Source organism: Leptodactylus fuscus, chromosome 1 (genome assembly GCF_031893055.1).
Source record: "Leptodactylus fuscus isolate aLepFus1 chromosome 1, aLepFus1.hap2, whole genome shotgun sequence".
Lineage (NCBI taxonomy): Eukaryota > Metazoa > Chordata > Amphibia > Anura > Leptodactylidae > Leptodactylus > Leptodactylus fuscus.
In genome coordinates this window covers 332,574,486-332,718,664 of record NC_134265.1, presented here as the reverse complement: position 1 = coordinate 332,718,664, position 144,179 = coordinate 332,574,486, and the positions used below count along the sequence as shown (strand labels likewise).

The 144,179-nt window shown below is 41.8% G+C and overlaps 1 protein-coding gene across 4 annotated transcripts; it reads left to right on the top strand.

Annotated features, from left to right (window-relative positions):
* The first annotated feature begins 45,320 nt into the window (after nt 1-45,320).
* Nucleotides 45,321-113,170, top strand: FGFR3 (fibroblast growth factor receptor 3). Of its 4 annotated transcripts, none has more exons than XM_075261117.1 (18): nt 45,321-45,440; nt 47,383-47,633; nt 72,064-72,327; nt 76,654-76,707; nt 87,642-87,811; nt 93,339-93,462; nt 94,056-94,246; nt 96,126-96,276; nt 98,494-98,681; nt 100,463-100,608; nt 100,699-100,820; nt 101,430-101,540; nt 103,056-103,246; nt 107,062-107,184; nt 107,668-107,738; nt 109,439-109,576; nt 110,397-110,502; nt 112,532-113,170. In XM_075261117.1, the coding sequence occupies exons 2-18, from the start codon at nt 47,462-47,464 to the stop codon at nt 112,694-112,696; spliced, it is 2,487 nt and encodes an 828-aa protein (XP_075117218.1). In that variant the 5' UTR covers nt 45,321-45,440; nt 47,383-47,461; the 3' UTR covers nt 112,697-113,170. The 4 variants fall into 4 exon arrangements, with proteins under 4 accessions (XP_075117218.1, XP_075117217.1, XP_075117220.1 ...); XM_075261116.1 differs by having other exon boundaries at nt 100,460-100,608; XM_075261119.1 differs by lacking the exon at nt 96,126-96,276 and adding an exon at nt 97,124-97,268 and having other exon boundaries at nt 45,323-45,440; nt 112,532-113,169.
* Nucleotides 113,171-144,179: the final 31,009 nt, after the last annotated feature.

The following is a 144,179-nucleotide window of genomic DNA, read 5'->3' as shown; positions in this document are numbered from 1 at the left end:
CCTGATGTTTTGGCTTTTCTTGTGAAAAGACCCCAGAATATAATAATTATTCATGGGTGGTCCACAATGGGGCATAATACTGTGTACTGGGGCCACTATGGGGCATAATACTGTGTGCAGGGGCCACTATGGGGCATAATACTGTGTGCAGGGGCCACTATGGGGATAATACTGTGTGCAGGGGCCACTATGGGGCATAATACTGTGTGCAGGGCCACTATGGAGATAATACTGTGTACTGGGGCCACTATGCAGCATAATACTATGTGCAGGGGCCACTATGGGGCATAATACTGTGTGCAACGGCCACTATGGGGATAATACTGTGTGCAGGGGCCACTATGGGGATAATATTGTGTGCAGGGGCCACTATGGGGCATAATACTGTGTGCAGGGGCCACTATGGGGATAATACTGTGTGCAGGGGCCACTATGGGACATAATACTGTGTGCAGGGGCCACTATGGGGCATAATACTGTGTACAGGGGCCACTATGCAGCATAATACTGTGTGCAGGGGCCACTATGGGGCATAATACTGTGTGCAGGGGCTACTCTTGGACATAATATGGCCTAGTCATTCCTAACCACCCCAGTGGTCCTTCACTGAACCCATGATCAGCATATCATCGGCGACCATTCTAACAAACACTTAAAACTTAGCGATCATCTCTTTGTATAAACCACTATTGGATATGTATCAGCGGAAAAAAAGAGACACATATTTAGGCATTGCTCAAGTTTTCAACCCATGCCTGTCTATTAGTTTGCTTGTCATGTGCGCAGCTGTATATGCAGGGGTTTTAATTGATCAGCTGTATGTCCTATGTGCCCCCCAAAAAAAGGAATATCTGATGGTGCTTGACTAATGGATGACAATGTAACGGACAGCTCCTGTCTCACTGAAATGAAGGAGATAATTAAATAAGGGAATAGGGGATATACTTGTAAGACGCTAGAATTGCTCCAAGAAATTGAACTCTATCAGAAAAGGAAGGGAGATGGTTGATCAATGCTGCTTTACAATGAATTTCCAAAAGTGTTTCTGATCTTTGTCATCAATTTTTGAAAACATCACAAAATTCAAAAACATTGATGTTGACCAAAAAAAGAAAAATAAAATAGGAGGATGAAGGATATTAGCAGATTCCACTGATAGAACTTGCAAGGTGACCAGAAGGTCATTGTGCTCTGTGCCAGTTCAGATTAGTTTGCTTGTTTTTGAGTTATGTATTTTCGCACCATTCCCACTACTCTAAAATTTGGCCAAGGACTGTGGATGAGAGAAGCAGAGGAAGGAGCCATATGCAAATTTTGGTGCCAGAAAAACAATCTCTATCGGTGCCAAAAGTTTAAGAATATGTCTGTTACCAAAATTCCGATAATCAATCAAGCTAGCCGGTGTGCCACTATGAGCTGCTCACTTTTAGGGTAACATAAACATTGTGGCATCGGGTATTCCAGAGGGTCGGCCCTTTTTTCTAACGTCTGGGTATTTAGGCTAACCACCTATGGCAGAGCGGACGTGCAGGAAGACAGGGGATGTTGTGATGATGTCACTGGGATGTTGAGCCATGCCGACTCCAGTGCCGTGGCTAGCTGCGCTAGGTTACGTGGTTGAGCATCCATAGCGCGAACAACCCGATTGAGGTGGTCCTGCAGATTTTCAATTGGGTTCAAGTCTGGGGAATTTGCTGTCCAAGGGAGTACAGTAAACTCATCCTGGTGCTCCTCGAACCACGCACGTACACTGCGAGCTTTATGACACGGCGCATTGTCCTGCTGGTAGATGCCATCATCCTGAGGAAAAACAATTTACATGTAGGGGTGAACATGGCCCGAAAGGATAGATGCATACTTGTGTTGATCCATCGTGCCTTCCATAATGATGAGTGCACCCAGATGGCTGATGACACGTGCCTTCTGCCATTGGTTATTTAACGTTGACGTCAAAAGTAGGCGGTGGTCACATTAATATGACTGGACTGTGTATCTAACTCCATTGGAAAGCTCTGATCAAGAGTGAACCGGTTTCATTTTTCTGTACAATTTTTTGTAACTTTTTTAATGTTCTTTAGGGTTCTTGGCTGAGAGAAGAACCTTCAAACCTTGTGGTGTTCCCACTCGATGCTGTAGATATTGTGTCTCTGTGTGTGTTGGCGGACACCATGTTGTTGTTTGGATGGGTCTTGCTCAGAAGACATCCCAGGCCTTTATCACCATGTTAAACAAATAAGAGAACCTGGTGTGGAGGGAGTGAATTCCTTTCCACGCACTGGCAGCTGATTAAAAGCTCCTATCACTTTACACTGCGTTTCCCAGCTGATATAACATGCTCTTACATGGGATTTCTTTGTAGTAGATAAACTCCTCCACTCTTTCTACATCACCGCGGAGCCACAGGAGGCAAAATCATCTGTGCATTGAGCTGGGAAGTCGAAGGGACAACTAAGGGACAACCATCCCTCAGGATGGTCATACAGAAGAAAAAGCACAAGAAAAGCAAAGTCAGATAACGTAACATCTCTATTCACACCACATAGTACCATATAGCCCAGAGATGCAAAATTAATTTATCTTTGAGGACCATATTGTCAGATTGTACCAATCCCAAGGACCACGATGAACCCTAAATAAAGAGGTGTCTTAGCCATAATAATAGGTGTCTAAGCAACAGTAAAGGTTTGGCAGATGGAGGTTCAACACTGGTGGTTCCCAGTTCATGATATCTGGAAAGGCCACGGAGAGCAATGTTGGTTGTCTCAACCAATCCACCTCATATACATGCTCCACTACCCTGAATGAGGAGAAGGGACAAAATGACTGATGGTGACTCCCAAAGAAGAAAAGGATTGGACAGATGAAATCCAACTGCCCAATTCTTACCTCCCCCAGAGACACCCCAGACATAGACGAGGCTATAAGCAGGTCAAAAGTCCAGCTTGGGCCCCTGACTCAACTACTCATGACTGTCATCTGTTACCATCTTTACATTTTAGCGCAGTAACTTTTCCTTCTCTTTCTGGCCCAGACCACCATGAAGACTTCTTCACAACATGCTTGTACCTACAAGCTTCCCATCCTTCCCACCACCATTAATGCCCTATTCCGTTGAAATCCAACTGCCCAATCCTGATCCCACCCAACATCTTCCATCAGGGGAGACCCCGTACACACTAGATGTTCAGACATTCCCACCGAAAGTGGTGTGTTCAGCCCAAAATCATCTTATGGGTAGGATCAGCTTTATCCTCATCACTTTGAGAACACAAGGGCCAGAAATGTCCAATTCGCCATGCCCTTTCTTCTATCGTCTGAGATCGTCTGTCACTGTAGAGTCAGGAAACCCTTATACACGTCAGAAATAGAGATGAGAGAGTAGTGTTCGATCAAGTAGGTGTTCGATCGAATACTACGGTATTCGAAATACTGGTACTTGATCGAACACTACTAGCTGTTCGAAGTTTAAGGTTCGATGCAGAACCAGCATTGACTGGCAGAATGCTATACATTCCGCCAATCAACGCTGGTTCTTGTCTTACCTTTAGAAGTCTTCTCCGTGCAGCATCCCCGCGGTGTCTTCCGGCTGGAATTCACTCTGCCTAGGCATCCGGCCTAGGCAGAGCCGACTGCGCATGCACGGGCATGCCTTGTGCATGCGCAGTCGGCTCTGCTCAGGCGTCGGGCCGGGCAGAGCCGACTGTGCATGTCTGCACATGACCGCGCATGCGCATTTGGCTCTGCCTAGGCCCCGATGACTAGGCAGAGTAAATTCCAGCTGGAAGAAGACGTGGGGACGCTGCGCCGGGAGAAGACTTCAAGGAGAATCCAGCCCGACCGTCACTCATGGACTTGGTAAGTATAATTTTATCGAATTTTGCGTACCCCTGAAATGAGCATTTCCCCCCATAGACTATAATGGGGTTCGGCTGGGTGTGCGGCTTTTCAAATCAGATTTCGAACCTCGGACATTTTAGTGTTCGCTCATCTCTAGTCAGAAAGTCAGCCAACCCCACCGAAATCAACAGGTCCAGCTGACATTAATTCATTGTGTACAGGCACCGTAGGTCTTTGGCGTGCTTTATTTTAGGCATTCTATACATCCTTTCATGCTTCCTCTTAAAGGGATTCTGTCACCAGAACCCATCATATCAACCTAGAACCTTTGTTATATATCAAAAAATTCTATTTAACAATTTCCCGTATTGCACGCAGTTGGCGGTTTTTGGCATCACTAGACTGGTTCTTGGTTATAATGTATATGTGAAACTAAACATTGTATCCCCCGGTTGCCGCTACTGCAGACTTCACACAGACCGCTGATCTCATTCTTCTCTGTAATCATTTTGCTCCTATACATCGTACGCCTTCACACAGGCCTATCTGGATTACTCATGTGCTAGTTATTATAAACAGCTCCGACTTTTTCTGTGTGTTAAATTTTTGAAGCGCTTGGAATTTTAGCTGCTAAGATTAAGAGACGTCGAATTCATGAGCTAAGGGACGGCGATCACCTCCATTATAACCGAGGACTTGCCTTTTATGATCACAGAACTGTGCAAGGTCCCGGCCACAAAATATTTCATACGTATATTTTTATTTCTCTGTGGTTAAGTTATAGAGAAAGTATGTAGGCCTAGAACTGAGGTCTGGTGGCCGGCGGTTCACATGGATGACTAGGAACTTTTCAGATTTTTGCAGTTTCATGTTTCTGGTCCTCCATCAAGCAGTCCATGGAGAGCCCATTGGTTTCGGCATGCACTGCGTAATGGATCGGTTCACTGTTGGGTTGATTCAGGGAAATTTAGCACTTGTTGGAAGGTTCACCTACATGTTACAGTTACTTTCACGGAAGCCAAGAAAGAAATTGAGGCCAAGGTTAGGAGAGTCAAAGTCTTGAGTCAAAGAGAGCCTTTCTCCTCCTCCACCAACTTCAACCCGTTGCATCCTTCCATAGGTGCCACTCCACTGATTCTAATGCTACTGCTTGCATCCTTCAATAGTTTCTGCTCTACTGATTCCAGCACAGTTGGAATTTTTTCTCTAGTCCCTACCATTCCTAAGCAATCAGTGCAGTTAATTTCAGCACAATTATGTTCTCTACTGTTAGGTGGGTGTTCCCAGATTATCTGCTCACTCCACCTGACAGTAAAGAGCTTAATTAGCATATTGAGTGCTGAAAGTTACAGCACAATTGCTCAGGAATGGTGGGGGCTAGAGAAAATATTCCAACTGTGCTGGAATCAGTAGAGCAGAAACTATTTAAGGATATGAGGAGCTGGAGTTGGCGGAGATGATGAAAGGTTCCCTTTAAGGCCCACATATAACTAAGCCTGGCTTCAGTATAACGAAAGGGTTGGTCCACCTTGGCAATCACCTTTGAGATTTTTATTTTTAAGAACAGTGCCACCCCTGTCCAGAGGCCGTATGTGGAACTGCAGATTTCCTGTGCTTTTGTTATCCCGTAAACACCTTTAAGTTATAGCTCTGAAAACATTGGCAAAATGACTAACATCATTGTGTGTCTGGTCTGATGAAGGAAATAAAGACATCTTAGCAGTGTAGAAAGTTCCAGTACAAACAGCTATATAGAGAGGTAAAATTAGATTCTTGTCATATTAAAATTTCAGTATTTGCTAAGCACTTAGCTTTCAAGTAGAAGCGAGGAAAGGTTATCTGCTGGAAATGTAAATTGGTGTTCTACAGATTATTTTTGGAATAGTCTGTAAATGACATTTACACAAGTCTTTGTTACTGAATGCAGGTACCGAAATTATTATACAACATTACAGCTAAAGATATGGTGGCAAATAAGAGATTATGATAAAGGGGTATTAACTATATGTCACAATACAGACTGTCCAAGTGGAAATACTGACATATGAATGTATAGTGTAGAGCTGTCATACTATCTAGCTACAAATTACATATCTATAATCTATATATGTAGCTATTATTCTATGTTACTTATCTATCGTCTAATCTATCTATCTCTACATATGTTTCAACTATCTCTATATCTTTCTAACTATATCTAGCTATCTTTTCATATTCATAATCTATCTATATCATAGCTCATATATATATATATATATATATATATATATATATATATATACAGTCCTATGAAAAAGTTTGGGCACCCCTATTAATCTTAATCATTTTTAGTTCTAAATATTTTGGTGTTTGCAACAGCCATTTCAGTTTGATATATCTAATAACTGATGGACACAGTAATATTTCAGGATTGAAATGAGGTTTATTGTACTAACAGAAAATGCGCAATATGCATTAAACCAAAATTTGACCGGTGCAAAAATATGGGCACCTCAACAGAAAAGTGACATTAATATTTAGTACATCCTCCTTTTGCAAAGATAACAGCCTCTAGTCGCTTCCTGTAGCTTTTAATCAGTTCCTGGATCCTGGATGAAGGGATTTTGGACCATTTCTTTCTACAAAACAATTCAAGTTCAGTTAAGTTAGATGGTCGCCGAACATGGACAGCCCGCTCTCAAATGATCTGAAAACAAAGATTGTTCAACATAGTTGTTCAGGGGAAGGATACAAAACGTTGTCTCAGAGATTTAACCTGTCAGTTTCCACTGTGAGGAACATAGTAAGGAAATGGAAGACCACAGGGACAGTTCTTGTTAAGCCCAGAAGTGGCAGGCCAAGAAAAATATCAGAAAGGCAGAGAAGAAGAATGGTGAGAACAGTCAAGGACAATCCACAGACCACCTCCAAAGAGCTGCAGCATCATCTTGCTGCAGATGGTGTCACTGTGCATCAGTCAGCAATACAGCGCACTTTGCACAAATAGAAGCTGTATGGGAAAGTGATGAGAAAGAAGCCGTTTCTGCAAGCACGCCACAAACAGAGTCACCTGAGGTATGAAAAAGCACATTTGGAGAAGCCAACTTCATTTTGGAAACAAAGATTGAGTTGTTTGGTCATACAAAAAGGCGTTATGCATGGCGTCCAAAAAGAAACAGCATTCCAAGAAAAACACTTGCTACCCACTGTAAAATTTGGTGGAGGTTCCATCATGCTTTGGGGCTGTGTGGCCAATGCCGGCACCGGGAATCTTGTTAAAGTTGAGAGTCGCATGGATTCCACTCAGTATCAGCAGATTCTTGAGAATAATGTTCAAGAATCAGTGACAAAGTTGAAGTTACGCCGGGGATGGATATTTCAGCAAGACAATGATCCAAAACACCGCTCCAAATCCTCAGGCATTCATGCAGAGGAACAATTACAATGTTCTGGAATGGCCATCCCAGTCCCCAGACCTGAATATCATTGAACATCTGTGGGATGATTTGAAGCGGGCTGTCCATGCTCGGCGACCATCTAACTTAACTGAACTTGAATTGTTTGTCCAAAATACCTTTATCCAGGATCCAGGAACTGATTAAAAGCTACAGGAAGCGACTAGAGGCTGTTATCTTTGCAAAAGGAGGATCTACTAAATATTAATGTCACTTTTCTGTTGAGGTGCCCAAACTTTTGCACCGGTCAAATTTTGGTTTAATGCATATTGCACATTTTCTGTTAGTACAATAAACCTCATTTCAATCCTGAAATATTACTGTGTCCATCAGTTATTAGATATATCAAACTGAAATGGCTGCTGCAAACACCAAAATATTTAGAACTAAAAATGATTAAGATTAATAGGGGTGCCCAAACTTTTTCATAGGACTGTATATATATATATATATTGTATATATATATATATATATATATATATATATATATATATATATATATATATAAACATCTATTAACTATTCTAAGATTACATATCTGTTTTTTAGATTTACCTTTTTTATCTTATTTTCTCTATAATTATGTATTTGTGTCTGTCTACCTACATTATCTATCTATCACTATCTATCTATCTATCTATCTATCTATCTATTGATTTATTTGTCTGTCTACTTCTATCTATAACAATTTGTCTATCAAGCTATATATCTATCTTTGTATCTGTCTATCTATATATTTATCTATCTTTTGTATATCTATGTATTATTTTTCTATCTCACTTATTATCTATCCATCATTCTATCTATCAATTGCATCTATCTCTCAAATCAATACAATATAAATCAATATCTAATATCAATACAAATATATGTCTATCTATCTATCTATTATCTATCTATCTATTATCTATCTATCTATCTATCTATTATCTATCTATCTATCTATCTATCTATCTATCTATCACTATCTATGTATCTATCTATCACTATCTATCTATCACTATCTATCTATCTATCTATCTATCTCCTATCTATCTATCTATTTATTTATCTATCTATCTATCTATCTATCTATCTATCTCCTATCTATCTATCTATCTATCTATCTATCATCTATCTATCTATCTATCTATCACTATCTATCTATCTATCTATCTATCTATCTATCTATCTATCTCTATCTATCTATTATCTATCTATCTATCTATCTATCTATCTATCTATCTATCTATCATCTATCTATCTATCTATCACTATCTATCTATCTATCTATCTATCTATCTATCATCTATCTATCCATATATATATTAACATCTATTAACTATTCTAAGATTGCATATCTGTTTTTTATATTTACCTTTTTTATCTGATTTTCTCTATAATTATGTATTTGTGTCTGTCTACCTACATTATCTATCTATCACTATCTATCTATCTATCTATCTATCTATCTATCTATCTATCTATCATCTATCTATCACTATCTATCTATCTATCTATCTATCTATCTATCTATCTATCTATCTATTGATTTATTTGTCTGTCTACTTCTATCTATAACAATTTGTCTGTCTATCAAGCTATATATCTATCTTTGTATCTGTCTATCTATATATTTATCTATCTTTTGTATATCTATGTATTATTTTTCTATCTCACTTATTATCTTTCCATCATTCTATCTATCAATTGCATCTATCTCTCAAATCAATACAATATAAATCAATATCTAATATCAATACAAATATATGTCTATCTATCTATCTATTATCTATCTATCTCCTATCTATCTATCTATCTATCTATCTATCTATCTATCAATCTAACTATCTATCTATCTATCTCCTATCTATCTATCTCCTATCTATCTATCTATCTATCTATCTATCTATCTATCTATCTATCATCTATCTATCTATCTATCTATCTATCACTATCTATCTATCTATCTATCATCTATCTATCTATCTATCTATCTATCTATCTATCATCTATCTATCTATCTATCTATCACTATCTATCTATCTATCTATCTATCTATCTATCTATCATCTATCTATCCATATATATATTAACATCTATTAACTATTCTAAGATTGCATATCTGTTTTTTATATTTACCTTTTTTATCTTATTTTCTCTATAATTATGTATTTGTGTCTGTCTACCTACATTATCTATCTATCACTATCTATCTATCTATCTATCTATCTATCTATCATCTATCTATCACTATCTATCTATCTATCTATCTATCTATCTATCTATCTATCTATTGATTTATTTGTCTGTCTACTTCTATCTATAACAATTTGTCTGTCTATCAAGCTATATATCTATCTTTGTATCTGTCTATCTATATATTTATCTATCTTTTGTATATCTATGTATTATTTTTCTATCTCACTTATTATCTATCCATCATTCTATCTATCAATTGCATCTATCTCTCAAATCAATACAATATAAATCAATATCTAATATCAATACAAATATATGTCTATCTATCTATCTATTATCTATCTATCTCCTATCTATCTATCTATCTATCTATCTATCTATCTATCAATCTAACTATCTATCTATCTATCTATCTATCTATCTCCTATCTATCTATCTCCTATCTATCTATCATCTATCTATCTATCTATCTATCTATCTATCTATCTATCTATCTATCACTATCTATCTATCTATCACTATCTATCTATCTATCTATCTATCTATCTATCTATCTATCACTATCTATCTCCTATCTATCTATCTATCTATCTATCTATCTATCTATCTATCTATTATCTATCTATCTATCTATCTATCACTATCTATCTATCACTATCTATCTATCTATCACTATCTATCTATCTATCTATCTATCTATCTATCTAGCTATCACTATCTATCTATCTCCTATCTATCTATCTATCTATCTATCTATCTATCTATCTATTATCTATCTATCTATCTATCTATCTATCTATCACTATCTATCTATCTATCTATCTATCTATCTATCACTATCTATCTATCTCCTATCTATCTATCTATCTATCTATCTATCTATCTATCTATCTATCACTATCTATCTATCTATCTATCTATCTAACTATCTATCTATCAATCACTATCTATCTATCTATCTATCTATCTATCTATCATCTATCTATCACTATCTATCTATCTATCTATCACTATCTATCTATCTCCTATCTGTCTATCTATTATCTATCTATATCTATCTATCTATCTATCTATTATCTATCTATATCCTATCTATCTATCTATCTATCTATCTATCTCCTATCTATCTATCTATCTATCTATTTATCTATCTATCTATCTATCTATCTATCTATCTATCTATCTATCATCTATCTATCTATCTATCTATCTATCTATCACTATCTATCTATCTATCTCCTATCTATCTATCTATCTATCTATCTATCTATCTATCTATCTCCTATCTATCTATCATCTATCTATCTATCTATCTATCACTATCTATCTATCTATCTATCTATCTATCTATCTATCTATCTATCTATCTATCTATCACTATCTATCTATCTATCACTATCTATCTATCTATCACTATCTATCTATCTATCTATCTATCATCTATCTATCTATCTATCTATCTATCACTATCTATCTATCACTATCTATCTATCTATCTATCTATCTATCATCTATCTATCTATCTATCTATCTATCTATCTATCTATCACTATCTATCTATCTATCACTATCTATCTATCACTATCTATCTATCTATCTATTATCTATCTATCTATCTATCTATCTATCACTATATATCTATCTATCTATCACTATCTATCTATCTCCTATCTATCTATCTATCTATCTATCTCCTATCTATCTATCTATCTATCTATCACTATCTATCTATCTATCTATCTATCTCTAGCTATCTATCTATTATCTATCTATCTATCTATCAATCACTATCTATCTATCTATCATCTATCTATCACTATCTATCTATCTATCTATCACTATCTATCTATCTCCTATCTGTCTATCTATTATCTATCTATATCTATCTATCTATCTATCTATCTATTATCTATCTATATCCTATCTATCTATCTATCTATCTATCTATCTCCTATCTATCTATCTATCTATCTATCTATCTATCTATCATCTATCTATCTATCTATCTATCTATCACTATCTATCTATCTATCTCCTATCTATCTATCTATCTATCTATCTATCTATCTATCTATCTCCTATCTATCTATCATCTATCTATCTATCTATCTATCTATCTATCTATCTATCTATCACTATCTATCTATCTATCTATCTATCACTATCTATCTATCTATCACTATCTATCTATCTATCACTATCTATCTATCTATCTATCTATCTATCTATCATCTATCTATCTATCTATCTATCTATCACTATCTATCTATCACTATCTATCTATCTATCTATCTATCTATCTATCTATCTATCTATCTATCATCTATCTATCTATCTATCTATCACTATCTATCTATCTATCACTATCTATCTATCACTATCTATCTATCTATCTATTATCTATCTATCTATCTATCTATCACTATCTATCTATCTATCTATCACTATCTATCTATCTCCTATCTATCTATCTATCTATCTCCTATCTATCTATCTATCTATCACTATCTATCTATCTATCTATCTATCTATCTCTAGCTATCTATCTATTATCTATCTATCTATCTATCTATCAATCACTATCTATCTATCTATCATCTATCTATCACTATCTATCTATCTATCTATCTATCTATCACTATCTATCTATCTCCTATCTGTCTATCTATTATCTATCTCTATCTATCTATCTATCTATCTATCTATCTATCTATCTATTATCTATCTATATCCTATCTATCTATCTATCTATCTATCTATCTCCTATCTATCTATCTATCTATCTATCTATCATCTATCTATCTATCTATCTATCTATCTATCACTATCTATCTATCTATCTCCTATCTATCTATCTATCTATCTATCTATCTCCTATCTATCTATCATCTATCTATCTATCTATCTATCTATCACTATCTATCTATCTATCTATCTATCTATCACTATCTATCTATCTATCACTATCTATCTATCTATCACTATCTATCTATCTATCTATCTATCATCTATCTATCTATCTATCTATCTATCACTATCTATCTATCACTATCTATCTATCTATCTATCTATCTATCTATCATCTATCTATCTATCTATCTATCTATCACTATCTATCTATCTATCACTATCTATCTATCACTATCTATCTATCTATCTATTATCTATCTATCTATCTATCTATCTATCTATCACTATCTATCTATCTATCACTATCTATCTATCTCCTATCTATCTATCTATCTATCTATCTATCTATCTATCTATCTATCTATCTCCTATCTATCTATCTATCTATCACTATCTATCTATCTATCTATCTATCTATCTATCTATCTCTAGCTATCTATCTATTATCTATCTATCTATCTATCAATCACTATCTATCTATCTATCATCTATCTATCACTATCTATCTATCTATCACTATCTATCTATCACTATCTATCTATCTCCTATCTATCTATCTATCTATCTATCTATCTATCTATCTATCTATCTCTATCTATCTATCTATCTATCTATCTATCTATCTATCTATCACTATCTATCTATCTATCTATCTATCTATCATCTATCTATCCATCTATCCTTCTAATTCCCTATCAGTAATCCTGTAAGAATACACTGCCTAACAATTACAGACATCTATATGGGGTTGTCAGGCTGCTACTCCTTAATAATCAGTCTGTTCTAGATTAAAGAAGTTTCCAGGCATTTTATTTTGATGAACTATCCTTAGGACAACCTATCAGTATCTGATCAACACCCAGCACCCCCATCTATCAGCTCTTTTAGGGATCTGCATGCACCTGAGCTATACAGTGGACAGAATCAGGAGAAAGCCCTGTCCACTGTTTAGTAGCTGCGGTAAATGTGGCAAATGAATTGGAGCCCAACTTGGACAGTGGACAGAGTCATATACGCCTTCTTCGATCCACTGTACAGTTCTGGTGCTCTGCTGAACAGCTGATCAGTAGGGCTGGTACTGACCACATATCAATGGTCTACCCTTGGGATGGATCATCAATATACAATGCCCTTTAAGTGACAAACAGGCCATAGGACTTGATAGCAATCACTTCTTAATAGAACCAAAATTTTGAAAAACTCCATATGAAACTGATGCCGCATCTTATGCCTAGTTAAGGGTCTACATATGATGTAGAAAGTCTCTCTTTGGCGTTCTTTGAATCCCAGTGTTGTGCGCCCCCCACTGTTCACAGCTTTTCCATTTTGCCTATGTACCCCCAGTATAAAAAAAAAGGTCCTTTCATTGTTTCAGAAATGGTTGGGATCTGATCTCAAACCCCACCATTGTTATCTCCAGATGTCTTCTAAGTGGACTTCCCCTTTAAGCCTGAATATTGCTTTTTATAGATAGGGAGGGAAAAGTCGGTGGCTATGACCCATAGGTTAATTTCACCTAACGTATAGATCAGAGAAGGGCGAAGAACGTGCAGACAGCATTTTCTCACAGCCGGGAACTGATAAGTCCTGTCTGTTTTTTGATTGAAGATCTGTGTTAAAAATGGAAAGTTAAGGGAAATATTTCGACTGTGACCAGAAACTCCAATCCTCTGAAGATTTAGGTTTTAGCAGAATTTATGAGGTTTCAGAAGTCTGACTGTGAAGAATTATGGTGTTCTTTTTCTACAAGGTATATCACCAATCACCAGAACTTTTTTTGTTTTTTTAATCCATAGACACCCCTGTGAATGGCTGCCTGCTCCTTCGAGGCTTCGAGGCTGGTGGATGATGAAGAATGAGGATTTAAGTGACATGTCTGGTTTCGAAGATATCTTCAGATGGAGATTAAAGGGAGTACATGGTTTATAGTCAATATAGCAAAAGTGACTTGTAGAGCAAATGGTGTATGTGCACTGGGCCCTGTGGTAGCAGGGGCTGCTCTGCTGATCCAGATCAAGTGGGACAGTCCCAGGTTTGGGTGCAGTCCCACTGTCCCGGACAGCAGGACTCCTTAGAAGGCAGATAAAGTTGCATACAATGGTGGAGCACAAAGTTCTATGCATACCACCCAACTTTTGAAGAACCGAAAGAGGGACAAAATGTGCAGCGCGCAGCAAATTTAGCTCCACCCACTTTTATGTTGACTCATTAATTTTTCATGTGCTCCCACACAGTATAATCCTCCTACAGTCACCCGCAAATTATATGTCCCCCCTCTATCTCTCCCCCAGTTTCATATACACCCTTCATCTGCCCCCAGTTTCATGCCCCCCCTCCATCTCTGCCCCCAGTTTCATGTCCCTCCATCTCTGCCCCCAGATTCATGTCCCTCCATCTCTGCCCCCAGTTTCATGTCCCCCCATCTCTGCCCCCAGATTCATGTCCCCCCATCTCTTCCCCCAGATTCATGTCCCCCCATCTCTGCCCCCAGATTCATGTCCCCCCATCTCTGCCCCCAGATTCATGTCCCCCCATCTCTTCCCCCAGATTCATGTTCCCCCATCTTTGCCCCCAGATTCATGTCCCCCCATCTCTTCCCCCAGATTCATGTCCCCCATCTCTGCCCCAGATTCATGTCCCCCCATCTCTTCCCCCAGATTCATGTTCCCCCATCTCTGCCCCCAGATTCATGTCCCCCATCTCTGCCACCAGATTCATGTCCCCTCCCTCTGCCCCAGATTTATGTCCCCCCATCTCTGCCCCCAGATTCATGTCCCCTCCATCTCTGCCACCAGATTCATGTCCCCTCCCTCTGCCCCAGATTCATGTCTCCCTCTCTGCCCTCAGATTCATGTCTCCCCATCTCTTCCCCCAGATTCAGATCTGAGTTGAAATCGGGACATACCTCCCTCCAACTGGGACCGCGGGACACGTCACCGAAATCGTGAATGTCCTGCAGAAATCAGGATGGTTGGGAGGTATGTCTATGGTATATAGCTCTATGGTAAAGGCATAGCTATAGTGTAGAAGTTCAGCATGCAGCGGGATCCTTCTTAAAGAATTACATTTTCAAGGTATGGTTAAAACTGGGAATATTAGGAGTAAGGCCCTAGATGCAGATGTGTGAATTAGGTCGCAGTCTAATAGCTTTTGGCAGTCAGCTCCAAGGAAAGAAGGAATACAAGGAAAGTTGAGAAGGGTTGGGTTTAAACGTTCCATAGGACCCGATGACTACTCCGCACTGGCAAAATCAATATTTTAGGTCACATTTAGTCCATGCTTACAGCTCCTACATAACATAATACTATCTAAGTTATACCATAAAATGGTCACATACTCTCCTCAGGTTAGATAACAGTTTTCCAACAGCAAGGTCAAAGATGGTCCACAAAGGAAGATCAGATATAAAACAACATCAAGGTGGCATGCCAGTACTATGAGGTGGGTACAAGTGTGCTCATGGTAATTACTAGTGTAGCCTGAAGGTCACTGGAGGGGACGCTCGGTGGGGAGTAATTGGACACAGTAGGAAATATGCAGATGGTTTTATCTAGTAATTAAATGTTATCTTCAATGTAAGATCAAGGCTTATTCACATGGGGAGGATTAGATGTACTCAGCATTCATGCAGGGACTGAGCGGGGCTTGTAATCTGTGCAATTAGGTAAAAAAAAAAATTAATATATATATACTGTATACAAACTCTGAGCCTAGTTTTACCTGTTAGAATTTGATCATCATCCATTATTCCTCTATGCAGTGTGTTATTTCTATGCTGTGACATCACTGTAACTATCCTTATACTGTGACATCACTGTGTGTATTATCTCTATATTGTGACATCACTGTGTGTATTATCTCTATATTGTAACATCACTGTGTGTATTATCTCTGTATTGTGACATCACTGTGTGTATTATCCCTGTACTGTGACATCACTGTGTGTATTATCCCTGTACTGTGACATCACTGTGTGTATTATCCCTGTACTGTGACATCACTGTGTGTATTATCCCTGTACTGTGACATCACTGTGTGTATTATCCCTGTACTGTGACATCACTGTGTGTATTATCTTGTACTATGACATCACTGTGTGTATTATCTCTGTACTGTGACATCACTGTGTGTATTATCCCTGTACTGTAACATCACTGTGTGTATTATCCCTGTACTGTGACATCACTGTGTGTATTATCCCTGTACTGTGACATCACTGTACACTATTCAATGCAATAAGTCATAATAAATACACCCACACATTCTAACATGATAGCTGTATATATAACTTATACATTTCTGTAGGACCAGAGCTTTGGTGGCCCGTATAGTGTGAGATCACAATAGTGGGATAACTTACGCTCCTCAGAAGTTTTTGTCAAAGAGGTTAACAAAACACAAGAAGAAGAGAATCAGAGGAAGCGTCCTCTGCTGTGCGGATCACAGGCAGACACAGGACACTGACTTGTACCAGATGTAGGTCTGCCTCAGCAACGTACAGTGGACTGAAGGGCTAAGCCAAGAGAAATTGGCACCATTCCAGTTTAGATCCACTTTGGTTTAGTTTATTTCAGAGGTGTCCAACATAAGAAACAATGCCACTCCAGTCAATAGGTATTGTAGCTCTTCCCCCATTTAAATAGATGCTGTAATACCAGAAACAGCCTATAAATAGGAGTGGCGCTATTTCTGGGGGTGAAAAATCAAATCCTAATCTCAGACAACCATATATAAATCAAGTGAATGGGCTGAGCTGCAACACCACACACAGTCACTATTCAAATTACAGAACTGTGCTTGTTAAGAAGTGAAGATACTGCAAACTTCAATTGTAGGACCTCTTCAAATAGCTGATCAGCTGGGGATCCAGAAATCTGATGATCTTTAAATGATGACCTAATACTTCCTATGGATCAGAGGCATGAAGATATAACTTTCTTTGAAACCAAACTGGGCATGTATATCATAATCATCTGTTCTAGCTGAGACTAGAGATGGACAAATTGCTTCATGCGGCAGTCACATTATACTCACCATGACCCCCAGGCCAATGGAGGTCAGGTAAGTATGAATTTTTTTTTAACACCTCTTCTAGGCCTTCAACCATCATACTCTGGGATTTGAAGAGACCCCATTGCATAATAGTGTCACATTCACTTTAACATAACTTTGGCAGTGAAAGCTAGAAATTGGATAGATAGTTTCCTAAGAGCCATTAGAGTATTCTACACTATGTTTTATAGATAGGTTCCTAGGAGTCCTGACAGTGTTCTACACTATGTTTTATAGATAGGTTCCTAGGAGTCCTGACAGTGTTCTACACTATGTTTTATAGATAGGCTCCTAGGAGCCCTGACAGTGTTCTACACTATGTATTATAGATAGGTTCCTAGGAGCCCTGACAGTGTTCTACACTATGTTTTATAGATAGGTTCCTAGGAGCCCTGACAGTGTTCTACACTATGTTTTATAGATAGGCTCCTAGGAGCCCTGACAGTGTTCTACACTATGTATTATAGATAGGTTCCTAGGAGCCCTGACAGTGTTCTACACTATGTTTTATAGATAGGTTCCTAGGAGCCCTGACAGTGTTCTACACTATGTTTTATAGATAGGTTCCTAGGAGCCCTGACAGTGTTCTACACTATGTATTATAGATAGGCTCCTAGGAGCCCTGACAGTGTTCTACACTATGTATTATAGATAGGTTCCTAGGAGCCCTGACAGTGTTCTACACTATGTATTATAGATAGGTTCCTAGGAGTCCTGACAGTGTTCTACACTATGTTTTATAGATAGGTCCCTAGGAGCCCTGACAGTATTCTACACTATGTTTTATAGATAGGTTCCTAGGAGCCCTGACAGTGTTCTACACTATGTTTTATAGATAGGAGTCCTAAGAATATTCTACACTATGTTTTAAGCAAATTTAAAGGGATTCTATCATTAAAATCAGATTTTTTTCTCAATAACACGTAGGATTAGCCTTAAAAAAAGCTATTCTTCTCTTACCTTTAGATGTCTTCTCCGCGCCACCGTTCGGTAGAAATCCTGGTTTTCTTCAGTATGCAAATGAGTTATCTTGCAGCACTGGGGGTGTCCCCAATGCTGCGAGAGAAATCTCCAGTGCCACCTCCATCTTCTTCAGGAACAGCCTCTCCCTGCGTCTTCTCTCGTCCTGGGTTTCAATCTTCTAGGCATGCGCAGTTGGCTCTGCCATTGGGCCTTGAGCAGAGCCGACTGCGCATGCCCGGCAGCCACAATAAAATGGCCGATTACACAGTATACTATGTAAGCAGCCATTTTCTTGTGGCTGCCGGGCATGTGCAGTCAGCTCTGCTCAAGGCCTGATGGCAGGGCCGACTGCGCGTGCCTAGAAGATTGAAACCCAGGACCGAAGAAGACGCAGGGAGAGGCCGTTCCTGAAGAAGATGGAGGTGGCGCTGGACATTTCTCTCGCAGCATTGGGGATGCCCCCAGTGCATTTTGAGCACTGAGGACCGCCCCCAGTGCTGCAAGAGAATTCATTTTCATACTGAAGAAAACTGGGATTTCTACTGAATGGCGGCACGGAGAAGACATCTAAAGGTAGGAGAAGAATACCATTTCTTAAGACTATTCTTACATGTTATCGAGAAAAAATGGGATTTTAATGATAGAATCCCTTTAAGGTGTAGTGCATACTAAACTGGTTTAACCCAAAAAGGATCAAGGTCTCGAGCCACCAAAACCAAACATGAAACAAATCTTGACAGGTTTGCGCATCTCTAGCGGAGACCTGAGAAAATGGTGCTTTACATCAAGTCTAACCTTGCACTTTGTAAGAAAAGTAGATCAAGATCTTGAGAGGTGTGGAAGACTCTTTGAAGAACGTGTCTTGAGCCATGCATGGCCTAAGGCCTTTTCTTAAGCTTTTGGATGAGTTCCATCTGGATCCTTTGTTAGTAGCTTGACATCTGCACTCAAGTCTCCATCAGTTACGAGATTGTAGGCTCACTCCTGCCGAAGTTCTCTTAGAAGAGATTTCTCTCGTCAGGTGTTTGGATGGTCATATTCTAGCACGTCTCCCAGCTCCAGTGATCCCACCAGTGACAGATATTGTCACCAAGAATCACTAGGACCATGAAATTGCTGATAAATAGAGTAAGGGTATCAAAGTCTCTGAGGAATCCTTCCTAGATTACAAAGAATGACATAATAACCTCATCTCTGCATCACCTGTGTCCAATTATAATGGAGTGAGAGTTGACCTAACGTAGCTGTAAATCTGTTTAGGTAAAGGGTAGACATTGGCCAGAATCCCAGCAAAGTATGTATGTGCTATATACTAGAACTCACCAGCACCAGAGGTTTTTCCACTGTGTTTCGCCATGTTGTAATGATACCTTGCGCTGACATTCACCCATTTGACCAATATCTAGAATAGTCAACTTTCTTAAAGGACTTTCACATGGCTCAAAATGGTAAAAAGCTCAAATTGTAATAAGAAGTCACCAACATTTATAGACTACTGGTCACTAGGATGCCTTGTTAGCTCCTCTGGGCATGACTTCCTCCACCTTCCCTGGACTTCCTCACAGTGTTTGGCGCTTCCTTGGGTTGTTTTCTGGGTTTTTGGATGACATTACAAGCCCTAAGGGAGTGCTGAGGCCTGTGATTGGGTCTCAATTGTGACATAGGGAGCAAAAATGCCCTAAAACTTAAACATAAGACCAGAAGAGGTTGGAAGATAACTGAAGAGGACCGTGAGGGTGCCAAGGAGAGGAGAAGAAAGGTAAGTATAAACTTTTACAGTGTTTCCACACCTCCCCTAGGCCTCCACTTCCTGTACTCTGGAGGTTCGAAGATTCAGGTTCGGTCAGTCCTCAAAATTTTTGGAAAATTTGGGTTGAATATGGACCTCTGGGATCCCCACTGATCCTAAGAATGAAGGGGCAATCCCCACACTGTTTATCCCTGAACATCACCCTCCCAGACAGAATTGGGGCCATGGCACTAAGACAGCCCCGCTGATCTTTCTAGGGATTGATTGTAGTCCGATTGATCTGACAGTGATGGCATATTTTAGTGAATTAGCATCACAATATAAGATGGGAGTAACCCTTGAATATACAGAAGAGGTTGGGCTGTAGAGGCGTCTCGCTATGTAAAGCTGCCTGTTGTGACAGATTTAATTGAATAATATATTTTAGCTCCACTATAAGAGTAAATCCCATCTATACCGTTCTGGCAATGATTCCCGGGAGAACCAGTTTTCCTGGTTAAAAATTACTGTATTATTTATTCTGAAACTGAACAAAATTCCGGGTCCTGTGAGGTAAACATCCTAAGATGAGAACCGCGCCACGTATAGGGAAGGTAATTTAATCTTCACACCAGTGTCAGACTGGGGTTCCTTGGGCACCTAAGGCAATGACTCTGAGGACCACCCTCCATCTATACAGAAGGCGTACACGTCCCCTTATAATCACATTGAAGCTTGTTGATATACACAAGGCTATATAACTTTAGGTGCAGTTCACACAGGTGGTAAGCATGGATGGATCCCACAATGTAACTCAGGATCAGTACTGATAAGTAATGTAATGTATGTACACAGTGACTGCACCAGCAGAATAGTGAGCGCAGCTCTGGAGTATAATACAGGATGTAACTGAGGATCAGTACAGGATAAGTAATGTAAAGTATATACACAGTGACTACACCAGCAGAATAGTGAGCGCAGCTCTGGAGTATAATTCAGGATGTAACTGAGGATCAGTACAGGATAAGTAATGTAATGTATGTACACAGTGACTGCACCAGCAGAATAGTGAGCGCAGCTCTGGAGTATAATACAGGATGTAACTCAGGATCAGTACAGGATAAGTAATGTAATGTATGTACACAGTGACTGCACTAGCAGAATAGTGAGTGAAGCTCTGGAGTATAATACAGGATGTAGCTCAGGATCAGTACAGGATAAGTAATGTAATGTATGTACACAGTGACTGCACCAGCAGAATAGTGAGTGCAGCTCTGGAGTATAATAGAGGATGTAACTCATGATCAGTACAGGATACGTAATGTATGTACACAGTGACTGTACCAGCACAATAATGAGTGCAGCTCTGGAGTATAATACAGGATGTAACTCAGGATCAGTACAGGATAAGTAATGTATGTACACAGTGACTGTACCAGCAGAATAGTGAGTGCAGCTCTGGAGTATGATACAGGATATAACTCAGGATCAATACAGGATAAGTAATGTAATGTATGTACACAGTGACTGTACCAGCAGAATAGTGAGTGCAGCTCTGGAGTATAATACAGGATGTAGCTCAGGATCAGTACAGGATAAGTAATGTAATGTATGTACACAGTGACTGCACCAACAGAATAGTGAGTGCAGCTCTGGAGTATAATAGAGGATGTAACTCATGATCAGTACAGGATACGTAATGTATGTACACAGTGACTGTACCAGCACAATAATGAGTGCAGCTCTGGAGTATAATACAGGATGTAACTCAGGATCAGTACAGGATAAGTAATGTATGTACACAGTGACTGTACCAGCAGAATAGTGAGTGCAGCTCTGGAGTATGATACAGGATATAACTCAGGATCAATACAGGATAAGTAATGTAATGTATGTACACAGTGACTGTACCAGCAGAATAGTGAGTGCAGTTCTGGAGTATAATACAGGATGTAACTCAGGATCAATACAGGATAAGTAATGCAATGTATGTACACAGTGACTGTACCAGCAGAATAGTGAGTGCAGCTCTGGAGTATAATACAAGATGTAACTCATGATCAGTACAGGATAAGTAATGTAATGTATGTACACAGTGACTGCACCAACAGAATAGTGAGTGCAGCTCTGGAGTATAATACAGGATGTAACTCAGAATCAGTACAGGATAAGTAATATAATGTATGTACACAGTGACTGTACCAGCAGAATAGTGAGTGCAGCTCTGGAGTATAATACAGGATGTAACTCAGGATCAGTACAGGATAAGTAATGTAATGTATGTACACAGTGACTGCACCAACAGAATAGTGAGTGCAGTTCTGGAGTATAATACAGGATGTAACTCAGGATCAATACAGGATAAGTAATGTAATGTATGTACACAGTGACTGTACCAGCAGAATAGTGAGTGCAGCTCTGGAGTATAATACAAGATGTAACTCATGATCAGTACAGGATAAGTAATGTAATGTATGTACACAGTGACTGTACCAGCAGAATAGTGAGCGCAGCTCTGGGGTATAATACAGGATGTAACTCAGGATCAGTACAGGATAAGTAATGTAATGTATGTACACAGTGACTGCACCAACAGAATAGTGAGTGCAGCTCTGGAGTATAATAGAGGATGTAACTCATGATCAGTACAGGATAAGTAATGTAATGTATGTACACAGTGACTGTACCAGCAGAATAGTGAGCGCAGCTCTGGGGTATAATACAGGATAAGTAATGTAATGTATGTACACAGTGACTGTACCAGCAGAATAGTGAGTGCAGCTCTGGAGTATAATACAGGATAAGTAATGTAATGTATGTACACAGTGACTGTACCAGCAGAATAGTGAGTGCAGCTCTGGGGTATACAATATAACTCAGGATCAGAACAGGATAAATGTGATATAATTAAAAAAGTTAGTTAACTTTATCTGTAGATACATATTATATAGAAACTAGAAGATAGTGAGCGACCATTTTTGCTCAAAGTCAACCTGAACATTTACAATCCGGTTGAATGGTAAGTGTCAGGTAAGGGAACTCCCTCTATACTGTATATATGTGCTAATATTGTACGTGATCATATAGAGTATATGACAATCTTCTTTCCCAATATCTGTCCATGAGGGTCTCCGTATACATTCAGCAGTGACTTCCATAGGCCTGATATTTTGCACAGGACACATGGACCAGACTCCTGTTCCTCCTACAAGGCAGGCTCAGTCTGGTGCAGTCGCCTTTTGTGGGGGCAGTCCTGTGCCGGCTGGACATTGTTTGTGAAATGCAGCAGATAAGGACATCACAGGGAGAAGGTCTCTGGAATAAGGGGCAGGTTGTTTATCTGTAGACATGGAGGTCAGGGATCTGCTATAGACATTGCCCTGGAGAGAATCATGCTTGTGACAGATGCCGGGATCTGCTCTACACTACAGATATCTTCAGCTAAATCCTCTTCTCTGTGAATGGTGTCCTACAGAAATGCTCAAGGACATGTTTTATTTTTCATAACGCTAATCTTTGGGGCTATTGGCCTTAACTATGTTCTGGTATTTTTAAGGCGGGTCATCACAAATTAGGTCAAGGGGAGAAATGCCATAAAATAAAGCCTTATTTGATCAATACCCCCATCATTCCTGCACATCTGTTCCAGTGCCCCACACCCGTCTTTGCTGTAGCATGCTGACTACTTATACTGGTGCTGAGGCTAGTGACTGACTACAATGGTCACACAGGTAGATGCCATTGCTGCAGAACCAGATTCAGCTTACTGTGCTGCAGCCATGATATACTTACCTAGTCCTGCAGCATAAATATAGACTGATGGGGAACAGTAGTGCTGGGGCAGCGGGTGATTTATTAGCTGTATATTATGTCTATTTTATGGTATTATTTCCTCTTGGCCCAAGTTTTAAGGTTTTTGGAAACCTAAGTTGAAGCATGGCTGCTCCCATTCGATAGGACCTGATGATACCCCTATAGAAGCTGCCAAACCCAGCACTGACAGCTTGAGACCCCCGATCATGCCATACACATAGGTTCTGTTTTATCACTCCTTGCATATTAGATTCCTGGCAATATAAGGTATAAAAATTCACAATTTTTGGTGCAAAAATTGCAACTTTTGTACTCGGCTCCCACTTTTCAAAAAAGTGGGTGCGATGAAAGTGAGACAGGGTTACAATGCCACAGCGCTTTTTGCTGCAGGGCCTGCAAAGTGGATGAGATTCTGGCTAATCCCATTCACACAGTGCAGAAAAATATCCACAGCGGAAAAACTGCAATTTCAAAAACATGTGATTTCCACAGTGCTATTTTGCTGCGGCTCGCAACGCGGGGTCTTAGTCTTAGACTGACATAAGATTGACAATGGATTAAGACCGGCGCCCATTAACTGACTGCAAAAATTCCACATGACCTTTACGTCAACAGTTGGATATTGATTGAGATTCAGACTATGTTATGTACTGTATATGGGTTGTCTTGGACCCTGTACAAATGAGCCTGTATGTTAATGCACAGAGACTGTACGGCCCTCTAGGTATTCCATATAGGCTCCATTACGTGCACTATGTATGGCGACATTATTTTCTGCTTCCTTATACCTCCATACACATCTATATCCAATAGTACATGCCACAAAACTGAGATAGGGGGCATGTGCGAGCATGAGATTGGGGACCACGAGAGGTGCTTTATGCAAAGATTTTTTGACTGGTGACAAATGGCAGGGCGAGAGTTCCAGAGAGAGCAGACGTCAGGCAGGTGGTCTTTTTGTTGGTTTTGCACTGTAGTCCATGTTGATGGATCACCTCCAATGAGAGCGTGAATAATTAATTAGGAGGAGGAATGACCCGAAGATGAATTCCCTGGAAGGTGATAGACCTCGCTTTGCTATCGGCTACTGACCTATTTACTGTAAATAATGGGCAGGAGTGTAAATGCTGTGCCCAGATGCTTCCGGCCGCCACAATCCTATGCTTCTCTGGCAAATCCAAACATACGTTTCCTGCATTATGTGTGGCGGGCAAAAAAATAGCTAACACTGCAGTCCTGGGTATACAGAGACACAAAGAGCAGATCTGAAAGGAATACTATGGTCTGCATCAGCTGCATTTACTGGGAATGTATCTATTGTTCTCTGTTATCAGCCATTTCCGGGTGTCCAGCACTTTATCACTCCAGCTCTGGAAACTTCCAGCAATGACCCTGTTTCTAAATAAAATGAATAGTTTAGTAAGAGAAAGATTTATTACAGAAATTCTGGAGCAGAAATTCAATTGCGGATATTTCTGCAGTGAGTCTGACATACTGTATGTGAACATTGCTTTGTAGATAGATAAATAGATAGATAGATAGATAGATAGATAGATAGATAGATAGATAGATAGATAGATAATGTGATAGCTATGAGCTATATGGTGACAGACAGACAGACAGACAGACAGACAGACAGATAGATAGATATTAGACAGGTTTATAGATAGATAGATAGATAGATAGATAGATAGATAGATAGATAATGTTTATCTCTGTCACATATTTCGTGGTCCAGGGAAATTTATCCCTGGTGTCTATGGCTCGTAATTCTTCTACACGCACTAATATTCCAAAATTATGCCAAATTAGGACAATTGAAACGCTTGTCAGTCATGAAATTAGTGTCATTATCGGTGTCATCTGATACAGAACCAGGCAGAGAGTGTCTGACAAAGACAGAAGACTGTACAGACATTGTACACCGTGCACAAGGAACCAAAGTGGAACACAGATAGTGCACATAGCAAACAAAGCAGACACACACAAGACATAAGTAGTCATATATAATACACACAGCACACAGATCATACATACTACATATGCAATACACAGGCATCATGCATACATTATACATCAGCCACTCATCATACATAATACACATACAACTACACATCATACATAAATGCAAGCAACATACACAGTATATGATATACATATAGCACACAGATCATACAGAAGATACCCACAGCATATACAGCATGCATAATAGGCGCACAATGAGCACATTATACATTATACACAGACAAGATTATATTATATATACTACACCTATAGAATACAAATCATACATGATACATACAGACTATTCACCATACTTAATACACATGCAACTCACGAATACATGCGTGCGTATAATACTCTTCAATATATAACTGTTGCAGTGTATTACAGTCCTATGAAAAAGTTTGGGCACCCCTATTAATTCTTAATCATTTTTAGTTCTAAATATTTTGGTGTTTGCAACAGCCATTTCAGTTTGATATATCTAATAACTGATGGACACAGTAATATTTCAGGATTGAAATGAGGTTTATTGTACTAACAGAAAATGTGCAATATGCATTAAACCAAACCAAATTAAACCAACAGAAAAGTGACATTAATATTTAGTAGATCCTCCTTTTGCCTCTAGTCGCTTCCTGTAGCTTTTAATCAGTTCCTGGATCCTGGATGAAGGGATTTTGGACCATTCCTCTTTACAAAACAACTCAAGTTCAGTTAAGTTTGATGGTCGCCGAGCATGGACAGCCCGCTCTCAAATGATCTGAAAACAAAGATTGTTCAACATAGTTGTTCAGGGGAAGGATACAAAAAGTTGTCTCAGAGATTTAACCTGTCAGTTTCCACTGTGAGGAACATAGTAAGGAAATGGAAGACCACAGGGACAGTTCTTGTTAAGCCCAGAAGTGGCAGGCCAAGAAAAATATCAGAAAGGCAGAGAAGAAGAATGGTGAGAACAGTCAAGGACAATCCACAGACCACCTCCAAAGAGCTGCAGCATCATCTTGCTGCAGATGGTGTCACTGTGCATCGGTCAACTATACAGCGCACTTTGCACAAATAGAAGCTGTATGGGAGAGTGATGAGAAAGAAGCCGTTTCTGCACGTACGCCACAAATAGAGTTGCCTGAGGTATGCAAAAGCACATTTGGACAAGCCAGCTTCATTTTGGAAGAAGGTCCTGTGGACTGATGAAACAAAGATTGAGTTGTTTGGTCATACAAAAAGGCGTTATGCATGGCGTCCAAAAAAAAAAACAGCATTCCAAGAAAAACACTTGCTACCCACTGTAAAATTTGGTGGAGGTTCCATCATGCTTTGGGGCTGTGTGGCCAATGCCAGCATCGGGAATCTTGTTAAAGTTGAGGGTCGCATGGATTCCACTCAGTATCAGCAGATTCTTGAAAATAATGTTCAAGAATCAGTGACGAAGTTGAAGTTACGCCAGGGATGGATATTTCAGCAAGACAATGATCCAAAACACCGCTCCAAATTGACTCAGGCATTCATGCAGAGGAACAATTACAATGTTCTGGAATGGCCATCCCAGTCCCCAGACCTGAATATCATTGAACATCTGTGGGATGATTTGAAGCGGGCTGCCCATGCTCGGCGACCATCAAACTTAACTGAACTTGAATTGTTTTGTAAAAAGGAATGGTCCAAAATACCTTTATCCAGGATCCAGGAACTGATTAAAAGCTACAGGAAGCGACTAGAGGCTGTTATCTTTGCAAAAGGAGGATCTACTAAATATTAATGTCACTTTTCTGTTGAGGTGCCCATACTTTTGCATCGGTCAAATTTTGGTTTAATACATATTGCACATTTTCTGTTAGTACAATAAACCTCATTTCAATCCTGAAATATTACTGTGTTCATCAGTTATTAGATATATCAAACTAAAATGGCTGTTGCAAACACTAAAATATTTAGAACTAAAAATGATTAAGATTAATAGGGGTGCCCAAACTTTTTCATAGGACTGTATACCAGTGATCAACTACCTACATGGTCAAGTCCATTTAGGGGTAAAAAATGTAAAGCAAAAAAAAAAAAGTCCAATAAATTGGGGGGGAGGAAAAAAAAATCACAAAAATAATAGATATCACCGCAAGTATAATAACCTGTACAATAATTTTTTTTTAAAAGACTACAAATTGTTGCTTTTTTTCATTCTGCCTTTGAAATAGTAGAATAAAAAGTGATCAAAATGTTGAATTCATAAAAAAAGAAACCCTTAAACTCATCCTGCAAAAAACCTGAAGCCATCCCGCAAAACACAAGCCCCCATGAATAAAATATAAAAATTCTTCCTATCAGAATATGGAAACACAAAGATGTTTTTAAGCGTTTTATTTTGCAAAAACAAAGTAAAACATTAAAATATATATATATATATATATATATATATATATATATATATATATATATATTATCTATTTCTCTGTCTTGTATGGTTGTAATACTTTGGACCTATGTAAAAAAAAAAAAAAAAGTTAATCACAATAAAAACAAATCCCAAACTGCGAAAATTATATTTTTTCTGTTTATCTAACAAGAAAAATTGTTTTCAAAATTTTTCAATACACTATATGTACTAGAAAATGATATTATTAAAAAATACAACTGGTTCCACAATAAAACAAACCCTCATACGCAACTGTGTTTTTTCCCTTCAATTTTCTCTATCTACATCCAATGCAAAATCTAAAATAATCCCGTGTGCGTATCTGTAACACTGAAGGAAATATTAAAAAGTTGTGTCTTATGGACTTCCGGGGTAAAGTATTGGACTCTTTCCAGCTACTTTGTGTATATTGAAGCTTGCAGTGACATAAGCAGCGGCGGGGTACTTAAAGGGACCCCTTTTGTACAGAACTAATGACTGTAGATGACATCAGTGTTTGCCGTCGGCGGTAGCAATGTTATTGTATCACTGTATAAACTCTCATTTTTCTGTCCACAACATTGCTAACACGCGTTTCCTTGTGAGCCAACACAACGCGTTTCACTCCTCTGTTTATTTTCATGTACAACAAGATCTCTTTATCAGCATTTCTCATCAGTCTTTAGAAAAATAACAGCAGTCACCTGCCCGGCGGCGGATCCCTGTTTGCTCAGATTTGTGTGTCTAGATACCGCCTGCAGCACCTGCGCCACTCGCCATGATATCACTATTATGCTAGGAGTCATGGAATTTTGGTTAACCCTTTAAAAACCTCCCAGGGATCTCTGTCTTATAAGAGGTGACTTGCTGCAGGGTGTAAACGATTAGGCGGTAAATACTTAGTGTTATGTCAGTCCAGGTAGCTGCAACGGGGCTAAGGGATAGCAGTAGGGAATCTCACCCTGCACTACTCCCACTAGCTATCCCGGTCCCTGCCTCACGGGTGTGGGTCGGCTGTACTCAGGCTAAGCCTGACCCCGACAGCTCCTCTCTCACTGATACCGTAGGCCTAGAGGGAAGTGGGAGAAGGAATGCCCTATAAGATCTCTAGGGACTGGAGACTAAAGGGGGTCACCCCTAACGAACAAGTGAAGCTGCTACTGACAGGGACTGACAAGGGTGTGCGCTGACTAACAACACAAGCAGCACACAGGAAAAATGTGGGAAAGGATTCCCCCAAACCAATATGGGAAGGAACCTTACACTAGGAAACAAACACAGGGAAACTGAGTAGAAATCAAAGGATAAGGCAATTCACTCACACAGTCAATTATACACAGAGGGAGGATTGGTGAACACAGAAGGGAAAACACACAAACCAACTCGTTCACCCAAACCTCCCAAAAATCAACCACGGAACTTCCTCTATCCCAGAACACCACCTACTCCTCCTGCTAAGGCCTAGCTCTGTAAAAGCGACACTCAGCACAGAACCATGGGAGGCATGGGTTTAAATACAGAGTAGAGACCACTCCTCCCAGGTGCAAATGGGAGGACAGACTAATCAACCAGGAGATAAAGCTGCCTACCATCAGTGCGCGCGTGCAAGTCAGAAGGTGTGCACCAATACCCACGACAGGACAACCCCGCAGCGCCAGGATGCCACCCCAGACACTGCGCAGCCAAAAACTCCCCAGGTAAGAAAAATAGAAATTAAAGAACCTAAATACTCCTAACAGGATCCTCCCCTCAAGGAGAAGACTCCGGATTCTCTAGGAGCATCCTTCTTCGGGAACTCCTTGTGGAATTTCTCCACGAGTCTGGGAGCTGACACATCCGACTCCAGGACCCAAGAATTATCCTCAGGACCGTATCCCTTCCATGCCACCAGATACCATAGCTTCCCCCGAACATATTTGCTATCCAGAACTCGGGATATCTCATACTCCCTGGACTCAGAAACTGGTGGAACCTTAACTGGAGACGTTCCCTTCTTGGCCTTCTTTAACAAGGAGACATGGAAGACCCGGTTTATCTTCCACCTTTTAGGTAGTTGCAGCTGCGCCGCCACTTCATTTACCATCTTGATGATCTTAGAAGGACCCACAAATCTGGGACCCAGCTTCTTGCTAGGAACTTTCAACCTGATATTCTTGGTGGACAACCAAACCATCTCACCAGGGAAGAACCGCAACTCTCCTCTCTTCCGATCCGCCTGGACCTTAGCCTGGTGGGACGCCCGCACCAGATTCTCTCGGATACGGGACCATACCCCTTGCAGCTTTTTAGAAAATAGCTCCTCCTCCGGAACTGGGGAAGAAATGGAAGAAAATACTCCGAAAACAGGATGTCTACCACCGGAGCAAAAAAAAGGTGTGGTACCTGTGGCATTGGAATCATGGTTGTTTAGGGAAAATTCTGCCAGGGGGAGAAAGGCAGCCCAATTATTCTGGTTCTCTCGAACAAAACACCTCAAAAACTGTTCCACATCCTGATTCTTCCTCTCTGTTTGTCCGTTAGACTCTGGGTGAAACCCGGAGGAAAACGACAGTGTAACTCCCAACCTGCTGCAAAAAGCCCGCCAGAATTTAGCCACAAATTGCGGTCTCCTGTCCGAAACGATCTCCTCAGGAAGACCATGCAACCTTACAATTTCTTTAATAAACGCTTCTGATAGTGTCTTGGCACATGGCAGCCTGGAAAACGGGATCAAATGGCACATTTTCGTGAAGCGGTCAACGACTACCCAAATGACCGTGAAACCCTTAGACACCGGAAGGCCCGTGATGAAATCCATAGACAGATGAGTCCAAGGTGCCTTAGGAGGTTCCAATGGATGTAGAAGACCGTGGGGACGGGTATGCGACGCCTTGGCTCTTACACAGACCGAACAATTTTGAACAAACTGCAAGACCTACTTACTCCACCCTGGCCACCAAAAATTCCTAGACACCAATCTCATGGTCTCTGAAACCCCCGGGTGACCAGCAAGAACCGACTCGTGACACTCCCTCAGGAGACTTTGTCGGAGAGTAGTTGGGACAAAAAGCTTGTTTCTAGGTATCTTGGAAGGTGCAGCGTGTTGTGCTTCGATCAAGGCCTTCTCCAATTTCGCGCCCAATACTGCTACCACCACTCCATCCCCAAGGATAGTGGCAGGCGCCTCTCGTTCCTCCTCAGTCGACATATACCGGGATAAAGCATCAGCCTTAACATTCTTTGAACCCGGCACATAAGTCACGTTAAAATGGAACCGCGCAAAAAATAGAGCCCATCTGGCCTGCCGTGCATTTAATCTCTTCGCCGACCCAAGATAAATCAAATTCTTGTGGTCAGTAAATACCTGGACTGGCCTTCTGGCCCCCTCCAGGAAATGACGCCAATGTTCGAACGCTAGTTTTATTGCTAGTAGTTCCCTATCTCCGATGTCATAATTCCGTTCAGAGGCAGAGAATTTCTTAGAAAAGAAGGCACAGGGATGCGTACCCTCCTCGAACTCCTGAGAAAGTACTGCTCCCACCCCCACCGAGGAGGCATCCACCTCCACTCGGAAGGCCAACCTCTCATCCGGCTGTCTCAAAATGGGAGCGGACGAGAATCGCTTCTTCAGTTCTTCAAACGCAGCTAGCGCCTCTGGCGACCACTTAGCACAGTCAGCCCCCTTCTTAGTCAAGTCCGAGATAGGTTTCACAACCTCAGAAAATCCCTTGATAAACTGGCGATAATAGTTGGAGAACCCCAAGAACCGTTGGACCGCCTTTAGGTTCTCGGGTCGCGGCCACTCCAAGACTGCCCTGACCTTCTCAGGGTCCATCTCGAACCCCTTGTCCGATAGGATATAGCCAAGGAAACATAATTTATTGACCGCAAACACACATTTCTCCAGCTTAGCACTTAATTGGTTAACCCTCAGGAGATCTAAAACCTCTCTCACTCTCTCCCAATGAGTCTCCAAATCCGGGGTGTAAATGAGTATATCGTCCAGATAGACCACAACCCCCCTCCCTATGACGGCACTTAGTACATCATTAATAAAATTCTGAAAAAACGCAGGCGCATTGGTTAGACCGAAAGGCATCACAAGATTCTCAAAGTGTCCTAGGGGTGTGTTAAACGCTGTTTTCCACTCATCCCCCTTCTTGATTCTCAGCAAGTTATACGCCCCACGTAAATCTATTTTACTAAACCAGCGGGCTCCCGTAATCTGGCTGAATAGATCCGAGATCAACGGAATGGGATAGGGATTCCGCACCGTGATTTTGTTAATCTCCCTAAAATCCAAACAAGGGCGCAACCCTCCATCTTTCTTCTTTACAAAGAAAAACCCCACTGCTACTGGGGACTTAGATGGGTGAATATGCCCCACCTCTAGACTCCCCTCAATATACTCTTTGAGCGCCTCCCTCTCCGGAATAGTGAGATTGTACAACCTTGTCTTGGGTAACACTGCATTAGGTATAAATTTAATCGAGCAATCATAGGTGCGATGTGGTGGTAATGTCTTGGCTGCCCTTTCCTCAAAGACCTCCCTGAACTCACATATTTCTTGAGGCAAATTGTCTATAGACAAAGACATAACGGATATGGGCAGACATCGACCATTACACCCCTGCCCCCAGGAAACTACTGACTCGGTCTCCCAGTTGATAATAGGGTTATGCTGCTTCAGCCAGGGCCACCCCAAAACTACTTGTGCTGGTAACTTAGACAACAAGAACAAGTCAATCTCTTCCCGGTGGCCACCCACAATAAACTCCAAACCCTCCACCTGTTTGGAGATGACAGCTTGCTGTAGAGGGGTCTTATCAATAGCCCACACCGGTATCTGAGACTCCAAGACCAAAGGACTCACCCTTAATTGCTCACAAAACTCTGAGTCAATAAGGTTGACTGCCGAACCACAATCAACCAAAATCCGGCACTTCTGCCCATTTACCCATCCTTCAAGGGTCAACCCGGCAGTCTGAGTACAGGAAATATGCACACCTCCCTCCTTAGTAGGTTTTCTCCCTTTACCCTCAATAGACCTGGGGTTATTACTCTCCTTGGCGAACCATTCTCTGGAGGGGCATACCCTTGCTACATGTCCCATCCCTCCACACACAAAACAGCGTACTGCGCGGGACCCTTCACTCTTGGGTCTTGCACTTCGCACAGTGGCCCCAATCTGCATGGGTTGGTCCCCCGGGTCCTCTCTAAAAACAGAGAATTGAGGAGGGCTAAGCCCCCCAGGACTCTTGTCTCCACGCTCCCGGAGGCGCCGTCCAACTCTAATTGCCAGCTGCATGGCCTCATCTAGATCTCCCGGAACAGGGTGAGAAACTAGATGGTCTTTAACCTGGTCCGAGAGCCCTGTCTCAAACTGACTAAGTAGAGCGGGGTCATTCCAATGTACTTCTGCTGCCCACCTACGAAACTCTGTGCAATATTTCTCTATAGCGTGATCCCCTTGCACCACACGTCGTAGGTTATACTCAGCCGTGCGTACCCTGTCTGGGTCGTCATACAGTAACCCCATTGTGGAGAAAAACGCCTCTACAGTTAGTAAGCAAGCTGAGTCGGCTGGTAACGAATGTGCCCAGATGAGGGGATCATCTCTCAATAAGGTAATAATAATCCCAACTCTCTGTACCTCAGAACCGGAGGAAAACGGCCGTAGCCGGAAATACAAAAGACAGTCCTTTTGAAATAGGAAAAAATCTGACCTCTTACCTCGGAAGGGTTCAGGTAAGCTGACTTTTGGCTCCAGAGGCCGACCCACAGGGGCGCTACTCACCTGCCTCTGTATGCCCTCCACCTGAGAGGCTGTGTGTTGAGCCAACTGCTGTACGAGATACGCCAGAAGCTTGGATGGCATCCATTCGTAGCTTGATCCCCTCCATCTCAGTGGAAATCTGCTGCACCGCCTGGTACAACTGTTTCAGGTCCGTCATAATGCAAACAAACCTTTTTTTTTTTTTTTTTTTTTTTTTTTTTACCGGCTGAGTGTACTGTTATGTCAGTCCAGGTAGCTGCAACGGGGCTAAGGGATTGCAGTAGGGAATCTCGCCCTGCACTACTCCCACTAGCTATCCCGGTCCCTGCCTCACGGGTGTGGGTCGGCTGTTCTCAGGCTAAAGCCTGACCCCGACAGCTCCTCTCTCACTGATTCCGTAGGCCTAGAGGGAAGTGGGAGAAGGAATGCCCTATAAGATCTCTAGGGACTGGAGACTAAAGGGGGTCACCCCTAACGAACAAGTGAAGCTGCTACTGACAGGGACTGACAAGGGTGTGCGCTGACTAACAACACAAGCAGCACACAGGAAACATGTAGGAAAGAATTCCCCAAACCAATATGGGAAGGAACCTTACACTAGGAAACAAACACAGGGAAACTGAGTAGAAATCAAAGGATAAGGCAATTCACTCACACAGTCAATTATACACAGAGGGAGGATTGGTGAACACAGAAGGGAAAACACACAAACCAACTCGTTCACCCAAACCTCCCAAAAATCAACCACGGAACTTCCTCTATCCCAGAACACCACCTACTCCTCCTGCTAAGGCCTAGCTCTGTAAAAGCGACACTCAGCACAGAACCATGGGAGGCATGGGTTTAAATACAGAGTAGAGACCACTCCTCCCAGGTGCAAATGGGAGGACAGACTAATCAACCAGGAGATAAAGCTGCCTACCATTAGTGCGCGCATGCAAGTCAGAAGGTGTGCACCAATACTCACGACAGGACAATCCCGCAGCGCCAGGATGCCACCCCAGACACTGCGCAGCCAAAAACTCCCCAGGTAAGAAAAATAGAAAGTAAAGAACCTAAATACTCCTAACACTTAGAATATCTTGTGCTGATTTATAATAACGTGATGATTTATTCTCCATTCACACTCAAAGATGCAAAGGGATTTTTTTTTTTTCTAGAAAAATCTAGATGATGAAATTACAGCGAGGGATAACAACAAGATACGCACACGGGATTATTTTAGATTTTGCATTGGATGTAAATAGAGAAAATTGAAGGGAAAAAAGGCAGTTGCGTATGGGGCTGTCTGTAGCTGTCATTTAAAGGAGATATCCAGGAAATACTTTTTTTTTTTTTTTTTGGAGATCAGGGAAGGTGACAAATTTAAATTTTTTTTTAAAAAAAACATACTTGTCCATGGTGCTCAATTGTCCCCCATCGCTCTCCAGTCCCATAGCACCCCAAGGCGTCTCCCAGAAGAAGCCCTTGTCACATATAACAGCTGACGCCAATCAGTGGCCTAAGGCCTCCTTCACATCTGCGTTGGTATTCTGTCCGGAGGAGTCCACATGTGGACCATCAAACGGAATACCGAACGCAATTGCAAGCGGTGTGCCAGTGAAAGCACACGGACCCCATAGACTATAAAGGGGTCCGTGTGCTTGCCGCCAGATCTCCGCAGGGATCATGCGGACAGAAAAGTAGTTCACAATCTATTTTCCTGTCTGCATGATTTCTGCGGGCAGCGCGTGGAAAGCACACAGACCTCATTGTAGTCTCTGGGGTCCGTGTGCTTTTACTGCCCACCGCTTGCAGTTGCGTTCGGTATTCCGTTCAGGGGGGGGGGGTGTCTCCATGCAGACTCCCAAAATGGAATACTGAACACAGATGTGAACAAAGGGAAAGGACCTGAGATGTCAGAGGTGATGGACAGAGAACCGGGAAACAGGTGAATATGTTTTTGGGGAGGGGGGTTCATCTTCTCCAGCCGCTAGGGCAAAAAAAAATATATTTCCTGAACATCCCCTTTAAGACCCGCCTTGGCTACATTCAGCTACACTGGTCAGTCACATAGACGTTAAATGGAACTGCAGCACACATTTTCAATCTCTGCTCCAATCAAAGAGGGGACACAACATCCCTAATTTTGTGATTGGGGGTTGATTTTGTGACTCAACAGTAATCGGACACATATCTGTTGATTCTGGACAACCCCTTTTCCTTAGAAACAGCTTTCATCTGTGCTCTTTGTTGCCCCCTTCAAGGTACTGGAAAAAAAGTGATCAAAATGTTAAATGCATCCAAATGCAAACTACAACTCATTCTATAAAATACAAGCCCCCATAGAGCTGTTGGAAGGATAAGTGATAACTATTAATTCTAGAATAGCCCCTTTACTGTTAGAGAGGCTTTTCTACAGTGCTCATTATTGCCCCCTGTTGGCTACTAGTAAAAAAAAAGTGACTGAAAGAAGCCAAATGCCAACTACAACTCATCCTGCAAAACACAAGCACGCATAGATCTGTTGAGGAGATAGGTGATAACTGTTTATTCTGAGCTACTTCTTTACCTTTGGAGGAGCTTTCTCCAGTGTCATTATTGTCCCCTGTTGGCTTCTAGAATGTAAAACTATTGAAATGGTAAAAATTAGAGATGAGCGAACAGTGTTCTATCGAACACATGTTCGATCGGATATCAGGGTGTTCGCTATGTTCGAATCGAATCGAACACCGCGTGGTAAAGTGCGCCAAAATTCGATTCCCCTCCCACCTTCCCTGGCGCCTTTTTTGCACCAATAACAGTGCAGGGGAGGTGGGACAGGAACTACGACACCGGGGGCATTGAAAAAAATTGGAAAAAGTCATTGGCTGCCGAAATCAGGTGACCTCCATTTTAGACGAATAGTGGATTTCAAATCCGGGTCATATGAGAATGTGAACTTTGTGACTATGAGACAGGGATAGCTGTACAGGCAGGGATAGCTAGGGATAACCTTTATTTAGGGGGGGATGTTATTAAAAATAACTTTTTGGGGCTCTATCGGGTGTGTAATTGTGATTTTTGTGAGATAAACTTTTTCCCATAGGGATGCATTGGCCAGCGCTGATTGGCCAGAGTACGGAACTCGACCAATCAGCGCTGGCTCTGCTGGAGGAGGCGGAGTCTAAGATCGCTCCACACCAGTCTCCATTCAGGTCCGACCTTAGACTCCGCCTCCTCCAGCAGAGCCAGCGCTGATTGGCCGAATTCCGTACTCTGGCCAATCAGCACTGGCTAATGCATTGTATTGGCGTGATGAAGCAGTGCTGAATGTGTGTGCTTAGCACACACATTCAGCTCTACTTCATCGGGCTAATAGAATGCATTGGCCAATCAGCGCTGGCCAATGCATTCTATTAGCTTGATGAAGCAGAGTGTGCACAAGGGTTCAAGCGCACCCTCGGCTCTGATGTAGCAGAGCCGAGGCTGCACAAGGGTTCAAGCGCACCCTCGGCTCTAATAGAATGCATTGGCCAGCGCTGATTGGCCAATGCATTCTATTAGCCCGATGAAGTAGAGCTGAATGTGTGTGCTAAGCACACACATTCAGCTCTACTTCATCGGGCTAATAGAATGCATTGGCCAATCAGCGCTGGCCAATGCATTCTATTAGCGTGAACTGAGTTTGCACAGGGGTTCTAGTGCACCCTCGGCTCTGCTACATCAGATTGCTACATCTGATGTAGCAGTGCCGAGTGTGCATCAGATGTGTAGTTGAGCAAAACTGACTCAGCACTGCTAAGTCTCTGCATTCGCATAGGAATGCATTGGCCAGCCTTCGGCCAATCAGCGCTGGCTCTGCCGGAGGAGGCGGAGTCTAAGGTCGGACCTGAATGGAGACTGGTGTGGAGCGATCTTAGACTCCGCCTCCTCCAGCAGAGCCAGCGCTGATTGGTCGAGTTCCGTACTCTGGCCAATCAGCACTGGCCAATGCATTTCTATGGGGAAAAGTTAGCTTGCGAAAATCGCAAACTGACAGGGATTTCCATGAAATAAAGTGACTTTTATGCCCCCAGACATGCTTCCCCTGCTGTCCCAGTGTCATTCCAGGGTGTTGGTATCATTTCCTGGGGTGTCATAGTGGACTTGGTGACCCTCCAGACACGAATTTGGGTTTCCCCCTTAACGAGTATATGTTCCCCATAGACTATAATGGGGTTCGAAACCCATTCGAACACTCGAACAGTGAGCGGCTGTTCGAATCGAATTTCGAACCTCGAACATTTTAGTGTTCGCTCATCTCTAGTAAAAATATCAAAATGCAAACTACAACTCATCCTACAAAACTCAAGCCCCCATAAAGCTGTTGGGAGGATAGTTGATAATGGTTGAATCTAGGAAAGCCCCTTTACCTTATGAGATTTCTCCACTACTCATTATTACCCCCTGCTGGCTAACGGAATAAAAATGGAAAATTACAACTCATCCTTTAAAACACAAGCACCCATATAACTGTCATCAATAAAATAAATACCAGTTCTACCTGTCAAACTACGGAGACTAAAACATTTTAAAGTGTTTCTATCGTACAAAAAACCAAGTAAGATATTAGAAAAAGTTATAAATTTCCAACAGTTGCGGTTTTCAGCTCCGGATTAGGCCCAAATGAATGGGCCTAGTCCAGAGGGATTGTCTTGACGCGGACATCCACGTCAAGATAGGGCAGGTCGCTTCTTTTTTCGGCGAGCGGTAAAATACCGCTACTAGAATACTGCCCCCTATGGGTAACAATAAGTATGGTCTAGAACTGTAGATCCCATCCCAACTGTTGTACGACTACAACTCTCAGCATATCATAGTCCGCTGGGAACTGTAGTTGCAGAACAGGTTGGAAACTGTTTCTCCTTGGTCTTGTGCTGGATTAGCCTTGAGCTGACCTGAGATCACTGCTTCGGAGCGTTGCGTGGGACTCCCAATTTCAGCCCTGCACTCCTTAAAATAATACTATAATAAATATCTAATTTCTTATACCTCATGTATATAAGACGACGTGTGCCCTTACAAGGTAGCAGCAGGCTCACGGCCCAGACAAGTTTATGTACAGCTTGTCAGCTTCCTGTTATCAATGCTGTCTGTCCTTGGACAGCCTAGACAGAAATATGTAATTTAGCGCCATCAAGCTTGTGTCTCCCCCTCTATCCTTGGTATTAACTCTGCTGCCCCCTTTAATGTCTTGCCAGCCTCAGACAACAAGACGATGACAAATAGCAACAAATACCCCCTTACAACTCCACTTGTACCAAGCATGAAATGTTCACAAGAAAGCAATTAAAAAAAAAAAAAAATTGTTACAATTTTTTTTAAAACTTGTTCTATATGGAATATGCAAGAACCTGGCAGCGATCATTGGTACCAACTGGAGCAAAAAAAAAAAAAAAGGTGCAATAACTAATGTAAAATCAGGACATGTAAAAACATTTCAGGGCTCCATGCACACAGCCGTGTCCATTGTCAGTGTGTTTGTCATGGCTAGATCACTGACCCATTCATTTCTAAGGCCCCTTACAAACAACTGTGTATTATCACAGGCCCTTGAACCCCGAGCTCCAGGCAAAAATCAAGACAGGTTCTATATGTATACACTGAAGGCAGTGAATGGGGCATTGAAGGCAACATGTGGAGTCCATGCCATCCAGCCACGGACCCGGCACACGACCATGGTCATGTACATGTAGCCTTAAAGGGATTCTGCTGTTATGGACACTTCTTCCCTATCCACAGGACAGGACCACTGTCCTGAATACAGTACTGAGTGCTCAACTTAAAGGGTTTGTCCAAAAATTTTTAATTTCTCTACCCTTAAGATAGGCAACAGTCGATTCCTGGGCTGCAATATAGTGGCCAGGCACCATTTCTACAGCTCAGCTCCCATGGAAATCAGACAACTGAGCTGCAGTACCACCGCCTGGCCACTAAGCAGGGACTGGAGTCAAATGCATGCAGTATATAGTCCAGTGAGCAGATGTACTCCCGAATAGGTGACCCATGTCAGTATCAGTTGTAGGCCCCCCACCAATCGGATATTCATGGCTAATCTATGGCATAGCTCACAACCGTCCAGGAGCCAGTGGGACAGTTTTACACTGTTTTACACTGCCGTCCCAGATAGCTCTCCGTTTGCCCCACTATGACCCTGAAGTGTTTTGCTGTTAACAAACTTTGTTAGGCTAAATGGTAGGGTAAACGTATCCTAGTGGGCTAAAGGACCTTTGATGGCGTCATGACCATCTCAGCAGACATCTTGTGTGGGGACGGAGCTATTCTGGATATTACAGGACAGTGTGGTGTTACACGGAAAGAGGAAGCTGCTGGGAAGGGAGACTAATGGAGGGTCAGGAGGAGAGAAGAGATGGCACGTGTGAGCTACAGGGGGGAACTGGGGGCAGGTGCAGGGGGCAATTAAACTGAAGGCAGATAAAGGGGACAACTAAACTGGGGAAGATGAAGAGCAATTAACCTACCTTCCAACTACCCCCACTGTTTAATGTCACCCTCCAGCTGCCCCATAGTTTAATGTCCTCATCCAACTGCCCCAGTTTAATGTCCCCCTCTAGTTTCTGCCAGTATAATACTGTGGGCAATTGGAGGGGAATATTATAATGTGGGGGCATATAATGTACGGGTGACTGTAGTAGGAGCATTATACTGTGTGGAGGCACATGGAAAAATAGAGGAGACTGGGCGGAGCCAACATAGAAGTGGGTGGAGCTAAGTTTGAAAGTTGGGAGGTATGCCCTAAGGAACCCAGAAGGGGTCACTATATCTATTTGTTGTATTTATGCACCTCCCCTGGACCTCAGAGTGTAACAACGGTTTGTGACTGGCAAATCCAAAAAATTTCAGATTCTACTAAACCCCAAATTTTTGTAACCTGGTTCATTACAAACGGATAGGCTCATCTCTATCCAAAATGAGGAATCCCTTTAAGAGGTTAATATAGACGCAAAGTTATACGGGATGCAAAGATAGCAAGCGCTGACGGACTCTAGAGCCTCAGGGGGCCCCTCTACAACGTAAGAGACCAGTATTATAGATAGCATATTTTAAGTGGGGGCCCTATTACAGATTTTGCACTGGGGCCCGGGAGTTTCGCGTTACGTTACGCCGTTGTAGTTGGGATTACTTCTGTTCGGATATATGATTCTTGTATAGCTGTAAGTAGGGGAAAGGTTATTCTAAAATACATGAAATGATGATTATAAGACCTTCACAGGGGGTTGTGTAGCTTTTATTCCTCCGCCCCCCCCCCCCCCCCCCCTCATATAAAGCAGACCAGGGCCGGAGCCATCCTTCATCCGACTCTACCTTGCCATAATGCCGCTACATTTTCTAGTGAAAACTTTAAACACACAGAACACAGAGCAGGCATGTTTTGACAGTCGCTAAAATGAATACTTGTACAAATCCTTGTGCTTGGTCGAAGAAGGAGAGAACATAAATAAGAGGCTGCTAAGAAGGATTCTCCGAACATGCCGAGTTACGAAATTGTCGCTAAGTACTCGGGGCTTTATCTGTTTAGTTTGCGTGACGATGTTTTTATTGAGCCTTTTCGAAAAGCAGCCCCAACGCAAATCTGGGCAATAAAAATTCTGGCGAGATTTTGTACAGACCTGTTCATAATTTTTTGTATGATTTTTCCATATGGTTACGGAATTGTCATGGGGTAACTAGAATCTATTCTAGAGCGCCCATATAATAGAACCATATACTACCCAAATACCAATACCATAAACCATCCTAATAAGAAAGAAGAACGTTAATTAAAGGGAATGTGTCACCAGGAAATTACACTTTTTGCGCCAAACATATCATCCCTCTATACCAGTTTTCTGCCATAGAGGAAAGGATAAATTGACCCTATTGACTAGACAGATACATCAGATTTATCATCCTTGCATCGGTCACTGTGATAAAACTGGTGTAGTTTTAGACTGCCAGTTTTATCACAGTGACTGATGCTGGAAGATAAATCTGGCGTATCTTTACCCGGTCTAATCTATAGGGTCAATTTATCCTTTCCTCTCTGTCTATTACTATATCTGAGCCTTAGTCTTTACAGCTTGAATTTTTTGTGGTTTCACCTGCATACACCCCAGAGAAATGATGAAAAGCTCACAAATATGGCCCCCGAATGTGGAATATCACAGACTCATTAATTTACATAATTGATATGAAAGTGAGAAAAACATCAAAGACTGAACTTTCGGCAACTGAGAATATTTCTACTGCGATCTACTGCGACGTAAACAATCCCTTAAAGGTATCTGATGTATTTTGCAGAGCTGGAGGGCAAAGCTTGGCCAAGCCTGGCACCACGTGTGCTCACATGGCGGTTATTGCGCTGGATAGTGCTATATATAAAAGCGCTGACTGAGATTTCCCCAAATACGCAGACGCCTCAAATCTAAGCAGAATAAATGACAGTGTGCGTAAAATAGAAAGGGATTATCTGATATTAGAAACTATGATTATGGGAAGTTTTTAGGTTTGGCACCACATGAAGCATTTGTTGTAATGACGTCTAATAACCAAGAATCGAAAGATGGAATGACCGCTAAATTTATATAAGAAGATATTACACTCAGCCGGCCCATCCTCTGATAAATGAGGGGTTACAGCAGCAGGAACCCCCACATGGCATATACCATTGATATGTCTGTAATAGGTCAATCCTTAAAGGGGATGTCCAGCTAAGAAAACACATTAGGGAACTCTGAGTAAATAGAGGGGTCCTTCAACAAGACTGAGTGGCTACAAAAAGGATCTCTCAATCGGGAGGACCTGTCCTGTCCTGTAATACACAAACAACACATTGATCTCAATAGAAACTGTGTGTAGTGCTGCTTTTACCCTGTGTTGGCGCTGTGGCGAATTGCGCACTTACTGTTTGCATTACAGATTATTGCTGGGGGGGTCTTAACAGGACACCCTGTCATCGCCTTATTGCTGAAGGACCCTTCTAAACAAAAGGATAACTCCTTTAAACATTTTTACAAGATGTGTGACCAAACCAGTTTGGCTTTGGGCCACTCCTATGGGAATTGTCTCATTGACCTTCACCCTTTAACTTCAATAAGGGGATCTCAACTTCACGGAAACCACCAGGTCATTACCACTTGGATTGATCATGGCATTGGTATCAACAGACCAGGCAGAAGCAGGGGCTATGAGGTATAATCTGAATAGTGGCCAAGGTCAGAGCTGGCAATGTAAGTTGAAGGAGAGAGGAAAAGGTGTAATAGAATGTCCACTATGAAGACAGAGGATCCCTAAAGTTTCCATAACTCTCCAAATAAAGGGTCCATGGATCGGCAACCACCACTTACCATGTTGTCTAACTAAGATAGTGCCCATACATCCCCCAGGGGGCTACAACTGGTTATTACAGAGAGTGTTAACAAGGTAGGTTGGAAATGCTGAAGCCACATGCCTAGATGGTCAAGAGTATCATACGTGACACATGAGGGTACCACAAGTGACCTATGACAGTACCATATGTGAGTACTACATCTGACTTATGAAGGTACCATATATGACCTGTGATGGTATCACATTTGATGCATGAGGATACTATATCTGACCAATAACAGTGCCACATCTGACCCATAAAGATATCACAATTGACCCATAAGGGTATCACATCTGATGGATGATGGTACCACATCTGAACTATGAAGGGACCACATCTAACCCTTGGGGTTACCACATCTGACTCATATGGGAACCACTGCAGACCCTTCAGGGTACCACATCTGACCCATAAAGGTACCACAACTGAACCATGAGGGTATCACATTTGATTGATAATGTAACCACATCTAACCTACGAAGGAACCACATCTAACCCTTGAGGTTATCACATCTGACCCATAAGGGAACCACTGCAGACCTATGAGGGTACTTCATCTGAACTATAAAGGTACCACAACTGACCCATGAGGGTACCACATCTGATTGATGATGGTACCAAATCTGACCTATGAATGAACCACATCTGACCCTAGAGGGTACCAAATCTGACCCATGACGGTACCACAACTGACCCATGAGGGAACCATTGCAGACCTATGAGGGTATCACATCTGACCCATAAAGGTACCACAACTGACCCATAAGGGAACCACTGCAGACTTATGAAGGTACCACATCTGACCCATGAAGGTACCACAACTGACCCATAAGGGAACCACTGCAGACCTATGAGGGTACCTCATCTGACCCATAAAGGTACCAAATCTGACCCATAAGGGAATCACAGACGACCCATAAAGGAAACACATCTGACCCATGCGGCTACTACATCTTACTCATAAGTTTGCCACATATGACCTTTGAAGGTATCACAACTGACCAACCATGGTCACACAAACTCCAAACCTCATGTGCATGTGAATTATTGGACTGCACAAATTGGTGATAATCTGTGCACCCTGTATTAGGGTCAGTTCACACGTGAAAACCGCCTAGCTTATTTGTGCGAGGTAAAAAACCTCGAGGAGTTTTTTTGACGCTGTTTTTTGCATTCCACGCGGTTTTTGACGGTTTTCGCTAGCGGTTTTCGCTAGGGTTTTTTTTTCCTATATGTGCTATAGAAACTGCAGGCGAAAACCGCGCGGTTTTTTGCAAAAAACCGCGCGGTTTTGTGTGCAAAAAACCGCGCGTTTTTTTACCGCGCGGTTTTCGCCTCCCATTCACTTCTATGCAATTCTTCAGGCGTTTTCCGCCTGAAGAAAGGTCATGTCGCTTCTTCAGGCGGAAAACGCTAGGAGGAAAAAAAAAGCTAGTGGTCTACATAGACCACCATGTTAAAGGAGAGGTTTTTGAAGCGAATTCCGCTGTCAAAAACCTCCCCTTTGCCCACGTGTGAACTAGCCCTTATTATATTATTTCCAGCCAGGACAACTTTAGCAACTTTATTTCCACACAATGTCGCACAGTGAAGACATTTTCAAGGATTTGCATGAGACTTTTCTCTTCTCTTTCCTACACAGGAGCCTCCTCAGACAAACCATCTCCAGTCATAAGAACTTACCGTATATTACAAGGCTGGATCAGTCAGAAACAAGCAAAGAAGGGGTTAACTCCCGGCACCAATCCCTCAGGAGTAGACACACGTTCTGCGGGATGCAGTGACGTCATCCCACGAGGGGCGTGTTAGATAGAGGGAGGGGGCGTGTTTTATATTTGCATAGAGGCGTGATTATGGCTTGTAACCCCGCCTCTTACATTGGAGACGCTGTCAAGGGGGTGGAGGTTGTGAGTGGCCGGCACTCTGCTGGTGTACAGCGGGAGGATAGGAGCTGGGCAGCCGGAGCTGTGCTCCCCCGGGCTCTGGAGCTATAAGAGCAGCAGGTAGGTGCTGGACCCCACCGGATACCCTGCATGGAGCCTGGGAACCCTGCTGGACTATAGTGAGGACCCCTCTGCCGGACACTGCACGGTCTCTATCGCTTACGCATCCCGGACATTTGGGGTTACTATGAAGTTGTTTGCAGTTTTCAGCCTGGATGTGCAGACACATTGTAGTCCTAGTGGTAGGGGGTGCTGCCAACTTGTCAGGCATGGACCCTGGGATGCAAGTGGCCACCAGAGTAGTCACAAGGCTAGTGTGGACTCATCATCTGCTGGACAGTGCATGAGGCTCTGGGGGTGCGCTGCTACTGAATGCAGAGATCCATGGATTCTGGGGGTGCCCTCTACAATGTGGAGCCCACTTCTGTGAGGTGCACTGATACTGACTGCAGAAATGCATGGATTCTGGGGGGGTCCCTTACCATGAGGACCCCACTTATGGGAGAGTGCACTGCTACTGATTGCAGAGGCTCATGGATTCAGGGGACTCTGGGGTGCTCTTTACAATGTGGACCCCACTTCTGACAGAATGCATGCAGCTCTGGGGTGCACTGCCACTGAATGCAGAGAAGCATGGTTTCTGGGGTCTCTCGGGGTGCCCTCTACAATGTGGACCACACTTATGGGAGAGTGCATGCTGCTCTGGGGGTGCACTGCTCATGACTGCAGAAATGCATGGACTCTAGGGTCTCTGGAGGTGTCCCTTGCTATGAGGACCCCACCTCTGAGAGAGTGCATGCAGCTCTGGGGGTGCTTTGCTACTGACTGCCTCCTGAAACACCGCAGAGAAGCATGGTGTTGTACCCAGGGGTGCAAATTTCCACCTGATTGTAAATATATATTAAGCAAAGGGCTAGCTATGGACTCCTCTGCTGGACAGTGCATGAAGCTCTGGGGGTGTTTGATACTAACTACAGCTTGACAGGACTATGGGGTATTTGGGGTGTCCTCTACATAGAGCACCCCTCTTCTGGTAGAGTGTAATGAGCTATACAGTATAACATACAATGGACGTGTCCAAATTATCACCTACATGGACCTTTCTAGCTGCAGTGAGGACATCCATAAGGACATGGTCTATATTACCTGTTGTCACCATTCAGGGCTGTGCAATCTAGTAGTAAAGGTGTTAAACCCAGGCTGCCTATAGCTGTAGTATACAACTTGTAGCTCTTTGACTAGATTCACACATGCTGTTTTTTGGTGCAGTTTCCACAGGAGTGGATTACAATTCGGGGCTGGATATGCGCTGTACAATCTAGATCCTAAAGTGCTCAATCCAGGCTCTGTATAGCTGTGGTCTGCAACTTGTAGCTCTATGACTGGGTTCACACATGCAGTCTTTGGTGCAGTAGTGGAAGGATTGGAGATACTAAGATTTTTTTGTGTATTATACAGACTACTGCACACAGCGTAGAGGTTAAGATCTATTACCCCTTGGCAATGTATTTAGATCTTGGTTAATACTTGGTGGGCTAGCTACAGTTGAATCTGGCTATTAAGAAGACCTCATCATTGCTGAGCCCCCCACCCCAGTATAGATTAGTACTGGGCCATTGTACAGGCTCCTGTCTGACAGATACATAGTACACAATATTTTGCCCTGGTTACAGTGTATCTACAATGTATCTAAATGTATCCATGTGTAACATATAGAAAGAGATAAACCCCTGGGCAATGGGGCATTACAGAAATGTTCTGGCCCCCTGGTCGGGTCGTCTGCCCACCCTGCTGAGATTCCTTAATGGAAAACCCTGATTAAAGGATAACCAGTCCGACCGTTGACCTCATCAGGTAACCTTACTGGTTTTGGGAGCTGTAGAGCAGAGATGAGGCACATCATAGGTTACCATGACAAGGTGTTGTGGTTACATAATATGGTTTTGTGACTTTGGCTACCCCAATATATGCCAGGCTAACTCTTTCCTTCTGCTCTTCCTAGGTCATTGCCACCTTGGTCAAGGAGACCAGTGTTAGGATTACAGTGCTGAGCCCAGCGGAGCAAAGTATGCAACCAGAGGATGCCTGAGGCTGGAGGGGGCTGCAGGTTATCCCCGTGCCAAGGGATACTAGTGGGAATGGTCACCGTGTGGTGCACACTCTGCTTTTTCCTGGTGACGGTGAGCGGAGTGCCAGCTGCCAGGCTTCCAATTGCACAGCCAGAAGAGGACAAACCGGAGAGAAAACCAGCAGGTAAGGATACGGATCCACCCTTGGTTTCGCAAACATGGACATGTTTGCTGGCCCAGGACGGAGTCAAAGCTTTGAGCTTTTGAATGAGTAGAGTGAGGGGGTAGAGCGGGGTCCTCAGCCCTGCCGCCTATACATTTCACCAGCCCCTTCAGCTTCTCATGAGAAATGCAGAATTTGCATGTTGTCCCTGGCTGGCGCTATAGGAGGTGGCAGGGGGGACATTGTTTGGGCAGGCTAATTAATCACCGGGCTAGTTGCCTTGCAGATTAACTCCTCTGGTGCCGCAGGGTTCTCTTGTATCCCTTAGGGGGCTGTTTATTTATTGAGAGACCCTGAAGTGTGTACAGTGCTGTACAATACACACAGCATGGCACATCAAAGGAGCTGTGATTGGTAATAAGTGAGTTATTGTAGAAGGGGCTATAAAGCAGTTACTGTGTGGGGCAGGTGAACAACCTGGAAAGCGGCTGGCATTATAGAATAGATAGATGTAGCAGAGCTGAGTTTGTCGTTAACGTCTTTTAGGTTAGACAGGTCAGAACTCTCTAGCTCTTCTACGTTTCGATATATACAGGTTTATTTACAACCTATCCTAGAAAACTGTAATGACAAACACCAACCTACTACATCTATATGCATATTTATAACCTGCTTATCCGAAAAGACTCAGTGTTACTAGGTGTATGCACTTAGAAGCTTTTCTATCTTATAAGACTGTGTAGACAAATTCAGCTCTGCTACATCTATTTATACTGTATATTTATGACCTGTCTACTCTATAAGCCAGTGCTGCAAATTCAGCTCTGCTACATCTTTATATTTATAACCTGTCTAACCTATAGAGTTGTGGTGACAAACTCATCTCTACGCTACATGTGTATATGTTTAGTTATATATTGATAACCTGTCTATCCTATAAGATCATGGTGGCAAACTCAGCACTGCTACATCTATATATTAATCTCTCTACTTATAACCTGTCTATCCTACAAGACAACATTACAATGTCAGCACTGCTACATTTACACATATGTAGCTTTAAATCTATAACCGGTCTAGCCTATAAGATCATGGTGGCAAACTCAGCACTGCAATATACCTATCAATTATAATGTGTCTATCCTATAAGACAATGCTACAATGTCAGCTCTGCTACATTTACACGTATTTAGCTCTAAAATCTATCCAATATATTTATAAATACTCTAATATAGAAGGCAGTAAAACTCAGCTCTGCTACATTTACATATATCTCTATATCCTGTCTAATCTATAAGGCAGTAGTGGGAAACTCAGCTCTGCTACATTTAGATGTATCTGTCTCTTAGATGTATCTATAAGTTAGACAGGTTAGAACTATATAACTGGTTATATGTGGATGTAGCAGTGTTAACTTTGTTGCTACTGTCTTTTGGAATAAATGTAATTATTTAGCTATTTTATCTATTGTATCCCAGTCACTTAGCAGTACTCTAGCATATACACTAGTTATACGTATATAGCTAGCTAAATGGAGATGTAGCAGAGTTGAATGTGACTGCCGTTTTGTAGCCGGTTTGTCTGCTTATTTTGGTCCCTTGGATTAAGTAGATTTTAGGTTTACCTGCAGTCCCATGCAAGAACACAAATATGTCATGATCCTACATCTTTAAGTATTCTGAATATTGAAGACTGGCTTGCAGTCCTATGTAAGGCCAATAGTAAGACAATGTCTTAACTGTAAAGAGAATATAGTATGTTTACAGTCCTATGTAAAACCATAAGTCAGAGGTATCACTCAAGATGTCTCATAATATAGAGGACAGAAGCCACAGCTTTGGTATATAACGTAGCAGAGTTAGGTGTAGTCCTATGTAAAATCACACATAACATGTGACGTCTCTTCTTATCGATAATTCAATACTTTACTGGTTACTGCCAGTTCTAAGTGTAATCTCAGATAACTTGTACCAAGTGACAGACTCAACTCTGCTACATTTACAAATAAGAAGCGTGCCAGGTGTCAAACTCAGCTCTGCATAATATGTACTTATCTGTATACCGCTGTGACCTGCTTGTGTAGGTTTATATTGTCACATGACCAAGTTTCTGGTTGATTTAGCCGTTGACTCCAATGTGGTCCTGCACCAGGTTCATGTGTGGTTGTGCTTTGTGTAGCGACAATGAGTTTGCTGTGTGTTGCTGCTTTGTATGTCAATATCATATGGAATGTGCCTATCTAATGTAATTTAGCTGGTGATGGCATGGAGTGTACTTCATGCCATAAAGCAAGATATAGCTGAGCTGTGGATGTTTTCTCGGGGGACATATGTGGCCCTGCAGAGTTCATTATTAGTACAAAGTCTGATGTATGGTGCAAAACCATTTTGGCTATGTTCACACGTGGCAGACTTGTTGCACATTTTCTCATTCATCCATGAGGTTGCCGCCAAAACAGCCCCCATTCAAATGAATGGATTTGACACAAGTGTCTCAAATCTGCTGCGTGTGAATACATCCGTGTCTTGGTTGTAACTGGTTTTGGTAGCACAGGCATGGCGATTGCTTTCATCCTGTACATGATCATCAATAAGTAATAAATCTGTCACCATAGTGTGCTGTAGAGGACATGACCAACACAGCTCTGCTGCATCTGACCAAAACTAGTCTATTAAAGAGGCGTACATCCATCTATAAGCAAAGATGTCATTATATCATCCGAATAGCTGTATGCTTAACAATATAGTTACAAGCTGTGCTCTGCTAACCCCAGCCAGCACCGACTCAGCTCTGCTACATCTCAACATCTGATCTCATTTGGAGAAGGGTTGGTTAATTGTGACCAGGGATGGCATGCGTATCCCTAAACAGTGGAGGAATGGCGCTCTGCCCATGAGACAACAGCATGTTTTTGGTACATTGTGTGGAGAGACTGACAGCGCTGTCATGAAATAACCTCGCTCTATTGTCTGCGAGAGAAAGTAATCCTGCCGGAATCGACGTGAGAAAAGAGTAATTACTGTCGAGCAAGATGAACACTTAACGCAGAATATTCCACCCCCTGTTTTTAATAATCTTCATTTTTCTTCTGTATGATGGGATGTGTAGAGTTCTCGGATCCCTCCGCCACTTCTTCATTGTATTCTTCTGTCTTAAGCCTCCTCTCCATATAGTTCAATTACCCTTCAAAAAAAACCATAGAAAATCTTCATATGGCTGTCACAACAAACCCCGCAGGTTCCCCTCACAGCGGGTGCTGGTTTTTATACTGAACAGATCAGACCTTCCAATATAGTCAGTGTTGCATGCTGGGAGTTGTAGTGCAACAGTTTGCCGGATGGGTGCGTGAGCATAGTTTAGAAAGTTTCTTTTGATTTGTATCACCTTTAAGGAATTCTAGTCTATGGCAGTGCTGTCCGACATAATAATCTTCAGCTGTGGCAAAAATACAGTGACATGGCATGCTGGGAGTTGTAGTTCTGCAACAGCTGGAGAGCCATAGGTTTCAGATTTCTGATTTAGGCCACCTCTCCTAGTAAATATTTCCTACATTATAGCATCTTTTCTGACAACTGGGTTTTACTAGTTAAAGGGGACCTCTCACCTTCCCCCATTAACTCCAACTCTTTGCATCCTTCAATTGGTGACTCTCTACTGATTCAGGAATAGTTGGCATTTTCTCTCTAGCTCCTACCATTCCCAAGCTATTGTTTCTATTAGTTTCAGCACAGTTACGCTCCCTACTGTCAATTGGGCGGTCCTAGACTACTTGCTCCAGACCAGGACTGCCCACCTGATAGTAAAGAGCAGCCTAATTAGAATATTGGGTACTGAAACTAGAACATCAATTGCTCAGGAACGGTAGGGGCTAGAGAAAAAATTCCAAGTGTATCAGAAACAGTGAAGCGGGGTCTATTAAAGGGATACAAAGAGGTGGAGGTGGTAATGGGTCCTCTTTAAAGGGGTTTGTCCTTATAGTCTGATAATATCAGTGTTGATTGCTCATGACAGACTGTATAGACACACACACACACACACCCCAACTGCTAGCAGATGTAAATTGGTAATGTATTTCCAGGAGGAATAATGGAGGAACAGCACAACAGAATTTTAAGAAAAGACGGTCTAAGGTCGCATATTGTCAAAAAAAAATTGATTTGGATCAGAGCAATGGCCATTAACAACAAATCAGTGGGTTGGGCCCCAAAAAAAGACCAATGAAATCTATCCCTTGTTTTACCAGGCAGTTAAATACGGATGACGGATAGAGGGACGAAAAATGTGCTATACGCCGATGCAAAATGTTGTGTCCGTTTTTTCACATCCGTTTTTGTTTCAGCATTCGTGTGCATGAGGCCTTAGACACGTGAATCTGTCACCCCATTTTTGTCTACGTAGCATACAACGCCACCTAGAGCACATAACAAATTCATGAGTGGGAAGGTCCCCACGAATGACTGATGGAAAGCAGAAATCTTAAACGATGAAAAGTAACTAATGACATTTTTGGTTTAATTTTCTGCTGAAAAATAAAAGCCCCGCTTTTTCCCCTTTGATAAATTTTCCTGCTTTCCGCCAAGCCCGGAACATTCTATAGACATAAGAGCGTTCATTGATCCGGGGAGACGACACCCTTGTATATATATATATATGCAACACGTGGCAGCGCTGCTAGGCCTATGCTTATCTTTCCTACTGGTTGTACAGGAGGCTGGAGCGCAGCTCTGGAGTTAGTTAATGAAGGGTTAACGCAGCGCTGAGCTCTACAGCAGAAATCGTGATTTAAGTGCTGCTAAATTCCAGCGAGATGGATTGAGCTCAGGCTTTCTTTTTTTTTTTTTCTCTCTTCTCTGTATGAAATTGGTGTTGCTACGTGATGTAGCAGAGCTGCGCGCTGCACAGATTGTGTTTATATCTGTCCCGTCGCAGGTGCTGGAGCGTGCCGTGTTGTTATAGATTACATGGGGAAAGTTTGGATGAGAGAGATGACATTTCACTGGGGAATTTACAGCCGCCGTGTAGTCAGCCATTTTTGTTCTTCATTTATGCCAAATTGTGGAACTGCCAATCTGTACCGTCTATAATACATATGTCATAGTGCTGGTGCTCTCATATTTGGAAGAGGCACCTTATGGGCTCCCGTTGGTGGCTATGTAAGAACATGGGTGACTATGGACTCTGTGATACTTCATTCAGTAGGTGGCGAGGATGGCTCACAGTCCGTCGACCACAATAAATATAAGATTTTTATTGCAATGTGTCTTAAAGGGGCTGTTCAAGATAAGCAAAAACAGTGCCACACCTGTCCCCTGGTTCTGTGTGATATTGCTGTTCAGTCATGTTCACTGTAATACCAGACTCAACCACTGGGCAGGTATGGGGCTGTTACTAGAAGAAGCAGACATGTTTGTGGACTATCCCTTTTAGACTAAGGTCCCATGTTACGGAATAAGAAACACAAGTGTCTTAGGTGTGTTTATATCAACTTTTTATCTGCACTTTGCTATGTGGGGTCTTAACCTTAAAGGGGTTCTCCGGGAGTCTTTATAGACTTGCTTCCTCCGAGGGGTTCTTGATGCTGTACATGATTCGGACCCTGGGTCACATGATGAGGATCAGCACCCTGTCCTTGGGTTGCTCAGCCTCCTCCATCCTCCCCCATTTTCTCAGGTAGTTACCTATATACTATGGCGGCTAGCAGACTATACTAAAACAGCCCCTATAGCACAGATAACTAGGCCCTGGTACCGATCACCTGACCCGGGGTCAGATTAACCTGTAATCCCTAAACCCCTGGCCAAAGTAAGTTTAAGGTCATCCCTAGAGAACCCCTTAAAAAGAGACTTTTAACTGTTTAGTGACCATTGGCGTTAAAAATTGGCTATATCCATGTATATAAACCCATCTGTAGACCACCCAATCAGTACAAGGGCACCAGTCTTGGCACGTACTTCTTATAACCAGTTTTATATGTAGATTAGCAGGGTCCTCGTATTCGCCTGCGGTGGTATCCGCAGGTGGAGTCGACCTATAAAGAGTACAGTAAGGCGACGCTAGCCTTGTAGGTACAGAGAAGAAGTTTGCTACATAACACAAAAACGCCTTCTCCCCCCATGTAGGTTGTAGACTATGAAAGGAAGGCTCTCTTAGTGAAATGGTCCATGTGTTATTAGCTCATTAGTGGCGCTTGTTGTTCTCTAGATTTTACGTTAACAGCCTAAGCCCTTATTTTCCATAAAAGCGGCTTGGAAGGATTTTTTTTTTTTTCCCCTAGTGAGCTAATTCTCCACACGGGGCGGCGGGCGAGGTAACAGCTACTGCTTTGTGCTAGCATCGGGCTGCATAAAACACGCATTGAAGGGCAGACATTCTGGAGGTATGTGCGTGTTTGCTAATATGAATGATGCCCATTAGGCTATATAGAAGCCGCGTAGACTTTCACATCCCCGCAGGGAAGTCTTCTACTCCTAGTAAGGGGAAGGCAGATGGTGGGGTTATTACTGAATAGAATCCAGGCCAAAAACACTGGGGGCCTCATTGGGACTTTTTTATTCCCCCCCGTTTCCTCAGAACAATGTTATTTCTTTTTTCTTCCCTCTTTCCTCATTTTTATGAATGAGTCGAAGTTGCAGGAGGGTATTTCAATGTGTAATCCGCTCATTGGCTATGACAGAGATGATTAGCAAGGTCAGAAGACTCTTTCTACTGCCTCGAGATGGCGGTCACTCTATTCAGGAGGGAATAAATAGAAGGGGGGTATCTTGGACCCCCGTGCCTATTTGCATCACTAGTCACATATCTGGTTAGTGAAAGTGCATGGAGGTGTATATAAGAACTAGTGTGGATAAGCTGCTCAATCTGACCCTGTTACTATTTGCAGTGGGGGTGCAATATACATATTTTCAGCTTGGTGGGAAGGGGTAACCCCAATAACTGGGACTGAACTGAGAATTTGGCTACTGTTGGGTTATCTTGGTTGATTTTGTACATTTATGATCGAACTCGTAGCTCTGGGCAAGTCTGCCCTGTATCGCTCCTTGGCGATCTTTATTTTCCACCGTTTTATGGTCTTAATATTATCCCATAATCTTGTGTTATTGGAAAGTAAATACCTAGAGAACATTTAGTTCAGACTGATTCCTCTAGCTGCGGTCCCTGTGGAGAAGTTTGATCGCCCTTTACGTTATTGGAAAAATCCAACGTATTAAAAGTTTTATACATATATATTGTTTCTCCATGGACGACGTCAAATGTGCCCAGGATGTTGCTTTATTGGGTGGTCGCTAAAAATTTGGACCGTGACTATGGAGATCAATGAGGAGAACTAGTTTGTACTTGTGTAGTGATCAGAGGGCTAGAGTTTATCTCGGGCTGGGATGATTGAGCCAATTCTGTTCATATGCATAGCTAAAGCTAAAGGGGGGAATCGCCGAGAAAGATCCAGATAATGCGATAAGATAAGGTAGAGATCAATAGTTGGAATATCAACCCTATCCGTGTCGGACTGAGGTTCCTTGGACCACCAGATAAAATGATTCTGGAGGAACACCTGTCAACAACCTGTAGGAAATGGACCATAATCCTCTTCAAATGTGGGTGTCTTCTGTTGGACCATTATTGGGTTGAGTCTGGGCCCACTCCGATGTTCCAGTCTGACATTGAACCCTACCGACTGTATTTTAAGAGATTGTCCGCTTTGATTTATGGATACCCTTTTAACAAAAAGTGATTGTCTGGTCACTTCTGCCAAGCCCAGTGGTCAGCTGTAACCAGCAGGGAAACCAGGCTTCAAGTATTACATCTCCCTGCAGCGCCATCACTGATTAAATAAAGCATTGCACTGTTCTACTTGAAATCAAAGGGCTGTCCATGTAGTGCATGGACCTGTTGGGTCCTCCAAAGAGGGTGACACTCTTTTTAGCACTCCGGTTAATCAATTAAGGTTCTGATTTGGTTATTCTTTGTAAATAGTTTTCTAAGCCAAATCATATTGTTTCGGTAAATCCAATAGTCTAGTGATAGAAGCCATGAAAATGGTTATTGAATTATGGAGTAACACTAAGTGACCTTTCTTTTTTTAGGAGGGATAGGTAGAAGCTCCATGGCTTTCTTCTTCTCATTCTATGGGTTGTCACTCGCTTCGTTGACAGCTTGCTACCTTTTTTTATTTGATCAGGCTACATCTGCTTTTTTTTATATGTATTTATACTCCAGTTCATTGTCCATGCAAATTATCTATTTGCATACTATTACCCAAGTAGCACTTGTAAGACTTCCTACACCAGCTGGATCTTCGTTGGGTGAACTGGCTCCCTTCAAGGGCAAAGTTCATTGACCAGACTCCGCACATGGTCATCTCCTTCCTCTCTGCACCTGTCTAGTACTCCTGCAGCAACTCTCTCTCCCTATAAGCCAAATACACTTATTACATGTTGGATCCTGCATGTTCCACTGCATCATAAATCACCAGGGCGTAATATGCAGGTAGTTGTGACTTCTTCCAGGTTTGTGCCAATTGTAAATGTGCGACTCTCTGACTTCAGTGTGCTGGAGAGTTGAGCCGGGGCGTGTGACGAGTGCCCTCGGCTTTGTACCCGCTGCATACCTTCCTCGTGAGGATTCGGCAGCCCTATGTGATATGTCAGTGACAGTCTGTTTATGGCACAGCGTCTATTGCCTGGTTAAGCCCTATTAGTGCCAGTAAACACTGGCTCCTGGGTAAGAAGAGCTCCTCTGTCCAGTTCTCTAGGCTATGACTAATTTTTATGGGAAGCAACAGCATTTTATGGGAAAAGTGTCCTGGTTTCACGGGCATTACCTCAAACAGAAAAAAGCTGCTACTTATGACAACTTGTATAATTCTGATATAGGGAGGAATAGTCAGAAACTTCAGAGTTGCTATGAATGGATCCCTATATGAGTGGGGTGAACTGTATCCGACCGAAAAGGGTCCATTAGGGCTGTAACCTGGCATTGGGTGGTTCCCGTGTTTGTGCCCTCTTGGAAGGAGCAAGCTGAGTGGTAGGACAGTGCCCGATGTACTGAGGGGACCCCATAGCCCCTGCTTTGTACTCCAGATTTTGCAGACAAGCAGCGAAACAGCTACACCCCAAACAAGGAAACTGAGTAGCTTTCCTAAATTTTACTGAAAATATAAGAAGCTCTGAAAAGTCTCAGTAAGGCTCTAGACTTGGTCCTGCATCGTTGTAAGGTAGCCACATACATGAAACCTAAATCATCCAAATCCACCAGTTTCGTCAAGTGACCAACGTATGCTGTATGAAATATAAAAAACAAAAAACTTGAGTCTTCAGTAGTTGATACCTTTTTTTAATGGTTAACTAATGATATCAACTACTGAAGACTCAAGTTTTTTATATTTCATAGCCACCGTCTAACACGGTACAAAAACATACTTTTTCCTTCAACTTATGCTGTGTATATAGAGAAAGCCCAACTGATTTCCATTGGGAATAACACGGGTTGGCCACTAGGTATGATAAAGGAGACCATGGGGCCTTAAACAGGACCTTTTACCACTTCCAACAACTTCAGCTCTTTGCATTCTTCAGTAGGTGCCCTTCACTGATTCTGGCACAGTTGCAATTTTTTCTCTAGCCCCTACTGTTCCCAAGCAATCATTGCTGTTAGATTTGGCACCAGTTATGACATTTGAGCTGTGTGTCAAGTGGGTGGTCCCAGGCTGTATGCTCCATCCCAGGACCGACCACCTGACAGTAGAGATCCTCCTTAATATATCGGGCATTAAATCTGACTATGCAGACTGCTTAGATGGTAGGGACTAGAGAAAAAATTCCAACTGCACCAGAATCAGTAGAGGTGCTCCTTGAAGGATGGCTTTGGTGGAGGGGTTGAAAGACCCTTTAAGTGAGGTAATTCAACCCTGGTCCTACTCCTACTGGGTCTGTGCTGGAGTCCCTTCTCCAAATGCATTATTGGTAAACAATGACGTAGAAAATTGGGTCCAAAAGTCATGAAAAGGGCATAAAGGAGGAAAGAAACATCAAGCCCTTCAGTCCTGAGCCCCATGTGGACGGCCATTTTGATCTTTACCGTAAAGCCCTCTCCATTCTTTCTGGTTCCCGTAAATAAGTGGCACTATATATGTTGGGTGTCTGTTTATCTCTCCCTCATTCATTTTAGACTTCAATGTTATTATCTTTAGTTTTTAGGGGTTTTTTTTGTTCTTTTTAATCCTCTATTTTTGAAATCCTTGTAGACCTACACGTCATGATTAGTAAAAAAATATCTAGTAAGATATGTCCCTGAGGTAAGAAACCTTCAGTAAGCGTCTTGTGAAATACCTAGCGAAAGTTTCTCACGGGCATGTTTTAAAAAAAATAAATAAAATTACGAAGTTTTTACTTTTTGTCCATTTTGTTGTGATATGTCCTTGAGCGTTATCTTCTGTTTGAGCCAGTAATTGCTTCTAAGAAGATAATTGTCTTTAAAGACCTTTCTTCTCCGTAAAAATGCATGGAAAATCTTCTGCAGTTATCTGTGACCCCCGGTGATTCCTGGGACCCTGTTGATATCCCTCCCATTCTTCTGCAAATCAGAGATATTTGTTCACATGGGGGAAGGGGGAGGGGGGCACATAGTTATGTGGTGAATTTTATGAAACTGCTGGAGGTGGCAGTGAAACTGTGTGATCTGTCTAGGTCATGAAGGCTATGTATAGATGACTACCAAGAATTTTTTAGGAATTTTGTTTTAGTTTAATTTTACGTTAACTTTTTGTAAAATTTTTCCTTAATTCTATAATAATTAATATAAATCCCAGAATTTCCAAAAATTTCTTTCTAACTGCCCCTGGCGATTTTCACTTTTTGGCTTGTCGGTTAGAATGTTACCCATAAAAGGCGGTCTGTTACCAGAACCCAGAAAATCAATGCAGCCCTCCAGGTAGATAAGTTGGGGGTCACCTGAATCAAACTGAGTTTTTGGCTTGGGAATTAGTTGCCAAGATGGTAAAGTTTTTGCAGATATGCAAATAAGGTCTTTGGAAAGTGATATCAGACAATGGATTCATATGGGGAAACTCCACTTAATTCAGATGACCCTATCCTATCTGTCTGTGGTCTGATATTCTGGGTTTGTGAGAGGCTCCCTTAAAGGGGTTGTCAAGGATAAAAAAAAAAAATACTCACCTGTCCCTGGTGCTCCAGTGCCTCCCAGCATCGGACCAGTCCTGCCAGTCAGCTGTCTCAGCGAAGGACACGGGACGTCACTACCTGTAACATCCCTGAGTCCTTACCTTAGGCCGCTGATTGGCTTCAGAGATCACATGACTGCTGAGGCCAATCAGCGATCTAAGAAAAAGGACCTGGGACTTCCTTTTTTTTTTTTTTTTTTTTTAAACTTTCCCTAATTTAAAAAAAGTCTTGGACAAGCTCTTGAATGTGACTTGTCCCTGTTTTACAATCTCTTTTTTAGAAGAGTCCCCTGAAGATAAACAGATCACCGGTTCCCCTATTGCATTCCAACAAGAATAAGCTGTTCTCTTATGTAATGTTTGATTCCGCTGCGGTGCCTCCGCAGGATAAATGAGGAATTACACGGAACTTATTAAAATCATTGTGCTATCCAAATCTACGGACATGAGTCCTCCAGATTTTTGGTGGAGATGGCAAAGGGGTGAGAGGGCCTCGTTCACGTTACACAGAAACGAAAAATGAATGACAGGCACATGGAAGAGAGCAGACACGGCCACGTGACTAAGGCCTAATGGATTTTTGGAAAAGCCTTTTCTAAACCAGACAACCCATTTAATGTATTGATTAGGTATCTCAGCTTTGAAGGCAACTTCTATTCTTGGCCGTAATTGCAAAAAGAGTCTCTTGGCTGGTTATCTTAAAGATTAATTGGTAGCTTATTATCTGGGGGTCCTGAAGTATATACCGGGTAAATGTCGGAAGGATCATGAATTCTTGAAGGGTCCATGTAAAAGTCTAGACTTGATGAGCACCAGGGACCCTATGTAGGTATCTCCAGGAGATAAGACCTCAAGTGACACTTCTGTCTCTGATAATCCAGCTGAAGTTGCCGGGGCAGCTAAATGTCATTTTGTTCACACCGAAAGATAAGGACAATGTAAATATCCAGTCCGTCATTAGTCGAAGACTCCTGGGCGGTGAACACTTTTGCGCGTCCATGTTGTTCTGCAACTCCTTCGCTAATATAAGTTAATGGAGTCGTGTTTCGATTCTTGAGGGTGATGCGACTACGCATAAGGCGTGACCAAGCAGTGCGTGCGTCCTGAACGGGGAGATCATCCTCCAGAAACAAAGGATTGGGCAGTTAGATCCATATCGAGAGTTGGGAGACCTCTATACAAAGACTATTTTACAGCCCCCTCCCCGCCAACCCCCACAGACATAGAAGCTGACATTGATCTTTGGCACCTTTCACTCCAGGACAGGGTAATTGGAACATAATTGACGTAAAAACAAAATTTCCCTTCACATTCCAGTTCTAAAAATAAAACACATTAAAGTAGTAAAATTTGTTACAGATTGCGCCGTCCAACCCACTACGATCTATGGGCAAAATTCTGACCATTCTGTGCCGGTACGTCCCGTATCCAGTATATCTACACTGTTATGTGAGTTACTTACACTTTCTTCTCTCCTACTAAACTGTCTGTCAGTCTTCACTGACAATCTGGAATTGCATTCCTTAACCAAGAAGCCCAGAATGATCAGAATTCTATAATTCTGTTGCAGGAAGAAGCTTAATGGACCCGATTCATTAGCAATCTGAGCAATGTACGTAGCCACTATCTATCAGAACGTTCTGTAATCCTAGATTTGGTTTAGTTTCCCCACCTGGTTATCTATAAATCATAAATCAAGACTGCGGTCCTGTACTCTGCCAAGTGATCTGTGGCGCAAAGTTAATTGATTTCCATTTAATGAAATGTTCCCTTTGTCATGCACGATTGGTTTTCAGCTCATGAAAGTGAAAATGTTAGCCTTGATTTATAGTCTTTATATGATGAAAGCTTGCGCTGCTCCACTGCTGCTCCCCGGCTTGTGTTTCACGGGGGGTCCAGGTTATACCGTGTGCTTACAACTAGACACTTTAAAGGGGACCTATCACCCAGATCAGAGAAGGCCAATAACACACCTCATCTGATCAGCACAGTCACCCTGAGCAATTTTGGTGTTTTTTCGTTATCCATATCTGTTCAGCTATTCCAAAGCTATAAGCCCTTTTAGTGTTGATGCGAATTAGCACATACTAGTCAAATGGGCTAGTCCTCTAGGGACGGGGCTTCTGTGTGCTGTATGTCATTCAGTGTTACCGCCCACTTGACTAGTATGTCATTGTGCTTTTCAAACCTAGTCACAGCCAAGTCCAAAATATATAAAATTGCAGTGGTACTAAATTGACTGATAACAGGGAGCAGTAGCTTGCATTCAACAAATGGAAGTAAAATAGAATTTAGGAGTCTTCTCCTTTTAAGGTTCACTGGTTATTGCTGAATATGGATCCGCTAGTTGAGCATGTGTTCTGTTTTAAAGGGAAAAGCCGCCCAAAAGCATAACCCCTACATTGACAACTTCCCAAAATTAAAGAAGACCTTTCACCACCTTCTCCGAATTGGCATTCTTAGATAGATGCTGTTCCACTGATTCTGGAGCTCTTGGAATTTTTTCTCTAGCCCCCACCATTCCTGAGCAACCAGTGCTGTTAGTTTCAGCACCCAATATGCTAATTATGCTCTCTATAGTCACGTGGGTGGTCACTGTATGTCTGCTCTAACCTACGACCAAACAGTGCTTATTACTCAGGAGTGGTGGGGGCTAGAGAGAAAATTCCAACTGTGCTGGAATCATTGGAGCAGCGACTATTAAAGGATACAAATGGGTGGAGTTAAAGGATATGGTGAAAGGTCCCCCTTAAAGGGGAAAATTTTGTATAGCAGAAAATCAGAGAACCATGCCAGGAGTTGTTACCCTGCTTTCTGGGTGTCAAAGAGCTTTTTAGAGATCCAAATAGTCTTTGGATTTGTCAGTGAAAGGGGTGGTGCCTTTGTAAATTGCCATTTTGTGGGTGGAGCTAAAAGTGGGATGTGCCTTAAATGATTTTGACTATTTGCATCCCCCATAAACATGATCCTGCCTTCCAAGGCAGACGTGACCGTTTAGTAAATACCAGTTTTGTGGCATAATACGAGTCCACAAAGCGCTGATCCTTAAACAGATTGCGCATATTTTAGTCTAATGACATCTGGGGCTGTTGGGTAACACTAGATGGAGTCGCTGATTGACTTATCTACGGTTCGTCAGGTAAGATGAGCCCTCGACAGTCAATAATTGCGGTATTTTGCATAATGATCATTGAGACGTGAAAACGGAGACGACCAAACAAGTGAAGAACCTTGGCGATGATGCCAACAAGAACGTCTCTCCTGTGGGCACGACACTCACTAATCCTTTGAAATGCAGCCCTTCAGATCTGTAATGTGCTCTATACAAAATCCATTTATGCCGAAGCTCCTTACATCACAGGAAATATTGGATGTGTCTGCATTCACTGGCCTTTAATCTTGGGATTACCCAAAGGCTCGGAGCGGTAGTCCCATATCCCATCAATGATATCCCCACTCCAGATGCTGCTCTTCATTCATTCACAATTGATTTACTCTCCATATTGCGGAGAGGCTTCGCTTTCCTGGGAATAGATGACACTGTTAAGAATGGGGAAAATTATGTTCGCATTATCCTTAGTATGTTGGGTAGAAGAGGCCTTTAAAAAAATGTTCTTTAAGATTTAAAGGAGCCTCTTCCTTAAATGATTATTGTTTGGTAGTTACTGTATAGAGCTTACTCTTGTATTTCTATCAGGCTTTGAACTTGATGGGCCATACCATTGATTCCGACTCCTCTATTTTTCCACAGCCCAACTCAGACTCCTTCATGAGTGGTAAAGATTCTCTAATTCATTAAATTGCACGTAAATATGCAACAAATTGTCTAAATATACAATATCAATGTTTAATAGAATTAAAAATTATTCATTTTATTATGGCAACTTTTTTCTGACTCCACCCAAAATTTTTCCTGACTACGACTACACAACCCTGACTCCTTTAACTGGACCTCTAAACAAAAATGGGTCAAAATTGTCATTCTGATCCTCCATACTGGACTTTTCCACTTTTCTGTTACTCATCTATCTCACAATCCGTTAGGCCTGAAGTTCGTGGTGCCTACAATTTATGGATTCCTCAACTGTTTTTGAAAAGTTGGGAATAATGGTATGGTTCCTGGTAGAGTCTTTGACAGTGAGAGGAGGAACCCTTGAGTTATGCAGGCCTCATTGGTATGGGATTCTGATTGGTGGCTGGTTTTACCACCCAATAGAATTTTTAGGACAAAAAAAACTGAAATTGGCATTTCTGATAGTTTTGTTAGAACTTCATACACCTTCTAATAAGTTTAAACTTTTGAGCCCAGTAGATGTGTCCTACTATGTATTGGCTTTGGGTAAGTAGGCCTTAAAGCTAATAGTTATTGGTTGAAAACATTTGACTGCTGTAAAAGGGTCAATCAAAACTGGTTTCCAGCAAGTAGTATCCCCGTTTCAATGGAGACAGTTAAGGTCATATATCTAAGATAGTTGTCACCCGAATACTTGTCAAGTTGACCACTGTTCCTTAAGACTCCGCTCTGGTTCTTGGCCTTCTGTGCATATTCTTTTCCATGAGAAGAGAATATGCCATTACCAAACCAATCTGGGCACACTGGAGCCATGGGTAAGATCCAACATGCCAGGTACCACTTTCCTCTACCAGATGAGGGATGTTAGGAGACCACCAAATGCATAAGAGAACCAGCCTATCCTGCAAAATTCAGGGGAATTGGCCAACCTTTATGTATAGCCACGTTTAGCTCAGCCTCTTTGTGGCTACCTTTAGGCAGAAGGTTCTGTAGAGTTGACTTTCACCTCACCACTTTCCAGTTTACGTTCAGTACCGGTGTGCCATGGGATTGCCAGTTTTCCCAGTTTCTGTAGCTGAAGACTCCTCGGATTAGCCATAAGCTACACTGGAAACCTATGGAATTGTACCTGACAATGTCCTAAACCAAAGGCGATGGCAAGGAACCCATCAGAAGTAGAAAAGGCAACTTATGAATGCCATTAAACGTTCCTCTCCCGTCTGGGAGGACGTCAATATCTTGTCAGAAAGTGATGATTTTTTTTTCTTTTTAATTGAGGATGTAACAAACATAATTTTTCTTGGCAATTAATGAGAAGAAAATCGCGAGCTGTCGAAGAGTTAATGTTCCTAAGTGTACTTAATAGTATCTCACTTGTCCGTAATTCACTGTAATTAAGACAAATTGCAACCACAACGAGAGAAAAATGTTGAATGTGACCTGTAACGTGGCCTGAGCCGCACATGTCTTTCGCTATGCCAGGAATTCCCCCCTTAAGAAAATCACCTACATTTTGACACCTACCCAGAAGTAAATGCTCATCATTTTTCTCGCTCTCTTATTTCAGTCTTATGAACAGATTTTTTTTTTCTTGTACGCAGAATTTCTTTGAGAGAATTGAATATTCATCGTTGCGTGTCTGTGTCAAATTTTTGGAAAACCCCCCCCAAATTTCTTCTATTTGCCCACCCAATCCCAAGCAAAGTATAAATTCGACCACCTATAGATAAATATTCATGACTGTTCAATAAATCTTCTCACTAGTGGCTACTCTATTTTGGTAGTCGTAGATTGTTTTCTTCAACCCTTTAATTTTACAAACTATTTTGCAAAATTTGATCTGCTGTTTTTTAGGGTTTTTTTTTTCCTATATAACCCCTGTCTTGACCATCTTCTTTTCTGGTATATAGTATTCATCCATTCCTTGAGTTCTGGGTCTGAAGTTAGAACGTAGCCATTCCACTCTTTGTAGTAACTTATAAAGTCGCTTCAATGTCATACCTATGGACCACTGAGAACCAAATTATCAGATCCGTCTTGGGAATGACAAATCTAAGTTGGCGTTCAACAAATATTTTCCTATTATACAAGGCCCATGACTACTATACCCAAAGAGCTACTAGTAAAAACCATATTCTATCTGCCCAATTTTTGGAAGGCCATTATTGGCCATTATTGAATTTCTACACCTTAGGCAAGGAACTTGATATTATCAAGTTCCTTGCCTATTGTGAAGTTCTAGAGTGAAATCTACCAATCCTCAGTGAACTCCATTCACTCCTCGTTGTCGAGATCTTCTGGATATCTTCGTGTCTTCCAAATTTTTGAATTTAAATTTTCACTGCCCAAATTTGACATTTTTGTATGCTAAATTGATATCATGTTCCAACTGTTCCCTTGCCTTCAACAGTGAGCACTTTCAGCATCCTCATTTTACCCAAAATGGGTGTTACGTTGGGAGGTTTATTCCTTCATCTATGTAGTCCTTTGTGTCTTTTTGCTCTTGTAGTCCTTAGAAAAAAACATGAAATCCTAGATAAATTTTTAAAAAATTGAGAAAATCTTTTATACCCTTATAAACTTTTTCTATATATTTTTGAGGGTTCTACCAAGGAATAATTTTCAGTTTGAAACTAGGACGCTCGTAGTTGGAATGACAATGAATTCTTACTGAATATGGGCCCAGTCGGGGGTCCGGGTTGAATAGAATCAAAACTCCTACACAACATTAACTGTGTAGAGCCCGCACTTCCGCTTTTAATTAGCCGCCCTGCATCATTTATCTCATTGTGTGAATTGTAGGCCTTTGTCCTGGGCCGATATCTTGGATTCTGCCGTTTTCTTCTGTGACAGGGCTGTTCTTTTCTTACTCCTTCTTTATTTAGATGTCGAGGCTTTTCCAGGATACTTGGGATTAAGCCTATTATTGTGGGGTATTTGCAGCCAGCTGCCTGCATCCAGTAAAGATTAGGTAGCGCACAGTAAAAGTGCAAGCATTCAGATGGAGGCCGGGTTTGATTCTACATAGCTGTGAATTCAGGGGGATAGAAAGGTTACGAGGCCATTTCCTGTTGTCACGTGAGCTAGAACTTTTTTTTTTTTTCAAAAAGTGTCTTGAAGAGGTGAACGTACGCCAGAATTCGTATTCCGAAAAACAAAAGCCGTACCATTTTTCCGCCCTTTTTCATTGAGATGGATAGCGATATTCCAACTTTTTATAGTTTCTGTATGAAGGACTAAGACGCACACGCCATGACAGCTGTACAGTAACACATGATGTTCCATATGGGTCCCTTTGAAGGTCCTTAGGCTGCCAAATAGTGTTTTTCTCTATGTAACCAATGATACAGTATGGGCCCGCATCAAGATAAGGCCGCCATATTCCAAACGATAAAGACCCTCAACAATTATTTTAGGTATTTAACCCTCGTATGCTAGGCTTACTCTAGAACTCAGGTTTCTGTTCTTTGGGCCCATTTGGGGACCTGAAAAAAGAAACCCAATTTGCTTAAAAATATACTATAATGGGGCCCACCTGGTTTCTGCCCGAAAATTGCAGATTAAATGGGTTATATCAAAGGGCAGCTACAGAAAAAGTGCATATAATATTACATAGCCTCTAAAAAATGGTGAGTTTGACTACTTTGGCCAAAAAAAGGGGTGGGATGTCATCTCTTGGGGCCATATGTCTTATATTGTTCTGATTTCTTCATATGGGGCAGGACTTTTTTTTGTCCCTGTCCGGTTTCAGGGCCCTGTGCACCCATATAGTTATGTCCTCTATCCTTGGCTGTGGGGACTGTAGCCATGCCTGAAGCAGAGGGCTATGGATGTGTCTCTGAAACAACATGAAGAGGTCATGTCCATGTCTTGAGTACAACGTCATTTCTGTGATCACTCATAGAGATACAAATCAGGATTTACGCTTCATACTGTCTACTGAGCGGCTATGAACAGAGACAGATTTATAGGCCTTTTCATAGGAACATCTGTTTTTCTATCTCCTCTTGCAAAGCCCCGCTCTACACAACATATATCAGGTTCTCTCATAAAATGAAATCACTCAGACATGTCATACTGATTGTTTAGAGGTTCGATAAGTGGCGCAATTTATGTGCATATTATTTTTATCGTTTTTCCATCGTTGTTTTAAAGCGCGGTGGTTGTTTTACTAGTTAGAAATTGGGAATTTTTGCCCTTTTATTTCTATGTATTTATTTTTTAATCTCCACACCCACATAGAGTACAAATTTTAACACCTGTCTACTGTTTTTTATTTTATTTGAGGATTGGGAATTTTATTTTATTATGCAATTTTTGGACCAGAAGCTCTTGGGTCCTAGTGCTCAATCTAAAAGGGGCCCCCATTTAACATGTGCTATTTATAATACTGGTGTCTTATATTGTACAGAGATGTTTGGCCCCCCTCAGGCTCCAGGGCCTGGTGGTGTTTGCTACCACTACATCCTCTATAGCTTCACCTCAATATGAACCATACTGTGATAAGTGATCTGTTATGTACACAGTAGTCATAAGGGTTGTCCCTCAACTTTCCAGGAGGGCAGTCTTTCCCATTGACGCCATGATGTGGAAGGTGTTTTGCTGCAGAACAACCCCTTTCCATATGGCCTATTAGGATAGATATCATAAAAAGGATCCTCCATTCATGACCCTACTCTTCCAGCTAAATGACTTGAGATACATGGTCACCTATTCTTTTGAACGGACAACTTGTAATACCACATCTTTCCTGTAGTGGCCACTGCAGTGCACAAAAATCTACCACTTCCTCTGAGTGTTCTGGCTACCAGATGCTCATTGATCAGCAGATCCTCCAACAGAAGAGGAGATCCAGATGGGACACCCATTTCGATACAATTTATAACATCCTGAGTACAAGTTCAACATTGCAGCTCTTTTTGTTTTTAGTGGGAATGATCTTTTCTATTATCCAGATAAATATCTTAATCAGACAATATATGACCTAAGCCCAGAATTGGAAAACCTCTAGTTCAGCGTCTGGCTCTGACAAGTTCCTTTGTCGCCTCCGATATAAGGATATACTGTTATTATATCTGGTCTCTTTCTTTGAACAGGGACATGGACATTTATCTTCATTTCCTCCTCCGTTCTTTGAAAAACGAAGACGACATAGATCTCATATACATAATTCTGAATGCTGCTTGTAGATTTTTCCGCTTTGTTATTCAATACGACCTGTAAATATATTAAGTCGGAGGCCTCGGGCTGTAGTGAATGAAGGTTGTTAATGTTCTTCACTCTTTTGCTCTGATGAAAAATTTTTGGGGATGAAGTCTTTGCTTAAGAGATCAAAGAATATTTTTATAAGCTAAACGGCTTCTTAGTAATTTGGGTCTGAATAAAAATTACAAAAAAAAATTATTTTTGTTTCATCTGTTTGGAATAGGCATAATGCTCCTTTCATCTTCCAGAGGTGGCCTTGGACACACCGATAATTTTTTCGGTATACTCTTCAAAGTGCCCTTGTACCAGCTTGGGATTGGTTCTAAGTCCGACTGACTTCAGTTTGAAGTTTCATAGGCCTTACTTTAAGAAAAAAAAAAAATTGCAAATCATTAACTTTAAAATTGGAGCAACAATGGGCTAAAAAATTCAATTTGGGTCAATATAAATTCTTATTTTTAAGTTTGGCTAAAATTTAGAATTTGGGAGAATTTATGAAGACTGACATTTCCCACACCAGTCTTAATTCCTCTATTACTACAAGATGCATCTGAAATATTAAGAGGCTCCCACTTCTTACCAATTATGGTGCACCTTGCAAGGTCCCATGCACCAAAAATAGTGACAGGCATAGATTTCAAGTATAACTTGCGTTGGTAAATCTGATGTGCTGAGGTGTCCCAGACCTGGCCCGCCTTGGTCTCGACCTTTCCTAAAAAGTGGTGCGAAATCTGGAAAGTGGAGAAAGTGGTATATTTTAGGCACAAAGGGCTGTGCAGTAAAATTCAACACTTATTCCCGACTTTGAGTTGGAAGTTTTTTCACTGTGTGTCTAATATCTTAGTATTAAAATGAGTGACTTGTGTTTTTTTTTTTTTTATTCTATATCCTTTTTTGATACATCCAACCAAGTGTGCTTTTTATCAAGATGGGATTGGTCCTGATTCACTTTGGTTCGAAATTTTACATTTCGATTTCAACTGAAATTTTGAGGCCAGAGTCATAAATAAGGTTTTCCAACACAGAATTCAAAATGTGGGCCAAAGGCCCCATAAGGCCTTTCATTTTGCTACATGGAGCCACTTTGAGAATCAAACTGAATTTGTCCTGTTGGACCAGACCTGGGCAATGTACGGCCCGCGGGCCATATCCACCCCCTGACTGATTCAATCCGGCCCTCATAGCTTGACTAGGGAGGCGTGTCTTAGTGCCGGCAGGACAGTGCAAGAAGATGGAGACGTGTGGTGTATGTCCTAAGGTACTGAGAGGGGAGGTAGGGGAGATGTGAGATGCAGGGTGCAGAGAGTGTGTGTGTGTCTGTCTGTGTGTGTGTTTCTGTGTCTCAGTAACTAGAGGCAGAGATGGAAGAGGAATGTTATACTGGGGGCAGATATGGAGAGGGAATGTTATACTGGGGCAGAGATGGAAGGGGAATGTTATACTGGGGGAAGATATGGAGGGAGAATGTTATACTGGGGGCAGATATGGAGGGGGAATGTTATACTGGGCAGATATGGAGGGGGAATTTTATACTGGGGGCAGATGTGGAGGGGGAATGTTATACTGGGCAGATATGGAGGGGAAATGTTATACTGGGGGCAGATGTGGAGGGGGGACATGAAACGGGGCAGATGAAGGGGGATATGAAATTGTTAGAGAAATGTAGGGGGACATGAAACTGGGGGTAGATGAAGGGGGCACTTAAACTGGGGGGAAATTAAACTGGGGACAACTGGAGGGGGCATTAAACTGTGCAGGTAGCTGGAGGGGGACCTGTCTGCCTCTAGTTGCCCCCCAGTTTAATGTCACCTTCCAGCTACCCCTACAGTTTAATTGTTGCTTCCTGCTGCCCGAGTTTAATGTCCCCCTCTAGTTTCCACCAGTTTAAACTGGAGCACCAGGAGAGGGACTTAATACTGTGGGGCAGTTGGAAGGGAACATTATAATGTGGGGGCATATAATGTAGGGGTGACTCTAGGAGGATTATACTTTGTGGGGGCACATGGAAAGATGATTGAGAATGGTAGTATCAATTTCTTATGCAGCCCCATGGGAAAATTAATTGCCCACCCCTGTGTTGGATGGAAGTCCACAATCGGAGTTTTAGACCAAGCTAGATATCTAGGGTCTCTAGACCGTAGGCTAGTCTTCCCTCCATTCATCTGAGTGAAGACTAGCGTAGTGACGATCAACTATGTGAACAGAGAATGGTGAGATTTTATATACTGTTCTATAACTGTTCATCACTCTGGAATATTTCATAATCCATAACGCAAAAATTCTTCGAAATCCAGACTTAAACAATTTTACTGTATATTGCTGGCCCGTAGGAAAACTTTTTGTTATGTTTTTGGCTACATAGGTATACGTTTCTTTCGAGAAATCTAACTCCATAATGTCTTCTAGCTTAGACTATTGACAGAATAAAACATTGCTGTTTCTATGAGGAGCCCGTTCATGAAAGAGCTGCTGGTGTCCTTGTAGACAGCTGTCTGTTTGTACAGCTCTTGCTGAGCATCCTTTGTGGCAGATGCCAATCTTCCAGTCACGCCTTCTTTGTGAAGACCGTGCCACGAGTGGTCCTTATCATCTTGGCTTAAAAAAGGAGAGCATGCTCACCAAGGCATGTCTTGTTTTATCAACAAACCACTTGAACCTCTTCCCGCCTTCATGCATGCTGAGTTTGGCTCTATACCAGGGCACAGCTGACCCAGAGAAGACCCGCTTGCTAATTGGCAGAAAAAAGCCTTAGGGGTCAGTCATCTAGAACCTGTTTAACTATTTGCTAAGGCAGAACTGTAGTAACCATAGTGTTTATAAGACTGGTAGTGCTATAGTTTTTTAATAGACCTACTTTTAAAAAATAAAAATAAAAAATTAACAAATTTTTGAAAAAAAAAAGTAACCATTGTTCGTCTAATTTATTTTTTTTTTTTTTTTGCCTGCAATTTAACCTAAGGCAAGATATTCAGACCTGAACTTAAATATTTATTCGGCCTTGTCACTAGAGTGGCCTGGTCTAAAAAGTTGTCTAAACATGACGGATTTGCTGCCTAGGGCTTTTTTTTTTTTTTTCCACTTTCACCCAGCTGTTACTCCACCTGCCTGTGCTTGACCCCCAGTACCCAGAGGTAATAAGGAGACAGAAGGGGCCATTAGTGAAAATCCCTTCAATATAAACCTTTTGGGCTCAGTCAGCAAAGCTTTGTGCGTAATTGTCCATGTGTATGTATTAATATTTTATTTTTATTTTTTTTTTATATTTTTGTAAAAATTTAAAATTGATAAATGATAATTAGAGTATTGTGAAGGTGTTTTTGGTTTTTTTTTTCTAGATTTTCCCAGACCTTTTTTTTTTTTATTTCAGCCAGGGTGAAAAGAAAATTGGACGTTTAGCCGTAAAAAACTGTTTATCACTTGCGTAATTATTCTGACAAGACCAATCCTGAGGGGTGTTATACTGACAGGCCTTTTGGGCAGATTTTCAGTGCAAAGAAATGTCTAAATATCATGTCCTGACAGAAGCCTTTGACAGGAAGCAGAAGCGGAGTATAAATCTAGTAAAGCATTTTACAGCTTGGTGTTTATTTTGAGCTTTCAAATTGGTTTAGAGCCCGTTTTAATGGCGGGGTCAGTGATTCAGCTAAAATAAGCAACCCCTGCCAAGTGCAAATAACATGAAAAATTACTTAGTTGTTTAATATTAAATGTTTTTGGGGGCTCTTTTTTTTTATTTATTTATTTTTTTTACTTTTTTGTGCTTAATTTAATTAACCATGTAAATTAAAGCGTTTTGCAGTTTTTTTTTTACATTAACAATAACTTGAAAGGACTTGCCCCTCTACCAAGAAAGTTAATTAAAACGAAGCATGTGTTTTGATTGATCCCTTGAAGAGGCTTGCTTGCCAATTTCTAGTTAAGCTGACAAGCATGTGGTGCCCTGCCTGTAGGCATTTCAGAGTCCCGACAACCTCCCGCAAGACTTTGCGAAGACTTTCTGAGAATTTTATCTTCTTACGGGTCGTATTCCAGGATCTTTACACGTATGCCTTCCATAACTTCCAGTTTTCCCAAGGAAACCCATGAGCGAGCGTGACCCTATGTTTTTGGAGAGAAAAAAATTAAACTCTTTCCATTCCCCTACAACTCCTCTAGGACTTAGCAATGTGGTTTATGGCCCATTTGCCCACTTGTACTTCTTGCCTGATAATTATCATTATCATCTTGACTGTTTTTGGCGTTGTTGGTTCTACAGTAACGTTTTTTGTTGTTTTTAGATTACCTCTCTGGAGAATCAGGCCCTCTTGATGAACTCATGTTTGGTGTGGGAGAGACCATTGAGTTGTCATGCAGCGCGGAAACCCCTTCCATGCCTATCTTATGGTTAAAAGACGGAATTGCAGTTAGGGAAACCAACCGAACACACACAAGACAAAACCTGCTGAAGATCACCAATGTCTCCTACGATGATTCGGGGATTTATAGCTGCACTTTGTTGCGTTCTACTGAGATTCTGCGGAATTTTACCATTAGAGTAGCTGGTAAGTTTTCAACATTTTGTACACCTATTTACTGTTGGCGGTCAACTTTGGGCAATAATTATGGCCATTTAACTACTTGGTCTAGTTGGTCCCCAATAAGAGTATTAGAAGGTGAAGGTCAAGCATAGAGACAATGTTCACAAAATTCTGACTAGTCAGGTGGCTCTACGCTATGGCTAAAAAATAAAAAAAAAAATAAAATGTAAAAAAAAAAAAAATCAACAAAAATGGTAAATAATTAACAAAAATTTCAGAGATATCTGCCCATAATACTTTAAAGTGAGTCTTTCCCCTCCCCTAGTATATTCTGCTGCCTCCACCATGTTACAGAGCACATCACAAAGTTGAACATCACACCTCTGCACTGTGTCAGTTTTGTAGATTTAGAGAGGGACAACTTTTATGTATTATGCAAATGAGGCAGTTGGTGCACTGGGGGTGGGACTTCAACTCCCTGTTGCTCCTCAAGATATCATAACCGTGCGTGGATTGACTCACTACACGTGGTGGCGCACGGAGGAGATGGTAGGGGTTAAAGTGGCAAGAGCAGTTTTCCAGGGAGCTGAAGATCCGCCCCCAATGCACCAACTACCTCATTTACATAAGATTTCAAAGTAATTTTTCTTTAAATCCACAAAGGTGTGTCTATCACAGTAATGTGCTCTATGATATGGTAGTGGTAGACTCGCTTAAAGGACCAAAAAAATCAGCCATAAATAATTCTAGGTATGTTTTTCAATGGTTCCTTAGCCATGGCTCCTAAATTCAAAAAATTTAAAATTTTTAAGCCACCACGAAGACCAGAGAAGGTCCATAAGGAGTTAATTATCAACACGTAATTAGAAAGTAATTACCAGAGCATGTAATTAATTATTAAAACCAGCTGGGTCAGTGGTAGATCAACACTATCTCCGCTTTGTGTAAAACGACCCTATGTCCTGACCAGAATTTTTAACATCTACGACATCAGCAGGACGTCTACTTCACTGGACTCTACTAGCTGACCCGTGTGAGCCGTGTATCAGATCTCAGGGGGAATCGCTGTCTCTGTGCAGGATTAAGAGGAAAAATCAAACAAAAAATTTCAGACCTCACCTCCTTTTTTTCCCTGCCACCTTTCCATACATCTGCTTTTAATCTCTTAGTATTCGAAACTCCGACAGACGTTTGGAGGTCACATCAATTAAATAGTCAAAAGAGCATTTTAGGACTTTTTAGTGCCCCCCCTCCTAAAAACCCATCACCTACTCTTCTCTATTAAAATAGTAACAGGAGAAGAGTCAGATGAACTCCTCCCGAGGTCCTAAAATGTGTTTTTGTCTATAAAATTGCATTAAAATGCTTTAGAGATCAAGGGTGCAAGTTGGGGGCTGAAATTGGGCAGCTGGTGGTACTTTGGAATAGAAAACAGCTGTGTGTCCAGGGAGGTGATAAAATGTTTTGATAGTGGATCGAGTAATAATGGAGACTTTTTAAAGGATCAAATCTCCTATTCTCTGGGCTCCAGCATGGTATCAGGGGGTAAGGGGCTAAGACTCAGACGGAAAATGTTTATTTTTAGTTTCTCCATCTTAAACCCAACAGTTTCTTCTTATTTGTTTTTAGGAATTTTTCAATTTCTGGTTAGAAATAAAATAAACTCTCAAAAAGCAGTGGTTTATTTTTTTGGTGCCTTCTGCTTTAAAGGAATGCTCTACCATTTATTTATTATTTTTTTTTTTATAGGAATATTAGAATGTTATAAATTGGTGACCCGTGGCTTGGATTTGCCGTGACTTTATGATCAGTGTGGGTCTAAACGTTGAGTTCCACATCAGTCCTAGGAATGAAGGGTCTGCCGCAGTGGTTTAGTGCCGCGTTCCCTTTACGGTTATTCCACTTATTTAGCGTTGGATCATCCTATACACTCAGTACTGCTCTTGGCCCAGGACTAGTAAACTGAATTGGGCCATGCTGCAGTCTTCACCTTACAGCGGTGGGGGCCACTTTTGTGCAGGGGACTGGAGTATGGCCCTAATCTGTTGAATAATACTGGCTGCAATTCTCGGAATAGCCGGTTGTCCAAAAATGCTACTGTGCATGTAGGATGATGCAACACCAATTAAGAGGCCTCTTCATTTTTAGGGTGAGTTCACACGGAGGAAAGTGGAGCACAATCTGGCACGTATATACGTGTCAGCAGATTGTGCTCCGCAAAAGCTCCCATTCATTTCAATGGGAGTCAGGATCGTAGACGCAGCGTTATTTTGCCGCATATGCGATCCCGGCTCCCATTGAAATCAATGGGAGTGTATACGGCCCGCAAAATCTCACGTGGCGTCTACGTGCCACATCACGCGGCACTTTACTCCATGTGAACTCACCCTTAGAATTGCAATGGTCAGAGGCCTGAGTCAAAACCTTTGGGTCCTGGTGCCAACTCTGTAGCTGCCCCGCTCTTAGCCCTGTGCCATTTAAGAAAGTGGTATATTTTATGTGTTTGGTGGCCCCTTGGAGTCTGGGGCCCAGTAGCTAATGCCGTACTCTCTGGAGCTTTGCTCTTGGTGAGAGTCCCAGAGGCCTGTAGGTTAATGTAGTGATAAATAAGTGACCCCATTTTCAGTATTGGTGACGGTCCTAGAGGCCAGACTCCGCTGACCATAAAGTAATGGCATGTCCTAGGGATATGCCATCACCTTCATTATTTTTTAAATTTTTGAAGGTGTTGGCCCATGAGCAACACTTATCCACAAAATATGTATTGAATGTATGGTCAGTGGTGGTCTGATCATTGGGACCATACCCAATCACAAAAACATTCCCCATTTCAATACAGTGTTGGGCCTAATGCGCATACAAATTTGCTGTGACCATATAAGTTTTTGGGTTGGTTTAGGTTTATGAAAGTTCTAATTCACTGGCTACCTAGACTAAGACCACTGAGTCCTAGACTAGTCTGATTGGCTTCTAAAGTGTCTTGCAATTTATCCAAGACCCATTCAAATTACATTGATGTTGGTGGATTCTTATGTCTTGGGTTACCTTGGGTAGTTATCAAATGTCTATGGGAGGAGGGATGCATCTGCTTTCAGGAGGGAATATGATTCGGCTATGTTGGATTACCTCTCGCTTTTCACCAGAGTTGTACAGAACCAGAAGTAACTGATCCCCCTCTTCATTTAAATTTTTAAAAAAATTGAGTTCTACAGAAAATTTGTATATTTTTTTTTTTTTTTGAAATTCTTTATCTGTAATAAAGCGAATAGGCGGATGAATTTTGTAACCTTTCAGTGGTTTATTGTACGCCATAGTCTCCTTTGAGACTAATGAATGTTTTTGAATTTTTTATTTTATTTTTTTAAATCATGTAATTGCAAATATGCAATCATGGCAAGAATGATGGGATTCTTTAAGAGAAAAATGTGACCTGCAGTTACTTCTTACTGTCTAAAATTGTTCTCATTTTCATGCCGGAGCCCTGCAGTAGCAATCATACATTATGTAATAGGAATGAGAAGCAATTCTAAGTGGAAATATTCACACTGTATTCCCTCCGGCATAAAGCTCAGTGGAATTGCTAACAGGCATTGTCGAGGCTTCTGCCTTATTCCTTTTATAAAGATATCAGAATATTTTAGCGGGATGTATTGTGTTAGCTGCAAGATCCTTGTACTTCAATATTCTTACCGCAAGTCCCATCTATTTTGATTTTGAGCTTTCAAAATTTTTGGATTTTATGTTTTTATTTTTGTACAAGAATTCTTTTCGTCCTATCATTGTGTTGTGCTTGTTGCGTTACCGTTTCGGACATGACCTTCTCTTCTTCTCGTAGATGTGTCCTGGATAGAGCACCGCTTAGTCAAAAAGTCACTTAGGCCCATAGATATGCACAGCCCCTGCCCTCTGCCCTAATTTGGCTACATACGTGTAATATAAGTCTGGCCACCCCACGCAACGATAGATGTAGTCAGACAATTGTAGATGTAGCGAAATAAATTGAGTTTTCCGAGCATAATTTTTTATAATATTGAAAATAGATCAATTTTTATTCACCCCCCCCCCTCAATAAACCACCAAAATGTGAGAGATCGCAACACAACATTTCAAGAGAGACCACAAAAAAAACCTAACTTGGCCGGCGCGGAGCTGCTGATCGGTTTGCAGGCAGTATTGGTGAATTGATCCAGACCGTCAAGGCAATTGATATTTTTAGAATCTTCTCAACAACTTTTTTTTCAAAAAGTTTTTGGCAGCATCTGACAAATGTTCATGCCAAACCAACAAGTTGAAGGTCAAGTCCTCATTGACCTGTGCATATTTTAATTGTTTTTTTCTTGTTTCTCACAGACATGCCGTCATCTGGTGATGATGAAGATGATGACGAAGAGGCTGAGGAAAGAGGTACCGTATATATATTTTTTGTTATTACTTCATTGTATGAAGCCATATTTGCTATGTTTGTAGTCTAACCTCTACAGGAGTTGTCATCCACATTTTCCAGACTCTTGTACACTCTCTTGTAACTAGTTATGTTCCATTTTGGGGAGGGGGGTGCATATTGTGCACCTAGCCATTCATTAGACCTATATATAGCCACAATTTTTTCAAATGAATACGATCTTGTTGATTCTAGAAGTAGTGTTATTTGTCAGGAAGGCAATCTATGGTCACTACAGACAACCCTGTCCATATCAGTGCACATGGACATCCTTAAGGGGGAGCGCCATTTTGAAGCCCCTCCATAAGTTTGAATGGAGAGCCACTCTATAGGAGAAGCTCAGACAGACTCAATTTGCATATTTTCCCCGTGGTGGGTGCTTTTTTTGGCAGACAAGGCTTCTGGTTTGCCATTAATGCCGTGATCTGGACCTTCAGTGATCAGTTGATCGACATAACTACTTCATTCTGAAAGCCATTGTCTCTGAATAGACAACCCCTTTAACTTAATGTTGGTGATCACAAGATTTACACGGTCCCTTAAGTATGTTTTGTCATGCCGGAAGTTGTCATATGTGTCCTATGTTCATGTGTCGAGAACCCCACCGGCATATAGGACTTTTTGAGAGCTCCTTTTACCTTCAGCTAGGTTCACACTTATGCTTGGCTCTCCGTCGTTCACTCCATCGGTCCACTGGGAGACCCAAATGACGCGGTTACCCGCGGGCCATTATAGTCTATGGGGTCCACCAGGTTTTTATACTGAAACTGACCAGGAGAAAAGTCGTTTGTGCAGGACTTTTCTATCCGCCGATTCTGCGTCAGCGTCTCCAACACAGATGTGAACCTAGCCTTAGTAATGCTTCAATCAATAATATACTGTGGACGGCCATTTTTTTTCACACCCCTTTTCTAAGTGATGGGTGCTCCCACCCATCTCCTTTTTATGGCACTGCCATGGGATACACCATTGAAGCAATTCATCGTAAAATCCCTTTAAGAACAATAACTGAATATATATATATATATATATATATATATATATATATATATATTGAGGTAGCATTTAGCAGTTGTGTAACCATACTGAATATACATTTGTATCCTGTGCCTTTGTGTTTGCACAATTCCATCTTACAACACACTAAATGCTGGCTGACGCGACAAGACATTGGATTTTCTACCTGTATTTGCAGACTTGTGGTGGTTTGGCTGGAAATATCCTACAAATCATACACAGATGTTGTAATGTATGCGGCTTTTAAAGCAAAATATTTCTTCTGCTGGCCCTTGAGATCCACAGGCACAGATCCATGCACAATATCATCTGTGTGTGATTTAAGTTATTCCCACAACAAGACGTAGCTCGTGGGTTCAGCCGATGAAAACTGTATTGTGGTGCTTTATGAGATGTTTCCTTGTAAAAGCTGGAAATTTATAGAGAGGTGATCGCCATGTCCAATTCTATTTATATCACTGCTGATTGTATCCAAAAACAGGCCATTGGCCAGAAGGGCATTTGCCCCCAAATTTAAAAAAAATGTAATATTAATTTTTTTGTGTGTGTGTGTATTTCTAAGTAACAACTATCATGGCTACAGCTTTAGCTTTTACGGGCTTATCACCTTTACCTGAACCGATTGAAGTTGCATTTTATGGGTTAAGGGTTAAGCGATTTTGTTGACTGTCATCAAACTGTCTGTTATTAAAGAGCCCATCTGTTTCAGATGGGACCTGCCAAGGTGAACAGACGCGAATCTGGCTCTTCCGTTAATGAAGCCTATTTTGCCAGGGAAAGCTTGAAATGTAGTAATACATGAACGAGTCCACCAGAGTTGGGGGTACCTTGTACAGAGCACCTCTCTGTTCTAGTCTTGAGACATTGAGATAGCAAGGGGGTTTAGAAGTAAAGTAGATCACTCCCAAAAGATCTCTTAAAGGGTTCCAGAATTTGGAGCAACCTGTGTGGCTGGGGGCAGGGGTGTAAAGACAAAAATAAGCCTATCCCGGTACCCTATTGTCCGCCACCACTCCCCTTTCCACCATGGAAACTGCTGCCCGGATGTGAGTGATGTGAATGGTCCCTCTCCAATGACCATGTGAGGCTTAGGACTTCTGGTGCCGTGGCCCTGGAAAGCAGAAGAAAAGGGACTGGTGGTAGACAACACAACGATGGGAATAGGTGGGTATCCTTTTTGTTTTTGATTTATTCTATTTTTCTCCTCTTTGGTCGCCACATTGGTTGTTCCCAATCCTGGACACCCCTTTAAAATTCAGAACTGGCATTAGGCGGCTTTAGAGGCAAAAAAGGCAAAGCAAAAAGTTAGGAAGGCAAGGGTTAACTGTAAAGTGTGATTGGCAGTCATCCTTTAAGGAACACTGAACATTTTTTGACTCGTAAATCACTTTAAAGTTGTAAATTTATCTCGCCAAACGTTTCTTACTCGATACTTACTAGTAAAACAAAATCGGGCACGTATCTCTGGTAGTAACTCTTATTCCAGCACGTCTCTTACGAGGAGACGCAGCCAGCAATTGTGGCTTGGATGGTGCCAGTCCTTGCCATCAGTGATGGCGTGTGGTTTTTGGAGAACCGTTCATTTGCTAAGAACCTCCTGATCTGACACAATTGAACATTTTCTGTAGCAGTAACCAAAAGAATTCCGTGGGCTGCCTCTTACACTGGTCCCTCTTGTCTTACTCGGTGAATTTACTGACAGATTTTTACCTGAAATATAAAGCAGACGCTTGGTGTAAGGTGAAACATATGTTATGGGTCAGCAGTTTTGGGGGTTTTTTTTAATTTTTTTTATTTGTTGGAAATATTTTAAAATAATTGTGTTTTTGGAACATTTTGTCTAGTGCGGGAGCATAACTGTTGTATGCGTCTCGGCCATGAAGTCTACTTTCTGATTTCTTGAAGGGATTGTCCAGAATTCTTTAAACGAAGTTGTTGTGCGACAGTGGTTTTATGGGATTAGTAAAAAATGGCTGGCTACTTCCAGAAACAGCGCCACGTTTACCTCTAGGCAATGTTTGGTATTGCAGCTCAATTAAAGACTGAGATCCACTACGAAACATAGCCTATAGACAAGTGGCGGTGCTGTTTTTGAAAGAAGGAAGCTATATTTTTGTAATCTTATATAACCCGCTTGAAGGGATTTTTCTGGATAAAGTTGAAACCCAGAAGTGGCCAATCTTGAAGTAAAATACAAAAAGATTCCTATCCATAGTGGATAGCCGCAGACCCCATTTCCTGTGGTACTGCCACTGGCCAGACCGGAAATGGGCATGCTCACCGTTGAGACTGGCGACAATTCGGAGAGATATCACAGGCCCCTCATCAGTGACCGCTGGAGCTAGTGTTTGGCTGCAGCAGTCTCATTCGCCTCTCCACTTCTGATATGGTGGGGAAGCTAAGTGAATGGGGATCCACCGCACACTGACCACCCCAGGTTTTATCTTGTCCTGAAAAACAACTTTAGGGTCCATTCACACGGAGTAATGTGCCGCGTGATGTGGCACGTATACGGCGTGTGAGACTTTGCGCGCCATATATGCTCCCATTGATTTCAATGGGAGCCTGGATCGTATACACCGCGTTATTTTGCTGCCGTGATTTTGCACCCTTAGGCTAAGGCCCCATGTTGCGGAATCACAGCTGTTTTTGTTGCAGATTTTGCTGCAGTTTTTTTTTAGCTAAGCAGAAGGTAGAAGTAGAAGAACTTCTTATATATTCCCCATTCCTTTTGTAGCCTTTCTTGGTTTTGGCTCAAAAAAACGCTGCAAAATCTTCAACAAAAAATGCTGCGTTTCCACAATGTGGGGCCTTAGCTTTAAACTTATAGTTCGCTACCTAAAACAAAAGTCCTCATCCACATGAACCAGATATTTTTCTAATAATTAGTAAAATTGACTAAAAACATTACATTAATACAAAAGTTTTAATTCTCAGTTTTCCATGTTTAGAAACTGGCATCAGTATTTGCTGGTCGCTCACGTTGCGATGAGGTGGTCTTGGAAGACCTAGTCTTACACAGAGCCTATTCGGGTGCTGTCAGTTTTGGAATGACACCAGTGTATATGAAAATTCCTAGGCACTTGAAGCTGGGTTTGTTCTTAGTGACGGGAAAGGGACTGTCTGCTTTTATAATTCGGAGCTTCTGCCAAACTTGGTTACGGCCAAATGCTCTGAACATTCTGCTAAGGTGCAGTTAATGTCTGTGCTGGAAGATGCTCTTGTTTTACAACCTGAGATGATGACGCAAGAAGCTTTTCTGCATACCTACCTGGTTTCTTCACTTCAGCTGGTGAAGCTTTCCTTTGTAACATCCAAAAATAGATGGCGTTAAATATTTTTGAAATTTTTTTTTTCACATTTCTTGTTGCTTTTATCAGATCAGTCTTTTTGCCCAGTGGTTTCACAAGCCAACCTACCTATTTCCCATACAAAAATAGGACGTAAGGGGAAAACCTCTGAAGTTAGGTGGCCTTGATTTGAAATTTGGACCCCATTTCATGTTTACTACCTTGGATCAACCCATTTGCTAAGATTATAGTCTAAAGGTTATGCAGACTTGTAAGCGGACCACAGCCATATTTCCGGCATCAGATGATCGTTTATGAGACCTGTAAAATAAAAATTACAAATTAAAAAAAAAAATGTTGGTCAAATTTCAGATGTTGAAAAATCATCAGTAAGGGGTATTAGGTTATTTGTGAGTATTTCCATAAAAGATAGACCCTGTTGACCAGTGATTGATACCTTGAGTTGAGGTTGCTTCTGTTGGACCAATTGATCTTTGCTTACGGGGGAGTGTGATCGAAAACACATTTTGTTCCAGTCCATGTAAAAAAAATTCCCAGTTGTGAAGTGAATAATTATGATAGAAGTAAGGATGGGTTCACAGAATTATTTAAACTACATTGTTGTGTGACAGTGGTTTTATGGGATTAGTAAAAAATGGCTGGCTACTTCCATAAACAGCGCCACATTTACCTCTAGGCAATGTTTGGTATTGCAGCTCAATTAAAGACTGAGATCTACTACGAAACATAGCCTATAGACAAGTGCGGTGCTGTTTTTGAAAGAAGGAAGCTATATTTTTGTACTCTTATATAACCCGCTTGAAGGGATTTTTCTGGATAAAGTTGAAACCCAGAAGTGGCCAATCTTGAAGTAAAATACAAAAAGATTCCTATCCGTAGTTGTTTATTCCTATCCGTAGTGGTTTGTTGTACAGTTTTTTGTTCCATCATAGGAGCAGAAGACCAAAAACCAGTGGCAAGCCAGATCATTACTTGACCATCACCAAGAGCATCCAAGGAACGAACCCCACTGAATTATGATAGGGTTCTCAGATTATGTGAAGGAATATGTAGTAGAGGCTCCATCACTGATATGATTTTAGCCGTTATTTATTTATTTATTTTTTTTCCTTTAAAGCTCTTTTTTTGTTTCCTGGTTAATTTGAGGATATTCTATTGAATTAAAAGACAAGTGGAGCTTTTTTTCCCCCCTTAATATGCAATTTTTACAGTCGACTATGTTAACCAAACCTTTAAGAAATAAAATAAAAAATCTATAATATATTCCAAAGCTGAAGTGCAGAAGTAATTTTCCATTACTGAGGACTGTAGGTCAGTAGTTCGAGTGATTGATAACATGTATTTAGTGTCACAGCAGAAAAAATATCTCATCTCTTCCAGCAGTGTGAGAATAATTAGGTTTTTCTGCGGTAATATTGTGTCCTCTCTTAAAGGTATATTCCGTCTGCGTGTATAAAAATAAAATCTATGTATTGGAAACCTAAAAAGTGATTTACGGTTTATTTAACATTGAACCGGAGCCCAGAAACCTCATCGGTTACAGTTTGTCTTGATATAGTCTTAAGTTTTCAGAAGTTTCAGATTACAGATTAAAATTTATTCCCTTTTTCAATAGTCTATAAAACTTTGTTTCCAGAGAGGAGACGCGGATTTTAGTGGTGAATTGCCTGTTGGAAAGCCTTTTGGAGAGTCTGATAAGTCACTTTAAGTGCAGTAACTCAGCTATATGAGACGTATGTCTTGTCTCTAAATTATTTCGAGCCTGACTAAAATTAAAAATTATTTTCCCCTCAAATGAAGAAAAACAAATATGTCTAAATTTTCCTCTTCTCTCGAGTTCTTAGAAGATCATATTCGTTTCTTAGAAAGATTACTTCAGGGCTGGATAAATCCCAGGAGCCAGGTAGCCAATGCTGTTAGGAAATGTTTAAAAAAGTTTTTATAGGTGGATTTAGTTGACGTCTATGGAAAAAAAAAATAGTCTGTTTGGAAATCCTTGGGGTTTTTTACGGTTTGGGCGTCCGTTGTCAAGTAGGTTGTGCTACAGCCGTAGTCAGCTGGAACAAATGAAATTGTCCAACTGTCATCCAATGTCTGTGTCCCTTTTTGTTGCTCGAAGACTTGAGTAGAATATTTGAGGACTTGAGTAGAAGACTTGTGTAGATGAGTGGAGATGACTTGACTTGAGTAGAAGACTTGTGTACGTGACTTGACTTGAGTAGAAGACTTGTGTACTTGACTTGAGTAGAAAACTTGTGTACGTGACTTGACTTGTGTAGATGACTCCTTTTTTATCATACTGGGTTGGACTGTACTTTGATATCAACCTCCAAAACAAGTCGCCCCCCCCAAAAAAAAAAAAAAAAAAATCCTTCTCTGCTTAATCCAAAACCAGTCCATCATCACTGAAGGACTATAAGTAAAAACAACATACTGGTCCACATTTGCTAGGGCTGCTGCGCCTCGAGAGTGGCCCCTAATACATCTCACCTTGGTGCATTTTTGCGGCACTGTTTCACATCTCAGCCCCTGTACCCCACTTGCCACTTTTACACAGTAGATGGAGAAGAGCAGGATGGATCAAGGTAGGCCGAGGCAGGAGATGCCCCGGTTCTCCAGATTCACTATAACTCAATCCAGAAAACTGGCATGAGTTAAACAAAAAAAATAGACCAATCTCTGACTGTCTTAGATTTGGATCAGGCGCTCCTACATGCACTAGAATTATTTTTAATAAATCCCCCCAATATGGTGGTCCTTTTCTTCGAAAGATATTTTTCTGTTGTCTCAGAAACTTGTGAAATGAAAGTAGATGTTGTGGGAGGTTTTTCTTGTCTATGGCCAGTCCAAATCTAGGACTTGGTTGAAATACCAACTTTGAGACTCTTCATTTTCTAGAAATTCTCTTTGAATATCCTGTGCTGTGCTTCTGTTCTTCTCAGATGGTTGATTTCAGGCACCATCGTCCTCAGCAGATCTTGCACCCTACGTTTTTTTGGAACCAATGAAAGCCACCTGTTCACCGGTGACTGCACTAATTAGGGGATTCTCGTCAACCAAAGCATTAAAAGTGTAATGGATTCTTATTGTATCTGCCAGATTCTGATGGGCTTAACGTGTAATTACATTGTGCTTCCCAAAGTCCTTGGCAAACAGCTTCTAATACCTCTAGAACAACAAAGGTTTATCTGTGCACTATGTGGACGCTCTGTTTATTATCATTTTTAGGCAATTGGATATTATTTGTTTTATGGATTTTATTTATTTTTGTCATTGAGGCTTAATTTTCTCAGATCTTTTTAATTTATAGTCAATTGAGGCGGCTTATGGTCCCAATTACAACTTCCAGCCTTCCTAGTCTTACGCGATTTTTACTTTTTGGAAGGTTTCAAGGGGCTTTCCAATAAATATTTTTGTTTTTTAAAAAATTTTTTCCTTTGTCCTATAGAAAATGTCTTATAACACAGTAAAGCGAGGATCTTAAGACCTAAAATCCGTCTCTCCAGCCCCAGTGCCATAGCTAATGTAACTGTGTCCAAGGGGCCATAGGCTAATCCCAGACCTGCTTTCAGCGCCGTCCGCTGTGATTTTCACTATTTCACAGATGAAGTTAAGGAACTCGAGTCTGTGTGATTCAAGTACAAAGAAAACCATTACTGTCATTCTGCAGAGCCGTGTTTGTCTCACGTGGACAGAGTTGGCAGTGTTCCTTGGCGTTGACAGACAATTACTTTCTAAATGTAGCAGTCAAATTGTAAAAAGTTAGCAATGGTTCAGCAGGGACCCACTTTTGGCCTGTCGCTGCTTGTCTGGATCGCTGGGGGGAAAAAATGAGCTGCTCTGCCAAAGCATCTGCTTATTACCATTGGCATTATTAGGGTTTATTTTCAGATAGATGTGAGCTTTAAGGTGGCCAGAAAACTGCTGATCATTTTAGCTACCGCAGTCAGCTGTCATTTTTATTTTTTTTCCTAATTTTATTTTAGTTTTTTATTTTTGGGGTTTTCTTGTTTTGTGTTCTATATCTATATATATATATATATATATATCTCTATATATATATATATCTATCTATATATATATATATATATATATATATATATATATATATATATATATAATTTTTTTTTTTTTTTTTTAACTAACTTTACCACTTGAAAAATAAGTTTTTATTTTTTTTTTTGCCTGCAAAAATATTTGTTCATTTATGCTTCGAATTGAATCGTATGGAGTTCGGAGTTGGGCTTCATTGGCACATCCTTAGGCTTTATTCACATGTTTTTAACTCCCCTAACGTCCACACATATACGTAAGTTTTTGATTCTTGTCCATTTTTAATAGACATAATGAAAAAAAATTGATGAATTTCATTGGTCCTTCATCTTTGACCCAACCCTCTGATCTGTTTGGATCAATCAATGGATTGATCTATTGATTTCTTTTGGTTTTGTCCATGAAACATTAAACTTCCTTACCACAAGGGGCACTATTGTGTATATAAACATCTCTTTGGTAGAAAAGCTTTGAAATTGGACTCCTTTATGGTCCTTTCCAAGCATTTGAGCTTACAGAGTGCTTATGATCGAGTTCATGGTGGTAAAATCCCTCTCTGATGTTTCGATGAGGGTTCTCTTGGGCAATCTCTTCCATAGAGCTCTCAATCTGCTTCTTGGTTTCTTAAGCAATAAGGAAGATGGCATGGTGCCCAACTTGTATATACACTGGATTTGGAGTAAATTTTCCTGCTTCATATCCATTGATACTGTTGCTATAAACTGGACTACACCCTCTTTAAACCATAGCCAAGTGCATTGTTACCTGTAGGTGAACCAAGAATAGTAATGTTATAGCGGGTATTATGTATGACAGTTAGGGCTCATGGAAACCGTTCCTCTCTGGGGTGTAAACAACTAATTTAGCTCGGGACGGGAGGGTCAAAAACTTTTTGAAAATGACTCCTTATGCAACTTTTTGTATCTATTTAAAAAATGTATAAAAGCCTAAGGATGTATAGTATAGACCGGGGTATAAATTTTTTGGGAATAATGTTCCTCTGTGAAGTTCTGTTTCTGGAATATTGAGAGAGGTTGTTGACTTCTATTCTTACATTCTCCTCGTCCATATCGATGTATTGTAAAACCAGTGCCTTTTTTTGGTAAATTGGTCATTTTTAGCAATCCTTAAACCACCCTCTACCCAAGATTGGACTGGCCTATAAGAGTGCCAGAGGACACTCTGGTGGGTCCAGGATCCACCCAGTAGAGTCCAGTAGAAGACCGCCTCTTTTGGTACTAAAACAAAGCCCATCTCTAACTGCTTGGGACCTGTAGAATCTCCAGTCCGTTACTACTACATCAGTCTCCCATGCTATGTGTGACCTATGAGTAACGGCTTAGATTTAATGCCCCCTCTTGGTTGTATGCTTGGATGTACATGGATGACGGTGCCTTAGGTTTAAGTCAATATTACGCATTGTTCTTGCGAAACTCCAATATTTATCATCTTGCGTGCTGTCGATCTGAAAATTGAGCTGCCTTGTGCCAATATTGTCCTTAGGCGTTGACTTTGTCAGTGCTGCACTGTAAATAAAAACGAATGATAAGCTGAATGGGTTGTGTCACTTCTGTGCTGTAGTCCAAGTGTATACATACTGGGTGAGATTATGCTAGAAGATCAATATTTGCCCATTTGCATACGCTCGGCTTTGTTCCACCAATTCCTTGTCACTTCACCTGTGTTCATTTTTGCTTTGGGAACATTCATCTGTAGAGTCACCATCTAGGTGAAGGTCTACTTTTATGATTCTGCATTAGAAATTATTCCAATGGCCACTTTTGGTGCCACTTGGGCATCAGGGCAAACTAACCCTGTAGAAGTTATAGTAATAGTTAAACCTCTTCTAAAGGGGTTGGCCAGGAGTAGAAAAACATGGCGGCTTTCTTCCACAAATGACACCCATCCTTGTTGTTTCTGGTTCACATCTGATTTATAAGCAGATTGGTTTCCATTTTTCAGGTCCCCAAGCGAACCCAAAGAAGGGAAACCTCTAACGCAGGTGGGAACCTAGAGTGAGCTCTTTTGATTTATAGGGTTGAGCTGCAATACCACATACAGCCTGTAAACAGGTGTGGCACTGTTTCTGGAAGAAAGTAGCCCTGTTTTTCTAACCCACAACCTCATAAATTATTAGACATGAGCGAGTACTGTTTGGATCAGCCGATCCGAACAGCACGCTCCATAGAAATGAATGGATGCACCTGGTACTTCCGCTTTGACGGCGGCCGGCCACTTAACCCCCCGCGTGCCGGCTACATCCATTCATTTCTATGCGAGCGTGCTGTTCGGATCGGCTGATCCGAACAGTACTCGCTCATCTCTATTAATTAGAAGAATATCCCAGTAGGCCTGTCCACTTCAGATATCTAGATTTCTAGATCTTGCTCTACATAGATAGAACATTCCATTTCCCATTGCCTAAAAAAATTAAAGAAATCTGTTAAAATGTGTGTTGCAAAAAATTAACCTTTTTAAGAAAATAATTTTAAAAAATTCTATTTTTTTTAACCTAGAACCCCCATACTGGACCCAACCGGAAAAAATGGAGAAGAAGCTCCACGCGTTACCAGCTGCCAGCACTGTCCGATTCCGATGTGCCGCTGCCGGCAAACCCCATCCCACTATCTACTGGCTGAAAAATGGCAAAGAATTCAGAGGGGAACATCGCATAGGAGGAATCAAGGTAAATTTATGTGTACAGATTGCTTCATTGCCACTAAGCACTATAATTTTCTCATTTTCGAGATTTGCATGTAGAATAATGTCATCATTGGCAATATGCAAATAGCGTGTTCATGCTCAGATATCAGCGTGGTGCCGGCTTCCAGGTGGTTTCCGCCGTTTCTTATGAGACAACAGCCCTTGTAATGGGCTACAATTACCTTATGTAGAAGTATGGCTTTCAAAAACTTCTGCTGTACCTTCTAGATTTTTAGATCACCCTCTTACCAACATCTCACCACATTTAGGTTGTATATGGTGGCAATAGGCCACGAAGTTGTTTGTATATGGTGTCAATCTCTTACATAGTAGAAATATCCCTGAAACATATACCTGTATAGTATATGGAGCACCTATTGTAGCGTCATTTCCAACACCGATCCTTGAGGTCATGAGCCAAGTTGGCCATATTTTTGGTCTGATCCGATTCTGGATAGCTAGTTTGAACTTTACGTGCTGTTGTTCTAACATGCGTGATCTTTCCATGTTCTCTTGGAAGCTGTTGGACAACAGTCAGTCTTTGTCAAAGCTCCATCTCACAATCTATGGTCACCTAAAACTTTTCAACTTTTTTTACATGCTCCACCAAAATTTGATGCTGGGTAGACCTCCAAATTGGCAGTTTAGTCACTCATTTTTATCGACTTCGTTTTGGGCCAACACTACTGGAGAACTATTGTACCTTACACATGCAGACTCTCCCAACAGGGAAGAGAGAATTATTGGGCATGTTCAATTTCAATATGCCCGATCCTTTTTTTGTAAATAAAATAAAATATAAAATAAAACAAAGTAAAATAAAAAAAACTAGTGATTGAATTCCTGTAATTATTATACAGTTGCAAACTTTACATTTAATTAACTATACTATGGCAATAGTTATATAATATAATTAATTAAAATTAATCATATTATTTTGGAGTCTTAACTATTTTTTGTTGACCCCCAAACACCCAATGGCCAACTCCATGACTACGACTATGACTCCACAGCCCTGTCTTTACCCAACGAGGACACATGCACTTAAACCAAGCCTTAAGGGCTTGGCCAGCTTAAAAACTGATTGTTTTTGTAAAAAAAAAATTTGTTCCTTATACATTGGCTTTTTTTTAAAAAAAAAAAAATCTTTTTTATATGTGATTTTCCTTTTAGTAGTGCGTGGGGGTCACACCAGGTACACATTTTATCCGGACTTAAACTGCTATATTTTTACACAATGCCAAAAATCCGTTCACATGCTTCCTCCTTAGGTGACTGTAGATGGGAAAACTGGCTAACCTGGAATGTTCAGGTCAAAGTCTGGCCGCATGACACACGTGATAACGAAAGTAGCTACATTGTATCCTGTGCCAGGAGACTTCACGTAATCCCTTCTGTACACATTAAGTCGAGCTGAGAAATGCATTACAACAAAAGAAGTTAGAAAGAACATGAAAAAAACTATAACGTTAAAATTGGCTATGCAAATACAAAATGTGGGTTGTCCTATACCGACCCTTTATTCACACTCTGAGGTTTTAAGCAATATTTCCACAAGTAATTGTTGGTATAAGAAAAGAAAAAATGTGAAACGCAAAATAGCACCACACCTGTGCACAGTTTGTATGTGGTATTGCAGTCTGATCTATTTATCTTCCTAGGAGCTCATTAGATTAGACTCTATGGACAAGTGTGGTGATGTTTTTGGTTAATAAAATAAAAATATGTAATTTTTTTTATCCTTTTTTTTTTGTATTTTTTTAAATTTTTGTATAAAAAAAATTACAAACTAATTTTTTTTGTAAAATTTTTTTAATTTTTTTTTTTTTTTTAAAAAAACATTATAGTACAAAAATGTGATTCGTCATACGTGAAAGCAGACCAGTTATCTACAGAACTCTAGAATTTTTGGCTCTGTTTGTCAGAGATATGCATGGCCGCCATCATGGCCACAGAGGGTCTGACCTCAAGCAAGTGACCTGTGCCCCGACCGGGGAAATAAGTGACAGTGGTTATAGAAATGTTTTCTGTGCCCCGTCCTGAAAGCCAGAGGAATGTAGACACAAAGCCCCCTGTGACAAAGCCTATCAGAGAGTGAAAGGGAGCGGAGGATAAGCAGTTTAGCTGTGTCTCGTCTTATCTGCTGGTCCTGAGCACTAATCATCAGACCAAGCACTAAACCTCACCAATTGTGAAAAATGTGTTAAATTTACCAAATTCTCACATATCATCCAATCAGAGGAGCTCCAAAGTCAGGAGTAAAAGTCTCTGGAGGGTCTTGGAATGGGAGATACAGGGGATAAAATCATGAACATGGGGCTATGGATTTCTAACAAGACATTCCCTTGAAGGACATTCTCCCCTAACCCAGCAAAGCATGGGAGCAATGGCTTGTATTCAATTTTGAGGTTTAGTATCATTGAAATAATGGCATAAGGAACATTTAAAGGGGTTACTCTTGCTTTGACCTTCAGTGATGCAATAAGTGTCCGGTTTTATTGCATCACCGCCACAGGAGAAATGAGCTATTACATGTTACCTACCGTATTTAAAGGGATTGCCCCGAACTTGCTGTGGTCTCTTCACTCCTTTCCAAGCATAGCGCCGTGCATTATATAGTGGCTATGCTTGGTATTACAGCTCTGCCCCATTCATTTAAACTAGACTGCGTTGCTGTATGGCCATGTGACCGATGGAGGTGGAAGTCACTGACTGAGAAGAGGAAGTGGAGCTCTTTATCCTAGTCCTATCAGCTTTGTATTGCATAGAAAGGCAAATTCCTCTAAAGTGAGAGATATTTTGTAAGTGTCCTCTATTCCTACAAATGATAAAAGAGGTCCGGCTCCTTAATCGGGACTGTACATCATACAATCCCAATTGGATAGGGGAACATATGGTTTTTTTTTTAAACCAGTCAGTGCTTCAATATTGCAACCAGTGTCTTGACTAGTGTTACCACTGAGGCCAATTGTCACTTCCTCTACTCCTTCTAGAGGCTAATTGAACATGTGCTACCCAGCAGAGGGCAACAGTGAGCACAGGAGAAGACTCCTCCCATTGTGTACATAATATTAATAATTCAGATCAAAAATATTCTTGACCAACTTTATTTTTATTGTTATGACTTTATTTAACTTTTGGATATAAACAGAATCTCTTGTGCTCATTACAATTATGCATGAACCATCCCTTTAAATGTATGGAAATGGCTATAACAGAGTATGAGGGTATTTGCCCGGTAACATTAAACTACAGGGTCCTCCTTCTAATAGACAAATGTGTATTTTTCAGGAGAAAACGCAGCACTTTCAGCTTCTGACATCCCCCCCCCCCCCAAGTCTGAGAGTTTGGGCCGCCAGTCATACTGCTTCACTAGCCGTGTGGTGACAGGCTCCAGACACAAGCCCCCTGCCTGATACAATCTTTATTGTGGGGAGAATAGTGTGAAATCTGAGCACTGGAGCCTGGTCCTTTCACACATAAACACGTTGTCTCCGTCCAATAGAGCTTGTTAAAAGGCTGAATGTTCTTGATATTGTGTAGTTGTATATGACATGTACGTATATATTACATGCTAATGGAAACTTTCCTTTGACTTGTTTGTATATGTTATTCTGATGTCCGTATCTGATAAAATGAGCAGCCTAAATGGGTAACCAGGCAAATCTGGTTCTTAACATTGTGCACTTCACTTTACTTAAGTGTAACTATATACAGTAGTCCCCAATTTGTATTACGTTCCCCATGAATCCGCTAAATATATGGATTGAGAGTGTGACGTTGCGTATATATCCTATTATTCCCCTTAAAGGGGCTGTCTAATAAGTATTTTTTAAGGGATGGGTTAGAATTAAAAAACCCTCTCCGGTCCCAATTCCAGCTGTTCCCAAGTCAATAGTAGGCTCTTGGAATTGGGCAAATGACCAGCCATCCAATAGTTTGCCGAGGTGGGTCAACACTGTAGCCATGAAAAGGAACAGGAAGTAGAGACCAGATGGAACACAGGATGGTTTGGAATGGGAGGGGTTCATAAGTCAATTATCTCTTGCAAATTTTGTATTTCAAATTTTCAAAACTCTCCAGCCAAAGTAAAAAAAAAACAAAAAAAAAACCTCCCCTCCATCCCCCAACCTGAGTACGTGATCACCATGTACAAGAATTTCATATGACTTTATATCAGAGATTTCACAAAGAGCCTTAACATCTTAAATCCTCCTTGGAATCTCTATTATATGGTAAATGTACGTACACTAAATGACCCTGAAAAAAGTGGTCAATTATTTCTTCCCAGACTCCTGTGTGTAGCCACGGATCGAGAGTGTACCGAAAACCGTCTCCATGGAGAGACGAAGGACAGAAAAAAAAATAAACTCTGGAGAATTCCAGCTATAGACTGACTCACGGAAAAATTCAGAGTTTTGTGATGTCTGCGCCGGTTAGCGAGGGCTTAGAGATTGCTCTGCTTTCAACTTTTTCAGAGTGAAGGTGTCGGAGAAGGGTGAAATAGACTTTTATTGTTCACTCAGTCTTCAAAATACTTAAAAAATATTGTAAAATCTTACACCTATGCAAGAGCTTACTCCAATCTGATATTTTTCAAAACTTCCCATCCGTTTTGGTAGGATCTGCCAAAAATATAAGGTCTGTGGCCCACCATATCCATTACATTACTGGTAAGGTTCAACCAAAAATTTTAGCAAAATTTCATGGCCACCATAATTGGTGAAAAACAATCTGGCCAGGAGAACCAAACGCAAAATGGTATTAAAGGGGTATTCCCACGTTGCATACTCGCCAGTCTTCACTGCTGTAAAATCTTCTTTCTTCCTGGTTTCTTGCGTTATTGGGTGGGCGGGGTTTCACATGCAACCTGCTGTTTAGCTCCACCCCCAAATTAGCGTGTAGCTCTGCCCACCACATAGCGTGATCCTATGGGGCAGCTGAAGGGCCTGTGATGTCATCAAAGGTCCTCAAATAACACTATATGCACAATATTGGACTATAAAGTACAGGCAGGAGCAACTCCATTCTGTGTTACATACAGAGACTGCCTCACTCTGCCATAATGAACACAATTGAATTAGCTAGCCTTATAAATGGGAGAACAGAAGACGAGTTCAGAAATGAAAGCAGCTCCTCTATCTGAAAGCAGGAAGCTAGGTCACGTGGTGCAGACACAGGAATAGCTAGAAACACAGGCTTGCTCCCGTGCACTTAGCCCCTCTTCCCTCCCCCCTGACAGCAGGCAGATACATCACTTGACTTGTGAGCAGATAAGTCAAGGGTAAGGATAAGTCAACAATGAATTGAATAAAGTAAGATGGTGGACAAACAAAGCAGTTTTGCTGAAGCAATGTATTTAGGAAAAGTCTTACATCCACATTAACAAGCAGTATAGATAGGATCCTTGTGATGGGACAACCCCTTTAAGGAGATTACAGTTCTAGCCTTAGTGTCGCGATTCCATGGTTATTGACTTTTTTTTTTTGTTTTCTTGACTCTCTCTAAAGCTTCGCCATCAGCAGTGGAGCCTGGTCATGGAGAGCGTGGTCCCATCCGACAAGGGCAACTATACTTGTGTGGTGGAGAATAAGTATGGAACCATTCGACAGACCTATCAGTTGGATGTGTTAGGTAAGTGCGGAGACTCAGAATTTACAAAAAATTGCCCTCAAGTCTATACCGTGATTCATGAACCCACCATACATATGTATGAGCCTTAGTAAGATGTCTTTGTGTGTGACCCTTCTTATTGAAGGACTTCTGTGTATGTGTACGGACCTTACAATACCTAGTTTGTTTGTTGTGCTGTTTATGTACCTTCTGCAAAGGCAGGAGAAGGAAATTGAGTTTTTGGCAAATATATAATAGATATCCAATAGCTGTACCAGGCAAGTAGGGCATAGCTAAGTTGTTGGCAGCTGACTTGGATCAGCACACAGGTTCTTCAGAGATGTTTGTATATGACTTTCGCAAGATACAATGTCTCCTCTGAAGAACGAGGTTTAGGAGGTCTCCAGCTCTCACGTATAACAACATTGACGAGAGGCTTTCATGTAGGTCCAATGAAAGGTAAAGAGGCCTGCCAAAAGTATTGCCCAAACTACCTTACAAATCTTGTTTGTGTTGTGTCGTTTTCATATTTTAGTGGTAGAACTGTGTTTTGTTGTACGGTAGCTTTCTCTAGTGTTGTATACACTGACCAGTTTAATGGTCCCTTTTTTTAGAGCGATCGTCTCACCGACCCATACTCCAGGCAGGGTTACCTGCCAATAAGACAGTCATAGTTGGGAGCGATGTGGAATTTCACTGCAAGGTTTACAGCGATGCTCAGCCTCACATACAATGGCTACGGCATATAGAAATGAATGGCAGTAAATATGGAGAAGATGGAGATCCATATGTCACAGTTCTAAAGGTAAGCTTTGGACTATGTGGAGTTTCAATGTTTTATACAGATTTGGTTGCTATTCAGAGATCCATAATGTAGGAGGTCCATCCTCCCTATCTCGAGAGACTCAAGGATTCTTAATATTAGTTGTTGGTCTGACCATTTGTGGTCTTCTGAAAAATGGAGTAGTCATAGTGGGTAAGGGCTTGTATGGAAACTTGCACTCAAGATACAATGTCTCCTCTGAAGAACGAGGTCTAGGAGGTTTAGGAGGTCTCCAACTCTCACGTATAACAACTAGCTGTAGTAGATCTAACATGGGTATTCTTTATACCAAGTCACCTTTCAAGGTATCCAAAGTCGTGAGATGGTGGTCTATGCCAAGTCTGTTTTTGAAAGAGTCCTCCATAAAAAATTAATATACATGAGGGCTATCACCGTATCCAGATCTCTACCGTTGGAAGGTGCATTGAGCTAATCAAAGTCTATTTGTCACTTTACAATATCTGTCCCCTTGACCCATTCCAACTTCCCATTCCAAGCTTTATCTACATGTGGTAGATGTCAGATCAGGCTTCATGGGACTTCTCTTCTCCACGTAGATGGGAACCCACCTATCAGACCTAACCACATAGTGTTTTGTTGGTATTACTCTACGATGGTGATATATTATAAGATTTTGTAAATTGGGGGCCAATTTGCACCATTTATACAATCCGGTCGCTGTTCACTACACCCCAGGTTATAACATTCATTATATTATGTATGACAATCCTTCCCGAATTCTCCAATATATACTTTATGTAGACTACATGCTATTTACTGATTTTATTTTTAACTCCATCCATCTATTGTGCCAGGCTCAGTCGAGAGCAATTGTGGGTCTATCTAGGATGAATAAGACGTCCTCAAGAAGAATCTGCCAGATTAGAGTGACTAACCTGAAAAATCATTCAAGATTAGCAATTCCTTTCCAAAACACAATAACTGAGTCATTGACTGTCATGTCAGTCGGGGTGGGAGGATAAATGTAGCTTCTCATCTCACTCAGCCGTGACATTATGTTAATTCTATGCAGTAACTTGACTCACTCTGAAATAATGACTTGCGCTACTGCAAAAAGTTTGTCATTACTTGTCTAAATAGAAGTATTTTGAGGGTTTTTTTTTTTTTTTTTTTTTTCTTTTTGAATCCTAGGCTTGTGTTGTCTTCCTACTTCTTGTATTTTCATGCTCTGTTCACATTGGCAGGGTCTGAATATTGGATTGCATTATGGGTAGGGTTCAGCGATCGGGATCGGAAAAGATTGGATTCTGATCGGCGATCGAGTAAATTTCACGATCGAGATCGGAATTCCGACCCGATCTTTTCCAGTGGGATCGAGATCGGAGGTTATCTCAAGATCGGCCCTAAAAGTGACTTTTCCCATAGAGAAGCATTGACTAGGGTTGAGGATCGGGATCGGAAAAGATCAGATTACGATCGAGATCGGGATCGACATCGGCTGGAAAATGATTGGAGATCGGATTTTAAAATCGATCTTGAAATCTCAAGATCGGCTCAACCCTAATTATGGGCATCTGATGTCCATAGTTGGGGGGTGAAGGGAGCCTTTTAACCCACTTTTAACCCACAAATTGTCTTAAAGATATGAATGGCCACAAATTAAATATATCCATTGGCCAAGATTTCCATTGACTTCTGGAAGGATTTGCAATTAGGTACAATGGTCCAGACTCCCATGTGGAGTCCCATCTTGTGGTTAGCTACCAAGAGTAACCAATGGGTAAAATAAGGTTTTCCTAAATATAAGGCGCCATTGACCAGGATTATTGTATTTCTTTCGTGATGATTGCTCGAAGTTTGAAGCCATATTCTGAAGTATGAGTGTTTGCTGTCCCTGCAGACATGGATAAGCAATAATTCAGAAGCTGATGTTGTCTTAAATCTGTACAATGTGACAGAAAACGATGAAGGAGAATATATATGTAGAGCCAACAATTTCATCGGCATAGCCGAAGCCGCATTTTGGCTCAACATTTGCGATCCAACAGCAGGTAAAACCATAGACTCAAGGTTTTAATGAGTTTTCAAGCTGTCCGGAAATGTCTTGAATATTCTTGGGTCTTTGGTTGCTTAAGATTTGGTGTTTCCACCACCATTGGTAATTACGTCCCTCAAGATCAAGAGATTGAAATGAAAAAGAAACCCACAACCAGCAGTAATGTAGGCCAAAAAATAAAAAAAGTTCTGCTTCATAGCAAGTTGTGACAATTGTAGATAAACTCGAATGGAGTTGTTGACCACCATAATGGCAACCGTTATGTAGGATTAATCTATGTACATAATTGGTCTACCCACAAGTGAGTCACAAAAATCACTGTGGTCAGATGTTCTTCACGAGTTTACTGCCTCACAAGTTGCTAAGATATAGTGTTAATACCAGCCCAACAAAAAAAAAACATTTTGGATACACTCCAAAATGGCCAAAGTTGTCCATTGCTTGTTCCTTGAGAAGATTTCATTCTCGACTAAGATGGACTTGGCTAACAACCTCTGTGTTCCTGAACCATGTAGTAGTATTGATCAACCTCAAAAACCTTTTTTAGGTTGTGTTCCATACAGAACTTCCATTGTTTACGCTGTGTTGTGGGTCCATTTTTCAGTTCATATTCACTTGCATGCCATGATGGTGGGACAAATGGTAGAAAGCCTGGTGAAGGGTTCTGGCCTCTTCTTTTTCTCCTACAGGTGTTAAGCTGCTTTTGGTCCTTCTTCCAATTTTCAGCCTCCTGCTGGGATTCTGGCTTTCTTGCATTAGTTTTCATTGGTGTTATTTTATTTTCCTCTCATTTCCTCTGTGTGTTCTGTTTTTAGTGTTATTTCTTTCCATTCTTTTTTTAGCCTACGGGTGTATACTCCTCGGATAAGGATATTGAGGTTCTCGTTTTGCGCAATGTGTCTTTTGAGGATGCTGGGGAGTATACCTGTCTGGCTGGGAATTCTATTGGCTATTCACATCACACTGCTTGGCTGACCGTTCTACCAGGTATTCCCTCTCGCTTCTTTTCGGTGATTCTTTCCGTGTACCCAAGAAATGCCAAACAAAGTTCCATCAATTTATTTTTGATTGTCTGATTCTATTATATACCCATATGGTAAGTCATATGACCAGTGTCCATATGCATTGGGTTCAAGGGTAGAAACAAGTCCAGTTTAAACCCTTAGAGTTGCCCATGGAAACTTTTTGGGTTTTTCTTTTTACATGATTTTGTGTAATTTTGTTTGGCATTTCTGTACATTTTTCTTACTTGATTGACCTTTATGATGATGATGATGATGATGATGTAAGTATTTTAGATTAACTCTGTGTCCACTGAATAAATCATGGTGTTGGGTTCCATTGCCCTTTGCTTCTGTGTCACATATGCTATGGCATGCCTCTGCTCTCATTTCAATGATTGTGGACATACAGTACATCTGATGTATTAGACCAGTGTTTTACATGTAATAGTATATATTTTACTGTGTTTCTGTCTTGCTCTATAAATGTATTAGGTATAACCCCTACAATCACAGGTAATTTTAAGAGGACCTTTCACCACGAACACCTACTCTTTGTATCCTTCAGTAGGTACTGCACTGATTCCTGGTACTGTTGAACGCTATTGGGCTTTCTACTGACAGGTGGGCCGTCCCAGTAGTCTATTCCAAACCATGACTGCCCACCTGATAGAGCCTAATTAGCATATCGGCTGCTGGAACGAACAGTAGTCATTGCTCAGGAATGGCGGGGACTAGACAAAAATCTGTCTGTGCCAGAATCTGTTTAACAGCATCTGTTGAAGGATGCAAAGAGCTGCAGTTGGTGAACACTCCAAACTAAGCATATTCTAGTGTATAGGTTTGGTTTGCTCCTGAGAGGAGGTGTATGATGGAGTTCTTCAGTTCCATGCGACATGCACTGATTCCATCGGAAACCAGATCAGGGATGAGATTTTTATCATTTTGATATTGGATTTGGGTTTATATACAGATTACTGTCCCTTTTCAACATTCACCTCTAGTGATTATAACTGATGGGTCCTTTATGTAGGACAATTGGGCTTCAAATCCATACAGAATTTTTTCTGGCACTGAACCTTCTGGATATGATATATAGTGTAGTTTGATATGACCTAAATATTTCATAACACATATGTGCAGACTCATCTGTTCACTTCTTCTTTTTGTAACTTTCCCAAGCTTAAGAATATTTTTTTCCATCCCAATAGAACCAGTTGTTAAAGTAGAAGCCACTCCATCCAACTCAGCCAGTGTCCTAGTTGTGGTGACTGCAACCATTGTTTTCTTCTTGGTGGTTATTATCATGACGGTCACCTACCGGATGAAGAGCACTTCCAAGAAGGCAATGAACACACCAACGGTGCAAAAGGTCTCCAAATTCCCACTGAAACGACAGGTAACAGAAAGTAGATACAAGATTACTATTGGTGTTCTTCCCTCTATCTTCTCACATTTCGTACCCCTTTTATATTGGTTGTATAGTGCACTTACTTTTGGATGGCTTCTGACCAGTGGTGGTGCACTTGTAAGTCTGGCAACCATACACCTTCCCCCTCCACTTAGGACATGTCTGTTAAAACCATCACCAATGTTAAGAGTCAATACGATCATAATCACCTCTGAAAAACGAAGAGCTTCTATGTCTATTATTAAACTAAAAACCTGTATTACGTAGAAGTAACCCATACCTCTCCAGTTTTAGAACTTCTAGTACCATCACGTCATCTATAGGTGGACTCTTAGGTTCAGTTGAACTTTGTCTTACCCTATGTTGCAAGCTTTGTGTTCACTTAATACTCTACAATCTTCTACCCTGTGCCATGCATTGTCGAATACCCATAATCTCCGTCGTCTTATGATGCATGATCCTACACTTGGGTTCTGTGGTTCCTGCATGCGTAACTACAAGCATGGTATGATCTTTCTTCACAAAGTTTTCTGTTCTTTGGTTTCTACTACCTAATATTGTGTTATACAAGCAAAATCTAGGTCGTCTAAAGCCCATTTAGCCACTGTCTTCTAGCGTTGAAACACAACACATGGCCATAACTTAATTGTAATTGACAACTGGGGCAAATGTTGGCCATATTGAAGCCCCATAAAGTTTTACCTTCTTGAATTCTTAAAAGGTTTTCCCATACTGGTTCATGTTCCAAGGCTGATCATCATATGAATCCTAAAACAGGGCTAGCTTAAAATCCCAAAGGGATATAGTACAGTACAGTGGTCACATCCCACTACCACCAGTGGCCGTGAAAAATACATCCCTAACTCCACACTGAAGTATCGAGGAAAGTTGGCCAGTGTTCTCATGGAAATGGCTTTGTTCCATTGGCAGCAGAACAACTGTAGGTCTTCACAATAGGAAGAACATATTATACAGTTAAACATTTACCAAGGTGCATTATACTTAGACCTAGATATTCTCCAAAGACTTCCTTTTAAGGCTTCCTTTTCAAGTTCCCACTTGGCGCTCAATGCCAGAAGGCTTCTATCAGCTAAGTGAATTATTCTGATGCAACGCTCTCTTGTAATGTATGAGGCGTCTTTCCAAAAAATATATTGTATACCCACGTTACACTGAAAAATTGGCTTTTCTATATTATATTTTCTCTCCTGTATCACATTTCCCTTGAGTGCTTCAATCATTAAGTCCTCCATATTTTCTTTCATGTGGTATTTATAACATGTCTGTCTCCTTTCTCCTCTTTTGCGGGTGCATGACTGAGCTGCATGTATTTGTAAAGGATTTTGATCTTTTACCCATACAGTGAATGAGATGAAAGAGCAATATAATGTTTTAGACGCTGAGATACCCCCACCCCAGAACAGAGCTGGATAGCATATGTTGCAATGTGTTTGTTGCCTTCCCGGTAACCTTGGAGGTGCGCAATTCCCCGAACATGCTGTGGTGCTCATTATAATGATAGTAATGACATTTAAATGTATTCCCAGCCAGAGAAAAAAAAATGGTGATGAGTTTATCCAATTTACATTTTGATGGCAATGAAATGCTTGAAAAATAGAGAAACCTAAACCCCTTCCTGCCCAATAGAGACCACATTAGACGTCTTCATGTTTCTCCTTACTTTCCTCCTTCTCCTTTTTATTAGTTTTCTTTTTTCATAAGCCCAACAGTTGACAATAATACAGTTTTTTATTGCTTTATTTAAGCAGGTGTCTCTGGAGTCCAACTCTTCCATGAATTCCAACACCCCATTGGTGAGAATTACCCACTTGTCCTCCACGGACGGGACAATGTTGGCCAACGTTTCGGAACTTGGACTGCCGGCCGATCCCAAGTGGGAATTATCAAGATCTCGGTGAGTTCAGACTTATGTTGTTGGAGATTTAAGAGCAAGAAAAGGCTTTATCAAGTCAACTTTTTACATGTCTGTTTTTTCTTGATGTAGGTTGACACTTGGAAAGCCATTGGGTGAAGGATGCTTTGGTCAAGTCGTCATGGCTGAAGCTATCGGCATTGATAAGGATAAACCAAACAAAGCCATAACCGTAGCTGTGAAAATGTTGAAAGGTAAGTTTGTGTTTGGGTTGATTGTAACTATAGGGCCCTTATACCAGTCGTAGATATAAGGTACTGGTAAACAAGAAATCTGGAGTGCCAATGTATGAATGGTAACTATGTACAGGTCCGGCAGTGCGTTTGTCCCTACGAGAGGACGCGAACTTGTGATCATTTGAGCACTTCATATAATGCTTTGACATACTTGGTATTCCTAAGAGCATTTGTTATGGCCCTTGGTAGTCCATTGACATCCCATGTTGGGAATCAGTGGGCCTACAGAGTTCCCTACTTCTGTCATATTCCTTAGATGCCACAGTTGGTATTGGCATTGACCACTAAGGGTTTAAAATGCCGAAATCACTTCCTCTGATCCTAGCTGATCCTAAGTGCGCATGTTACTCAGGAACAATGGGGACTAGAGAGAAAATTCCAACTGTGCTGGAATCAATGGAACGGCTGCTAAGAACTAGTACTGGTGAAGGTGGTAAAATGTCCTCATTTTTTGAGAAGGGTTAATTTAATAGCAATTTCTTTAGCCAAATTATGTATTCCGATAAATACGGTAACTCTCTACTTCATGGCCCAGATATAACTTTTGCTGTCTTGCCTGGTTTGCAGATGATGCCACTGATAAAGATCTCTCAGATCTGGTGTCTGAAATGGAAATGATGAAGATGATCGGAAAGCATAAAAATATCATCAATCTCCTGGGTGCCTGCACACAAGATGGTACGTTTCTATAGCATACATGCTGTACGCGTGGGTTTACCTAAAAACTTTGTTGTCCGAGATATTATCGTACTATAGATCTATGGCGCATCAACTTCTCTCTTTCACCTTCAGTGATCTATCGGGAATTTAGATGTAAACCATTACCATGATATCTACATGAATAAATCACAACTATTCAAGAGAAGGTCATGGCCTTTAAGAAAGGTCACATTACATATACTATGAAGTGATCAAATTGACACAAATAATGTTGCTGGCTCCAAAATCTGCCATGAATTTAGGACTTGTTGCTAATCTGACAGCCTGGACAGATTAGAAAAATAACTTCTTTTTTTTTTAATTTTAGAAACCGCACCACACCTGTCCACAGGCTATCTTTGGTATTGCAGCTTATCTCCAGGGCTGAGCTGCAATACCATCCACAACCTTTGAATATGTGTGGCACTGGTTTTCCAAGAAAACAGCCTTGTTTTTTCCAATTCTGGACAACCCCTCCATATAGGACAGCTCCTCAATAAATGTGGCACTATAGACAGGATACACAGATTTGGCCCCAGACCTAGGCCTCTTCCTGTACTACCAGGGTGGCCGCTTGGACTTATTCTAACCACTTTACTCTTCGATAAATGATGTCTAATAAAAAACATCCTGCACAATGAAATAACTTGGGTAATAAATTAGGCTGTCTGGGCAGAAGCCGCTTCATGATGAGGCACAGGCTTCAGGAAAAATGTGGCAGAACATGGGTTTCCTTGCCAAAGAGCAAGTCCTGTTGAAGTGAGGATAGTAATGTGCAGAAAATATGTGCCCCCCTCCCTTCCTCCTTCTCCTCCAGGAAGCTATATAATCAGGAACATCTCATAAAGGGGTGATGTCTGAGTAGATGGGCGCAGTAGTCATTCCTGCTGAAAGGTTCGCTTGTACAGATGTAACTGGACTTGGAAGCAGTGAGCAATGACACGCTACGTAAAGTTGGCCATAGAGTTTAGATAGATGTCAATTGGCCGTTCTTATTGCTGACCCCAACCCGTCTAACACAATTGGGCATGCCTGTGTACTCAACGAGATGAAGAGTAAGCCAACGCTGGTCATCTCTCTCTAAAGAACTAAAGGATCAGACATGTTGAAATCCATACCTCCGTTGACTTGTATCACGAGTGGAACAGAAGTAGATACCACCAAACACATTGGTTGGCAAGGCCAACCAAAATCATTGGATTCAGCCAGAGAGGGCAGATGTACTAATACTGTCTAAAACTTAGACAATGCAAAAGTAGACTAGGCCGTCTTAAATTTATCAGTGTCTGGATGATAAACCTGACACAATGTAGTCTAACGTTACACCTCTTGTTAGCCCAATTTACACCAAACATTTTTGGGCATTTTTTGGCTTGCGGTGTCTCAACTTGGATCATGGCCATTTTCCACCAATTCCCTTTCGCTGATGGGATCTTACATCCTCTACATGGGGATCGGCTGAGGTATTGACCATATTTATTGTACTTCTTGTAGGTCCTCTCTACGTCTTGGTGGAATATGCATCTAAAGGGAATCTGAGGGAGTATCTAAGGGCTCGCCGTCCTCCAGGGATGGACTATTCATTTGATACCTGCAAGATTCCAGCCGAGCAGCTCACATTCAAGGATTTGGTCTCTTGTGCTTACCAGGTCGCCCGGGGCATGGAATATCTAGCCTCTCAAAAAGTAAGTAGCAAGAGTATTAGAATTTCTTTGAAGTTGCGGTGGGGGGGGGTGTCAATGTAGCAGTGGAAAATTGTAATCCTGTGTCACATATGATGTATCAATGGGGGCGGATTTATTAAAACTGGCATTATCTACCCTATCACCAGTGGTGGGTATGCCTCGTATATGGCAGGGCACGCTCCTCCTATCCAGCATCAGCTATCTGATCAGTGTCTTTACATGGGACTGCGATTCAGTCCGCTATACGAAGGATGTACTGTACTAGTGCAGAAAAGTTAAACAACCAACCCAGCTCTGCTACATGTGAACCTTGCACCTCCATGAAATAATCCGTTTTTTTTTTTCTCATATTGGAACGTCTCTCTAGGGCTTCTAAGTTACATTGATAGCTTGTCATCCACACCCCTGTAGGTTAATGAAGGGATCACTCTCGCCCCAGCTCTCTCCATACACAGTTTTGGTGTTTTGCATGTGCAGCTGAATCATTCTCGTAATGAAAGCGGAGGGTACGGCGGGATGTCAGCAGTTCATTCATCTCCAAAACGCTCCCCTGATGATCCTGCTGATAAACAGAGCTCCACAATGGGCCGGTATAGTCAGCACGGTGTCTGGGGCTGATCCCTGCACAAGATGCGGCATAAGGGGGCTGCTCCATTATCTCTTTGTCCTCTGCCGTAGTACACAGCGGGGACAGAATGAAAGCCTGGGACATCTCTTTAGCTTACACATTCTGCCTGTGGCTTTGTATATCAGAACTCCGCAGCACCAGATGCTTCAGGCAAAGCTCATTGTGCCGCTTGTCAAAGCTGGATGACTTCTACCATAACCTACAGCGTTGTCAACTTTGCATTTAGAGCCCTGAATAAGGAAAGGGTTCACATACTTTCCCCCTCTTTCCCCTTTAACTGTTTGCAGGGGTCAGGAGCAACTACTCAATACATACATATGTTATATAGAGGAGTATTGTCATATAGGGTGCAGAGAGTGGTCCAAGGGCATTGGAAGTCAAGAGGCCCTTATTAATCATTTGGGAGATCCATTTCCAGCCCTGTTCCTTTTAGGTCCTGCTCCAGTTTAAGGGAACGCTTGCTTTAAGATGTGGGACCTGACTATTAGACATTTACGACACAATATAGTGATCTGCTATAAAGGTCTAAGAAGTCCTGTCAACTCTAGCCATTGACCCTTAAAGGCCGGGTTCACACAATGTATTATGGCACGTAATGTGGTACGTAGACGGCGCGGGAGCTTTTGCCGGCCGTATACGCTCCCATTGTTTTCAATGGGAGCCGGTACCGTATACGTGGCGCTATTTTGCGGCCACCGCAAAATCACGGCCGCAAAATAGCGCCGCGTATACGGTGAAAACAATGGGAGCGTATACAGCCCGCAAAAGCTCACGCGCCGTCTACGTACCACATTACGTGCCATAATACATTGTGTGAACCCGGCCTTAGGCTGCTGTAAGCTGTTGCCTTACATAGGACTGCAGGTGATCATAACATGATGACTTGGCACTGCAAATTTACAAACTCAGCTCTGCATTGTTTATATACAGCCTGGATACAGCACATACATGGACTTCTCCTGTATTTCATTGCTAAACTGCGCCCTCTAGGGGTTAGAGCCGTGTTCTGCTGGTTTTTGTGTTCGCTATTCTCTGGGTACTTGTTTATCTAGTCTGACATTGTCTGATGAGCTAAATCTAGGGTGCCCGTTCCCAACGCGTTTCTCCAGCTGTTGGGGAACTACAAATATCAGCGTTCCTTAATGGCCACAAGCTGGGGAAGATGTGGGACTGGGAGGGAGAAATACTAATCCTCATATAAGAGCATTTTGTGACATTGTGGTTGGTTCCGACTTCCGTCTGATGACCTGATTTGCGTTTGTCCCGTCTATGTTGTGTCATTGGCATTGATAAGACTTCTGAGACTATGTGGTCATCTCATATTGTGCAAGAATAAAAACAATGGGGCAAATTTATTAAGGCTGACATATCGTATTCCAGTCTAAAGAAATGGCCTGTCTGGTGCCGAGGCCGAGAGATTTATGAAGAGAGAATGGAAATCTACATTAGTTAGGAACTCTCATAGATTTCCAGTTATAATAAATCTGCCAGACTGACGCACGGACGTCTCAGCCCACCATGATGCCCGTCCACGTTTTGGGCATGCATTGAGGCTTATATTTGGTGCAAGAAAGGGCCCTGTGAGCTTCAATATCATCCCCAAATTTGCCCCATTCCAAATACCATTGATTAGAAGTATCCAGCCGTTTTGTGTATGCAGCTCCGAAGCAGAGCTATACACTCACCAGCCACTTTATTAGGTACACCATGCTAGTAACGGGTTGGACCCCCTTTTGCCTTCAGAACTGCCTCAATTCTTCGTGGCATAGATTCAACAAGGTGCTGGAAGCATTCCTCAGAGATTTTGGTCCATATTGACATGATGGCATCACACAGTTGCCGCAGATTTGTCGGCTGCACATCCATGATGCGAATCTCCCGTTCCACCACATCCCAAAGATGCTCCTCTATTGGATTGAGATCTGGTGACTGTGGAGGCCATTGGAGTACAGTGAACTCATTGTCATGTTCAAGAAACCAGTCTGAGATGATTCCAGCTTTATGACATGGCATTGCATTATCCTGCTGAAAGTAGCCATCAGATGTTGGGTACATTGTGGTCATAAAGGGATGGACATGGTCAGCAACAATACTCAGGTAGGCTTTGGCGTTGCAACGATGCTCAATTGGTACCAAGGGGCCCAAAGAGTGCCAAGAAAATATTCCCCACACCATGACACCACCACCACCAGCCTGAACCGTTGATACAAGGCAGGATGGATCCATGCTTTCATGTTGTTGACGCCAAATTCTGACCCTACCATCCGAATGTCGCAGCAGAAATTGAGACTCATCAGACCAGGCAACGTTTTTCCAATCTTCAATTGTCCAATTTCGATGAGCTTGTGCAAATTGTAGCCTCAGTTTCCTGTTCTTAGCTGAAAGGAGTGGCACCCGGTGTGGTCTTCTGCTGCTGTAGCCCATCTGCCTCAAAGTTCGACGTACTGTGCGTTCAGAGATGCTCTTCTGGCTACCTTGGTTGTAACGGGTGGCTATTTGAGTCACTGTTGCCTTTCTATCAGCTCGAACCAGTCTGGCCATTCTCCTCTGACCTCTGGCATCAACAACGCATTTCCGCCCACAGAACTGCCGCTCACTGGATGTTTTTTCTTTTTCGGACCATTCTCTGTAAACCCTAGAGATGGTTGTGTGTGAAAATCCCAGTAGATCAGCAGTTTCTGAAATACTCAGACCAGCCCTTCTGGCACCAACAACCATGCCACGTTCAAAGGCACTCTAATCACCTTTCTTCCCCATACTGATGCTCGGTTTGAACTGCAGGAGATTGTCTTGACCATGTCTACATGCCTAAATGCACTGAGTTGCCGCCATGTGATTGGCTGATTAGAAATTAAGTGTTAACGAGCAGTTGGACAGGTGTACCTAATAAAGTGGCCGGTGAGTGTAGGTCTCCATTGTTCCATACTCCGTGAATGCGGTCCTGCACGGTCTGCCCCCTTTTCCTGCTAGGGGAGGGGGTAATGGAATGGACTAAAACACGATTACAGGGTCTGACGACAAGAAACTCATTTGTAGTCTGTAACATGGAGACCCATGGCTTTGCATAGGAGCTGTGTACACATAACCGTAAACTACAGAACCCATATTATGTAAAAGTCCCATCAAGTATTCAATCTTTGTCTATATTGTGGTTTATCGTGACAGAATTGTTCTATCTTCATTGCAGTGTATTCACCGAGACCTCGCGGCCAGGAATGTTCTCGTTACCGATGATAATGTGATGAAAATTGCCGATTTTGGCTTAGCCAGAGACATTCACAATATAGACTACTACAAAAAGACCACCAATGTAAGTCGCACGCTGAACTCCTATTGACATTGCTAAAGTAAGTCTGTATGTATGTGAACCCCAAGAATAGGGACATTAGATTGTAAGCTCTGTAGATCGGCAATAAATCTACATCCTGAGCAATAAGACTGTAACAGCCGCCATATTGGTTGTCATCCAACCTTGCCCAGTAGTAGAATTGTTAACCCTTTACTAGTAAGTACTTATATTTGCTGTTGATCTGCTCCGTCATTGACTACCCCGCTGATACATGGGGATGGTATTGGTGGCATTTTCAGACAACATGGCTGAAAACCTGATGGATATCCATTGTACAGGATGGAGTGAGGTCTCCGCTTTATTTACAGCGGGCGCTCTAGCCGGGACACAGCTGTAGTCAGCAGTCACCAGGCAAGGGATTAGGAGGGGAGATAGGACGGTGCCAGGGTGGCTGCTCCAATGTGCTGATGGGACAGTCTGTTTTTTTTGTCTTCCCAATTACAGGGTCGGCTGCCTGTGAAATGGATGGCTCCGGAAGCATTGTTTGACCGCGTCTACACTCACCAGAGCGATGTGTAAGGATTAACATTCCCTCTCATGAAGTGCTCTAGTCTAGTCCTATAAGCCCATTGCAATGGAAACAAAGCTGATGTCATGTTTGTAAAGACAAAGCGCGGGGTGTATAGTTTACAAGCAGATAAAATCGACAGAAAAAGCATAAATACATTGCATAATGTATCTGGGAATGAACTCCAGAGCTGTATTCACGATTCTGCAGGATCATCTCCGGGTAATACCTGCTGCTTCAGTGTCTGCATAGAGAATCTAGAAGCCATTGCGTTCCCGACGATCTGCCTCAATGTAATATAATTTACACACCGGAGGCACAAAAACACCAGTGGCCACAATTTTTCTCCTGACCAGTGTTTAATCCTCCGGTTAGCCACTTTTCTACAGCAGAAATCTGGTCGTGTGACGGCCATTTTTGATATTTGAGGCCTAAGTTGGTAAAGGCGTATCTGTCAACAAGCTGTTGTCAGATTCTAGTAGCAACCAGCAGAACTGTATATACCGCTCTGTACTAGCGAGTGAATCGGTTTGTTGCCATAGATCCATGGAGTATAGGTGCAAATACTTCTTGCAGATTAAATTGGCTGAAATTTTTTTGTGTATCCATGACAACCTAATGGGATATCTGTCAAGCAGCGATAAAGACTGCAGGCAATTTTATCCTTGAAGTTTCACAATTAAAGGCGTATTGCAATAAATTCTGAAGCTGACAAGCTTTGCCTGGTATTATGGACGGGCACTGCTGACGTACTGACCCTTAAAATATAGCGGGATAAGATACTGGGCTTAGGAGTATACGGCCTGTGCAAATATCAAAGTCTTCTAACCACTTGGTTTTAATATTATAGCAGTTTTTGGGTTTGTTTTTTTTTTTAGAAATTGCTCAGGTTTTGTATTCGGTTATGTTATTTGGTTACTATGTGTTGGTATTATTTAAGCACTGTATGGCGATATTACTGCTGCTTAGATACTCTACGGTGTGTTACTGTCAGTTATGTAGCAATACATTATAGCACCATGTGGAAGTATTATTTAGCCACCTAAAATTGGGCATTGTATGGTTATCAGTAAACGGTATGACCATATAGACAATGGCACCATCCAACGCAAATCCTGCCCAGATTCAAGAGTATAATACGGTGGCGGCCAGAATAATGCACCTATATATATAGACCTCAAAGCCCGTTCTATCACCGTTAACCTGTTACTGTACCGATGTCAGCTGTCGGAGCTCTCGACAATGATCTATTCCCGAGGTGTCCTATCTGTAATTATTTGACATCCGCTCTCATACCAGTAGTTTTAAGCATCAGGTTGGTACGGCTTTGCTCCATTCATGCCCTGCAGCGCTGTATTCCAGCATGGCCAGTTTGTGCATGAATAATTTGATTTGTCCTATTCATCGGCTTCAGTGGAAATCTTTACAAAGGGGTATTGGGGGAGGGTAATGGATGAGCTGTCATTGGCGTGATTAAATGCTCGTTTTAGTTTTAGACGTGGTGCCCGGCATTTTCTTCTTTTGCAAATGAGCGAGATCAGCCGAAAGATCTCCAACTCAACAAGTAAAATGGCCCGGGCAATTAGTTCTACTAGTGTTAGCTGTGCATGGCTGAACATGAATGCCCTACACCCTTCTCCCCAACAATGAATTCTGCTGAAGAAACCCTTGTGAATATTAATTTTTCTTTCTATGCTTTCTCCCCAGATGGTCATTCGGAGTGCTTCTCTGGGAGATCTTTACATTGGGGGGCTCTCCATACCCTGGGATCCCAGTAGAGGAACTGTTTAAGCTCTTAAAAGAAGGTCATCGAATGGACAAGCCAGCCAATTGCACGCATGAGCTGTGAGTCTGATGTCTTCATCCATTTTTGGACAATGGGGGATGCTTGTGTATGATGGAACCATTGGTGTAGGTAGTCCATAAGGCTACCTACACCATTGCAAGTTGGTCTTGAAAAGGGTGGGAGTGCTCCTATCCGGTGTTGCAGGTCAATACATCCAAGTAGAAGAAGTGGAACAATACTCACAAAGTTCTGTTCCTTCCATGGCTGGTAGTCTGTAGGCCAAACCTCCGATTACCCTATTTCTCCTCAGCCTGTCTTTGAAGCTGGAGTCAGACTTGGTAACTTTTTCCCAAGTCCACCCAAAACTGTCCCAAACTCTGATTTCACAGCCGACCTTCCTTCTACTTGGTCTTAAAAGGAGAACATTATGAGATGTTGCCATGTTTGAGGCACTAGGTCCATCCTATCTCAGGTGGTTAGGAATGTGTTGGTTGTGTCAAGTAACTGCTGAAAGGAGCCTAAATTTTATATTAGCGATGTCCCCATACTCTTTATATACCATTTGAGGTGTTTATGATACTGAATGTGGTAGATTGCCTGTGGTGGATATATTCAGTAGCAGCCTTCAATATCTTGAGGAACAAGATTGAAAGCAGCCACCATAAAGGTCTTCTAAGTGTTGACAAGTAATTGACGTCTCCCATTTTAATGTAAAACATACAAACCAGTTCCCAACGCAAGTACTTACTAAGGGGGCAAGGGATAGAGTGGGAACCTGACCACTACACCAATTCAAGATGTCTTCTAACCTTTTATGGGTCAGTCAATGGTCTGACAAGTCAATGCTTTGTGAATGATATATATGCTCTTTTTTCTCAGCTACATGATCATGAGAGAGTGCTGGCATGCTGTACCATCACAAAGACCGACATTCAAGCAGCTTGTTGAAGACCTAGACCGTGCTCTTACTGTCACATCTACTGATGTAAGTCATATCATACCGCATATACTCATTTACAATAGTTTTTAATGGGCAGGCTACACAATTTTTGGAAGCAGATCTTCCATTGCCACCGTGTGCCATGTATTTTTAGAGCATGGATTCTCCTTATGAATTTCCTTTAACCTGTTTAGATTTGTAGATGGGGTGCTCTAAAATTTTCAGTTTGGAAGGAATTCTTTGGCTGATCATACTCTTCACATCATGTGGCCATCCATGTGATGATGGGGTTGTTCATATGACGCTGCCATTTCAGCTAACACAGCTTGGTGTATGGCCGTCTTTATAAAGGGTTGTCCTCCGTGGTTAGAACAGTCTTTCAATACGTTGATCACAAGTTATACCTTTCTCCTACAGCGCCACCACAGGAGATGTAAGACATTACACAGTTCGCATGGAAATCAATAGACTATCATACAGACCTGATGGTCCCACCAAGAGATTTTCTTTGTAGTAGTCGATGTAGGAGGCTCCTGAATGGAGGACCCCATCTAATAAGTCAGAATAAGGGTTTCAAAATGGATATTCTGAACTAGACAAGCCCTCTAGGGATGGATACACTTCACTGGTTTACAACCTGGGGTTTTATTACTGTAGTTGGTGTTTAGACCCCCACACAGAGTGGTCTGAGTACAACTATCAATGTTTCCTTGTCAGGAACAACACACTACTGTATAGTATATGTACCTAGCACTGATCCTACTACTAGCATTACACTACCACAACATTACTTGTTCATGGCTCTCCGTAAAAATTCTACAGTTTATGTGGAGGTATGCTGCCGGCCCCCATCATAGAATTCCCCCAGCCTCCCTTACACAAAGACCCTCTGTGCACTGACTGGGACACCTTGTTTCCTTACTCGTAATTGAAGCAATTTGTGCGAATGAATGACGTGAAATCTGCTCTGTGCATTACTATGTCAGAATGATTAGCTTCTATTGATCACTCAGCTGTTAATGCTTTCTGAGAAAGTCACACATACACAAAGAATTTTTTTTTTTCTCATGTCAGTGCAGGAAAAGTTGTGGAGATATTATAGCATCTTAAATTATTCAATGAAACAAAACTATATTTATTTTTTTTTCTATTTTTTAAAAAAAAAAAAAAATTTAAATTTGTATTCATTTGATTTATACCTTTTATATGTCAATTATTTTTTTTTACATTTTATATAATGTGTATCATTTTTTAATTTTTATATTTATACATTTTATATATTTTATTTTTGTATTTCTATTACTTATTACTAAAATTATTGATGATGATGATGTAGAAATTGTAGTAGTTGTAGTAGTTGTAGTAGTAGTATTGTAGTAGTTGTAGTAGTAGTAGTAAATGTAGTATCGAGTAGTAGTAGTAGTAGTAGTAGTAGTAGTAGTAGATGTAGTATCGAGTAGTAGTAGTAGATGTAGTATCGAGTAGTAGTAGTAGATGTAGTATTGTAGTAGTAGTAGTAGTAGTAGTAGTAGTAGTAGATATAGTAATGTAGTAGTAGTAGTAGTATTGTAGTAGTTGTAGTAGTAGTAGTAGTAGATGTAGTGTTGTAGTAGTAGTAGATGTAGTATTGTAGTAGTTCTAGTAGTAGTTGTTGTAGTAGTAGTAGTAGTTCTTGTAGTATTTTAGTAGTAGTAGTAGATGTAGTAGTAGTAGTAGTAGTAGTAGATGTAGTAGTAGTAGTAGTGGTGGTGGTGGTAGGTGGTAGTAGTAGTAGTAGTCTGAGCAAACAGAACATTATGCTGATAGAAGCAAAGAAACTCATGATTTTGAGATAGAAATGAGCAGACCGTTTAGGGCCAAAGCCAGAGTTGTGCCTATGGTCGTTAGAACCATCCAAAAAAAGTTAAAAAAAAAAAAAAATCTGTGAGAGCATCTAGGCCATCATAATGCCTGAAAGATGCAAACTTAATAATATGATCAAAATTCACACTGAAAAAAAAATATATAAATAAAAAAAAAAATTATTATTTTTTATTATGTGATTTTTATTTTTTTATTTTTTTTTACATTTTAGGAGTACCTCGACCTCTCTGTGCCATTTGAACAGTATTCACCAGCGTGCCAGGACAGTCACAGCACTTGCTCATCGGGAGACGACTCAGTCTTTGCACATGATATTCTTCCGGATGAGGTCTGTCTTCCTAAGCACCAGCAATATAACTGCATCATCCGAACATGACTTTAAACCAGGAGACCCAGGAGGAATGTAGACTAGAGGCATATGGACAGGACTGCCTGGTCGTCACAAGGATTTTTTTTTTTCTTTTGAGCCGTATAAAGTACTTGCTGTATACAAAGTCATAAAGCACTGTTTGGCCTGAAGGAACTTATCAAGTGCCAAGATATAGAAAAGAAGAAAAGAGAAAAATATATTAAAAGTTATATATTTGAAGAGGAGAATGTTAACACTAGGGATCGGCGTGCTGTGACCTAGTGATCGCTGATGAGCAACCAATCTGTGCCTGCAATGCTAGAAGAGAATCCCGTATATCAGAACGTCCCGTACATCAGAGCGCGCTCCATACTAAACTTCCTGGTTTTGTTTTTTTCTAAACATGCTATAGAATGAATGTTTTTGGGGTTAACCTCCAGCACTGTTCTGCTTTTGGGTATCTGACAACATTGCATCTCATAGTCTCTTTGAGCCCACCTACATATTTTAGGGGGTTTTTACCATTTATTTAGTTTTTGTCTTGTTTTTTTGTTATCTTTTTGGTCACCAGCCAAATTTTGGATGACTACTTTTTTTTTATTACCACCACTACCCCTTAATAATCACCTGAGCGCTTATAGCAGATCAGAAAGCACATTTTAAGAAAAATATGTAAAATATTCAATCAAAAATTATGCAAAAAATTTTAATTTCAGTAAAAAAAAAATGTAAGGATTGTAGAATTATGATCATTATCGTATTTATTTATGTAATATTTTACAAGCCAATTCAAAATGGTCTTGTAGCCAATTTTTCAAATTTTACTAAAATTATATGTATATAATATACATACATAAACGCAAAAAAAAAAATACAAATTTACATTTTTACAAAATTTTTGCATTTTGGCTAACTAATCTAACCCTCAGATGCCTGAAAGCAGAATCCGTCATTCTACTTCACAATACTTTGTAACTAAATATGATGTAAATTCCCATTGGTACATAATGTATATAAAGAAAAAAAAATTGTATGGAAAAAACTAAAAAGTGTTATTGGTCCCGATTTTATAGCATTGCAATCTAGAACGACACTGATCTCATCGATAATATAATTTTTTTTATAATGTCAGTTTTGTTTTAAAAATTGTTATTTTTGTTTAACCTTGTATATTTGTAAAGTTATTTATAGACTTTATTAACCTATACGAACCCCTTTACACTTACCCTAGGCCTAGCTTTACTGTACACACCAAGCCTCCACAGATCTTACATTTAACTTATTAACAGTCCACAAAATACTTCTATTCCGCCTTTTATATGTTTATCCAAAAATATCTGGAAAAAAAAATGTACAAAATGTATAGTCCCTTTAGCTGCATTATATGATTGTATGTATATGTATATATTGGCTGTTTGGTAGAAGAGGACAGCGCAGCAGAGAGAAATTATTTACAACGGCTTTCGGAAAAAAAGAAAATAATTTATATTTATCTAATTTTTGTCTTCAGTTACTGTGTCACTTTTTTTTTTTTTTGTAATTTTCAAAAAAAATTGGGAGTGATTGCTGGTCAATAGAAAAGTTTTTAATAAGAAGCGATTGTCACGTTGCGCGGAATATTCATGAGGTTTACAACTGGGATTGGAGTGCTCATCATTAACCTTGACAAGACGCCCCGCAACACTTATCTGCTTGCAACAAACTTGTTGATACAGTATTTATTTTGTTTATTTTGGACTGCATTGAAAAAAAAACCCTGAATTTTACTATATTGCAATAAAAAAAAGTTTATAAATTAAGTACTAAAATAATTTGTTTTAAAATGTCTCCTACCTAAGGATGGATCCCTTCTTTCCTACCTTGAATGTGAATGTTTTATTATATTCTCCCTCAAAAACACTGATTTTTTATTTTTTTTTTTTCTTGACAGATCATAAATTCCATAAATAACTTAATTTCTAGGTACACGCAAGAAATGTAGCTTTATATATAATCTGTAAAGCAGTTTACTTTTCCATAGCCTGTCTGTGATTCCAGGATATATTTTTAATGCCACCCATAGACGTTACCCGTGTGCCAAGTTAGAATGTACAGAAGAGCTACACAAATGGACTATTGCACCTTTTCCACGCCTCAATTAAGACTATGAACACCACATTTGTTGCAGGCTTCTATTCTAGAAGGAGCCATGCTTAGTTTATAGTTTTGACTTTTTTTTTTTTTTTTTTTTATAACAACTGTTTGCCGTGTGTGTACATTCCAATGACCTAACACATTCATTTTTATTTTTTTTTCCTTCCCCAGTAATGTAATAAGAATATGCAAGGCTGTGCATGGTATTGAATTGTCACTAAGAATTATAAATATATATATAATTTATTGAGGTTTTTATGAAATGTATCTGTTGTAGACTTTGAATTAACAACTTTCTTATTGAACATTATATATAGTTTTATAGCAAGAACTATCTTTGAATCTAAGTGAAGCTGACTTTTCTTACATTTTTTTATACTGCTGAATTTGCATTCCACGGAGTTTTTCATGGTGTAGCTGGACTTGATGTTAGAAGAATGGTTTGGTTTGATTTGATGGAAAATTTTTACCTGACCTTTTTTGCTGCTGGTGTGAGAAGTTGTGAGATAAGACACCAAATCAATTATCATTCTGCTTTTGTTAACTTGGCGAACATAACTTTTACCAAAACAATAAAGCTAAACCTGAATTGTTAACGCGTGGACATTCTTACATTCACTTTGGTTACAAATAGAAATAATTTTTTATTATTATTTTTAATACCCAAGTAGTAGCCTTACTCGGTTATTGTTTTAAAAGCGCTAATATACAGACAAAATTCTCCTACCGTTTTGTGTATACCACTCCTACACAGAGCTATGTGTCTCCATGGTGACAGACGACAAACAAACCCTGGAAGTAGTCAGGTCCTGCAGTCACATACTTTCCCCTTCATCTGTCGTCTGCCTCCTCCTACCAACCAACAAAGAGGGCAAACGAGTGCAGACAGGGTTTTGGGTCCGGAATTTGACACGGAGGCCGCCTCAGATTCCGGACCAGAAAACAGGTAGCCGTGACTGGATGCCAGTGCAGTGCAGCAGCATTCAGTCGCGGCACTCCGCTCCAGATTAGGCCCAAATCAGTGGCGTAACTACCGTGGAGGCAGCTGCCACAGGGCCCGGGCCATTGGAGGCCCGGTGACAGCCACTACTGCTGGATTTTTTTGCTTTTTGTTTTTAATAGGCCGATACGGGCCCTATTTACTTGCCAATCCTGGATGGGCCGGGATTGGTAAGTGACACCGTGGGCCCCACAAATCCTATCATTATACTCGGGGGTCTTTGCAGACCCCCGAGTATAATGATCGGTGGACCGGGAGAGGTAAGGGAATATAACAAACACTGTTACCTCTCCACGATCCTGCCAGGCCTCCTTCCTACTTGTCTGACATCACATGAACCCGGCCTGCTTCCCGGGTCACGTGACGTCCGACGTCATAGATGAAGGACGGCAGCGGAGAAGACAGCGTAGGAGTCAAAAGTTCGCCACGGGGCCCCGCCATTCCTAGTTCGCCACTGGCCCAAATTAATGGGCCTAGTCGGAAGGGAGTGTGTTCAGGCGGATGACCGCGGCTGATCCGGCCGCGGAATCCGCCTGAAGAAAGGGCATGTTGCTTCTCTTTTCCGCGAGTGGGAGAAAAACACTCGCAGAAAAAAGAATTGACCAGCACCCATTGATTTCAAGAAACTTTTTTTTTTTTTTTTTTGGTCAGGATTTTGACACTGATTCCGTGTCAAAATCCTGACCAAAAAACCCCATCTGAACTTAGTCTTAAGCATCAGACTACACAAAGTTCGTTATTAGTCTGTGACCATAGCTACACACAAAAGGAGGTACAGACAAAAACAGTATATTTTTTAAATGGGCTCTATCATTGGAAAAAGTCATTTTTAACTAAACACATCCTTGCATAGGCTTTAGGAAGACTATTCCACACCTACCTTTAGTATGTAAATTGCCTCAGTAGTTTTTGAGACAATTTTTATTCATATGCTAATTAGCTTCCCGTGTATCCCGGAAGAGTCATTGTGCACTGTCTTCTGTATATACAGCACAGGCTGCTGACTCCTCCTCCCTCCTCTCATACATCGTACACAGCAGGGAGAGGAGAGCTGGCTGACAACTTCCTGTGCACGGAGGAGCCTAATTAGCATATGAATAAAACCAGACTTATTCAAACACTACTGAGGCAATTTACATACTAAAGGTAGGTGTGGAATAGACTTCCTAAAGCCTATGCAAGGATGTGATTAGCTAAATCTGACTTTTGCCAATGATAGAGCCCCTTTTAATATTTGCATAACAGTGTTGATTGTAGGGGTGTATTTAGCTTTTAAGTGGTTTTTTTATTAATTTTTTGTTCTATTTGTTAACAGCCATAATACCCATTGCAATTTTTTTTTTTTAAGTTTTTACATACACACAACTCTCCTAGCATTTTGTGTATAGTTCCCATACACAGAGCTATGTGACTCAATAGTTATTGACAAACCCTGTATGTAGAGTCAGATCCAGTATTCATATGTTATTCATCTGGTAAGAGGATCAGACTACACAGGGTTGTTTTGTAGTCTGTAACCACACAGAGACACACAGACACACAGTTGGTTTTTTATTATGGCAAAGTTACTGCATTGACAACTCTGCACTGTATAGACTTTATTACGAATCTATCTGGAGCCCCCAATGATACCTTTACAGTGCCCAGTGGGGGGCTCTAAGTCTGTGCGGTCTGTACCCCCCGCTGCCGTTTCGGCTTTGTGTGACATCACTGACTTTTCTCCATTCCAGCTGCTTTAGGTGTTCCATAATGTAATAAATTATAGAAGAACTGTATAGACACTATTACTGAATTCAGAAATCTGAAGACCTTGTGTCACCCTCTTCTTGTCACTCGTTAATAAGAACCTGAACCTTTTGGGAGTTGTAGGCGTTATATAGTGAATCGGTAACATTTAAAATCCTATTCATGCTTAAAGGGTGTGTCCAGATTTCTGTCTGGAGGCCGGAGAAGGTGGAAAAAAAACGAAAAAAAACAAACCACCTTTCTTGTCCCTAGTGCTCCAGTGTCCCCTGCCACTATGTGGCCCAGTGGTGCCCAGAAGCTTGTTCTGGCAGAATTCCTCACCAAGCATGACCACTGAGACCAATCAGCAGCCTAAGGAAAGGAACCCAGACGTCATTCACATACAGTGTTGGCCAAAAGTATTGGCACCCCTGCAATTCTGTCAGATAATACTCAGTTTCTGCCAGAAAATTATTGCAAGAACAAACTCTTTGGTATTAATGTCTTCATTTATTTTGCTTGCAATGAAAAAACACAAAAGAGAATGAAAAAAAAGTCAAATCATTGATCATTTTACACAAAAATCCAAAAATGGTCCGGGCAGAAGTATTGGCCCCCTCAGCCTAATACTTGGTAGCACAACCTTTAGACACAATAACTGCGCACAACCGCTTCCGGTAACCAGCAATGAGTTTCTTACAAGGCTCTGCTGGAATTTTAGACCATTCTTCTTTGGCAAACTGCTCCAGGTCCCCCCTGAGATGTGAAGGGGGCCTTCTCCAAACTGCCATCAAGAGATCTCTCCTCCCCCACAGGTGATCTATGGGATTCAGGTCTGGACTCATTGCTGCCACTTTACAAGTCTCCAGGGCTTTCTCTCACCACCATTTTCTAGTGCTGACCTGAAGTGTGTTTTGGGTCATTGTCCTGCTGGAAGACCCATGACCTCTGAGGGAGACCCAGCTTTCTCACACTGGGCCCTACATTATGCTGCACAATGTGTTGGTCGTCTTCAGACTTCATAATGCCATGTACACGGTCAAGCAGTCCAGTGCCAGAGGCAGCAAAGCAACCCCAAAACATCAGGGAACCTCCACCATGTTTGACTGTAGGGACCGTGTTCTTTTCTTTGAAGGCCTCTTTTTTTTTTTCCTGTGAACTCTATGTTGATGCCTTTTCCTACTTTTGTCTCATCTGACCAGAGAACATTCTTCCAAAGCGTTTTTGGCTTTCTCAGGTAAGTTTTGGCAAACAGCCTGGCTTTTTTATGTCTCTGGGTAAGAAGTGGGGTCTTCCTGGGTATCCTACCATACAGTTCCTTTCATTCAGGGGTGCCAATACTTTTGGCCAACACTGTAGGTCACCTGTAACAGCCCATTCCTTTCCTGAGGCTGCTGATTGGCCTTAGCAGTCACATGTGGCAAGGACTTCTGCTGGCCCAGTGGTGGGGGACACCAGAACACATGGACAAATTAGTGTATTTTTTTAAAGGGGCTCTATCAGCAAAATCATGCTGATAGAGCCCCACATATGCGTGCATAGCCTTTAAAAAGGCTATTCAGGCACTGTAAAAGTTAAATTAAACTACCCCCCGTTTTAAAATAATAACTTAAAAAAGAATGTGCTCTACTTACGGAACGTGCACCCTGGGCGGGCATCTGGGTGTGTCTTCATCTTCTTCCCCGCCTCTTCTTCCTCTGACGTCTTCGGGTCCCGTCCTTCTCCGGCGCTTGCTCGCGGACACTGATAAAAAAAAATAGCCCGGGCGCATGCGCAGTAGCACACGGCTTCTACTACAGTTACTGCGCATGCGCCCGGGCTATTTTTTTTTTATCAGTGTCCGCGAGCAAGCGCCGGAGAAGGACGGGACCCGAAGACGTCAGAGGAAGAAGAGGCAGGGGAGAAGATGAAGACACACCCAGATGCCCGCCCAGGGTGCACGTTCCGTAAGTAGAGCACATTCTTTTTTAAGTTATTATTTTAAAACGGGGGGGTAGTTTAATATAACATTACCGATGCCTGAATAGTCTTTTTAAAGGCTATGCACGCATATGTGGGGCTCTAGCAGCATGATTTTGCTGATAGAGCCCCTTTAAAATTTGTTTTAAAATTTTTCACCTTTCCCGGCCTCCTGGCAGAAATCTGTAATTCCTAGACAACCACTTATATTTTACAGTTAAAATTCTTCCTTTAGGCTGAGACCCTACATTACAGAAACACAGTTGGGTTTTTTTCGGTTGCAGATTTTACTGCGTTTAGTTTTTTTTTTGCAATGTAGATTGGGAGCCCCACATAGAGCTCACAACATACATTTTTCCCTATCAGTATGTCTTTGGAATATGGGATGGAAATCCATGCAAACACGGGGAGAACATACAAACTCCTTGCAGATGGTTTTTGCCCTTGGCAGGATTTGAACCCAGGACTCCAGCACTGCAAGGCTGCAGTGCTAACCACTGAGCCACCATGTGGCCTTGCGGTGGGGGGTTTCTTGAACCAAAGCACAAGTATGGCTACTAAAGTAATGGGAAATATATAGGAAGTTCTTCTAATTCTACCTTCTGCTCTATCCACTCCTGGCTTTGGCTCAAAAAACTGCTTCAAGATCTGTGATAAAGAAAGCTGCGTTTCTGCAATGTAGGGTCTCAGCCTTAGAAAGTTTTTAGTGTTTCCTTAACAGCATCATATCGTAATAGTCATGGTCTTAAAGGGCCTTATTCTAGAAAGAGGCCGACCTCTGGCACCACATCTACCATATGACACCCCATTAACTTAGAAGCTTTCAGCTAAAAAATGGTAGAATCAATATATATCGGAACTACAAAAAGTTCGGGCACCATGTGAACATTGCTAACATAAAGACTTAGGCCGGTAGCAAACAACCATGCTGCAACCGTCTGGCTGTGAATTAAAAACATGGGCGGCACATAAGGGACATGGGGATGTTCTCCGTGTGCCACCCGCATATGGGCTGTGCTTCCATGGATAGCCACGGAAGCAAGAGCCACAAAATAGGACAGGAATAGGACCTGTTCTATATTTTGCAGCCTGGACTGTCGGCCCGCACATGGGCTTGTGAAATTCCCGGTCATGTATACGAAAAGAACGAGTCGGTGTAGAAGACCTGTGTTGTAAATACTGGTTTTCATACATCTCCCTCGATAATGGCTTAACCCTAGAGATATGTTACTCTGCATAGGAGCTGAAATCAAAAACTTATTGATTTATTTTTTTTTGCTGTTTTTGTTTTTTTTTTTGTAAATGGTTATAAAAGTGTACTTCCCTTTAAAATAATCCTAAAATGAGGATAATTCAATGTTTATGTTCTACAAACCACCCCATTGTTCTTACTTATCGGTTACTCGCAGTCTATTGCTTTTTATAGGACTCTTTCCATAATTCTAGACCCTTCATTTGTACTGGCTCCGTGTCCACACTCATAAACATTATGATATAATTTGTTCTGACTTCCAAAGTTGTTAAAATTCTCCCCAGGAATATAACATGGGCCAGGTTCGCTGAGCAGCGCTAAGATGCCGAAACGCACTGTTTACGTTTGTTCAGAAAATTGTGCCGCAGGCCAAAATAAAGGATATAAAAGATTTGGAAACGTGTACACTGGATGCCTGTTTCATCTCATAAAAGGCAAACAGTCTCAGTTCATCATGTTGCCTTTGATTTGAGGATCTGGACAAAATAGAAATATGGTAATTCCATATTCTGGACAGGTATATGTTACAGCTCCGTATACCTCATAGGCTCTGCATGAGTCTATATGACCTCACCAGGGGGATTCTGATTCAATTCTGCAAGATGGCACCAGGGCTTTCTTAAAGGAGATTATCCCATTTAGCACCCCTCACCTTGACTCTATAGACTTAAAGGGGTTGCCTAACTTTGTATTATATTTTTATATTATATGTTAGCCACGTTTTTTTCTTTTTTAATTCAGCTGGGATCCCCCTTTGTCAGGGTAGATGTACCCTGGAAATTATAACGTTCCATCAGTAGGGTCACTGCAATACAAACCCAAACTGGGCCAACTATCTCTTCTGTACTGGGTTGTCTATTCACTAGGGGAATGGGCCAATCGTGAAAATATACTAAAAGACTTCCAATGGCTGACTAATGGAATTAATTTGACGATCTGTTTCTGGAAATGGATCGTCACTACTACTTCTCCCCCCATCCATTCTCATCATACTTACCCATCTTCTTCCTGTCTGGGCTTCCTTCTGTGGGGCATGGCTCTTGCTCCTTCTTTGACATCAGCCCGCGCATGCGCAAAAGAACCAGAGTCCTCGCTTAGCACTGAAGTCTACACTCCATCTCTATTGCGCAAGCGTGGGAGCCTGCGCAATGGAGATGTAGTGAAGGATACAGCACTGTGTCGGGACTGCTGCGCGCATACAGTCACAAAATACGAGGAACCGTTTCCCACAGAAGGAAGACATGTACAGTATAACAGGGTACAGGGGTGGGCACAGGTCCCGGATTCGTTTCGGATCAAACAAGTTCGGATAGAACCTGAAGTGACATTATTATACTCTTCGGTCTCTTCAGGCCCCAGAGTATAATAGGAGGAGGCCCAGGGGGAGGTGACAAAAATAGAACACATTTATACTCACCTTCCCTCACCTCTATTGATCTTTCTTGGGGCGTCCGCCACTCTCTCTCGATCTCAGTGACCTGGCGTCACCGCTGAAGCCTGTGATTGGCCCTCGGGTTACATAGATATGCCGAGTGTCATGACTAGGGTTGAGCAATCTGGATCGGAAAAGATCGGATTCCGATCGGCGATCGAGTAAATTTCATGATCGCGATCGGGTTCCGATCTCGCCTAAAAAAGATCGGGAACGGAATTCCGATCCCGATTGCTCAACTTACCTGCACAAAATCGCTGCCGGTGCCGTTCCCTGTTCTTCTCGCTCCTCTTCTCTCTCATTCACAGGCCTTCAGAGCGCTGTGCATGCCTCCACCTCCCAGGCTAGAGATGCTGGGAGAAGGTGGGACTTGTGGCTTAGGAGAGGGTGGGTGGGTACTGGGAGGGGAGACGTGAGTGATGCACTCACGTCTCCCCACCCTGTACCCGCCCACACTCTCCTAAGCCACAACAAGCCCCACCTACTCCCAGCATCAGTAACACTAACCTAGGAGGCGGAGGCATGCACGACGCTCTGAAGGCCTGTGAATGAGAGAGAAGAGGAGCGAGAAGAACGGGGAGCGGCAGCGGATCTGTACAGGTAAGTGAAGGGGACTAAGTAGCCGGGAAATTTTTTGAAGCGTTCAATTTTTGGACTCCATGCTCTGTAGTGAAGAGGATCGTTTTTAAAATCCGATCTTCGATCATTAAAAAATCCCATTGATTTGCATTAGGATCAGAATTGGGATCGAGATCGGGTTCAGATGGAAAATGATTGGAAATCGGATTTTAAAAACGATCCTGAAATCTCAAGATCGGCTCAACCCTAGTCATGACTTAACCAGGCACAGCAAGGAGGCCCAAAAGACTATAGTAATTTCACTTGCGGTTCTATCCAAACTTGTTCAACCTGAAACAAATCCGGGACTCGAGCCACCCAAACCTGAAACAAATCTAATCTTAGGAGGTTCGCCATCTCTAGCTGGACTGTATTTGCCATCTAGGCAACCTAAACTTATGTCTATGTTATAACATTGTCTTCTGTAAACCATCTTCAAATAGAATTGATACAGGAAGGGTCTGGCATTTTGGATGTCATTTTGTTCTCAAGGGAAAAAGTCGCCACTCACAGTGTCTACCAGCAGCATATTACCATACGTACACTTACACACTCGGCCAAGCAGTTGGAGGGCACAAACATACAGTAATATACACATGTATGAACCAGGCACTCTTTCCAGGGGCATATATACTGTAGGAGTTGCAGAGTTTGCACTCGCACTCAGATGTAAATGGGGACCACAAGGGACACTGATGCTATAAAAAAATTACATAGCTATGGAAGGATCAGCTGGTGCAGTCATACCAAGAACCTGGTACCCAAGAGGGCCCAAATTTTTGCCACATAAGACACTAGTAGTATCAATGGCATATACTACAAATTTTAGGTCTAGACTTTACATTGTAGCACAAGATTTTCCTCCATCAACCTGCCCCTAGTCCAAGCCCTTTGATTCTTTAGGCTGGATTCACAATAACGTCGGAGTCTCTTCAGAATCTGCCTAAAATTGGGGGTAAAGAAAAGTCCGTCAAGGAGAAATTTTCTCCCAGAGGAAACCTGGCAAACCCACTTTGTAATCGGACAGGGTCCCGTCTTTCGAGTCCCCATGCCTACCCGAAGGATGAAAACCTGAACGCTAGTATGACTGTATGTAGCCATTGACAGCCATTGTTCTAAAAAACCATCTGTTACACGTACTTTTTCTACTGTTGTGTGCACGGGGCCTAAGATTTTTTTGCATGGGTCCTCCGGAAGTCAAGATCTGGCCGTGGTCAAGCTCTCCGTTTAACCATACACAGCACTGACTGTTCTACGCGCCTCTTATTACCTGGAAGCGGTGCAGACAAGCCTGCTATTTTCATCTTAAAGAGGCTGCCATTATCATACTGAACATCTATAGGAAAAGGCCAATTTAGTCATGTTTTCCTTTCGAGGAAGCAAAAGCACCAAAGCAAATAATTACATTCGGAAATAAAGTCTTGAGGCCAAGTCTATACGACCATGAGACCTAATTACTAACGTGGGGCCGGATTGTAGACCCTCTCCGTTTAAAGTGAGACCCTTCGCCGCCAGGGGCCTGGAGTACAGCGCTCAGAACTTTTTGGAGTCAGAAGAGTTAATCATATCCCGAGAAGCATTTGTTGGTTTAATTCCTTAATTCCAGAAACTTCAGATTTTTTTTGGCCAGGGGAAGGTAAACACACAAAAGAATCTCTCGCCGGCCGATGCTAATATAGTGTATACTGTAGTCCAAAAGTGAAAAACTACTTGATCTCAATGAAGATCCAGACATAACAAACACAGCATTAGTACACCGGAGAGACCTCTGAGGTGGGGAATTTGTTTCTTTTTCTTATGCGCTATTCAAGTCGGCTTTTGAGTAGCCATTACTCAGTAGCATTTGGCCCTTTTATTAAAAAAAACAGGAGGGGCAAATGCCCTTGGGGCCGCATACCATCCAAGGCTGGTCTTACACAATGGCCAAAATAGAAGATTACACACCAGGGACATAGCAAATTAGGGTGTAGAGGTAGAAGCTTCTTCAAGGTCCTGACACCTGAGGGACTCAATGGCCCCTCCACTATATAAGAAGACACTAGTAATATAAGTGGTATGTGTTGGACCTCATACAGGCCAAGGGGACCCCATTTGGGGGGGAAATACACTCAAGTGAAACTCGGATAGCATCCAAGTGTCATCCAAGCCCCTTCCATTCCCCAATGGGGGGGTTCTGTTCTATTCCAATGTCATGGACCAGAATAGGACCTGCCCAATAATTATTGGAATGGGGCATTAGAAACTCGGAACTCTCCAAAGAGCCTCGGTCTTCACTCTTGGTCATGTGCATGAGGTCTTAAGTGAGGGGCGTTGTTACAAATTTTGCATTGGGACCAAGGAACTTCAAGCCAAACTTTTGTCGCTCACAATCTGTAGTTGACCATCCATTGTAGGTGATGGGTCATGCTGAAAATTTTGACAGCCGTATGTGTATAATATTGAATTTTTAGCACTTTTTATTATTACTATGTTCTCATTTCAATCTGGCATGTCCAGTTATATTTTTGCTGCTATTGGCAGCTTTTTAGTATATTATAGCTGTTTTTCTTTTCCATTTTTTCAAAAAGAGGAGAGATCCTCCAAAAATGTACAATTTTTTACTAATCACATTCTCTCTTGCTAGATGTGGCCCAAATACTCATATAGAATGGCAAAGATGAAAATTGTCATCGGACTCTCCTCTGCTTGAATGTATTATTGACATGGTATGGATGTTGAAGTTGATTTCATCTGTTGTGGGCAACCAGTTCTACCAGTATTCGGCCAACATGTATAGAGTAAGTATAGCCTTTGACCAGACCCCAAACTAAATGAAAATACAAACCCGAGACCCCCAGATAAGGTACAAACACCACACCCCAAAATAAATACAGACCCTAAAACAACTATAGACCCCAAACTGCGTGCGAGTGGAGATTGAGAATGACACCTAGGAAACAGGACAATAGAAGTGATACTGTTAATGACGGTCATTTTGGGGTTCTGTTGGCCCCGGATAAATCCGAGGGGCCGGCTACGGTTGTGCGGTTTTTGGGCATTGAGCTCTATTCTGTCCTCATGGAATCGTGCCTCCCGGCGGATAAACTTGCGGACCTTTGTGGCACTTTCCGTAGGTTCCAGGGTGTCTGGAAGGCGCAACTCCGTGAAGTGCAGTCATTGTTGGGTAAGTTGAATTTCGCCTGTTGCATTATGCCGATGGGCCGTGTTTTTTGTCGTCGGTTGGCGGCCTTGATGTCTGGTGTGCAGTCACCTCATCACTACATGCGGCTTATGGCCGCGGTGAGGGCAGACTTGGCAGTGTGGGATGATTTTTTGGAGCGTTTTAATGGTCGGTCCTTGTGGTTTCCGGCTGTGGTGTCTAATGTCGAGCTAGAACTGTACACAGACGCGTCGGGTCCTATAGGGTTGGGGGCTTATTTTCGGGAGCATTGGTGTGCTGGTCAGTGGCCCGTGGAGTGGTTTGACTGTGGTTTGGTTAAGAACCTGGCTTTATTAGAAATTTTTCCAATCGTTGTGGCAGTGGAGTTGTGGCGTGAAGAGTTTCGGGATCGCAAGGTGTGCTTTAATTGCAATAATAGTACCGTGGTTTTTGTTATTAATTCACAGTCTGCCTCTTCTCCTCCTGTTGTTTCGCTGTTGCGGCACTTGTGGTGCGTTGCTTGGATCTGAATGTTTTGGTGTCTGCACGTCATCTTCCAGGGGTAGCGAATTCCATGGCTGACTCTCTGTCTTGCTTTCAGTTTGGCAGGTTCCGGGATTTGGCTCTGGAGGCTTCGGAAGTGGGCGAGGAGTGCCCTCCCCATCTTTAGTCGCCGATTTCAGTTCCGCGGCAAGGCTCATCACGCAGTCTGTCTGGGCGGATGACTTGGGCGTGGTATCAGCAGGTTTGGCGTGAGTGGGAGAGTGATTGCTGGACTTTTGGGAGTCTGACGCCTGACGAAGTGCACTAAGCACGAAACGATCGTCGCTGTTTGTTTCTTTGCATCATTCCGTCTTCTGTTCCCCGATGGTCAAGGTTTGACCTTTTTTTAAAGAGGATGAAATAAAAACGAATGTTTTATGTATCCCGTGGCGGGTGAGTGCCCTGTTTTCTACATTTCACATCGATATGTCACTGCCTTTCTAGGTTTTTTCACAGTGAGCACCACCCTGGGATTTAATTTATTCCATGTTTTTTTGGCTGTTACAGCCGGAAGATTTGCCAATACTGACACAAGATTGTGAATACGAGCGCTGTCGCAGTAGTGCCGCTGACTACTTTGTTCTTTGCAATATAGGACTTTTGGGAGTGTTTTGTCTGACGAGGATCAAGTGGTGCTCTTGCTGTCTTGGGTGGGCAGAGCGTTTGCCGACGGGTGCTCTGCCTTGGCCATGTTTCAGCGTCTCACGAGCCTGGCCTTTTTGTTTCAGTTGCAAGGGGTGAGTGATGTTTCAAAGGACTTTGTGGTGTGGCAGGCCATGAAGGGATTTAGGCGTGGCGCCGCTCCGCCGTCCGGTCTCTTTCGCTTTGTTGGTACGTCTGCTGGATTGCTTGCCCAGTTTATGTTTTTTTGCCTACGAAACGTTGCTTTTTAGAGTGACTTTTATTTTGGCCTTCTTTGGCATGTTCAGAGTGGGTGAGTTGGTGAATGGATCTGTGGCGAGTGCTGGGGGTTTGCAGTGGGCTGATGTGGCAGTGTTTGACAATAGGGTGGAGTGTTTCCTTCGTTGGTCCAAGACCGATCAGTTGGACCGAGGTCGGCTAATTGTTTTGTATGTCTCTGGCGTGGGGATTTGTCCTGTTCAGTCTGTGTCGGCCTTTTTGGCGGTCTGGGGTTCTTGGCCGAGCTCTTTCCTGTGTCACGAGTCTGGGGGGGCCTTGTCTCACTTTCAGTTTACTGCAGTCTTTAAGAAGGCTTTGTCGGTGGCTGGTGAGGTGCCTGGCGAGTACGGCACTCACTCTTTTAGGATAGGCGCGGCTACGGAGGCTTCTCGTTGGGGTTTGGAGGATGAAGTGGTGCACCGTATTGGCAGGTGGGATTCTGATCGTTTTCTCCTTTACGTCCGTCCCTCTTTACTGCGGTGACTGGTTGGGGGGGGGGGGGGGGGTTCTCGGGCCATGGTGGCGGTGCGGTGGGGTTATTGTTTTACTTGTTTGTTTGGTTCTTAACGGTGCTGGTCTTTATTTTGTAGGTCCCTGTTTGGTCTGGATCCTTGGCCACTCCTTTGTTTTCTGAGGTGCCCTGGGGGCTGAGGTGCAGCCGGAGGGATGTCAGCTTGGCCTGAGTCGTGAGGCTGCGATGGTTGGGTGTTCGTGTTATGACCTGGAGCCGGGTTCTTCCTGAGTTCCACTATTACAGTCGGGTTGATCGCACCCCTCAGGTAGTTGTGTTGCATGTTGGGGGTAACGATCTTGGGGCGCACCTGTCCAGGTAATTCATTAGGGATGTCAAATTTGATGTGTTGCGGCTGATGCGGGAATTCCCGGGCTTGATTGTTGTCTGGTCCGATATCGTGGTGCGCCTGGTGCATGCATCGATAACACGCGCATCAAAGTGAACCGAGCGGTATTCCACTTCATGGTTCATAATGGGGGCTTGGCGGTGAGGCACCGCGAGATAGAGGTTCCTTCACTTGAGCATCTGCGTCGGGATGGCGTCCACCTGAACGCCATTGGCTCTGACATCTGGATGTTAGGTCTTAGGGATGGCGTGGAGCGTGCTGTGTCTTTGTGGCGGGACTCCGGGCCATAAGTAGTTCATGGCCGGGAGTCTGTGGCCTGGGGTTGCTGGGGGTTAGAGGTCTATTGGGTTCTTTGTAGGATCCCATCGGTGGTATGGGGTCCCTGGTTCTTTTGTCTGAAGCCTGTGATGTACCCTATTTGGGCTTTGGTCCCTTTTGCGCTTCCAGGCTCGTGTCATGTTGGTTCAGAGCTCTGCCCGAGGTGGGGTTTATCGCGCCTCGGTAGTTGCCGCTTCCATACATTGCAATGGGAGCGTGCTACTCGAATAGTATTTGCTTATCTCTAACTTCAATTGTAACTTCTTACAATTGAAGTTAGAGATGAGCAAATACTATTCGAATAGCACGCTGCCATTGCAATGTATGGAAGCGGCAACTACCGAGGCGCACCGGACTATAAGGTGCACTTTCGATTTCTGAGGAAATCGTAGGATTTTATGTGCGCCTTATAGTCCGGAAAATACGGTACCTGAGCGGTTCCCCCACAATATATACACATACATTTGCATACATACATACAGTCATATACACATACGTGTGGCAACCAGTTTCTTGTTTCTCTATGGTGAAATGACCAGTCCCTAGTGACTCAGTAGTGCGGTTACCACTGGTTAGTGATACAACAACCAGTTCCTTGTGACTCCGTGCCCAGTTATGGAAAGCTGTGGAGATCTGGTATTGTAGTGGCCAATCCCAGTGACTGGTTGGCATGGTGCCCACCCCTAGTCTGTAGGGTTTGCAGATGGCAGACTTGCTTGATTCTATGTTTATAATCAGTTCTTTCCACATTTGGTATAAAGCCGTAATTTGTATGTCAGCTTCTAATCCAGCGGTTGTTCCTGTTTTCCTTTCCTATGACTGTTTTCTCAATGTCTTCTTCCAAATAGGTTTCTTAATTTAACCTGATTCCAGGGCATTTAGTATAAAATAGCGGACTTCATGCGGCGGTATGGAGGGAGGCTTTGTGTGAGCCCGATTGGTAATTGGTGTGGGCTGAGAGTCATGAAGGGAAGGTTGTGCTGACACAATCCTTGGCTTAGGTGTGTGTACAATGTACAGGATTCTGGCTCCTAAGTCGGGGCCATGAAGACAGACCCAGCTCTGCTCATTTGTCAGAGCGGTGACACTAGCACAATGCAGCAGTCTGTGGTTCAGGAGCTGGAGAGATCCCGCTCAGTCAGTCCCAGCTCTAGGAAATTAATGCTGGCTCCAAAGGTAACGTGAAGGAAGCCCAAAGCCTGTCCAGCGCAATAAAGTCTACTCTATCTGCACAAATGAATGGATGAAAGTCCTCATTCACCTGCATTATTAATGTAGCTTTTATTTATTACATATACAGACTAGTTCATATCAAATTTATCAGAAATAAAAGATACCCCCTCTGCCCTGATGGGGTATTAAGATTATTTTTGACCAGGTGAAGGAAAGTATAAAGGGGCTGTATGTCTAAGATGGGAAAACAAGGTCTGCTCTTTGTGTAGAAACAGCCCCCTCCTGATTACAGGGTATTGCAGCTCAGCTCTTGTTACAGGGGTTATATATACTACTACAGCCACTTAAAGGGGTCATGCCATGAACATTATTATCCTTTATCCATTATAGATTGGTGGGGTCTGACCATGGAGATAGTCAAAGCAGAACCCTCGGCTGTATCTGGCACTTCCACTGAAGTGAATGGGCAGGGACGTAAATTGTGAGGGTGCGGAGGGTGCAGTCGGACTGGGGCCCAGGAGCCTTAGGGGGCCCATAAGCACTGGCATCAGTATAGAGATCGCAGCTTCCATCTGGCCCATAAATCAACGGGACCCACAGATTACCCTAACCACACTAAGGTTGTCATCACTGCGGCAAAAAACACCCAAAATTGGGCCTTTTTTGCTGTGACTGACGCTAGGTTCACAATAGCGTTCGGGTCTCCGTTCTTAGCTTTCCGTCTTTTGCCGGCAGAAGATGGAAAGCTGTCAGAGCGGGTCTGGTCGTGAGTGCCGGTGAGCGTTTTATGCTCTCCGCCACGAAACTGTTTTTTTAAAAACCGGACACAGAGTACTGCATGTCCGACTCTGTGTCCGATTTTAAAAAAAACGGCATAAAACACTCACCGCCGCTCACGGCCGGACATCTTTCAAGCCCATTCAAATGAATGAGTATGAAAGAGTCCTGCAGGTTTTTGTCTCCTGCCTCTGTTTTGTGCAGGAAACGGAAACCTGCAGAATGGAGACCGGGCGCAGATGTGAACGAGCCCTGATCTGTAGATTTATCTGCACTTTTAAATTTTGCATGACAATAATTCATTTTGTGCTGCAGGTTTTATTCTGCAGCATGTGAATAGAATTTGTTTAAATCCCCCTTGCAATACAATACTGAGCCTTTGGCTATGAATTTATGAGGCTAACCCACAGTGATTTTGGCCAGTGTGTCCACGACCTTAGGGAGTAAACATACAAGAGAGCATACTAATCCGATATACAGCACAGTAAGGACTCTGAGGGATACACTGTATCCATTCTCCTTCATTCTCTATAATGAGGTTTCAGTTCTCTATTACAATGTGAATCACAGCCCAAAGCGGAATTCAGTGTTATTGTTAGCAGTATTTATAACCCCGGTCCCACTGCCATATTAATCACTGTTCACACCAGTCACTGATTATACAATAACACTTGCACAATTGTGCTTCTTATATTTCATAATTAGAAGGTATTGGAATATTCCGGAACGGGAGCGCGCTGACCACAATGAGCGCAGTGACGCAATTACATGCCATTTGATATAGGTTTCTCTAATCACGTCTGATGGTTCTACCTAAGTATGCAAAGGTTTCATGCAAATTCTGTAACAGAATCTGCAAGGGAAGAATTTCTATCTATATTAGAGTACAGAACAGATTCTCTGCAGCGGCCACTAGAGGAGATATGTAGTATTACATGGCGGATATTCATCATCCATGTTATACGCGGACAGTGAGTATGTCAGAGCGGTAGAAGTGGCTTTCTGCTGTAGTCCATAAAGTAGGGTCCTGAATGGGGGTAAGATCAACCCCTCCTCTACACTCACATCTTCTACCAAGGGTTTGCCATGGCCCATGGCATCGAGTAGGCCGAGCTGTCTATTCCTGTTGCACATAGGGATACTATATGTGATACATTGTACTGGAGATCAGCAGATCCCTGGTTCAGTCTTCTTGTGGGACAGCAAAAAAGTTTTTTAAAAATCCACCTTATATCATTTAACCATTTCCGTACCACCCATAGATTATACTGTATATGTCCGGATGGTGCACTCATAGTAACTACAGCCCTAAATATGGTTTCGTACTGACCCACCGGACAAAGCTGCCATGTCATTTTTGAATGACTGACGTAAAAACATAATGCAAAAAATAATGATAGAATTTTGGGGGGGTTTTCATATAGACCCCCCAAAATTTTAATAAAAGTTGATCAAAACCTTATATGTTCCCCAAAACAGAAGTACAACTCGCCGCACAAAGAATGAGGAATGTCAACAATAAAATTAAAAAAGTTATTAATTTTGGAAGGTGGAAAAATCTATAAGAAAGCATTAATATCCTTAAAGGGTTAAAGAGTTTTGAACAAGTATGCGGTTTGGAAATGTTTTGTCAGCATTGGGGTGAGTCAGGTTGGTGTTTCGGACAATGGCTCTGCTTCTGTGACTGACAGGTTTATGAGTCTTATGTGGGATGGAAAGTCATGTATCATGTGGGCCCCTCTTTATCAGGCCCCATCAGGAACGCTCAATGGGATTGTTATATGCACAACAACCTGCATGAAGAGCTTATCCTCCAGCTACATGAAGCCAACGTGCTGAGCTGCAAGTATACAGGAGTCTATACCATACGCTGCAGAGCTTAACATAGAAAGAAAAATACACAATCTGTGAATATATCTCTTTCTTAAAGCAACATTACACCCAAATTTTACCCAAAATTTGCAATATTTAAAATTTTTGTGTTGTCAATTTTTTTATTTATTAAATACCAGAGTGTTCTTATTTCAAGATTTGTATGTTATATTTTCTGTACATGATTATGGGGCGGCCATCTTGCTTGAGCTTCTACTCTGCTCTGTTAACAGCATTTAGTGAACTGCTTTACAGCGCAGTCTTGGCCACAGGCAGCAATAGACTGGAGCCAACTCCTTGAGGTCTTTGGAAGAGTTTTCTAGACATGCATAGTAAAGGGAAGAGGTGGAGAGAAGCTGTGACATCAATTATTGTCAATAGTGGGTGTAATGATGGGTCCGTGGTGTTAAAGGGATTCTACCATTAAAAAACTTTTTTCTGTGGCTAACACGTCGGAATAGCCTTCAGAAAGGCTATTCGTCTCCTACCTTTAGATGTGATCTCCGGCGCGCCGTTCCTTAGTAATACCGGTTTTTACCGGTATGTAAATTAGTTCTCTGGCAGTGATGGGGGCGGGCCCCAGCACTGAAAATGCGATGAGGGCGTCCCCACCGCTGCCCGAGAACAGGATCCTGCGCCGCCTCTGTCTTCTGCTGGATCCTCCCCTTCTTTCTTCAGCAGCGTCACCTCTGTCGGCTCTTACACTAGTAGAGCCGACTGCGCATGCGCGTCCATAGTTCCGAGGCCGTAATTGCGAGCATGCGCAGTTGGCTCTACTAGTGTAAGAGCCAACAGAGGTGATGCTTCAAATAAAATCTCTGTAGAATTGGCAAATGTCAGTGTTTTATTAGACTTAGCAACCAAATGAAAATTGTAAGATGTTGTACTTTTTGATAAAGTAGTGACTTGGAAAATATAAACCAAAAAGTCTTAAAAATGCTTTAAAAAAGTAAGTTAAACATAAAAACTTGCTTTAACCCCTTATTGACATCCAGCGTAATAGTGTTGTTGAATGTCAGGTCAGAAGCAGAGCAGGTGCCATAACTGCCGGACCTCCACTGTTCCAAACATATCAGGGGCCCGGAGTTATAGCCATGTTACCTTGCCTTTTTGGTATCTGGTGCCGCCCTGCTTTACTTTCTCTTTTGTAGGATAGCTCCCATGGTGCAAGATTGCTTGAGCCTTGCTACTTCTATGCCAGCTGGAAGCCATGTGAAGGCTCCCTGGTCTGTCATAGTATTGTATCTATTAAGGCTTGCCATTTACCATATTTTTTCCCAAAATATGTTACTGGGGAATGACAGCAGAATGACAGGAATCTCAATTTAGCTGCTGTTGCCTTAAGGTTTCTGTGCCAACCTGTGAAGTTTCTGCAATGATGAAGCAATTCCTATACGAATTCAGGGATATTTAAACCCTCTTCCTCCACAGACAGGTGCCTGCTATTTAGTTGTACCCACTGTGGCTTTCCTATCCTGTATATTGACCTTTGGCTTGTTACTGGAAATCCACTTGTCTTCTGATTTTGTCACAGAAATTAATATCTGCCTTCATTTATTGGCATTATATTGGATCATATTGTTATATTTGATTCAGTGTAATAATCAAAATGGTGACATGGCTTGCTTTTGTCCTAGTTCAGCTGAACCCCTCAAAATCCCCTAGCAGGGTGTTGAATTGATAGAGCCCATTGAGATAATGGATAAGGCAACAAAATCCAAAGATCAAGTATAATAAAATGTCTTTGCTTTGGCCAAGCCTTAAAAAACAGGGTAGTAGAACATCTTTTATACAGACCTCCTCTTGTATAACTTAATCTCTTACCTATAGTATAGGTGGACTTTACAGTTCTTGAATTGGGGTTATTGGCCATTTCCAATATGTGAATCAAAATTACATAAATTTCCCAAATGTAATAACACCTGCATGGATTGACTACTATTATAAGTAATGGGGCAGATTTGCCATGCCTTGCATGAAAAAGTGGCACTTTTTCAGCATTTCCTCAAATAAGGTGGGGCAAGGGGCATCACATGGGATTTTTGTTAGATTTTCATTTATGCCAGTTTACTACAGGCACATGGCTTGATAAAGGATCCAGAGGAGATATCGAGTGAATGAGCATAAATTTACCATAACAGATCTCCTGGCTTATGAACTTAATCTTTTAGCCAAAGTAGAGAGCATTTACAAAGAGTGTCTCTCTCTGGAGGACCTGGCAAGCAACTGATTTGGATGGCCACTGTGTAATGCCTAATTCCTCCTGTGGTGGCACTGCAGGGAAACTAAACAGTCACTTGCAAGACTTTCCATGGTTCGCTGGTGATCCCAGAAGCAGTTCATTTTGTAACCAGCTTACAAGTACAGGTAGACCAAAACGATGAAGCCCCTCGATTCCATGTCCAAATATGCAATACAGCTCACCTCTTAGGAAAATCGTAGGGAGCGCTAGGATAGACCCCTTTACATGAAGAAGGACACATGTGAGCTCCTGCCTATTCAGGTTCTGGAGCCTGCGCTAAGCCTGAGCTAGCAATTACTTACAGTAATGGTCTTGGAATGTGCTGCTCTAAGCAATAACCAGTGTTGTGTCACTTACGAAATATTAACAGGAATCAGATATCACACACAAAGCAGAAAAAACAATAAATTTGCACTCCTGGAAGTTCGGAGGTCAACAAAACAAAAAAATGTGTGGGATTTCAAAAATACCAAAAAAAAAAAAAAAAAAAAAGGAAATTCATCATTTTTGTAAAATGATGTTGGTGGACACAAAATTGAACACATATTCTAACATTCCTCAGCACTTTCCTTCGAAATTCTTCTGTTTACTTTACTTTAGTTTCCACCTCGAATATTATGACTTGCAGCTTTGGGGAGAACAAAAGCATTCCATGACGGGATATCCATTTCATTCAGGATGCATTAAGCGCCGTGATTAAACGCCATGTTTCCCTAACCTGTCCACGCTCTGTTTATGCAGAGGGATTGGATGGCGCACTCCATTAGAAAAACACCTTTAATTATGAGCTCATATAAAAGATTAGCTTTTCATTTTGCCAGAAAGACCCTTAAATCCTCGTCGACAATGAGCGAGTCCCACATCGGGGTTTAGAGAGATGTACTGAGAAATTAGTTTTTCACATGCGAAGTGTTACATATCCTGATACAACAGACATATCTTAGAGGATGAGATAAAATATTGTCTTCAAAAAGTTGGGGTTTTTTTTTAAACTTTTCGACCCACATAAAGTTGATGTAACTTTTTGAAGGTGTTAACACATCTTGGGGTTCTCAACACCGGTTCATATGCCGGTTAGGGCCTAGCCACATGTAGCGCCTACTGCTCTGGTGTACCCCTTCCATTCAACCATACAATGATGGCAGGACTATAACTACCAGGTTAGTAGTTGTAACGAATGGAATGGGGCCAAGTAGTTCCTCTAAGAAGGGCAAGAGCGACTAAGGAACCTTTTATCAGGCCAATTTGAAATGGAATGGAATAAGCGCCAATGAACAATAAGACAAGTTGTTTAGCGCCCATGTTATGACCCGGTCTCAGCAGTCTCGGCCTGTTAGGTTCAGGCGCAGAGTGTCCGGACGGCATTCAGTGTGTGAACCACCTGATGCACGGCAGGGGAATGTTCACACCAGACATGCAGTTTCTGCTCTGGCACTCGGGCGTGGATCACGTGGTGAGTGGCCTGATGGATCAGTGCCTGGTGTGTCTTGGCCTCTGAAGGGGTTAAGTTCTCTGCAGTGCTGAATACTTTACAGGCCATGGGCGAGGCCTTCTCCTTACTATATAAGGTTGTTGCACATGCTATCTGAGGCCGGTCTTAAACGTCTGTTCCTGTTCTCAGTGAATGTCTGTTGTCTGAAGCTGCTACCATCTGCATCCTGGCCCATTCAGTTTCTTGCTCCTGTTCACACAGGACTGGTTCGCTAAGTATTGAGCTTGTATCCAGACATAGTGTTCTGGGCGCAGCGAGCCCTAGGTACTTTTCTGTTTGGAAGTTTGGAATTTTGGTAGGGGTTTTTTGTGTGTGATCCTAAGTTCTGTTTTTCCCTATCCCTTGCTTAGTTCAGTTATTCTGTGTTTCACGTTTATTCTCTTCCTATGCTTTTGTGTTCTTATGTTCACCGTTAGTCCAAGTCTGGACAGCCGTGGGGGGCTTGTTCTGTATCTGCCTCTCCTTCGTAAACGTGAAGCTAGACAGGGGCTCTATTTCCCTTGGTAGGTTAGCTACTTCTCCGGCTGTGCTCGTGCCCCTTCAGGCAAGTTAGTCGGGCCCACGGCTACTTCTAGTTGTGCGAGGCAGGGTGTAGGAGGATCCATACTAGAAGTCCAAACTGCTCATACTTCCGATTTTGTTTTCTTTTGGTGTGTTTTTCCTGTACTGTACTGAGAAATTATCAGTCAGGGGCCAGTCCGTGGTCAAGGATCCCGAGACCATAACAGCCCATGACCAAATGAAAATCAATATGGTGGACGAATATCAACGCAGCCCTAAGTTTTTCCAACAGTGGCTGAAAGCAAGGACTAAGTTAAAACCCAAGAAAGTGGATTTGGAGTCAGAGTTGCCCTATATTTTAGCCATTAATAAAGGTATCAACTACTGAAGACTTCTCCCAAAATTTTTTATTTCATATCCACTGGCTAACACGGTACAAAGATATTTTTCCTTAGACATGGTGGAAAGGGACAAAGTTGTAGACGAGGGAGTGAAGAACAGACACCATCCATGATTGTAGAGAGTCCTGTGACTGAAAACCATATTCCTAAGAACTGCGCCACAAGCAACAGCCATCTTTAATTACATCAAGGGCACTCCGCACCACCATCAGCCAAGAGACCAACACTAGGGTCTGCTGAAGGGGAACTTCTACTATCTGCTACATCAGTGCATCAACATTGTGCCACCCTAGGGCCTATGGGAGGTATTGGCGCCAAAGCCATTGTAATGAGAGACACCAGCCGCCATCTTAAACCTCCTAAACTGTACCATCTGTGTTGCATTATTTCTCACATGCTAAGGACAATTTAGGACTCTATTGTGGAAAGAGTGTCTCACCCACTGGAGGACCAATCCTGTCCTACATGATACAATCCACTGATTTCAATGTTATATGTGTAATGTTTCATTTCCCCTGTGGTGGCGCTGTAGATAAATCAAACATTTGGGGCTGATCACAGGAGTCTAAGCAGCAGGACACTATCTAGTCAGCTTATTGTTACTATCAAAAAGGAGACATCTTGTGAGAATTTGATGACCCATAAGAGTCCTTATATCTGCTATGGTAATGGAACTTATCATGGGCTCCTACATTGTATATATCAGTAGACACCGTGCCTCACACCATGTAGTTGTGTGTCAATGCGGCCTCCATGATTGTGACTCATGAAAGTGAGCACTACATTGTAATTCACTTAACTAGATTTATTGTCCATACGATAAACTTCTGCAGCAAGATTTACATTGACTGCTTTATGAATGACTTCCTAGCAGAGAGAATGAAGTCAGCCTTGTACGCGGAATGACCATCTGTTATTTTTAATTATAAACCGGAGGGAAATAGCAATATTTCACATTGCATCTACAGATGCCATCATGTAGTGAAATCGTAACCATAAAGCTTAACCTTGACTTGGGCCAGTGTCAGGTAATAATAGCCAACTTGTCTCCTCTCTTCCCCCAGTGCAGAAACAATAGTCTCTTCTAATTCTACCTATTTCTATTTCATTTGCTTCCTGTTAATAATATTCTATGTATCTTATTGTTATAGAGGTTGTCTGGTGCAGAAATACCATGTTATAGAGGTTACATGGTGCATATATACCATGTTAAAGAGGTTGTCTGGTGCAGAAATATCATGTTAAAGAAGTCTGGTGCAGAAATACAATGTTATAGAGGTTGTCTAGTGCAGAAATACCATGTTATAGAGGTTGTCTAGTGCAGATATACCATGTTATAGAGGTTGTCTGGTGCAGATATACCATGTTATAGAGGTTGTCTGGTGCAGAAATACCATGTTATAGAGGTTGTCTGGTGCAGAAATACCATGTTAAGGAGGTTGTCTGGTGCAGAAATACCATGTTATAGAGGTTGTCTGGTGCAGAAATACCATGTTAAGGAGGTTGTCTGGTGCAGAAATACCATGTTAAGGAGGTTGTCTGGTGCAGATATACCATGTTATAGAGGTTGTCTGGTGCAGATATACCATGTTATAGAGGTTGTCTGGTGCAGATATACCATGTTATAGAGGTTGTCTGGTGCAGATATACCATGTTATAGAGGTTGTCTGGTGCAGAAATACCATATTGAGTAATTATGAAATAAAGGGGTTGGTCGGGTCTTTCTTTAATGATCTATCAGCTGTACAGGGCCACTTACACCGTCTGGACTATACACAGGACAGATTTGAAACAGTTGACCCCATATAGAGGTACTGGTACTGCATTTCCACTCCCATTGTTGCCACTATACATGACACAGAGCCCAACTGCTTCCAGCTCCATGCTGTGAATAGTAAGGGCATAATAAGTGGCCCCTCACTGCTAAAATTCCTGGCCCCCTTTAATAGGAGATGTCAATCATTCATGATTTATCTATATCATCTCACACTTTGGAAGACCAATGTCCATTCTCTACATGGACAATTCACTGATTTGAATGGACATTGTGTAATGCCTAATTTGCCCTGTGGTGGCACTGCAGAGAAACCGATCACTTGATTTCAGTTTCCCCACAGACAGCTGATCACAGGGTTCCTAGGGATAACATCAACTTATCACCAGGGCTTCTGTCTCTCAAAAGGGTTGACCCATTATCAGCATTGATCACTTATCCACTGTGCACTGCCACTCTGGTCAGAGACTGTGGGACAGACAGAGATAGGCAAGCCTAGTATTGTGCTTAGGCAATCCTATCCCCTTCACATAGGGATTCTTGTAAGATGGCCCTACACCAATCAAATAAGATATCAATTTTGCAGTCCTTATAATGTCACCAGACAAACACAACTTACTCTATTCTTCATCACTTTCCTATTCAGAAGAACACTTGCTATATACCTGACCGATTCCACTATGACTAGTCATATTCCCGTTTTTTCCACCCTCGTAGGGGCCAGACATGTCATAGTATCGTTCCTGGAATGTTTACACACTTGACATATCGATGACATTTTTATGTTTTTTCATCTATAACATGACATCAGTCGGCGTAGACTGAAACATGAATCACCTGTAATGGCTGATGGGCCACAGGGGAATAATGGACTAATCAATGTAAGAATAGCTTGAGGGATACTAGGAAGACTCGGCAGTATACTGTACATTGTAATATCACTTGCAATGGACACTCTATACATCTGTAATGCCGTAGCTACCGTATATATATGCTTCGCCCTGTTGGGTCTATTACGTTAGATAAGATGAAAGTGAAGCCATTGGGTCAGTTTTTTGGGCACGGTAGTGGGCGCCTGAGGAGGGTCTTCTTTTCCAGCCGTCTTGACCCACTGATTTTTAGATTCAGGAGAATAATATATTTATACAGACTTATATATAATGGGAAGCCGAATATTAATTGGACATTAGACTTATCAGACTCACATTGGGAACCTGTCTGGCACACCAGTGGCCATTAAATAATGTAGGTAGTCACAGATCAGTTTGGACCCCCAATTTGCTTGGACCCCTGACTAAAGTGTCACCCTGATGGTGGTACTGCTCGGAACTGGGTCTATACCTATTGAATCAGTTTTATGTGAACATGGACATACATGCCAACTTTTATGTATTTCAGAAACAAAGTAAATGCAATGAAATGAACCTTGGCCCCAGGTGACAGAAAGTCTCTATATCTATGACATATGCGTCCAGGGGCATTCAAGGCCCACTGTTACCCCAACACTATCTATAGAGGTCTACAAGACAATGGCCGGAAAAAAGATGGGCGATGGACGAACCTTACAAGATTTATTCAGACCTGAGTATAATAACTGAGGCCCAGGGAAGGGGAGTAATAATAAGAAATGTTTATAACCATCTTCCCTCACCTCTGATTGGATCTCACTGATCACATGGGGTGACACTATGACCCAACATCATGACGTCAGTGTGCCCCACATTACTCCAGGGCATGTGATGTCAGCCAGAGTCTGGAAGATTAAGCTGGGGGATCACTGAATGCCCAGGAGAGGTGAGTATAGCTATTTGTTATATTTACTCACCTCCCCTGGGCCTCCACTTATTACACTTTGTGGTGTGAAGAGATCCCAAAGTATAATAGTGTTTCAGGTTATGGTCGAGCCTGAAGCTTTTGGAAAATTTGTGTTAAACCCCATTTTGATCCGAATTGGGTCACTCATCCCTAGTTATTACCGCTAAGGAGGATGTACAAGATACAAGTTTAGTTTCTTTTTCGTCACATGGCTTGTCCGTTTTGGCTTCAATTTTGTTAAATTAACAATACAACGATGGAACATTGCGTGTTGTTCATCTGAGGTTGTTGCATTTACCTACTTTAAGACCTTCTTAGGACCAGATGTTTTATAATTATGTCCTGATACCTAAAACCATAGAATTCATAAAGCGTGGACTCTGTGTTTTTCCTCCCTGACACTCAGCTGCTTTGTAAGTGAATTTGCGTGGGGGAGCGAGGACTGGAATAGCTGTCGAGTGTGTACGGACAGATGAATTGCAAGTTTTTGATTTGCCAAATGGGCCTATTTTTTATTGGGATCTCTTAAAATAGCTACAGAAAGAAACAGAGTCAAAAAAAATGGTTGAACGTAGATGTATCCTAGTCATAACCTTAAATGCCCTGTTGGACTTTGGCACTTTTTGAGGATAGCGTTGCACTAGGCCTATTAAGTGCAATGAGGATTTACCCCCCAAGTCATCTCCACTAACACCTTCTTCTATGTACGGTAAATCGAGCCGTAATTTTCCAGCGGTTGACGTTACCACACAATATCTTGGTGTCATTATTACCCAGAAAGCAATGAGTGCAGAACTTTCCATCCTGACAGATTTGCACATGCAGATTGTAAGGCAATGAGCGGTGTCATAAGCAGGGAAGGATCACTCAGGATCCCTGTTTTATTAGCAATATTCTGGATATAAATCCTTGGCAATTCCCGTACATGGCTCCTCACAGCTGTCCACATGCCACCAGAACTAGGAAAGTCTGTGTGAATAAATTAATGCAAATTCCCAGGATTATCATAATTCCAACCTTTTTCATATCGTATTACATAATGGCCCGGAGAACGCAGTCACTCTCATTCTCTCTCTTTCTAGGACAGCTGTGGACTGTCGGAAATCCTAAACGTCTAAGATTCCTATGAAGAGTGAAAGGACATGACGTCCTGGATGGAGCTAAATTCCATTCGTGCCAGTTATGAGATTTCTGTTACATGCTCAGCATACATATGAGTGGCCATCGGCCTTCGACTAGTGTGTGTACAGTATTGTATACAGAGTCAGACTAAGCCCTCTTGCAAACAGCCCTATTACAGTGTAGAGTCAGAAATTGGCGTGGACTCCCATTTAAAGGGGTTGTCCAGGAATTACAGGTTTCTGCAAGAAGGTCAGGGAAGGTGAAAAATAAAAAACATACTCACCTGTCCCTGGTGCTCCGGTGTCTCCCACGCCAGGGCATGTTCCGGTAGAAGTTCTCACCACACGTAACCACTGAGGACAATCATCAGTCTAAAGAAAGGAAACCGGAACACCACTCACATATGTCACTTGAGATGTCCTGGTTACTTTCCTTACACATCAGCTGTTACGTGCAGCAAGGACTACTGCCGGAACAAGCCCTGGGCACCGCAGAACCAGACAGTGGTGGCAGACAGCGAAGCCTCAGGGACAGGCTCTCCTTTCAGGGATTCCGGCCCCCATTCCATGAACCTAGAGTAACCTGTTGTGGCCACATATTGGAAAGATGACCGTACATGCTTGCGGTTATTTCCAATAAAATTTACAGTAGTTATAGAGACAACCAAAGCAAGGCACTCTAAAGGCTACATTCACACAAAGATAAAACTGAACATCTGATGGTCATATTTGTCATGGTTAATATGGGCAACTAAGACAGTTTTGCTTTTAGACCATTTTAATAAATCTGCCCCATTGTGTCTATTGTGTAATGATCATGTGAACATAGCCTTAGGCCTTCACCGGGCTGTTTTAGGTAAAAAAAATATGCAAGTCTATTATCCAGGATGTAATTAGGGGAACAGTGCACTCTGTATGCCGGCCTCTAGGGGGCAGCCCCCTTAACATCATGCATTACTCTGTTAAAAAGCCTACTGACATGATGCGGAGTTTATTGCCAAATTAGTATTTCTATTCCAAAAGGAACAGATTCCCAGCTATGGACAGCGCTGTTTCGGCCTATTGGACCTCCTCAGCATAGCGTAGGGATACTGATTTGGCAGAGTGAGAGACTATAGACCAGGGTCAGGGGATAATCGTACACATTAGGGAGAGTGTGTGCCTACATAGGCGTACGGAGACTTACAAGTTATTCCTGCTCCGCTAGGGATTCTGGGTAAAAAATATGCAAATCTATTCTCCAGGATGTAATTAGGAGGGTTTTAGGAATACACTGGAGGAAGTTTATCATTAGGAGAATTTTTAAAGTCAATTTTGTCGGAGTAATTTGCGCCAAATTTATTAAATGTAGCACAATGTTTTATCAATGAGTTGCATCAATAAGTCTGACCTGTCTGTCCTGAAATGTTACTCCACATTTTACAAAATTTAGTGATTTCTGGAAACTGGACAAGAGACAGAAGCCCGGCAGTCAGTGTCCACATGGGAGCGTCTTCTGGTCTCCGTGGTGAAACCGTTTTTTTTAACCGGACACAAAGTCCTGCATGTCCGACTTCGTTTCTGGTTAAAAGAAAACGGTTTCACCGCAGAGATGCAGAAGAGGCTCACAGGCGGACACTTTTCAAGTGAATGGGTTTGAAAACTGACTGCTGGTTGTTGTCTCCTGTCCAGTGTCTCGGGCAGAAGACGGAAACCTACAAAGCGGAGACCGGGCACAGGTGTGAACCTGCCCTAACCACGTCTGCTTCCGGGTGTGTAGCAGAAGACCCTACAAAATGGAGAGCGGGGGCAGGTGTGAACCCGCCTTTAGCCTTACAATTATTCAACAGCTATATTATGTTAGATTTTTTTCTCCCTTTGCCTATTTTTTTTATTTCAGAAAACCCCTTCAGAAGGGAGCCCCATGTGACGTAAACACCGCAGTTTGCCCGTAGCAGAAACGCAGAAGAAAAAAAACGCAAAGTTTTACAGTCACAGCAAAGTGGATGGAAATCTAGCAAATCCTTTTCCAACTTTGTGCTAAAATACACGCAGCGGATATACTTCAATTTCCAAAACCGTCGCAGTTTTTTTTTTAAATCGCAGCATGTCAATTATACTGTACCTACGGAATCGGCGGCGTTTTGCCTATAGGTATAATTGAAGCAGAAAGTCTGTAGAGGAAACCTCTGAGAACTTTCTGTACAAAGCAGTGTGGGAAGAAGCGCACTGCGTTGTGGCTGCGGTTTTTCCTGCAGGATGCCATGTGGGGCTTTAGCTCTAACCCTACGTCTATGGAGAAGATTTATGGCTCTGTACCAGAAAAGCTGAACCCCAACCACTATGAAGATATATTAAGAAACTGATAATTCTAGAATTTTGCACTTTGATATTCCACCCTGATTCGTATCCAACTATACTCAGTTATCCGCACGTACAGTGCTACTTCCTATGTCCTTCTCCCATGCCACAACTTATCCTACA

Bases quoted from the DNA above. Each gene is read 5' to 3' on its own strand.
- FGFR3 (XM_075261116.1), top strand. From the start codon at position 47,462: ATGCCTGAGGCTGGAGGGGGCTGCAGGTTATCCCCGTGCCAAGGGATA. The intron at 98,682-100,459 runs GTAACAGAAAGT...GCTTTATTTAAG, and splicing joins AATTCCCACTGAAACGACAG to CAGGTGTCTCTGGAGTCCAA. The intron at 109,577-110,396 runs GTGAGTCTGATG...CTTTTTTCTCAG, and splicing joins GCCAATTGCACGCATGAGCT to CTACATGATCATGAGAGAGT.